The sequence below is a fragment of the Schistocerca nitens genome, chromosome 4, assembly GCF_023898315.1.
Source record: "Schistocerca nitens isolate TAMUIC-IGC-003100 chromosome 4, iqSchNite1.1, whole genome shotgun sequence".
In the NCBI taxonomy this organism is placed as follows: Eukaryota; Metazoa; Arthropoda; class Insecta; order Orthoptera; family Acrididae; genus Schistocerca; species Schistocerca nitens.
Genome location: NC_064617.1, coordinates 263,656,505 through 263,794,711, shown reverse-complemented (window position 1 = coordinate 263,794,711; position 138,207 = coordinate 263,656,505). Strand labels below are relative to the sequence as shown.

Genomic DNA, 138,207 nt, shown 5'->3' with positions numbered 1-138,207 from the left:
GATGTAGAGTCATTTAATCAAAAGGTTTATCTAAATGTGCTAATTTCTTTAATTTTTTCTGCAAAGGTTTTCATTGTTCCATTTCTCCCTCTAGAAACAGGCCCATTCAAAAATTCATCCTTAATTTTAGCTTGTTCAAACTCTGACCAAAACTTGTTCAAAATAATTTTCTTAAAATCACTAATTATGTTCCACTAATCAAAATTTTTACTGTCCCATGGCAATACCTCCACTTCAAGAAATTTTTCGACACATTTAATCTTTAAGTTATGTAACTCATCAGGCACAAAATTATCTTTATTGTATTGCAAGAACTCAACAGGATATAAATTTTCACAAGGAAAGTTTTTCATTGATAAACTGGAAAACATGGCACCACTAATAACTCATTAGTTTTTTGGCACAAAATATTTCTGGATTTCATCAACTTTTTTTATTCCAACCAATGACATTGCTTGTGACTATTTGTTGTGATACATATTTTTGCCTCTATTTCAGAACTTAAACTATTAACCTTCTCCTCTACCGCTTTTTGTACAGATTTTAAGTCTCCAATGTCCTTTCCCTGCTTTGAACTTTCTTTCACAAGCTTATTTTCTAAAAACTATGACTCTGTGTGCAACTACATATATTCTAGAATTCACAGCCTCAGTCCTTTCCAGTCCAATTTTTCTACTTGCTGCATTCTCCCCAACTCTTATTTATTTTACACAGTTATTGATGTACAGGAATACAGGAGATTAAAAAAAAAAAGAGGGTCATTGTGAAGTAATGCCTCCTATTTCTTTGTGGGGCCTCTGGATGTCCACACCAGATATCATGTGTGTAGTGCTAATGCTTGAACCTTCCTCTTCCATTTGCAGGTGGTTCCGTTGCTCTGAAGTAGTTGGTGCCAGCAGAAGAGTCTTCCAAAGTGGAGTTTGATATGAACTTCCATATAAAACTGCACTATGTGATTGAATTCCTCACTGCTGAAGAAATTGCACTGACTGAAATCCATTGACACTTTCTAAAGGTCTATGGAGATGATACAATACATATGAGCAATGTGAGGCAATTGGTATGGCATTTTCAAGGTGGTGAAGAAAGATGCGCATGACAAGCCATGATCCGGTTTACACTGCACAGCTGTCATCCCTCGCAACGACGGGTATCTTGATCAACTCATCCATGCTGATTGACAGATAATGACCAGAGAGCTGTGCACAAAGCTGAATGTTGGCTATAAAGCCTTGGCAAAAATGTTAGAATATCTTGGTTATCACAAAGTCTCTGCGAGATGGGTCCTGCAGATGCTTGCAGAAGAACAAAAACCTCATTGAATGGAAACCTGTTGGGACCTTCTGGACTAATATGAAGCTGGAGGTGACAATTTTCTTAATAGCATCATCACCGGAGATGAGATGTGGTGTCGCTCGAATTCATAAGACAGTCCATGGAATGGCAACATGTGAATTCACCACCAAAGAAAAAATTCAAGACACAACCATTTGCAGGCAAAGTAATGTGCATCCTCTTCGGGGATAGCTAAGGTGTGGTTGTTTTGGATGTCCTGGATTCTGGAAAACTGTCAATTCAGCATACTACAAGATGACACTGACTAAACTGAACACCCAAATTTCCAGGGTAAAGCTAGAGAAGAAGACCAATTTTCATCTGCAACATGATCATGTCAAGCCCCACACCAGTTTTGTGACTACACAATTCATTGTGAAGTTTGGCTCTGTCTAATCACATCCACATTACAGTCCTGATTTAGCACCTTCAGACTTCCATCTCTTTGGGCTTCTGAAATATGGACTACTTGGTGAACATTTTCAAGATGTAGATGCTGTTGTTAAAGCTGTAAGGAAGTGGTTAGCTTCAGCCGGTTCTGATTTTTACAAGCGCAGCATGCAGGCTCTGGTTCATCATTGACAAAAGTGCATAATGAATGGTGGTGACTATGTGGAAAATCTGTAGCTGAAATACTGCTCTATTTAGCTGAATCTGTTGCTGAAATACTGTTCTATTTAGTTGTGATGTTGTGATTTATGTACCTTCTGTAGCTTTCATGAATAAAAATAGGAGGCATTACTTCAGAATGACCATTGTACATTATGAGGTCACTAGACAACTTTATTTTCTTTTACAGTAGCTTATCAAATTTTGTATACTGTTTTTGTTCATTGTTGTTTACAATTTTTTTCTGTATGATACTTCTTCAAACATTCTCCTGCGTGAAGTTCAGGCTTCCACTTACACATGTTTTACAGTAGAAAGCTATTTCTCTTCTTCCTCCTTTCTCCTTTTGTTCATTGAGAAGCATGCAATCCTCTGTTGATTGTTTTACATTTTATGTTATAAAATGCATCTTCCAATTTAGTCTGTCCTTGGTCTTCTTCTTATCTTTGAATTTGTTTTTCCTACATAACCATCTAATTGTCCAACTAGATTTCTTCTGTAGAAAAGATGAGTCTACACTCGCTTTCCACATTCATTTTTGCCCATTGAGTAAAGAATATAACTGTTCAGTACAACAACTTCAATCAGCCAGAAGAATAATTTTTTCCATCACTTGTATCACTGTCTTTTAAAACCATAGGAACCAGAGTACTGATCAGCCCTGTTGCCTCCTTCCATAAACTTCGTGTATTCCTAAACAACAGTGGGTAATGGGTGTCAGTAACTACAGAGGCTCATTATTCCTGCAGACAGTGATCATTGGGGTTTGAGGACCAAAGAATATGTTCAACATTGTCACTAACTTCTTGTCATGGAATGATAGACACATAATTTTCATCGACTTTAATAGGAACATAACTCATATTCAGCAAGTGTCATATATCTCAAATAACATGGAAAATCTTTCCTAGAAGGCATATTGGTACCAGTTGGATGAAATTTCATTTTATTTTAATAAATAAAGCAACCAGCTACTTTGTTACATAGTTTAATTTATGATGCTATGTGTTCCATGGCTTCACCCATCTTCAGTTAGTGTAATACATATCTCAGTCTTCAGTCATACATAGTTACAAAATTAACAGAAAATTGGAAACTGCCGCTGCCTTTCACCTCTGCATGTTGTTATTCTGATTTTCACTCTTATGGCTGTGACACAAACACTTTCTTGTCCTATTTTGCACAAAAACAGACTAATATGTGCCATGTTGCTAACTGGTTTAATGTTTAAGTTATCTGACATACTAGGCACAAATTATCTTTACAGTGTTGCAAGAAGCTGCCCCCCCCCCCCCCCTCCCCAACCACCACTGCATTTCTGATTCCATCTGGTCATTATTGGTTTTCATAGTTGATTATATTTGTAACATTTAAGAATTTAATTCCCCATTTGTCCTAATATTGATCTGATCAACTCACTCAGGTCTGGTTTCTTATCAAGTTGCTGTTGTTCTGCATCCTGATGCACAGTATCTTTGTTAACTTGATCACAAATCAATGAATGCAAAAATAGGAGATCTTGAACTTGATATCATTACTTTTATTCTAACTCTGGTTTGCTGTTTGCAAGTTCTCTGATAACTTTTTAATTATCATATCTCATTTTGATTGTTCTTTAACCCTCAAGCAGGCATGCTGATTTTTGTCACACGAGTGGGCGCGTGGTGCACTTTGTACACAGGTAGTCAATAGCTGTCATTATGCTACCAAGGGAAGTGCATGAGCTAAATAATAGTTTAATTTTAGTTTATTTAAACAACAATACAAGAAACTTGTATAACATCGCTAATTTACTATTTTATTAAACGAATAAGAAACTTTCATATCATTCTAGTGCTGCAGCTGGCATATCCCCTGTTTTAAGCACATGCTGAACAAGAACATTCCTTCATTGCAATATAAAAGAACAAAGGCTTTATGTATTGAAGAAGTATCAGTTATCACAAAGTTACTTCCATCTACACAGTTAACTTTCTTGCACATTTTCGGGAAGTGCTTTACACTTCTCGCGTGTATGCACTTTTTCATGTCCTTTGCAAACGAAGCTAAAGCATGAGTTGCACCTTATGGTAGTAGTTGGGTTTCTTGCTCATCCACATGTCACACTGACCTCTTTTCTTGGTGGTCAGCTGCTCAATTCTTTCAACACTTTAATCTTTGTATTTCATGAGGAAAGTTGCAATGTTGGCAGGAAGTGAATAAATATTAGCTCTTTCCACTAGCTGAGGCTTCATAAGATACAGTGCTACATCTTACAAGAAAAATCTTCTCTTCTTTTTTGGATTTGCCTCATTTCCATGAAAAATTATTTGAGCAATGGTTCCTGCTATATCCATTAGAGCATAGAATACAACCAATGGTCATCTTCTTGACACCTGTGCAATGGAATATGCAGTTGATCGACTGTGTCGACTCCTCCCTTTGTTATATTGTAGTCCAAAACTATCTCTGGTTTAGCTGTAACTTCATCAATGGTTCCAAAATAATGCATAGTTGAAAGTAATATAACTGCCTTGTTTTGTTTTAGCACATACGAAACTAGTGTCATATCATTCTGAAAACCTAATAAAGAGGAGTGTATAGCCCTACATTTCCCTAGTAAAAATTGTTGTGGGATCTCGTGTTTGTTTTTTCTCAATGTGCAGATATGTGTTAGTCACTTTTTCAAAAGGGAGTTGGCTAAGGAATAGCTAGTGTACCAATTATCCATTGAAACGTTTCTTCCTGAACCTTCGGTGTGAGTAACTATACTTCCTACAATATCACTGGGAGAATTAGAAATTTTGTATGGTCCTTTATGTTGTTTTCTACAATATACTTCAGTATTATCTTTATCCTGTACTTCGCTGGTTTGTTCCGGATATACTGAACAAAAAAACAGCAACCCCAGAGAGCTTGTAACTTTTTGTCTACTGACACAAATTGTCCTACACTACAAGCATTCTTGCAGTTCACCACAATATTTGCCTGATTGCAGAAAGTGTATCAGTTATTCTTCTTCCTTGCCTTGTAGTCTTGTCATCAAAATGGATATGTCGTAAAAGGAACAGAAATCTTCTGTTTCTCATCACAGCTCTCATAATCTCCATACCAATACCATCTGCTGTCCACAGTTCAATGACATTTGTGTGGTTTGCTTTCTTACTTCAGATGAGACACAGAAATCCCAACAATGACATTATTTCACACCTTGTAGTTTGCTTAGTGTCCCTTTCTCTGGAATATTGTATGCATTCTTTCTTAGATTGAATGTATATGTTCATGCATTTTACAGTTTCATCAATCATTTCCAGACTAAGTATTGTCCATAAAGCCTCTGTTTCACTTGTGAACCCTCTGGCAACACATGTAGGCCCATGGAATATTTTTGCAATATTCTTTTCTTTTCTTTTCAAAGTCACATTAGGCCATTTATTCCATTTACCCGTTTTATTCCTCCCAATAAAAATACCACTAGTGGAGAGTGGCTCTTCACATTTATAATCTGAATTGTGGACTTGATCAGAATTTGAACTGTGGTCACTTTGTGCGATAAATTCCTCTACTTCTTCAGAGTCGTCATAATTTTTGTTGTCTGGTATAGAGTTGAAGTCTGGATCATGTTGAGTAACCAATCAAGTATGTTGTCTGTAGGCTTTGATCTCACCCTGCAGAGTGATATACCCACTTGTTATGTGTTATCTTTTGATTCAATTAAAAAGGAACAAAATAAAAGTGAAGGAAAAATTGCTCGCATGACCGGGCGCATAGTGTATTTTGTACACATAGATGACACACGTGCAGTTTATTTTAAATTACTCTTACTCACGTTAACCTATGACAGCACTACTTCTCACTATGCTAGATGAAACAATAACGCAGGAATAGGTAGGGGCTTTCTATTGCAAAACAGCAATGGAACTGTGAACGACAATGTTATTTGTGGTTGGCACACTTTATACAAGGTTCGAAGGTTAAATCAACATGGTCCAAAAAGTTCACGTCTCGGTCCAAACTTTTTACATATTTCTGCTGCAGAGTCTCTTTTTTTTAAAATCTTGTTGCAGTCATTGAGTTCATATTCCTTTTTCTTGTTGTAGAGTCATAAAAATTGACATTTCATATTATACACAGTGTCACTGGTAATATTCACAAAATAATTCATCACTCCATCTTATATGAAAATTGGGTCAAGACTTGACTTTTTATGACTGTTCTCTCTCCATTCCTCTTGAAGTCTATTACTCAGAAGTTAAACACAGTCAGAACAACTTGTTGGCGCAGAGCATCAGAGGCACAGTCTTACAATATTAACTTTATGATCTTTTCTGTTATTTATGAAAAATTATAACAGCTATTATTTTTATGAATAGTGAAATTTTATGCAGAGTTTTCATTATTAAATATTTGACAACATAAAATACATTTCAATTTCACTTGGAAGAAATAAGTGAAATCTGTAGAATAATTAATGTTTTTAAAAGTCAAAGACAAAAATGATTTGCCAAAACATTATAGAAAATATGAGAAATATAGAAATTTTGAATTAATTATCTTATATAGTACATTGATCCCAAAGGTTCCCTTACTGAATATCTGATTTGCAATTTTCAAAATAAAAAAATTAAAAAGTTGAAAAATGGATTGAATAACAGATTTCATTAATCAGAATAAGTATCATAATCTACTATAGAACTGAAGTGCCTGTAGTGCAGATACATTATATCAAGTAAAACCTCTACCCATACTAATTCACAGTAACTATACACCTGAATTTCACTACATGTAACTCTACATCTACATCTATACTCTGCAAATCACTGTGAAGCTTGTGACAGAGGTGGTTAATATTTTGTTGTGTCAGCTTATTTTTAAATTTTAATATAACAGACAGCGAAGAAATTCTTTAAAATGACTGTAAGCAGGGAAAGACATGTTGGACAGCTAAGGAGAAGATCAATCAACATAGTTAAGATGGGCATGACTGGAAGTTGCCTTCTTTTGGATAGGATTCATGAGGAAGAACTGTAAAGAACAGGAAAAGATGGAAGAGTCTCACCACCAGCACCTGGGAAACTGGAACTTTTACCTTGTGATGATGAGCACAGTTTCAATAAAAAGGGTAGTCACAAACATACATTACACTTGGGAAAAAAGAAGAAGCACTTAAATTGAGATACAGTTGTAAAATTAGGAGGAAGCTCCTAGCAACCATGAAGCATCTGTTTCCATTAACTAAAATTTATCTGTTCATAATTGGACAGAAGTATGGGAACTAGAGCACTGCATCTATGTGACAAATCCATGTGAGTAGTGTTTGTTTATGTCCCTTTCTATGCACGCACACATGGAATCACGTGACTAACAGTCGACTCACCTGGTACCATGCAGTGCTCACTCACTGAGCGATGGGCAACAGCTGTGTGGACCTGCCATGAAGGTAAGAAAACATGGACTTTACTCAACTTCATGAAAACATAGCAGCACTGATGGAACTGGCAGGTGAACAAATGTATTTAGAATTAGAATTTATTTTTGTTGACGATTTTCCACACTTACTAGGAAGAACATGTATGTTGTGTACATGAGGTTCACCAAGTGTGACCTCAGTATAATGAAAATTAAACTGATTATCGAATATTGAATATTTTGAAAGTCATTGTTTCAGACATGGATCTTCATATTTGAGTGAAAGAGTAGCTGATGAAATACTGCTCGCTTTCAGTGAGCTGCTAAAACTTCACTGACACATAGATAATTATTTGAATAAGTAGATTATTCAAACAAATTTATTTGCCAATAAATTATTTGAAACATAAGAAATGAATAACATATAATGCCACCATATTTTCTTTCTTTACTTCTTGAACAGAATTAGCTTTTCTTCCCGTGACACAGTGCAGTTTCTGTGTGATAAATAACATATTAATGGATTGTCTAGAAATTTGCCTTTGTGGTTCAGTGAATTAAGTCCCAGACTACAAAACTAAAGCTTTACGGTTTAATCCCTGGTTGACTCTGTGATTTCCTCTGTGACTTATCACTTCTTTCACCTATCTTAGAGTATGTACTATGATGTGGCCAATCAAAATACAATAATAGTTTTAAAAACAAGGACAAATAAACCTGGAATGGCTAGGCAAGATCCAGGGAAAACAGCTTTCACCCTTTAGTTTATGCACTTTGTTTAAACAAGACCAAAATTTTTCAATGAGGAAATGTTTACAGTGTTTTAAAAACTATAATAACGAAGTTTAAAAGATTTAAATAAGAAACACATAGTGTAAACTACAGACCTACTCTAGCACTGAGAAAGTTTTACAATGCCCAATTCTTAAAAGAAGTGTTAACCACTAAAGAGAAAGAAAAAAAATTTCAAAGACTCCCCAAAAATTTACACAAGATGTACTCACAAAGGTTAAGAGCTCACCAATTACGCCCCCAATTTGCTGACAACATCTGGGAAAGGAAGGTATGAACTCCTTTCCCAACTTCCAACACTGTCACCTGTCTACCTCCCCCTTTAATTGAACTGGGCACTCGTGAACAAAATGTTCCACCTGCTAGCAACGAAAACAGACTTTAGATCATTGTTGCAGGACATTATCAAATTTAGGTTGCAATGAACAGCCTGTAGCTTCCACACATCCAAAGGATGATTAAACCCACTGACTATCAGAATAACTACATCCCTCTCTTCTAGAAACCAAAGCATTTAATTGATCAAAGGTGGAGGGTTTACTAGCAAAGGTGATTCGAGATTGATCCTCAGGTTTCATCCCTTCCAATATATTATCAATAATTTGACTCTCGGTAACTTGCAATTCTAAAGCCAAAACTGTGGTTCAGATCCACTCAATATATTCACTCAAGGGCTTGAACCTACCAATAATGTTTACACTGCAACTTGTAGTTCAAGTGGGATGACAGTTTGAAACTAATCACCCATTAACATAACTCCTTCAACACCTTTCCTTCACACAAAATGTCAGCAAATATTTGACTCCATGTTTGACTAATTAATGGGTACAATAACTGAAGAACCTGATAATGAGGCAAATTCAGCATGTCAGCATGACGCTCAAATTTAGCAGAAGGCCATAGAACTAACTGCCTCAACGTCGCTTATGCACTCAATGGACTACTTACCAATTTCCCCCAGTTAATTGGCTCTGAGCACTATGGGACTCAACATCTTAGGTCATAAGTCCCCTAGAACTTAGAACTACTTAAACCTAACTAACCTAAGGACATCACACACACCCATGCCCGAGTCAGGATTCGAACCTGCGACCGTAGCAGTCCCGCGGTTCCGGACTGCAGCGCCAGAACCGCTAGACCACCGCGGCCGGCCCCCAGTTAATTCCCATAGAGTGTGGTAGTTTGCTGAAATTACTCATAGCAAAATTATGAGGTGAAGTAAGTGGCTGAGCAGAATTATTCAAACCAGCTTGAGTGTCAGAAACCTGCTCCCCACTCAAACTTGCTACATCCTCTAAAGCAAGCTGATTTACAACACCTTGCAATTTAGCAGCTGGCCCTGCAGCTGTTGAATAACTTGCACTTGCTCAGCACTAGTCTTAAGATGGTCAAGACTACTACCCTGATTTTCCCAATGCAGTAGTTGTGCCTGAAGACAAGCAAGCTGTTTACAAGTGGGAGGAGCAATGTCAAGAAAATCAATGTTCTGCCATAACTGGCCAATGCAGTGGTATAATGTGGCAGTGCACCACCTACCTTTCCAACAGTTTTCATGATGATGATGAGCAGCTTATCCAATGCCACCCTCACCAACACAGTGAGATTGGCAACTCTTCCCTCACCAACTTGAGAGTGCATCTTAGCTTTGCTGGTGAACTGTTCTTTCTTTAACAAGTTGAATCCTTGGCAATGCCACGCTTCCATAATGAACTGTGGCCTGAAAATTACAAACATATAAGTAACAATCATTTACCTTAAATACTATATCTCTAAATAAACCATCAAGTTGTAAGCTGCTTAAAAGTCCCTCCCCTCAGCAATAAAAACCACCCTCTGAATAACCAGTTGACATGGCCAATTAAAATGTAATATTAGATTTAAAAACAAGACCAAGAGAATTTGGAATGGCTAGGCAAGGTTCAGGGAAAACATCCTTCACCTTTTAGTTTACACACTATTTAAGCAAGACACAAATTTTTCAATAATAAAACTTTTCAAATGATTTAATAACTATAATAACAACGTTTAAAAGATTTAAATAAAAAATACATAGCAAAAAATTCAGGTCTACTCAAGTGCTTAAGAAAGGTTTACAATTGTCCAATTCTTAAAAGAAATGTTAACCATTAAAAGGAAAAAAAATGTCAGAGACTCCCCAAAAATGTACTTTCAACCCAACTTAGCAGATATGTATAAAATCCTTTAAAATATTAAGGTCCAAATGAGTCCAGAATATTTATCAAAATCTTACATTTTTCTCTCGGTTAAACAAGCAACAGGATCTTGTTTTTAAGGGTAACAACCATTTAAGAAAAATAATCATTTAAGAGACACCCCAGGCGTATGCCAAGTTTCCAGCTAAGATATTAACAATTTAAGAAAAAACAGCCCCCCTCAGATTAGATTAGATTAGATTAGATTAATACTACTTCCATGGATCATGAATACGATATTTCGTAATGATGTGGAACGAGTCGAATTTTCCAATACATGACATAATTAGGTTAATTTAACAACAAACTTAAGTTAATATAACAACTTTATTTTATTGTGTTTTTTTTTTCTTTATTTTTTATTTTTATCTTTTTAATTTTTTTAATATTTTTTTTTTCTTAATTTATATCTAAAAATTCCTCTATGGAGTAGAAGGAGTTGTCATTCAGAAATTCTTTTAATTTCTTCTTAAATACTTGTTGGTTATCTGTCAGACTTTTGATACTATTTGGTAAGTGACCAAACACTTTAGTGCCAGTATAATTCACCCCTTTCTGTGCCAAAGTTAGATTTAATCTTGAATAGTAAGATCATCCTTTCTCCTAGTATTGTAGTTATGCACACTGCTATTACTTTTGAATTGGGTTTGGTTGTTAATAACAAATTTCATAAGAGCGTATATATACTGAGAAGCTACTGTGAATATCCCTAGATCCTTAAATAAATGTCTGCAGGATGATCTTGGGTGGACTCCAGCTATTATTCTGATTACACGCTTTTGTGCAATAAATACTTTATTCCTCAGTGATGAATTACCCCAAAATATGATGCCATATGAAAGCAATGAGTGAAAATAGGCGTAGTAAGCTAATTTACTAAGATGTTTATCACCAAAATTTGCAATGACCCTTATTGCATAAGTAGCTGAACTCAAACGTTTCAGCAGATCATCAATGTGTTTCTTCCAATTTAATCTCTCATCAATGGACACACCTAAAAATTTGCAATATTCTACCTTAGCTATATGCTTCTGATTAAGGTCTATATTTATTAATGGCGTCATACCATTCACTGTACAGAACTGTATGTACTGTGTCTTATCAAAATTCAGTGAGAGTCCGTTTACAAGGAACCACTTAGTAATTTTCTGAAAGACAGTATTGACAATTTCATCAGTTAATTCTTGTTTGTCAGGTGTGATTACTATACTTGTATCATCAGCAAAGAGAACTAACTTTGCCTCTTCATGAATATAGAATGGCAAGTCATTAATATATAATAAGAACAACAAAGGACCCAAGACTGACCCTTGTGGAACCCCATTCTTGATACTTCCCCAGTTTGAGGAATGTGCTGATCTTTGCATGTTACGAGAACTACTTATTTCTACTTTCTGCACTCTTCCAGTTAGGTACGAATTAAACCATTTGTGCACTGTCCCACTCATGCCACAATACTTGAGCTTGTCTAGCAGAATTTCATGATTTACACAATCAAAAGCCTTTGAGAGATCACAAAAAATCCCAATGGGTGGTGTTCGGTTATTCAGATCATTCAAAATTTGACTGGTGAAAGCATATATGGCATTTTCTGTTGAAAAACCTTTCTGGAAACCAAACTGACATTTTGTTAGTACTTCATTTTTACAGATATGTGAAGCTACTCTTGAATACATTACTTCCTCAAAAATTTTGGATAAAGCTGTTAGAAGGGAGATTGGACAGTAATTGTTGACATCAGATCTATCCCCCTTTTTATGCAAAGGTATAACAATAGCATATTTCAGTCTATCAGGGAAAATGCCCTGTTCCAGAGAGCTATTACACAGGTGGCTGAGAATCTTACTTATCTGTTGAGAACAAGCTTTTAGTATTTTGCTGGAAATGCCATCAATTCCATGTGAGTTTTTGCTTTTAAGCAAGTTCATTATTTTCCTAATTTCAGAGGGAGAAGTGGGTGAAATTTCAATTGTATCAAATTGCATAGGTATGGCCTCTTCCATTAACAGCCTAGCATCTTCTAATGAACACCTGGATCCTACTATATCCACAACATTTAGAAAATGATTATTAAAAATATTTTCCACTTCTGACTTTTTGTTCGTAAAGTTTTCATTCAATTTGATGGTAATACTGTCTTCCTCTGCTCTTGGTTGACCTGTTTCTCTTTTAATAATATTCCAAATTGTTTTAATTTTATTATCAGAGTTGCTGATTTCAGACATGATACACATACTCCTGGATTTTTTAATAACTTTTCTTAATATAACACAGTAGTTTTTATAATTTTTGATAGTTTCTGGGTCACTACTCTTTCTTGCTGTCAGATACATTTCCCTTTTCCGGTTACAAGATATTTTTATACCCTTAGTAAGCCATGGTTTGTTACAAGGTTTCTTACGAGTATATTTAACTATTTTCTTGGGGAAGCAGTTTTCAAATGCATTTACAAAAATGTCATGAAATAAATTATATTTTAAATTGGCATCAGGTTCACGGTACACCTCATCCCAGTCTAACTGCTGTAGGCTCAGAATGCACTTTCAAGGAAATCTTCCAGTTATGTATAATTGAAACTTCCTGGCAGACTAAAACTGTGTGCCTGACCGAGACTCGAACTTGGGACCTGGCAGAAGTAAATCTGTGAGTACCGGGCGTGAGTCATGCTTCGGTAGCTCAGATGGTAGAGCACTTGCCCGCGAAAGGCAAAGGTCCCGAGTTCAAGTCTCGGTCGGGCACACAGTTTTAATCTGCCAGGAAGTTTCATATCAGTGCACACTCCGCTGCAGAGTGAAAATCTCATTCTATGTATAATTGCTTCACATAACCCTAAATTCGGTGAGCCATCTGCAGAGCTGTTGTCCCTTGGTTGTCACAGGTCCAGGCATCCTTCCAGGTTCTTCCAGCCTATCAGACCAGCATCATCTTCTGTAAGGCATGGTTCTCGTGCCAGCAAAACTAAAACACACAAAGGTGTGTGTTTACAGCTGGTTCTATATCACTTGCCAAAAGGTAGTTTTAATAAATGCACAAGGGAGGCTACAAGTTCAGTGCAAAATAGCACAGTGCCTTTGTGAAACCAGAGCCAATATGGAAGTACTGAGCTACCAGGGGCTCAAAAGACAATGAGCAGAAACCAAAGCCCACAACCCCCTCGCAGCCGTATTGAATCAAAACACAACAGAGACGTTACAGAGAGACAGAATAACTGAAGAGGTGGGTGATAAACATGAAGGGTAAACCAAACAGCCCCTCAACTTAGGTTAACTCCAGAGAAGACAGCAACTTGCACAGTTCAGGGGTAGGTTTTAATGATACACACCAGTTACCCCAAAGATATCAGGAAATATTTAGAATAGAAAACAGGGGGGCCTTCAGATTAATTGAATAAATACAAAACAGCTGTCATCAGGGTGACACTGTTCAGATTCATTCTTTCAGAAATTCATGTCAGCAAGCAGCCAAGCCATCAATCAGAGTTTGTAACTAGGATCAAAATTTGTATCTACGATCACAGGACTACAACCACTCCACCAAATAACAGAAGTTAAAGAAGGTCAGTAAATAGTGGAAAAGTGACCAGAGAGGACAATGATCCCCTCCAACTGAACGGAAACACCTGTGGGCCTCTTGTTCTGAAAACCAATGGGGCCTCTTCCTATCCATTCTGGTGGTCACATCATAACTCACATTGCCACTTCTGTCTGGCCAGAGTTGCCTCACATTACTACCTTGCATTGATTACCGTATGGCTGATTGTGCCCTCTTGCAGCCACTGTCACTGTAATTGAGCTGTTGTCACGAGGCCAGCTTCTCCACCAGAACAAGAACATCTCAGAAGTGAACAAACAAAGGACAGACAGACCCCAGGAATTTGAAGGAAGCAGAGCTGCACGGCTCATGATGAAATGTTCGTCTCCCTGTAATCTCTATGTATAAAAGGCAATGTCCTGACTGACCAACTGACTAACTCATCATTGACCAGCCCAAACCACTAAGGATAGAAACTGGAAACTTGGAGATGTGGATATTATACTGCAGGTGTCATTTAGGAAAGGGTTTTTCGAAATACCAATCCTAAGAGGGCGAAGTACGGGATGAAAGTTTTTTGAAAAATGTCATTATTAAGGCAGTTTTTAAGATAGACCCACAAAAATTGGTATTTGGTTTCTCAGTCAGAAACAAACAAATACATATTTCAGCATTTTTGGCAATTTAACCCTATGGGGGTGAAATAGTGCTGAAAACATTTTTTTGAAAAGACAATATTATTGAAGAACTGTTAAACTATTTTTAAAGCTAAATCTATGGTCATTAGTATTTGACCTCCTGGTTACAAATAAAAAGGTATGTGTTTCAATGTTTTCTGGAAATTGAACCCCTAAGGGAGTTAAATAGAGGAGGTGTTTTTTATGAAAATATTTTATTATGAAAGCATTTTAAAGCTAAATCTATGAAAATTTAAATTTGGCTTCTCAGAAATAAAATAATGTGTTTCACTGGAATAATTCTGAGAGGCTTAAGTATGCAGTTGTTAAACTGCTGTATAAGAAGGGAGATAATATGTATGCTGCTAACTACTGACAAGTTCACTACTTCAGAAACAGAACTGAACTAAAGACAACAGATCATAGTCCTTGGATTAATGACCAGATATGGTTTAACAAACTGCCTAGTGCTATAAGTTGCCACAGAGGTAAAATATTCAAAAGGGAATTAAAATCATTGTACTCACTGAATGAATACAGATATTAAAATGTAGCTATTCTTAAATGTAGGCCTAACTCTTCCATCTATATGATGTACTATTCTGAGGTGATTGTAATATATATTATTTTTGTAACAACATGCTGTAAATTCAAATACCTATACTATGTAACAACTGTATGTTGCATTATGAAGTACTGTACCATATATTGCCAAGTAAGTGGCTTCTTGTACATGTGAATTGCAAATTCCTACTGTTTATACAAAAATTGTATAAAAATGCTATGTCATTTGCAAAAGTCACCAATTGGTGACTATATGCAAAAATAGATAATAAATAAATAAATAAATAAATGTGCTACCACTTATTTCTGAAATGTCCATATCCTGTGATATTGCCACGGCGTGGATCATTAGAACAAGAAACAAAGAAATAAATAAAAACTGGGTAATTTGACCCCTGTGGGGGGTGTAATGGTGGATGTTTTTATGGAAATATTTCACTGTGCAAGCATTTTTGAAGTTAAATCTACGAAAATTTGTATTTGGATTCTCTATCAAAACTGAAACATAAACATCTTGGAAAGTCAACCCCTAAGGGGGTGAAATATGGTTAGGATGATTCACTGCCTCATCATTGCCCAGCCCAAACTGCTAAGTTGAAGTTTGTAGAGGGTATGGATTTATAGTGTAGGCATCATTTAAGTTTGGAGTGGGTGTGTATCTTATACTGTAGGCATAATTTAAGAAGGTATTGTACAAAACTCCACTCCTAAGGAGGTGAAATAGGGGATGAAAGTCTCTTTGAAAGTGTGTCATTAGTAAGGGAATTTTGAGGCTAGAACTACAAAAACGGATATTTAGTTTCCCAGTAAGAAAATAAAAAAAATATGTGTTTCAGCATTTTTCGAAATTCAACAACTAAGAGGGTAAAATAGTGGATGAAAATTTGTTGAAAGTAAATGTTGCATTATGAAGTACTGTACCATATATTGCCAAGTGGCTTCTTGTACATGTGAATTGCAAATTCCTACTGTTTATACAAAAATTGTATAAAAATGCTATGTCATTTGCAAAAGTCACCAATTGGTGACTATATGCAAAAACAGATAATAAGTAAATAAATAAATGTGCTACCACTTATTTCTGAAATGTCCATATCCTATGATATTGCCACGGCGTGGATCATTAGAACAAGAAACAAAGAAATAAATAAAAACTGTGTAATTTGACCCCTGTGGGGGGTGTAATGGTGGATGTTTTTATGGAAATATTTCACTGTGCAAGCATTTTTGAAGTTAAATCTACGAAAATTTGTATTTGGATTCTCTATCAAAACTGAAACATAAACATCTTGGAAAGTCAACCCCTTAGGGGGTGAAATATGGTTAGGATGATTCACTGCCTCATCATTGCCCAGCCCAAACTGCTAAGTTGAAGTTTGTAGAGGATATGGATTTATACTGTAGGCATCATTTAAGTTTGGAGAGGGTGTGGATCTTATACTGTAGGCATAATTTAAGAAGGTATTGTACAAAACTCCACTCCTAAGGAGGTGAAATAGAGGATGAAAGTCTCTTTGAAAGTGTGTCATTAGTAAGGGAATTTTGAGGCTAGAACTACAAAAACTGATATTTAGTTTCCCAGTAAGAAAATAAAAAATATGTGTTTCAGCATTTTTCGAAATTCAACAACTAAGAGGGTAAAATAGCGGGTGAAAATTTGTTGAAAGTAAATAATTTCTAAAGAACAAGAAAAGGATTTTTAAGGCTGCATCTACAACAACTGGTATTTGACTTCTCAATCAGAATTTTAAAAAATACATGTTTCAGTGTTTCTGGAAATTTAACCCCTAAAGGAGTGCAATAGGGAATAAAAATTTTTATGAAAATATTTCATTACATTAAAAAAAAATCTAAATTTATGAAAATAGGTATTTCACTTCTCAGTTAGATATAAAGAAATACTTGTTAGGGGATGAATGTTCCTATGCACATATCTCCACAATAATGCAAAAAGGCATGATTAACAAAAACTTTGGACCTCAGCTACCAGAATTACATTTGGTCACAAGTACATTCAGAAAAGACCATGCTTATACGGCTTTAATTAACATAAAATGTTAGAAGGTGTTCCAATTTGCAAACAGTATAAAAATTCAATCAAATAAAAACCAAAAACCAAAAATCTCTGCAGGCCGTACAGTCTATGTGAACAAAGCAGCGGGTGCTAAACTAGTTTCTTTATATATGACACTAGGCTGTTTTCTCATCCAGATGAACTGATATTTCATACTTCAAATATTTGTACCTATGTTTACAAACTCATCAGTTCCTTATCATTGTGCCCTTTTGACAGCTTCACTTTCAGTTTTTTGTATCCATCTTTCTCACCGGTAATAAGCCTCAAGATTTTTCAAAATTCATACGGGTCTGAGACAAAGTCATGGGCAAAAGTTATTTGACTGTGTAAGTCTGTTCGGATGTGGAAGGATGTCAAGTGCACACCATTATGCATAGTAAAGCACTGCAGTGCTCTAACCAACTTTCAAATTGAGCATGGCTTGATTTACAGTGTGACAAATGAAATATAAAAATATTATTGGCAGATGGCCTTAGCAGTTAAAGAGCTGTAATGCACTAGGCAGCCTGGCTGAGGCACCGATAATGTTGAGCAGTAAGCTGATGCCCAGATGTTACTGATTAGCTGAGCATGATGGCCATGGAATATGTTATGCCTTTTTCCCTAATAACAGAGGCAAAGCCATATTATTCAGCTTCAGTTTATTATAATTATAAAAATTGTTTTTCTGCTGTTTTACTTGCTTTACGTGATGCATATTATAAGTTTACTTACATACAGTAGATGCTGGAGCATATAGAAAATATAGTGACTCATCTGTTTTTAAGCAATCAATTTTCCATGAAGAACCCATTTAAAAACGATTTATGAATATTGGAGAAAAGCATAATATCAAACAATGGAGTACTAATGCTGGACATTGTTGGAGGTGAGGCTTTTGATTTTATTAGGAAATTTAATGTGTTCTTATGCAGGAAAGAATTCAACAAACAACAAAAGTCTCTGTAACTATCGACTGTCTCAGAATGTGGTGGTTTATGCAATGCACATTTAGCACTTGTGTTGCCTATTATTGCTTCCTACTGGCACTTCCATGATCAGCAAAATTGTAATAGACTTTTTCTATGCTCATCCAGTATTCTTCACTTCATCGAGATACATGAAAGTGAGGCAACACAATACTATCTCTCATTGCAGTCAATATTTGTTGATCAGTAAGTTTAAATTCGAATTATTACCATTGGCTAGCTGCATTGTTTGGCAGTTGCTGTCAAAGATGTTCATTAATAGTTACTGGGTGGCCAATTTGTGCTTCAAAATGAATTGATATATTTGATTTTTGTGGAGCACATGTACACCAAATTAATTCCTTCAAAAGTCACAGGGTTCATTTAACACAGTTTATTTGATATGATTCACTATGATGCATATTCATACATAAGCCCAATAATAAATGTCTAAGCAGGGCCTATAACTGGAAGTTATTTGCTTTTAATTACACCAGTTTCCAATGAGGCTAACTTTTTCATGCAGTGGTGCATGAACTTAACAGTCATGAATATTCATGATTACAATGCTAAAAGCTAGGACACTAAAATCTCGAATGCAAAGTCTCCCATATGCTAGAGACTGACAGATGCTAGAGACTAACAGATGTGAAAGACGTTAACAATATTTGCATTGGGTTTATATAATAGTTACAAAACAAAAGGGTCATTTGTTAGAAACTATTTGAATAAAGCTCCTTGCTACTTTGCATGCAATACTCTATTCCATTGGTTCTTATTATTTTTTTTATTTAATTTTTTCACTTTAAAATGAGAATTCATGTTTTTGTCTGAAATATGCGAACTGTTCATGGCCAGTTTGAATAAATTTTAGTTTCCAAAAGGGCCAGATATGCAACAGGGGCTACACACTCTGGCAAGTAAATGCTCTACTTTTCACTGCGCATTTGAGAAAAATTTGCAACTGCTGCAATAAAAGCATGGTGTGTTTTACAAAACTAAGTGCCAGAAAAGGATGGCTATAAATTTGAAGACATATCATACATCCCTCCAGAAAGGAACATACCTCCAGTTCCTACAAGCTGTCAAAAGTCATTGGGAATTTTATTTCAGGATGCAAGCAAGGTCTGCTTGCTTTAACAAGTGCACAGACACTGAATGCAGCCACATAAATTCTCTAAAAGAACTCTGTTCACAACTCGCTGCACAGAGCCAGCTGGATGCCAAGTAGTCTGATGTGTTCTGATGGCTGTCACAGAGAAGCAATCATGGCTGCCCAGTGTGTGGGCTGCAATGGGCTGTCATTGTTTTTTGACTGCCACAGCATAGCTGTTGAAGAGGGGGACACTGAGAGTGTTGCATCCCTATTACACTACTAACTCAGTGTCATTCAACAGCCTTGGCACCGGCCATTATGTCTCCCCCTCCCACTGCTAGCATGTGCACAAACTCTACATAATTGCCAACAATGAGAATGCACTCAGCAAAACCTTTAAATCTTCGGTACCTTTCTTAGATTAACACTAATGAATATGCATGTCATCTTGATATATTTACACTTTTTTTGTGGTGCTACAGAATGAGTGAACCAAGCAAGAACCCAGTGGTTTCTAGTGACTAACATCACCAAAGTTTTAATCTAAAGACTCCTAAAACGTTTTTAAAATGCTGCTAGATGTCCAGAGTCATCCAAAGTGTTCTAGGATTAATTCTGGGTAGGCTTGCTGCTAGAGTACAGAATAGTTTTTCAATCTGACATGCATCTAATCAATTACATAGAGCTCTGAGATTCAAAAATTACTGAAGAGAAATTGGGTGTGAATTCATAAAAGATTTCATAATAATGCAGCACACTTGCAACTTTTGCATAGTGAAAGTGTCACGATATGATATGAATACAACTCTCACCTTTTTACGCCAATTATAATTATTGGATCAATATCCTACCCAGGAATTAAATCAAGTACCATAGTTCAGCTGTATTATTTCCCATGCCCAAGGGAGGCTTACAACAATCGACAGAGGTATAATAGCCAAAGAAATTTCAAAGAAAATGAGTCACAAGTTTTGAATGATATTATGGCATGAAAAGTAGATTGTATTTTGAATGTGATTTGGCAAATGAAGTTAAAGTGGAATCACAATGAATTATTTGCTAGAAACTACAGCAGAATTGATGATTTCTCAGTTTCTGCTGAAGAAGGTTGTGGATGAAAGTCATATATCATTATAGTGATTAAAGATTCAGGAGAGCATTACATATGAAGAATGTATTTTCTTTAGTGGCACAATGGTAAATCCCTGGAAATCGAAATAAAGTTTCTGATGAGACGTTTGACAAAAAGTGTTGTTCTAAAAACTAATTTAAATGAAACAAGAGGTGCATTCATTTAATAAATGACAAAGAACTGGAGCAGTAAGTGGCACTGGATTTAATATTTATCTATTGTTCTTCACACTTTTTATTCAGAGTTGATGAGTAAGTGTTTTTATTCATATAGGTGCATAATGTTTTGAAAAATATTGGTTATTCATGAATAATGCATAATAATTTATATGTGTATTTGTTATTCCTTATTTGTCATTCACGTAAATTTCTTCCAAGTCTAGCGGTAAGCAAAGCTCATCACACATGCACACACTGCAAATTCGAAGCCTTGTGGAAGTAAGAGTAAGTACTGGTGCCTGAAATCCACATGGTTGTGAACAAAGGCCTCATGCATGGCTGCACATAACATCTGTTCATGAGGCTGTAATTAGCATCAGTAATCTTCAGCAACTTCTTCTAATGTATGCAAAATGTATTCATGCTCTCATTCACACACTGCAGGCAAGTGTGGGCTATATGAACAGGCCATGTGCTTGCAGGGCTCTAATGTGGACTTCTTATTTTCTCTTCTTTGGTAATATTTGCTATGTAATCTACCATACCTTAGATGACCTGAAAGATAATTGATTAGAGACCCTAGTCTGGAAAGATTTCAATTTCGTGTCCTTCACAGAGGAAATGTGTGTGTGTACATGTGTGTGACTGTGGGTGTGTGTGTGTGTGTATGTGTGTGTGTGTGAGTGAATATTACAGTAACTACTTACCAAAATAGCAAAATAGTTACGGCTTCCAAAACTGTGCATAGAAGGTTGTAAGTCATCACAGAGGACCTACATAATTTTTATATGTTTCATTTAAGTTGTCATAATTTTATGTGTCTACATGTACAACTATACTCTGCATATCCCTGTGAAGCACATGGCAGAGGGTAAGAGTTTATTGGTACACTGAATGATTTATCTCTGCTTTTGATTATACAGGTTTAAAATACTTTCTATTCCTTAGGGTTCACCAAGTGAATGTATCTTTATATCACTCATTGCTGCACGCCATCAGGCTATTAAAGCATTGATGGTTGATAAAAAGAAGGATGAAATAGTAGAAAGCTGTAAAATTCTGAGTAAGCTTGTAGCTTATACATCAAAAGAATCTTGCCCAAGTATTGAAAAAGCAGCCAAACTGTCTTATGTGAGACTACGTCTCTTGAATGTTGACAAGAATAATTGTCTTCGAGGTGACATATTAAAGAAGGTAAGTCAAAAGTAGAAGTTATATGCAGAGTATCTGATTGCTCCACAAACATATCCTCAGAGTTATTAAGAGCTTTGGGAGAACCAACTACTACCAAATAAATTTGCTTGGTTTGTGAGTTAAATGAAACATGCAAAGTATCATAAGATTTCAAGAAGAATTTAATGGTCCTAATACAAAAGAAGGCTGGCTCTGACAACCGAGAGTAGTAATGAACACCAGTTTAGTAAGACATGACTGCAGAAAAAAAGAATTATTTACAGAAGAATGGATGGATTTGCAGAAGCCAATTATGGGGCATATCAGGGTGGGTACTGGAGAAATGTAGCAACATGGGAGGCACTACTGGCCCTACAACTCTTAGAAGACAAGACTGAAAAAAAGCAAACCTACTTTTATAGCATTTGTAGATTTAGACAGTGTTGAATGGAACACACTCTGTAATTCTGAAATGAGCAAGGTCAAAATACAAAAAAAAAAAAAAAAAAAAAAAAAGGAAATTTATCTACAATTTGTACAGAGACCAGACTAGTTACAAGAGACAAGCAATGTGATAGTGAGCAGTAATTGAAAACAGTGTAAGAAAGAGTTGCAGCCAATCCTCAACATTATTCAATCAGTACACTGAGCAAGCTTTAAGGATATCAAGGAGAAAAATGGAAAGGGAATCTAAGTTCAGGGAGAAGAAAGAACATTGTCATAACATTGTAATTCTGTTTGGGAGGGCAAAGTACCTGGAAGATCAGCTGAACAGAATGAGTAGCCTCTTGAAAAGAGGTTAAAGATGAATATCAACAAAAATAAGACAAGGGTAAAGGCATGTAGTCAGATTAAAACAGGAGACACTGAGAATATTGCATTAGAAACTGAGGCACTAAAATAGTAGACTAGTTTCACTATTTTAAAATAAAAATAACTTACAAAGCCAGAAACAAAGAGAATGTAAAATACCAACTTTCCCTAAAAAAGAGATATATGTTAACATCTAATACAAATTTTAATGTTAGAAAGTCTTTTCTGGAAGTATTTGTCTTGAGCAAGTGAAACATGTACAGTAAACTGTAAAGGCAAGGAGATATTAGAAGCTTTGAAACTAGGGTGCTGCAGAAGAATGCATACGGTTAAATTTGGTAGATTGCATAACTAATGAAGAGGTACAAAATCAAATCAGGGAGAAGAGAAACTTGTGGTAAAATGTGAGTAAAAGAAGGGATCAGTTGATAGGAGACATTATGATGGAGCAAGGAGTACTTAATTTGCTGATTGAGGGAAGGGGAGGTAAAAATTGTAGAGAGAGACCATGGTTTGAGACAGTAGGCTGACTTAAATGAATGAAGGATGCAATAGTTATGCAAAGATGGAAAGATTTGCACAAAATAGCTTAGCATGGAGAGCTGTATCAAAAGTTTTTGGACTAAAGGCTATAACTACATTACAACAGCATTAGTTGCCTGAGAGTTTTTACAAAAGAATTTCACCAGCAATAACAGCATTTTTTAAATTTTAAGACGTTCCAATATTTCAGTAAAAATAAAATAAAAAAATAAAAACTGGATGGCAGTATTGTTCACTGTTAACAGATTATCAGCAACAGCAAAATGAATTATTATTTTTAATTGTACAAGTTTCTGGTCTCACTACAATCATTCTGTTATATTTTTATATTTCTTATAAAACTTTATGTTCTAAATAAGAACCTTGCTAAAATACTGCAATCTGAATTTAAATTGCATTGAGTGAACCATTGTTAAACATTTAATACTAATATGCTGCTAAGTACTGCTTAATTTGTTTACATTTCAACTAAACTCTATCACTACTTCTGTTTAATATAGATAATTTTGTTTTAAATTTGTTGCTACTGTGCCAGTTTTTCTCTTCTTTATTGTCCCAATTTTCTGTTTCAGGCAATAGAAGCTGATATAAGGGAAGGGTTTGTTCCATTCTATGTAGCTGCAACACTTGGTACAACCACAGTATGCTCATTTGATAATGTAAAGGAAATTGCTCAAGTCTGTAGTGACTACTCTCTTATCTGGCTCCATGTAGATGCAGCATATGCAGGCAATGCTTTTATTTGCCCAGAATTTAGATATTTGATGAGTGGTATCGAATATGCACGATCAATAAATGTCTGTCCCAGCACATGGCTTTTAGTCAATTTTGACTGTTCATGCCTGTGGGTCCAGAACTATCAACACCTTATTGAATCACTGGCAGTAAACAAATTGTATTTGCAAGATGACTGGGAAGATGAAACTATAGAATTTCGTCAGTGGGGTATACCACTCTCTCGGAGATTCCGGGCTCTAAAGCTGTGGCTTGTATTGAGATGCTATGGTATTAATGGAATACAATACCATATCAAGAGACATTGTCATTTAGCCAAACTCTTTGAGTCCTACATAAAGAAAGATAAGCGTTTTATACTGATGAATGATTGCTTGGTAAGTCATAGATTTAAAATAAGAACTTAAATGTTAATTACATCTGCACTTATAACAATAATGGAAATTCTTGAGTGGAGCAATACATAAAATAAGAGAAAGGCAATCACACCTATAGTGGATCAATGTGTAAAGCACAATTACACATAACAGAAAACAGCATTCACACTAGCTCTTTTTCTAGCAATAGTACTTGATTATTGAACTCTTTCATTTCAGTAATCAAGTATAAATAATTGCTCAAGGGAATGCATGTTCAGATGTCTGTACGATTGTGTGTATATGTGAGTATGTGCACTGTTGTTAGGGAAAGAACTGGTGCTCGAAACCTAGTGTCAATGCTGTTTTCTGTCATGGGATACTGTGCTCCATGCATCAATCTGCTGTAGGTTAGTGATTGTCATAGAGATATCATAATCAAAATACTTTGTGTAACTAGTTACAATCCATTAATTTTTTAGTTGTGATATATAATTTTACCTACTGTTTTATATGTCTTAGTCTTAGTAATTTCACTTGCTCATTTTCTGCAACATTAAATTTGTATCATTAAACTACAATAAACCAACAATATATGCAGTAAACTTGAATGAAATGCATCCATGAGTACAGGTCTAGGTTTTTCTTTTTTTTTTTGTTTTTGTTTTAAACACAAATGTTCACCATGCTCTCTAAGTAGGTGAAGTGTCAGTCAGTCTTATGTGATAAAGAAGTATCTGTTTACTTACAAAATAAGAAATAAAACGAAATTGTGCATAAAACAATGTAAATGAAACTCATATTGTTAAGGGTACAAGCTGCTATTGGACATTTCAGAGAATCAGATTCTAACACAATTAAACAATTAATTTTATTTGTTTAGTATATATTGTAACTTATGCTTTTGTGCATCACTAGTTTTGTTTGAGTTACAAGTTGAGGCTAACAGTAGGATACGAAGAACCAGGGAACACTGAAACTTTTCCATCTTTTACTTAACTTTGTATTTCAATCATCTGCAACTTCAAAAATCTCTGATTTGCTGCTTACTTACAGTTTCTATTAAGATATTTCACATTCTGACTTTGGAAACACAAATGTTAGATTTTTACATCTTGAAATTCCATGAACTTTGCCACACATAATTGGAGAAACAATGCAAAGCCCTGAGTGCTTCAATACAGTACTTTTAAGATCCCTATCCACTACCAACATGAGATAATGTCAAAATGATGACACCAGTGGGACTTTCATGCAGCCATTGTCTTCTGTAATTCCCATAATGGGTCAAGTTAGTCATTAACAGATAGAAGCAGTTACTGTTGGCTACTTTTGTAATGTGTACTAACAACATATTATGACTAGAGCTAAACTACTCAAACTCATACTTATGAGAATTGCTTCTAGATTAGTTTATACGTGTATGTTAAGAGGAAAATGGCTATTGAATAAAGCCACTGCTCCTCCTAAAATACTACTTAGCTGCTGTTTCAATCTAATACTTAAAAATAAGCTTTATGTAATACTACGCAGGCAACAACCAGATATCTGTAAAATACAAAGTCAGGATCTATGTAATACAAATATTAGATTTACATGGAATTTACATTTCTGAGTCCAAGTGTTCCTGTGGAAGGAGCAGGTAATTAGGTATTATTTTACCTTATTTTTAAGTAAGTATGTTTTTAGATTTCTAACCTGATGTCCATTGGCCATCTCTTACAGACTTTTGCATCAGTCTATAAAACTGCATTCTAAACTTTAGATTTGGATGAATACTCTATATGCAGATTATTTCTACTTGTAGTATTGTGGTTGTGACTTGCTGAGTTCATCCTAAATTCAGGCTTGTTGTTAACCTCAGATATCACTAGGGATTGCCTGTATAGCCAAATAACTGCAAGAATCCATAGGTTCCAGAAGAACCTTTTGCAAGATGATTAGTTATCAAATTTACTCAGTATTCTTATTGCACAATTCTGTACAATAATACTTATAGGCTTAATTGTAGTGCCCCTGAAGATTACGCTACAGAACATAACTTAGGAACAGTATGCTATGAATCCTGTATGCAGGTCAACACAGTGAGAGAGATGTGTGAGTGGAAAGTTTATAGAACAAAGCTTTTGGTTAACACTTCCACACTGTCATGTCATCACAGTTTATTATGCATGTGGATGCTCTGGAACTTCACACATGATACCTCATCCAGTGTATGTCCATTGACCTCTTTGTATGGTACCTGCAAGTGATTTTTATGTATTCGTTGTTGACCAATATGTTTACTGTGCTGATACTTTAACATGACATTTTTACGTGGAGATGGGGGTGAGTGGAGATGGGGGAAGGGAGCATTTTGAAGTTTGACTGCATAAGATACCTGTAGAGGTTGTGTTTACACTACCTCATTTATAGCACTGCAAGCTATTGTGGCATTCATTATTGAATGCTTGGTGTGCTTCATTTTGCTTTATTTTGCGTGTTGTTTTGAAGACACTAGTTTGGATCCATTACATGTTCAAGATTGACTCTCACAGTGCCAAATAGTGAGAGACAATTGACAATCATTATTGCCATGTGTCTTTTCTACTTTTGCGGATTCACAAAGTGTGAGAATATCGTGACAGTCCTGTTGAAGAGAGGGACAGCTTATTCTACAGTGCTGCTTATCTCCCTACAGCAATGTAAGTCCCCATTTGTTTTGCTCATGGCCAACTGCCATTTTAGAGCACCCTCACTTTAGTAAGTTATAGACCACAAGCACTTTGGCACCACTTCATTCACCTGGAAATTTCATGAGTGCAGTTGCGTCACAGTTGCTATCATCTACTACAGAGCCCGAAACAATTAACTATTAGTCAAGTCAATACAGACCACACAAGTACAAGCAGAGCAAACTCAAATAAAATAGAAATAGGCTTCATAACCTTAAAGGAGCAACTGTATCTTTAATTTTCTCTGTGACATCCTACAGTCACAAACTAAATATTCCTTTTCAGTGTCACAGCAACTTTCTACATAGTTACTTAAATGTCAAACAAATGTGGTTCCTCCTTTTTCAGGTTATTTCAGTCATCAAAAACGTGGAAATAGTTATTTCATTTATGCATCACAGACCTTTATGACTTATTAAATGTCAAACAAATGTGGTACCTCTTTTTTCAGGTTATTTCAGTCATAAAAAACGTGGAAATAGTTATTTCATTTATGCATCACAGACCTTTATGACTTATTATCAGCTCCAATAATTAAAAAAAAGGTATTTTGTAGCTCTATGCATGCATGACAGTAACACCTTCACTCCATTCAAGAATCTAGCAATCATTTTCACTGCAAATCTTCTAAATCCATTTTCCGATAAAGTATTCATTGAAACCCTACAGATGGCATACCATGTAGGTGCTACCATGTCAAGGTAGCAGAGAGATTTGGGCATGTTACTGATTCCAATAAGAAGATTTATAAAGTACTCATAAAAGAAAGAGTCAGAGTACAGGACATTGTTACAGTCCTGTTCAAGTGTATAGGACTAGTAAAGCTTGTACAGGGATTTTTGAAATCCCACAAAGCCAGTCTCACAAGAAAAGTAAGAAAAAGTAACAGGTGGTGCTTAGCAATGGAAAGCATTAGTATATGTAAACTTCAAAGAAGAAAATGAAGCTGAGTCTTCTGCCTTCAATGGAGGCTAGTCTCTAATACATTAAGACTAATTCATATTCCTTACGGGAGTTTTCCAGGCTGTTATGGTGTTTGCAACTCTTATCTGAAATTGCATTTACCATATAATGTTTTTACCCTTATAGTTTGAAAATTCATTTCTTTTCATTTTCACCTTACTCCAGAAATAGTTAATTATCCAATGAAATCAATTTTTATATATATGTGATGACTATTAAGATCATGTCAGTGTGGGTGCACTCTCTCTCCTGAACTCTTGTGGGAATCCAGTGATAAAAGAGCATGGTGGACAGGGGGTGTTATGTAAGTAGACTGCAACAAGTTGAGAATTTAGGTCAGATGGAAAGCATGCTTGGATAGCCAAACCTGTTAAGACAACTGCTCGCATAAAGCAGGAAATCCCTCATCCGGCACAAATTTTTCCTTGTTGCCACTGAATTCATTTCAATGCCCAATTGTGGCTGATGTCAGAATTTATTTCATTTCATCATGAAGTCATTTAAAAATTACATAGTCATTCATTCCTTACAAAATATGTTTGTGTTCTGATTAATATTCTCTGTATAAAGGTTATCACAGTCTTCTTGTGATGTCATCTAACAAACTTGTGTACTGTCAAAATGTAACATCTTTGTGTACTTTATGATTTTTGGAGAGAATTGGAAAGAGTCTTTGTGAAGTGATGTAGTGGACCTGTCTCCATTCTAAATATCTAAAGTGTGCTTACAGAAGTTCTACACATTTATATATAAGAATTTTTTGGATTTTTTCAAGATGAAATACACAAAAAGTGGATGATAAAAAGCTTATAAGTTTATCTAGTATCATTTTTATGCAACTGAACAAAGTCTGTTATTGACAGATTTTATTTCATGAATTCATTATGATGAACCATCATTAAAAGGAAAATGTTTTGCTCTTAAACACATTAAGACCTAGGCTATCATAGAGATCATGCCTTGAATTATTACAAGACAATGAGCCAAGCCAATATCTACAACAATGAGAATTCAAGATGAATATATTTTGACTTTTGCCTATTTCAACAAACAATGTAGGCACTCTCTGTCTACAGCTTTGGTTCCAAAGTTCAGTATCATACATTTCAACGGACATGAAGGCAGGAAAATAATTTTGTGCTCAATAAACTATTGTTGTGCTTGTTGGACTGTGAGAACCAGGTTGTTAGAAGTCTTAGTCTGTTACATGACACTTATCCCCAGAATGTCATAAGTAAATTTTATCCATGAGACTCTGCCAGAATATGTGTCCAATAGAAAGAAAAATACAAAATTTTATGTGTCAGAATTTTGTTTTACAGTGATAACTTGGATTTCTGACTGGAATTAGAGCATTCTGTCATGTCTAATGTGAGTTCAGAAATCCTCAATCTGACAATGCTCAGGAAAACTGAGTGGTCATAGTTTACATATCTTTTTTTTTGAGAGGATCTTGATGACATAAAAACTCCAAGTTCTCATATAAGATGCAGATTTTGCAATATTATAGTCAGTTTCCAGAAATAAAAAGTTGTCCATCAGTTTAGATGATTTTTCTGGTTTATTCACTCTTCATATTTCACATATAAGTCAAGGAGGTTGATATATGTGTTCGATATTTCACTATACTATGACATATGTGTTCGATATTTCACTATACTATGACATATGTCTTCCCCCATGAACCATGGACCTTGCCGTTGGTGGGGAGGCTTGCGTGCCTCAGTGATACAGATGGCCGTACCGTAGGTGCTACCACAACGGAGGGGTATCTGTTGAGAGGCCAGACAAACATGTGGTTCCTGAAGAGGGGCAGCAGCCTTTTCAGTAGTTGCAGGGGCAACAGTCTGGATGATTGACTGATCTGGCCTTGTAACATTAATCAAAACGGCCTTGCTGTGCTGGTACTGCGAACGGCTGAAAGCAAGGGGAAACTACAGCCGTAATTTTTCCCGAGGACATGCAGCTTTACTGTATGATTAAATGATGATGGCGTCCTCTTGGGTAAAATATTCCGGAGGTAAAATAGTCCCCCATTCGGATCTCCGGGCGGGGACTACTCAAGAGGACGTCGTTATCAGGAGAAAGAAAACTGGCGTTCTACGGATCGGAGCGTGGAATGTCAGATCCCTTAATCGGGCAGGTAGGTTAGAAAATTTAAAAAGGGAAATGGATAGGTTAAAGTTAGATATAGTGGGAATTAGTGAAGTTCGGTGGCAGGAGGAACAAGACTTTTGGTCAGGTGATTACAGGGTTATAAATACAAAATCAAATAGGGGTAATGCAGGAGTAGGTTTAATAATGAATAAAAAAATAGGAGTGCGGGTTAGCTACTACAAACAGCATAGTGAACGCATTATTGTGGCCAAGATAGACACAAAGCCCATGCCTACTACAGTAGTACAAGTTTATATGCCAACTAGCTCTGCAGATGATGAAGAAATTGATGAAATGTATGACGAGATAAAAGAAATTATTCAGGTAGTGAAGGGAGACGAAAATTTAATAGTCATGGGTGACTGGAATTCGTCAGTAGGAAAAGGGAGAGAAGGAAACATAGTAGGTGAATATGGATTGGGGGGAAGAAATGAAAGAGGAAGCCGCCTTGTAGAATTTTGCACAGAGCATAACTTAATCATAGCTAACACTTGGTTCAAGAATCATAAAAGAAGGTTGTATACCTGGAAGAATCCTGGAGATACTAATAGGTATCAGATAGATTATATAATGGTAAGACAGAGATTTAGGAACCAGGTTTTAAATTGTAAGACATTTCCAGGGGCAGATGTGGATTCTGACCACAATCTATTGGTTATGAACTGCAGATTGAAACTGAAGAAACTGCAAAAAGGTGGGAATTTAAGGAGATGGGACCTGGATAAACTGAAAGAACCAGAGGTTGTAGAGAGTTTCAGGGAGAGCATAAGGGAACAATTGACAGGAATGGGGGAAAGAAATACAGTAGAAGAAGAATGGGTAGCTCTGAGGGATGAAGTAGTGAAGGCAGCGGAGGATCAAGTAGGTAAAAAGACGAGGGCTAATAGAAATCCTTGGGTAACAGAAGAAATATTGAATTTAATTGATGAAAGGAGAAAATATAAAAATGCAGTAAATGAAGCAGGCAAAAGGGAATACAAACGTCTCAAAAATGAGATCGACAGAAACTGCAAAATGGCTAAGCAGGGATGGCTAGAGAACAAATGTAAGGATGTAGAGGCTTGTCTCACTAGGGGTAAGATAGATACTGCCTACAGGAAAATTAAAGAGACCTTTGGAGAGAAGAGAACCACTTGTATGAATATCAAGAGCTCAGATGGCAACCCAGTTCTAAGCAAAGAAGGGAAGGCAGAAAGGTGGAAGGAGTATATAGAGGGTTTATACAAGGGCGATATACTTGAGGACAATATTATGGAAATGGAAGAGGATGTAGATGAAGATGAAATGGGAGATACGATACTGCGGGAAGAGTTTGACAGAGCACTGAAAGACCTGAGTCGAAACAAGGCCCCGGGAGTAGACAACATTCCATTAGAACTACTGATGGCCTTGGGAGAGCCAGTCATGACAAAACTCTACCATCTGGTGAGCAAGATGTATGAGACAGGCGAAATACCCACAGACTTCAAGAAGAATATAATAATCCCAATACCAAAGAAAGCAGGTGTTGACAGATGTGAAAATTACCGAACTATCAGTTTAATAAGTCACAGCTGCAAAATACTAACGCGAATTCTTTACAGACGAATGGAAAAACTGGTAGAAGCGGACCTCGGGGAAGATCAGTTTGGATTCCGTAGAAATGTTGGAACACGTGAGGCAATACTAACCTTACGACTTATCTTAGAAAAAAGATTAAGAAAAGGCAAACCTACGTTTCTAGCATTTGTAGACTTAGAGAAAGCTTTTGACAACGTTAACTGGAATACTCTCTTTCAAATTCTGAAGGTGGCAGGGGTAAAATACAGGGAGCGAAAGGCTATTTACAATTTGTACAGAAACCAGATGGCAGTTATAAGAGTCGAGGGACATGAAAGGGAAGCAGTGGTTGGGAAAGGAGTGAGACAGGGTTGTAGCCTCTCCCCGATGTTATTCAATCTGTATATTGAGCAAGCAGTAAAGGAAACAAAAGAAAAATTCGGAGTAGGTATTAAAATTCATGGAGAAGAAGTAAAAACTTTGAGGTTCGCCGATGACATTGTAATTCTGTCAGAGACAGCAAAGGACTTGGAAGAGCAGTTGAACGGAATAGACAGTGTCTTGAAAGGAGGATATAAGATGAACATCAACAAAAGCAAAACGAGGATAATGGAATGTAGTCTAATTAAATCGGGTGACGCTGAGGGGATTAGATTAGGAAGTGAGACACTTAAAGTAGTAAAGGAGTTTTGCTATTTAGGGAGTAAAATAACTGATGATGGTCGAAGTAGAGAGGATATAAAATGTAGACTGGCAATGGCAAGGAAATCGTTTCTGAAGAGGAGAAATTTATTAACATCGAGTATAGATTTAAGTGTCAGGAAGTCATTTCTGAAAGTATTTGTATGGAGTGTAGCCATGTATGGAAGTGAAACATGGACGGTAAATAGTTTGGACAAGAAGAGAATAGAAGCTTTCGAAATGTGGTGCTACAGAAGAATGCTGAAGATAAGGTGGGTAGATCACGTAACTAATGAGGAGGTACTGAATAGGATTGGTGAGAAGAGAAGTTTGTGGCACAACTTGACTAGAAGAAGGGATCGGTTGATAGGACATGTTCTGAGGCATCAAGGGATCACAAATTTAGCATTGGAGGGCAGCGTGGAGGGTAAAAATCGTAGAGGGAGACCAAGAGATCAATACACTAAGCAGATTCAGAAGGATGTAGGTTGCAGTAGGTACTGGGAGATGAAGAAGCTTGCACAGGATAGAGTAGCATGGAGAGCTGCATCAAACCAGTCTCAGGACTGAAGACGACAACAACAACATGACATATGTCAGCTTTACAAAAATATTATGTATTCTGTAAAACCCAAAAAGTCTCTCTGTCTCTCTCTCTCTCTCTCTTTGTCTCTGTCTCTCTCTCTCTCTCTCTCGCTATGGCTTCTCCATACCAAACATAGAACACTTAGTATTTAGTCCAGAGTCAATATGTTACTTACATTTTAGCCCCTTTATGCAGGAGACCAGTGAAAGAATAGATTTATGATAAACAGAAAACAGTTTTTGTCATTTTCAGATAATAACTCTACATTTTTATAATAATCAGTACTGTCAACAGAGGTGAATAGGGACAGATTTTAAGGGATTTAAATAACAAATCCAGAAATACAAACTGCAATAGATACTTTAGTCACACAAGTGGAAGATGGCATTGTTACTCATCCTTGAAACCAAATATATTTGGTACTACTTAATATAATTTGTACTACTTAGCAATTAAGAATCATCCTTATTCACCCCATGGACAGGGTCAACAGGGACAGTCATAAATATAAACATAGAACCCTATTGCAACAGGCACTGGGATTGGTAGAGACACAAAATACTTTTTTGAGGTACAAATTAACCTTTAGAATACAAAAACATCATTTAAATGTATATCTGCCTCATCTTTCTTTCATGACTTGTATCACTTGAATGTGTGGTGGTGATAGGTCACATTGACCACACAAATTACAATCTTTGGAATATTAACTGCTCTGACAAGCCACCATCTTTAATTCAGTCTGCCTTTGTACTTCATGCAGTGTTCATGTGTATCGGTCTTTACAGTAAAATATATATGTATACTGAAAACTTGGGAACTGTTTATTACTTATATTACGATCTGTATCCAGAATTCCATATTGGTGACCCCGGACAAAAAAGTTCTATGTCTTCCGCGACTTCCACACCGGTCATATAGAATCAACAGGCTTCACATCCAACGCCATGGCTACATCACCGAATATTCTTTATGAAGATTTGGAGGCTCAGCTCTTTATGACCAGGCCAACACAACCTTCCGCCGTTGGGTATTTCACAGCTAACGGACAATGATCTACCATCTTCGACGAGGATAACCTCTACTTTAGCAACTTCACAATGACTGAGTGTTGTGCAGTTACCTCAAACAATGGCCTCAGGCTTTGTTTCACTGGATTCACAATACCAAGTGAAAAGTGAAGTGGATGATCTACTAAATAGTGTGACGATTGATCACTCATACGAAGTTCAAAGGGACCGAAATTCGCACATGTGCTTTGATCCTCTATGTGCCATGAAATCGGTTGCAGTAGTGCCATGTGCAACACTGCCATTTGTGCAAAATGCACACACAGTCAGCTATTACCAAGCTATGCCAGCCTCGCCTTCCTCACAAGTCGGTAGCAGACATTTTTACACATCCAGTTTGCCACAACAAACCACTGGATCGGCAGCCCAGTTTCGCGACCACTTGGGTATGAGTGCACCCAACATAGCCTCTTCACCCAGCAACTTTGTACTATGACAGTGAGACCGCAAACAGGTTTCACCAGTGTTTTTTGGCCCTACTGCGAAGGGTGCAGGGCCAGTGTGCGCGGAAAACTCACGTTGTTGCCACTTTAAGCTCCAGGCCACCCCTTCTCTTCATTTCCCTTGAACCTTCTGCATCACCAACATTGATGAACCAATTCTTGTTATGGATTTTTTTGTCCCATTGCAAGCTCTCCCCAAACCAGATACTGTGCTCCGGCACCCATACTCCTTGTTCCGTTACTGCCGCAACATGGGATATAGTTCACGAGTGTTCCACCCTCACTGGTAAGATTGTGACCTGCATCACTAACCTACTTTCAGAATACGGCTCAGCGGTGCACCTCCGCTGGGAGAATGACAAGCTGAAACAACGCATTACTCACACTTACAATGAGCTTGCTGCAGCCTGCACCTCGCTGTGGAAACTGGAATCCACAGTTCTTTCACTGGATCAAACTTCATCACCAAGCATCAGTTTGAACACTCATCAGGTTCGTTCAAAAACAATCATTGCGTGTGACGATTCGCATTCAGTGACCTCCGCACTGCCAAAGTGTCCACTACGCGCAGTGCCTCATGTTTCAAACAGTGTCTTTAATAACAGTTGCTCGCACAGCATGACCACACCCACTATGTAGGCAGCCACACTGCTTGTTGATAAACATTCTGCCTCTCCTGTGCACCAGCCAAGCAACTCGGTGGTCATTGCTGTACCTCGCGCGACGCCAGTGCCTCTCTCGCCCGCGCCGTTTACCCAAGGCAAAGTTAACAACAGAGAGTCACTGCACACACCATTCCACTCCATGCTGTGTACACAGCTCTCCTCTACAAACAAGCGCACGCTGCGCTCGCGTAATAGGCATGTGACTTTTGTGCTGCCTTTTCCCACTCGCGCTAATGGCTATGCCTCATCGCACCCCACTCGTCCCAGAACTCCACATCAGAACATTACTCAGCCTTGTGTGCAGCTCTCAGTCTCTTCCATCACTGACGGAACAATGCACAAGGTAATAACCACTGCCGGCCCTCCTATTAGACACAAGGTTAGATGCCTCAACCCCATTAAGTTGTGTGTGGCCCAGCAGCAAATTAATGAACTTCTGGAGGCAGGCATTCTAGAGCCATCAGACAGCAATTGGTCTTCACCAATTCACCTCATCACCAAACATAATAGTTCTTTTTGAATGTGTGGTGATTATAGACATTTAAATGCTCACATTGTCATGGACAATTAGCCCATGCCAAACATAAACGATTTCTCTCATATGTTATCGGGCACCACAATCTTCAGTGTGGTTGTCTGCAAACGTACTTATCACCAGATTCCCGTAGCACCAGAAGACATTCCAAAGACTGCAATACTCATACCACTCGGTTTGTTCCAGTACAACTTCATGCCATTCGGTTTAAAGACTACAACACAAATGTGGCAACGTTTCATTGACTCAGTCTTATGACGCTTCAAGTTCTGCTTTGCATACCTGGATGACATACTCATTTTTAGCAAATCGACTGAAGTCCACAAAGATAATTTATCCCAGGTCCTCCAGACTTTGCATCCCATGGTGTCGGGGTCAACAAAGAAAAATTCCAATTGCATCAGTCTTCTGTGACATTCCTGGGTTACACTGTCTCTGCAAATGTAATACAGCCTCCCAAATCCCATGTGCAGTCTATCATGTCATTGCCACCCCCCTAGCTATGTGCAAAGAACTCAGACATTTCCTAGTTACTACAAATAAATTACTACCGCCATCATCTACCTTCTTCCACCACCATGTAGACCCCGCTGACGGACTCGCACTTCGGCAAACAAACTTCGGGCGTTAAATCAGTCTGTTGGACTGAACCCGTGCTAGAGGCTTTCAGGGCTCTTAAAACAGCTTTAGCTCAAGCAGTCATACTCGCCCACCCTGATCCATTTGCCGATTTGTTCATCACTGTGGATGCCAGCGACATCACGACTGGGGCAGTATTACAACAGAGCAAAGGCGACACAGTTTCACCACTTCATTTCTTCTCCAAAAAACTGTCTACTGCACAGAAGAAGTATTCCTCTTTTGATAAAGAGCTTCTGGTGGTGCACGAGGCCGTCAAACATTTTCGCACTGACATCAAGGACCGTCCTTTCTTCATTCTTACTGATCACAAACTGCTGGCGGATACCTTCTGCAACCCTCCAGAGGATGCCCCCCCCCCCCCCCACCTCTCTCGATGTTTCCACCACTTCGACCTGGTCTCTCAATTTACTACTGACATTGTCATGGCACCTTCTCTACTGTGCTGGAAAAATTATCTCCATAAGGACACCATTACAGTGTGGCTAAGGGCTGTACAGTACTTTAGTAGGGCTGACCATGATGTCTCCTTTGTTGATGCTGCTGAGTCTGTGTTGTCCATGTGGCTTCTCGTTGTCTAGGCGATGATTCCTTTGCTGATCTGGGTCCACAAAAAGGTGCGTTTTTTTTTTATTATCACTGGACTATCGAAATCATGATGCAGTATTTCATGGTTTATTTGTAACAAAAACACATATTTATTGCCAAAACTAGAAAAACAACTACACTCAACTGCAGCCAACACTCAAGTGGCTGAAAACCCATTGTAGACCAAAGATCATGGTCATAAGCTACAAGGAACATACAATTCCAATATTGATTATTGATCGCAACACCTAACTTAGTATTATATTAAGCAAAAGCTTTTTTAACACAACTTAAGTGTATACTATAACAAAATGATGTCTATTTGTCAGTTCCATTACAATAGCCCCCCAAGAATTTTGTAAGTATGAACATGTGAAGATAATTCTGTCACCAGAGTAATGGAACTGCCAAGAATATGATTTTAAATAAATTATAATTTGTAACAGGACTGACTGTTTCTTTTGAATTATCCTAACTTTCTGCTCATAGTGATTGACATGACATTAGGTTTAACATTGAAATTGTCGCACAAAGTAAAGGAAAACATACAATTGTTAATCTTGTGGTAAATGAAATACAAGAGAAGTTTCACAATTTTCACTTAGAAGAGACCATAATGCTGCAGCACTTCACATTAAGCAATTGAAAGATTGTAACTTTTAACTACTGGTTTGTTTTATTCTCTTTTGTTACCCAATTTTCACACTACTCACAGTAATGTCCCACATTGTCCATCTGCACATAGGTGACTTCCATTAATAGGTCTGATTTCTACTTGTCCTGCAGCGCGTCTGTTTCCAAAGCTTAGCTGTTTGTATCACTTCATTGACTATAATGCCATGTTATCTAAAAATCATATACAGATATCACCTTTTGGTTACATAATATTTATATGTAAGTACATGGTTAGGATACATAGTTATCCTTCTGGTAATGTTTATCTAGTGGGGAAGTTTACAGAATCTGCCTGAGTAATACTACACAGATAAGGACTGGTCCAAAAAAGATCCTTTAAATGATAATAAATTCAATAAACATGTAATACAAATGTATTAACATATTGGGTGTAAAATGTCTTATCACAAAGACATTACTCCAACGATAAAAAAATTAAATTGTTTTCAAAAGTAAAGTTACAGGCAGTTTGCTACAAGGGTTCATATTCACAGTAAAAGTGCAAAGGTAGAATCATGGGTGAAAGTTTTAGAATGGTATGTATATATCAAAATTAAAAAATATTAATGCCTATGCTTTTGCAGTGGTTGAGAAAGAAATATACAGTAATTCATGTGGCTTACTAAAAATTATTGTCTCCTAGTAGATTTGGACATTTCAAACACTTAAGTGTGTAGTAATTAGGACTCTGCCTTTAAGATTAAAAAAATTAAAAAAAAACTGTTAATTGTTACAAGACAGATTTAGTGCTGATTAGTGGCTTGCATTTTAAATGGTGCCTCAACAAATGTGGCATGAGAAAGTTATTACACAAGCTAAAATTACACAAATCATCAAATATCAATCAAATTGCATAAACATACAGAAATATCAAGAACTAACATGGCAAGCATATTACACAGAAAATTCATTGCAAACACTTCATGCGGTGAATACATATTAAATGAATAATAAACATTTTCAAGGGCACAAAACTGTATCAAAATCAGACAATTTTTATATATAAAATTTCATAATTTCCAGTGAAAAACTTTTGTTGAGTCACCTTTTAACTTTCTCAGAATAGTCTTACCCCTTTTCTTTATACAATTTCAATGAAACAATATTCCTTAGACCGAGAACTTTCCTGGATTTAGGATACACCAAACGGTATGCATTAGGGTGTGGATGCTCTACAATCTCGAATGGACCCATGTATGTATCAAAGAATTTCTTTATTTCAGAAGTTAGAATTTTTGATGTCTCATGTGATTTTACTAAAACATAATCTTCAACTTTAAACATGGTTGCTTTGATCTTGCCATCATGTTGTCTTTTTCTAATTTCCCCCTGTTTTATCATGGTTTCTTTGACTATGGCTTCATGTTCATGCATAGTCATCATTGTGCATGGTGGAAATTCTAGGAGTTCAGTGATAATGTTGTCTGGTTTTAGGTGAAACATAATATCATAAGGTGAAAATTCTGTGGAAGTATGTTGCAAACTGTTCATAACATCTTCAAAGTCTCGTAAATGATCGTACCATGTAGGATGTTTATGACTGCAATATGTACGACATAAATGACCAATCTCGCACAAGTATCTCTCAGCTGGGTTTGACAATGGATTATATACAGATATTTGAATATGTTTGATTCCCGATTTATCAACGAAGGCTTTACAAACTTTTGACAAAAACTGAGAACCGTTATCCGACAAGATTGCTTTTGGTTTCCCAACGTTTAAGAAATAGTCTTTTTCAACTTTTGTAACTATCTCTTTACCTGTGGTTTTTCTGACAGGATACAACTTGAATAGTTTAGAAAATACATCTACCACGGCAAAAATGTAGCAGTGGCCACTTCTACTCCTTGTAAGAGGCCCATAGAAATCAACAGCGACTAAGTCTAGAGGTTGCACAGGAATAATGTTTTGCATTTCACCTTGACATTTTCTTTACTTACTTTGACTCATTGGCACTTATCACAAATTGACAATTCTTTTCTAACTTTCTTGGTCATGTTGTAGAAGTATACGTTTTCTTGTAATTTCTGCATACACTTCTGTATGCCACAATGACCATAGTTCTCATGAATATACCTAATTAACCTCTCAGCTTCATCCTCAGGCCAGCATAGTTTCCAATTGTCCGAGTCTTTGTCAGTTCTCCTAAACAGAGTACCTTTAAACACCTTATAGTACTTGTCTAGTTTTTCATATTTCTTTTTCCCTAAACAGCTCTTTACTAATTTCCAATTTGCACAACGGTTCTGGCTCCTCATGATTTTATCACACAATGATCTAACAACTTTTTCATCTGTGACCCCTTTCATATACCTCATTTTAAACTGTTTTTCTTCATTCTGATCAAACATTTCTGTTTCCCCTCCTACTGGTAGCCTTGATAGAGCATCTGCAACTATGTTGTCAGTGCCTTTAATATACTTAATTTCAAAGTTGAATTGTTATAAACAGAATGCCCATCTTGTAAGCCTATCATGATAGAGCTTGCATTCCTGTATATAGCTTAAGGCTTTATGATCAGAGTACACTATTACCTTATGTCCAAGTAAATAGGTCCTGAATTTGAAAATGACCACTGTATGGCTAATAACTCTTTTTCTGTGACTGTATAGTTCTCTTCATGCTTCAGTATCATTCTGCTTGCAAATGCAATTTTAGCATTAACTGTCTCCCCATTGACTTCTTTTACTTGAAATAATTCAGCACCTAACCCAAAATCACTGCTGTCAGTATGTAAACAGAAAGGTAAATTGAAATATGGCCTGTGTAACAGGTTTTGGTTATTCAGTTTCTTTTTTATTCTGTCGAAAGCCTCTCGACAATCTTTACTCCATATCCAAACAGTGTCCTTCTTTAACAAGTTACTTAGACAGGGTGTGTTTAAGCTTTGTTTACTTACAAATTTTCTGTAGAAGCCACATAGCCCATAGAATGATTTCAGTTGGTTTCTGTTACGGGGTATAGGAAACTCTGCAATAGCTTTAATTTTGTCTGAATCTGCCAAAATTCCTTTTTCTGTTACAACATGTCCCAAAAATTTTAAATCAGGTACTGCAAATTTGCACTTTTCTAGGTGTAGTGTCATTCCCCCTGTTCTAAGTTTCTCACGTGCATGTCTTAAAAGCCCAACATGCTCATTCCAATCTTGTCCAGTTACTAAAATGTCATCAACATAAATCACTAATTTGGATACAAGTTCCTGCCCAAGCACATGGTCTAAAGCTCTAATGAATTCTGCTACCGATGAGTTCAAGCCAAAAGGGACTACACAATACTGATAGCAATGGCCATTGTAAAGAAAAGCAGTGTATTTCCTAGATTTGGGTGCCAGGGGTACTTGGTGAAAGCCTGAGGTTAAGTCTAGACTTGACATTAATTTTACATCCTTGAACTTGTGTAACAGCTCATCAATGTTTTTAGGGTGGTCTGTTTCCCTGTATAAGATCTTGTTTAAAGCCTGGAGTCAAGAACTATTCTCACTCCCCCATCTCTCTTTGACACAACTACCAGTGGGTTATTATAAGCACTGATACTCCTTTCAATAATGCCACACACTTCCATCTTATGTAATTCTTTCTCAACTGCTGTACATTTTGCTATGGGCACACCATATGGTTTTATGAAAAATGGGTCATGGCATCTTACTAGCAAAGTACTTTCGTAACCCCTAACTTTCCCCGGAATGTTGCTAAAGACATCACTGTATTCCTATAACTCTAGTTCCTGTTTTTGCTCATCGTTTAGACTGCTAACTTCTGAAATCTTAGTGTTTACAAGTGTGTTGAAATCTACTTCACTTAAATCTAGCTCTGTTGTGTGTTTGTCAACATATATATTCTCCTTTACAAGATTTATAGTGTTAAATTTATTGTTGCACAAAACTGTATTTGATCTGACAAACTTGGTGGAGATACACCCCACATTTGGTGTTGTTATGATAAGTTTTTGTCCTCCCCAGTCAAATCTTGCATCTACACTCCGAATCTATGACATCCCGAGAATACAGTCCTCACTGAGGCCTGGTATAATTAGTCATCCATGTGTAAATGTGACGCCCTCAATTGTAAAAGGTAACAAAGTTTGACTTTTCACAGTTTTACTATGTTTTCCTGTAGCACCTCTTATTTTCACCCCAATGGCTGGCATTTCAATGTAATCTTTCTCGCACTTCAGCTTTTTGCTTAGTATTTCAGATATTCCTGACACTTGACTCCCTGTGTCTATAAGGCACCTGACTTCCCAGGTATCAACTTTTGCTCTAATGAATGGACTACCTATGTCATCACTTTTTTCAGGCTGAACATATTCATACAATAAATCATTTTGAATTTCACTAAAACAGTGACTTCCTGACTCACAAGTACCTATATTACTGTCACCTTTATTATCTATGGTCATTACATTAACACACATATCATTAGCACTGTCACTTGCATTGATAATTTCATTAATCCAAATATTTTCACCCATATAACATTGTTCATCACTAAGGTATTTATCCTTCAGTTGTTCAACAATAATATGTTTAGTATTTTTCCACCAATCAGGATATAAAATTTGAGACATATTAAAAATCATTTTTCTAAAACTGCTATCATTTATAATTGCATCACTATTTAGCCATATATTATAAAGAAATAGTTCACCTTTGTTCATTGCAAATGGTAGCCTTCTTGCACAGTCAGTATTACTGTTCACGGAATCTTTATCATCTACCCAGGTTCCTTCGTAAGATGTTGGATTGCAGAACCTATTGGTTGTGACATTGACATTAACACCACTTAAATTGCTAATAACATCCTTGGGTACATCTGCAACATGCATATCAGTTTCTCCCACAACACCTAATGCCTCCATTTCCTCTTTCAAGCAAACAAAATATTTTTCACCATCATCATGTATCATTAAATCATCATTTTCCCAAATACTACCATCATCAACATCTCTCTCCCAAAAACTTAAAATGTTGCTTTCATACCCAAGTGTATTTAATTCTTTGCTCATTAAATCAGTGTCAACAATTTGCTCGCCAGGTTCCCTCATCAGTGCATTAATTCCTCAATCATTTAAATTGTTAACCTGCTGGTCCTCTGACAAACTAAAAGGTTCTGCCCATTCATAAAATTCAGCGAAGTCAATTATTTCCATTGGCTCTTTATTACAACCAATGTGTTCATTCTTAACAGGTACTGTGTTTAGAGGGTAGTACACATTCATAAGATAACTACTCATTACTTGAGATGTATCTTTTGGTATAGTGTAGTCACTGTTATTGATCCATCTATTATGTATGCTTTTCACCCCTACCTTGTGGACCAACAATGGAGCGCATGATAGTTTTTTACGTCATGACTTCCCGTAGCATTTTGACTCTTGGTGTCACTATGCTCTTGCCAATTCCTGTTTTCAGACTCCCTGTTATTACTTCTGTTCCAATTGTTCCCAGATTGTCCTCCGGAATGGAAATTATAGTTTTCCCTTGAATGGAAATTATTATTATTATTATTGTGACTATTTTGTTCCCTATGATGAAAACTATGGTTGTTAGAACTACTGTTTTGCCTTCTGTTAAAATTAGTGTTTCCCCAACTATAATCCCCACCTCTCTTCATGTGATTGAAATAGTTTTTTTTTGTTTCCCCACTTTGTCTATAATCCTGTCTAGTTTGTCCATATAGTTTAGAAATTGTTCAATGTTGTCATCTGGTCCATACACTTGGTCCCATTGCACATCTGTTGGCAACTTTCTCTTTAAAACATCTATCTGTGTGAGCTCATCAAAAGGTTTACTCAAATGTACAAGTTTCTTCAATTTATTTTTACAAAACTGTTTCATTGTCCCTTGTGTTTCCCTATAATTTGGTCCATTCAGGAACTCGCTCTTTATCCTGGCTTGTTCAGTTTCAGACCAGAACCATTTTAAGAACTCAATTCCATAGAAAAATTTTGATTGGCCCATGACAAAGATTCCCCCTCCAAAAATTTTTTAAGAAACTTAATTTTGAAACTTTCACTCATAATGGGCAAAAAATTGTCTCTACAACCCTGCAGAAAGTCAACAGGATGCAAACTACACTCATTTGAAAAGATTTTAACTGGAAAATTGGCAAAATAAAATATTGGAACAAAAATAATTTGTGTCTCTGTAACTGATTTTCTTTACTTCCAATGGCAACTATGAAGGTTTTTCAGTGCATTTTTCATTCTAAAAGCTTTGAAAATATGTAATACATTTACCAGTTGCATATCAGTCTCTTGGGTTTTGTCTGAATAACATTGTTACAAAGTGTAGAAAACTGAACATGTTTGACATAGGTTCATAGGACTATCACAGTCTTCAAAATGTCTGAAGTTGATGTTCATTATCTATTGACCCATTCTGCTACATTACATTGATTTATTGATTCATCCCATAAATTTTTCTAGATTTATTTCAGCAAATACATGACTTTTAGCTTTATACACAAAGGTTCTTGCAGTAGCTGCACTGTCTTATTTCAAGTCTTTTGTATCTTAAATGATCAAGAAATTCTGCCACTGAATAGAAGCAATGATACAATAAGAATGCGCTTAGGGTTTTACAAAAGAGTAAGAATGATGATATGTCTTTTACTTTATATGGAAGACTATTGTAAATTTGTATAGCACTGTTTACTGTGAACATTTTATAAGCTGATGTCCTTATTGACTGGACATGAAACTTCCTTTTGTCTTGTATCATGTTCATGGGTATTAAAATTTTTATTTACATCTTTTTAATTCTTTCTAATATATTTACAGATTTCTAGTATATAAATACATGAAAGAAGGAGAATTGACAACTTTTGAAAGAGGGGTGTACGAGAATCTGTTTGTCAAGCATGTTGCATTGCTCTTACACTCGTTTTTTGAGTTAAGAAGATGACTGAACTAGGCAGTGTATTACCTCAGAATATAGTTCCATACAGTAGGATGCTGTGGAAATGGGCAAAGTAGGCAGTTTGGACAGTGCTATAACTTGCTTTGACAGAGACTGTAACATATTTTATTTAGTGTTCCATTAATTTTGTTTATATGTGTGTGCCATTAGAAGTTATTTTGAAGCCATAAGCCTAAAAACTTTGTTTCTGGAGTAGATGAAATTTTGCTGGAATTTATTGTCACACTGGTGCAGCATGCATCACCTTTTAAACAGAAATTTAAGAATTTTTTTTTTTTGTCAAGTTTATTCCCCTCAAATGATCTATTTATCTGTTCTGTAGTCTTATTAATGGCTGTTTGAAGCTGACTTAGGGTATTTCCTGAAATTAGGTGGCTTGCGTCATCTGCAAAAAAGTGCTTGTTTGTGACTCATTGTTCAGATCTAGATCATTTATATGCAGGAGAAAGAGGATTGGCCAAAAAATGCATCCATGAGGGAATCCTTTATTTAGAACTTCTGCATCTGAGAGGTATATCCTGGTGTTTTCATTTAGTTCATGTTTTGTTTGAATTTTTTGTTTCCTGTTTGTCAAGTACAAAGTGAAACATTTTAGTGCAGTGCCTCTAATGCCATATACTTGGAGCTTCTCCAACAGTATGTTGTGGTCCAGTATGTAAAAGGCTTTACTTAAGTCTAAAAAATGCCAGTGGCTCTTTGCTTTTTGTCTATTTCTTGCAGGGCATTTTCTATAAAATCATAGAATGCACTGGTTGTTGATTTATTTTTCCTGAATCCATGCTGAGAATCAGTGAGAATTTTGTTTTTTTCTAAGAATTTCGTTAACCTGTTATGCATTACTTTTTCTATGATTTTACTACTTGGCTTTTATTTGCTGATTCTGTTATGAACTTATCATTGGCCATTTTTTTCTGTTGTAGGGTGGGGAAAAGTAAGTTAGCTTCCCTATTAGCAGAAACTGTAAGGGGGTCCACAGTCACACAAGGGGTGATCTCTGTGGTTAATGGGTCCAGGCAGACAGGTTTTTTAGGTTAAAGCCAAAGTCCAGACAGATGACAATCAAGATAAATAGAATAAAAGAAACTTCACGTACTGTTAATTGGGGTAAAGCTAAGGGCAGTATCATCATACTTCATCAAAATATCAGGTGAATTAAAAATAAAGTAGATGAGCTATCAGTGTGTTTAGATGATCTCAAAAATAAGAATGAGATTGATATAATCTGTCTGTCTGAACACCATGGAACTGTGGGCATGGATAGTGTCAGTATAAGTGGGTATAATTTAGTACCTTACACTTGTAGATCTAGGATGGATAAAGGAGGAGTTGCCATTTTCATAAAACAAAAGTATAAATGCAAAACTGTAGAAGTAAGCAAATTTTGTGTTGAATGCACTTTGAGGTTTGTGCATGTGAACTTCAGCTAGATAATGTAGTATTGATATTAGCAACAGTGTACATGTCCCCATTAGGAGACTGGGAGCTGTTCATCAAAAAGTTTGACTACCTATTATGCTGTCTGTCGGACAAAAGGAAGTTATTAATCTGTGGTGACAGCACTTCAGAGAAAGCTTAAGAAATGTTAATTGGGGAGATGTATATAATGAGCCAAATGCTAATGATAAGTGCAACATATTTCTTGATAAATTTATATCCCTCTTGGAACATTCTTTCCCAAAGAAAATTACTAAGTGTAACACCACGCACTTTTCAAAGAAACCTTGGATTACTACAGGTATTAAAGTGTCTTCAGAAAGAAAAAGAAAACTGTATGAGACAGCAAGAACTAGCAAAGATCCAGAAGTAGTCTTACACTATAAAAATTATAGTAACATACTGAGAAAAGTTGTAAGGAAATCAAGAAATATGGATGTTGGAGAAGAAATTAACAACTCTGGCAATAAAATCAAATCAATATGGAATGTTGTTAGAAGGGAGATACGAAAAGTAACCACTGGGGTAGGTAGTATTACTGTTAAAGAGAACGAGACCATCATAACCAACAGTACACAAGTAGCTAATGTATTTAACAATCGTTCCTTAAGTGTAGGAGAAAAAATTGGTGAGAACAGTTCAAAAGAACAAGCTAGGCTACATGGAAGAGTCTGTTTTACAAAAATTTTGTCAGATTAAGTTTCACCTAACAACCTCTTGTGAAATAAATAAAATTATTAAATCTCTGGAAAATAAATGTTCTGTTCAAGTAGAGGACATCTCTAATAAGATATTGAAACAATGTGGAGCAATTACAGCTGATGTTCTGAGTCACATATATAATGAATCACTAACTCAAGGTATTTTCCCAGACAGGTTAAAATATGCCATTGTCAGGCCTCTCTACAAAAAGGGGGACACCACAGATGTCAATAATTATCAGCCAGTATCCTTGCTTACAGCATTCTCAAAAATCTTCGAGAAAGTAATGTACTCAAGAGTGGTTAGCCACCTCAATAGTAATGGGATGCTTAGTAAATCACAGTACAGATTTCAAAAATGCTGTTCCATAGAGACAGCAATATACAGTTTCACTGTCCACATAATAGAGTCTTTAAATAGTAGAATGTCACCAATAGGAATTTTCTGTCCAAAGCATTTCATTGTGTGAACCATGACATTATGTTACAGAAAGTACAATTCAATGGTATAAATGGAATAGCATATGAGTGGTTTAAGTCATATGTACAGAACAGGAAGCAAATAGTTTCCTCATATGGGTCAAGTGATTTAAGTTCACCACTTCATCTAACTGGGGTGAAATTACTGTAGGTGTTCCACAGGATTCAATCATGGATCCCCTTCTGTTCTTGATATATGTGAACGACTTCCCTTCCTATCTGAAACAGGAAGCTGAACTGACACTGTTTGCTGATGATATGCTTGTATCATTATTAATCCAGTAAAAGAAAGTCCAACTGAAAATGATACAAATAATGTCTTTGGAAAGTCATTAATTGGTTTTCTGCAAATGGGCTTGCTCTAAACTTTGAAAAAACACAGTACATCCAATTTTCTGCTGCAAAAACTACAGTTCCTTCAATAAATATAACACATCAACAGAAGTCAGTAGACAGGGTAGAGCATACTAAGTTTTTTGGTGTACATATAGATGAGAATCTTAATTGGAAAATTCATATGTTTGATCTCCTAAAGTGACTAGGTTCAGCAACTTCTGCAATCAGAATAATTGCCAATTCTGAGGATACAAAAATTAGTAAGCTAACATACTTTGCATACTTTCACTCTCTGATGTCATGCAGAATAATATTTTGGGGTAACTCAACATTTAGACAAAAAGTATTCACTGCTCAAAAGAAAGTGGTTAGAGTAATGTGTGGGGTTCATAGTCACACATCTTGTAGGCATCTTTTTAAAATATTGGGAATTCTTACAACAGCCTCACACTACATCCACTCACAAATGAAATTTGTTCTCAACAACATGGACTAGTTTAAAAACAACAGTGACATTCATGATTATAATACCAGAAAAAAGAAAGACTTACACTATCCTTTGCTCAACCTATCTTTGACACAGAAAGGGGTAAAACATGCTGCTATAAAATTTTTTGACAAATTACCAAATGAAATAAGATGTCTGACAGACAGCAGTAATAGCTTCAAAAATAAATTGAAATTGTATCTCCTTGGCAACTCCTTCTATACCATAGATGAATTCTTCAATAGGAATAAATAAATCTATAAATATAGTATATGCATTTTGTGCCATTTAAGGGAATGGGGTAAATAATAAAAATATTAATCTTTAACTCTGTATTGTAATTTATATATATTAAAAAAAATTTTGTTTCATATGTGCATTTCTTGTGCACTTGACACGTTTCACATCATAATGGCTACCATACCGTGCGATTGATCAATGGAACACGCAACCAACTAACTAACTAACTCTTCTGTAGATATGAATGTATTCCTGTATGTAACTGTTTAGAAGAGGGGATATGTTATTGTTTTTCCTGTATTTGAGTAATTCTCATTTCCCCGCACTTGATATTTTGACCCCTGTTGTTATCCATAGCTTTGCTTTTTTAGTTGTGCCTCTTATTTCTTGTGTTTTGAGAGGGAATGCAATTTCAAAGTAATCAATGAAGATGCTAGAGAATTTCTCAAACTTTTGTTGGTGCTATCTATTTGCAAAACTTCTTCCCACCTTTCTCCTGATAACAGGGAGTTGAATGTTTCTATATTGTATGTATTAAACTGTCTTGCTGTATAGTTCTTTTATAGTTCTGGTTGGGCAGTAACTGACTTTGGATGGTGACAACTTGAGCTTCGTGATCACTAAGGCTTGTACTTACATATTTTGCAGTACAATTTATATTCACAAATATTTGATCCAAGGCAGTAGCAGTAGCTTTTGTGCTTCTTGTGGGGATTGTTATAGTCTGTTTTAAGTTGAAACTATCGAAATATTCTTCTATTAGGGAATAGGGAAACAATAGGAAGGACTGGACCCCTTTTGTTTTATGTAACAATCATATCAACAAATTCCTTTAAAACAACAATATTTTAATCCTGATTACTAATAGAATAGTAAGTCACAGGAATTCAGTGAATCTGCTACCAATGTCTTCTTATGAAACAAAGTCTATCTCATATATAAGAAAATTTTAAAACCACTAACAATTATGCACCTGACGGTTTAAATTAAGGCACACAATATTTCTGACTAGTGTTTGGACACTGAGAACTGAAGTTCTCAAAAACATTTACCTAAATAACAATCTGCCAGAGATGCACCCAATAAATAGTAGGATGAAGTTAATACAAAGGCACTTGTTTCACACTCAAGAGTCAATCAATATCACTAAGGCTTACTAAGGCTTCAAACTTCGGCTCCAAGGCCCAGTAACACAATTGGTCAGTGCAAAGTCTTACTAAGAGTTGCACAGCAACAACCTTTACAGTTGTATGTTGCTCTTGAGACAAGGTTTAATAAATATCATACATACCCAAGTAAACATAATTAGCACCAGAATTAATTAGTGAGGAGTGACACCAGGTCGCTCGAAGGCAGAAAGAAAACTTAACTTGGAGAAGCCAAGACGGAAGGTGGAAGGCGACAGTTCGTACAAGGCCCACTTCTCGAGCTTCGACCCGGAGTCACCTCCCACTACCCAGGATTTCTCTGCCCCAGTACCCATAGGTGGAAAGGTAGCACTTACTCCAAAACACCAGCCAGCCGGCTGTAACATTTAACATGTCCTTGGCGAGAGTCTCCAGTTAACTCCTCCAGCAAAGATAAGGCAACCAAGACTCAGTACACGCCACAAGCAAAGATATGAGCATGAAGGCGAGGTACTTGCAAATATGCTGGCACACCAGCAAAACGTCATGGCTCAAGTATGTGTGAGATTGAGCAATAGTTCTTTTCTTTTGCTGGTTCCAAGAAAATCAATGTTGAAGTCCCCACAAAACACTATTGTTTGTTGTCTAGATGAAGCCTATTTAGCACATATTCAAGGTTATTTAGAAATGAGTCAAAATTGCAATTTGGGGAGCAATAAATTTGTGCTATAATTGTATATGCCTCACTGACTTCAATGAGAACCAGCTCAAGGACTCTTTCTGCACTGAGGTGTTGAAACTTATTGATTGATTTATATTTTAATGCATGCTTGATGGAAATTGTGGTACCTCATTTTTATAGCTGTTTCTACAGAAATAATTTGCTACTGTGTAATTTGGTATAGAAAAAGAGTCAATTTGGTCATCATTTAGCCAGTGTTCTGTAATGCAAAGAACATTAATAAAGTTGAGTTCTGTATGAAGTAAGATCCCTACATCTAAAACTTTCTTTGTTATTGACTGTATATTTTGATGCCAAACACAAAGATGTTTGTTGCTGTAATTTATTTGATTGCCAGTAATGGGATTTACATCAACATTTGAGATTCCTAAGGGCACTTTTAGTATATCACTGACCTCATTCTTGCTTGGTAAGGATCTGTCATTAAAAAACCATCTGTGTGGGAATCTGGAGGTTTCTTCTGCATTGATGGAGTCTGCTTCTTTCCTTCCAATGTGCTGTGCACCACTTCTGCATAACAGGGAGACGACTGCTGTTTTGGCAAACAGGGAAGATGTGATGATTTATCAGTTTTCTTTGATGCTGTATGTCTTATCTCCGATTTCTTGACAATGCATGTGTTTATTTTTTCCACAGCAAGCTGCTTTCCTAGCCCATGACATGACAGGACATGAGCACATAGAATGTACCACTTCATTTTTAGGTTGCTATAGCAGTTCACATCATACACAAAATAGCCTTTCTATAAAAGCTTCCAGGCCAAATAAACAACTTGATTTAGGAATTGCACAAAATAATAAAATTTGAGCAAACAATATTATGAAAAGAAAAGTTGTTACTCACCATATAGCAGAGATGCTGAGTCACACAGATGAATAACAAAGAGACTGTCACAATATAAGCTTTTGGCCATCAGGGCCTTTACACATGACTGCAGCCTCTGCCAGCTGAAGCCACACTCAGCCGACCAACCTGGGTGGCACAGTGGTTATCACACTGGACTCACAATTTGGAGGACAACAGTTCAAACCCATCTTCGGCCATCCTGATTTAGGTTTTCCATTATTTCCCTAAATTGTTTCAGGAAAATGCCAGGATGGATTCTTTGATAGGGTATGGCTGATTGTCTTCCCAATCCTTCCCCAATCTGAGCTTGTGCTTCATCTCTAATGACCTTGTTGTCGACGGGATGTTAAACACTAATCTCCTCCTCCACACTCAGCTGATTTCAGCTGCCAGAGGCTGCAGTCATGTGTGTGAGTTGTATTTGTATGTATGTGTGTGTGTGTGTGCATTTGTTGTGCCTATCTGCAACTCAGTGTCTCTGCTAAATGAAGAGTAGCAACTTTCCTTTTCGTAATATTGTTACATTCCATACTGGATTTTCCATTGACTAAAATCTGAACAAATTATTAATTATACAGAATTCCTTGCGTGTACTCCTGTCCCCAAAAATCAAAAGGAGTAATACCATTTAAGGTTTCCAATGTAACTGAAAATTTGTGAATATTTGCCATAATTGAACAAAAGGGGAAGTCTATTGTCAACTTATTTATTTATTTTTAATGGAAATTCTCCATGCATTTGTAGTTATGAGTATGCACCAAAATATCCATGTGAATTTAAACAAAGTCCTAACGTCAGTGACTGAAAACAAATTAGCACTCAAGCCTGCATCTGCTACTGTCATGGCCAATGACATAGCCAAGTTGTCAAAATATTTAAAACTCCTTCTTAGAAAGGTATCTCCATGAGACAATCAGTGTTTCTTAATCACAGGTCAGCTGAGACATGGCAGGAATGCCCTCTCAAAACACCTGTAAATCTGCTTCTGATTGGTTTCTTAATCAGTGATTATTTGATAACAGGTATAAAAATAAAAACTAATTACAGTAAAAAATTATCCAGGGGACACTTTAACCAAAGCTGACTTTGCATCTATTTTACCTTTAAAAAATTGACTTGTCAGTGTATAAGCTTTAAAATGGTTCCAGTTTCATTTATTTCATCTATAAATGATTTTATTCTTTAAATGTATCTCTTTTATTCTTCAGATGGGAGTGGTATGCTTCCGAGTAGCCCAGTTGGATGATTATGAGTCTGTTACTGAAGATCAACTGACACAGCTGCTGTTGGCTCTAATTAATATATCAGGGAAAGTTAGTGGAACACCAGTTTACGTACAGAGTTTCTTTTCAATCAGACTTTGTATATGCTACGACAATGTTACAGAAGAACAAATAGGTAAGTTTCAAGTATACTTTTGATTAACTTTGTGTGTATTGATGCTCTGCTGAGCTGTAATTAATGTATGCAGGCATGAGTGCATGCGCGCACACACACACGTACACACACACACACACACACACACACACACACACACACACACACACACACACACACACACACACATTTGCATTTTGTAAAGCTTGTTCCTTGTTCCAAAAAGTAAGGGAAGGCACTGGATTCAGATGTCCATTGTTTGACAGCTACAGTCCTTAAATAGGGTGCCTCATGATGTTTTGTCACAAAACTGAACTGGCTGACACTTCACTTCAGGATAGATGTCAACTGTCAAATGAATGCCTATGTATAAAGTCTCCAGGAATAATGAATTTAGGAATATACTTCAGCCCCTTATCTATCGTACCTGTAGGGACTGTGAATCAGCGCCACAGTGAGGTGATCTTAGGTACATGGCAGAGCTGTCAGAGCTGCCATCCTCCCCCTCCCACTTCACCCTAATAAATACTTCCTACATTTTACTTTATAATTTTGTAAAGGAATTTAATAAACAAGATAACTGTTGAAAAATATTACTAAATGAACTAACAACAATGTGGAAAGAATAGTTACCTGCTGACCATATAGAGGAGGCAATGAACTGCAGACAGGCACAATGACAAAGACTGATAAAATATTAAATCTGTAGACAAAGTACTTCATCCTGATTAGAAAACACACGTACATGTACACAAGCACAACACATACACACATAGCTACTGTGTAAGGACAGTAGAATCCGACTGTGACTGCATCTGACAGAGCAGCAGTCTGTTGGAATCGATGGTGAGCTTAGGAGGCGGCATGAGATTGGGGGGGCGGGGGGGGGGGGGGGGGGGAGGGCAGTTGTAGTTGGGTGTGGGTGGAGAAGATGCTTTCTGAGCATGCAGGGACTTGGTAGGGTGGTAGGGACAGGAGAGAGCTGTTAGGTGCAGTGACTATCAACTGGATGGGGGTGGGGAATAACAGGGCAGAGAGAGGAGAGAAGTAGAGAACGGGAAAGGTCTAGTTGGTTCATTAGTAGGATACAAGTATGGTGGCATGTCCAGGGGTAAGAAATACAAGGAGCAGGAAACGTGTAATTCTTAAGGATTTTTGGTACCCAGCCTCGGCAAGGAACAGCCGGTAACATTGGGAAACATAAGTACAAACTCCTCTCAATCTCAATCTAATTTCAATAATTTAAAAATAATGAACCTTAACATACAATGCATTAAAAATAAAATATTAGAACTTGAGATTGCAGCTAGTGAAGTTAGTATAGATTGTATTTGCATTCAAGAACATTGGTGCACGAGTTATGAACTAGAAAATATTTGCATTTCCCCATACGAATTAGTAAGTCATTATTGCAGGAAGGAAACAAGACATGGTGGTGTTTGCATTTATGTAAAACCTGGAGTAAAGGTTAAAAATATGACTGTAACTGAATCCTTGAGTGAAGAAAAACATTTTGAGGCTGCAGCAATACAGTTGAATATGCAAAAGAATAAATTAATAATTGTGTCAGTGTACAGATCACCATGTGGTGATCCTGAAATTTTTAGAAATAAGTTAGAGGCATTGCTCAAAATATTACATCATCAAAAATTAACAGTAATTATAAGTGGAGATTTTAATGTCAACTTATTGACTGAAGGTGCATCCAAAGATCAATTCCTGAATGTTTTACAGATCTTCAATTTGTATCCACATATAACTAACCCTACAAGAGTAACAAACTCTTCAAAAAGTCTCATAGATAATATCTTCACAAATATACACTCCTGGAAATGGAAAAAAGAACACATTGACACCGGTGTGTCAGACCCACCATACTTGCTCTGGACACTGCGAGAGGGCTGTACAAGCAATGATCACACGCACGGCACAGCGGACACACCAGGAACCGCGGTGTTGGCCGTCGAATGGCGCTAGCTGCGCAGCATTTGTGCACCGCCGCCATCAGTGTCAGCCAGTTTGCCGTGGCATACGGAGCTCCATCGCAGTCTTTAACACTGGTAGCATGCCGCGACAGCGTGGACGTGAACCGTATGTGCAGTTGACGGACTTTGAGCGAGGGCGTATAGTGGGCATGCGGGAGGCCGGGTGGACGTACCGCCGAATTGCTCAACACGTGGGGCGTGAGGTCTCCACAGTACATCGATGTTGTCGCCAGTGGTCGGCGGAAGGTGCACGTGCCTGTCGACCTGGGACCGGACCGCAGCGACGCACGGATGCACGCCAAGACCGTAGGATCCTACGCAGTGCCGTAGGGGACCGCACCGCCACTTCCCAGCAAATTAGGGACACTGTTGCTCCTGGGGTATCGGCGAGGACCATTCGCAACCGTCTCCATGAAGCTGGGCTACGGTCCCGCACACCGTTAGGCCGTCTTCCGCTCACGCCCCAACATCGTGCAGCCTGCCTCCAGTGGTGTCGCGACAGGCGTGAATGGAGGGACGAATGGAGACGTGTCGTCTTCAGCGATGAGAGTCGCTTCTGCCTTGGTGCCAATGATGGTCGTATGCGTGTTTGGCACCATGCAGGTGAGCGCCACAATCAGGACTGCATACGACCGAGGCACACAGGGCCAACACCCGGCATCATGGTGTGGGGAGCGATCTCCTACACTGGCCGTACACCACTGGTGATCGTCGAGGGGACACTGAATAGTGCACGGTACATCCAAACCGTCATCGAACCCATCGTTCTACCATTCCTAGACCGGCAAGGGAACTTGCTGTTCCAACAGGACAATGCACGTCCGCATGTATCCCGTGCCACCCAACGTGCTCTAGAAGGTGTAAGTCAACTACCCTGGCCAGCAAGATCTCCGGATCTGTCCCCCATTGAGCATGTTTGGGACTGGATGAAGCGTCGTCTCACGCGGTCTGCACGTCCAGCACGAACGCTGGTCCAACTGAGGCGCCAGGTGGAAATGGCATGGCAAGCCGTTCCACAGGACTACATCCAGCATCTCTACGATCGTCTCCATGGGAGAATAGCAGCCTGCATTGCTGCGAAAGGTGGATATACACTGTACTAGTGCCGACATTGTGCATGCTCTGTTGCCTGTGTCTATGTGCCTGTGGTTCTGTCAGTGTGATCATGTGATGTATCTGACCCCAGGAGTGTGTCAATAAAGTTTCCCCTTCCTGGGACAATGAATTCACGGTGTTCTTATTTCAATTTCCAGGAGTGTAGATGCCATAGATATAGATGTAATAAATGTTGACCTAGGAATATCTGATCACAATGCACTCATCCTTAAATTTCCCATAGCCCCTGTGACCAAAAATAGTTCATACCAAATGTACAAAAGAACCTTCTCCACAAATAGTTGCAGTCACTTCATAAATACACTAACTAACCAATCATGGGCAGAAGTACTGTTACAAACTAGCACAAACACTGCATATAATGTTTTTTCTTCCCTGTTTATGTTGACTTTTGAAATGTGTTTTCCTAAGAAACTTGTCAAAACATGCTAACTCCTGGATCACAACAGATATTAGAAATTCCTCCAGGGCCATGAAAATGCTTAACTATAGACTGAAAAGTTGGACTGACCCCAAGTTTGAAGAACATGTAACAAATTACAAAAGCAAAATTACTAAGTAATGATAAATTAATAAGAAAATCAGGTAATAAATCAAAAACTATTTGTGAAATTGTGAAAAGGGAAACAGTTAAGGGCCTCAAGGATCAGGAAATAGTACTCAAAAATAGTGAAAATATTGAATTAAAAGATGAAACTCTGGCAAATTACATTAATAATTACTTTTTAAGTGTACCAGTGTCATTAAGTAAAAAATTTACTAAACATGAGAAATTAACAGCCCCAAAAGTAGACATTAGTATGTTGTTAACTCCCACAAATGATAATGAAATTGTGGGAGTGACTAATCTATAGTCAACAAGACACTGAGAGATTCTCTTTGCGAGCGGGGTTCTTTGGAGGACCCAACCAGTGTTCGTTTCCTGCGTTAACGTATGTATCTATTGTGTTTGTGCGGTACAATAAAGGTGGTCGTTCACAGCATAAATTCCACACAAGTGATTTCTTTTATGTAGTGAAATTATTCCTACATCAGTGGTGATCCGCGACGTCTCGTATCGAAATGGTGTCTGCACAGAACCTCTTCTGCGACATTGACGGTGTCATCCAAAATATCAAGAAGGAGCTCGACACGGACGCCTACATCTCAAACCGACTTCGCCCACGATGTTACGTTCCCAACCGCGCCGCGTGTGCCGGCGGGTCCCGCGCCGCCGCCACAGGATATTGTCTCGCAAAACCAGCCCGCAGGACAGAAAGAAGGATCCGTTATTGTATGATTATATGATAGCGGACGCGACCGAAGATTTCCGATCTCTCCACGATGCCATCGATCAGCTGACCGCCTAGCTGCAGCGGCTAGAGCCACGCGACGTTGCGGCGGCTGACACACACACGCGTCGTCGCCAGCCGACGCGCCCGCCGCGTCACGCAAACAACGGTACCGGTTATTGCTGGTTCCACCAGCACTTCGGCGCGCAAGCTATAAAGTGTAAGGTGCCGTGCTCGCACCCAAACGCATCCCACGGCCTGCTTTAGGCGCAGCCAACCGTGACAACAAGCAACTGCGCCTAAACTCACGGACGCATGGAAGGAGAACACCCCCATTTCAGCACGAGCCTACGTTATGCGGATCGACGTCTCCCACAGCTGTAAGGTACACTGCTTCACAAAGACTTTTCGTTCCTGATCGCTCTACAGGATGGATGTTCTTGGTTGACACTGGCTCAGATGTCAGCACTCTGCCTGTAAATTTCTTCCCTTCAGACAAATGCACTGAAGAGACCACTTTGAAAGCAGTCAACGATTCAGTCATCCACACATATGGACAGAAAACACTGCCAGTGGACATAGCGCTACCAGGAAAATGCAACTGGACCTTCGTTATGGCCGATATCGACTAACCTATACTAGGTGCTGATTTCCTGGCAAAACATGCATTGTCCGTGTATGTACACAAGTCACAACTCGTCCATTCTGCCAATCGATGGGTTATTCCGGGAATACAAGGACATCCGACCTCTCATGCATGCCAAAGGGTAGATAACCTCAGTGCACCGACCTGGGAGGACACCATAGATGGCTCAAATGACATCAAAACAGTTGATGACGCAACAACGGGCTCCTGCTGTTTCAACCACAAAGGCGACACCCAAACCACAACAGGGAACAAGAAAGAGCAGAGCGAATAATGAGACAGTGCACCACATCCGTACGACTCCAGACCCACCAGTCTCCTCACATGTTTGCAGGCTTGCACCTGATCACTTGCGGGAAACCAAGGCCATTTTCAACGAGATGCTACAGGAAGGAACTATACAGCCATCCAACAGTCCGTGGTCCTCTCCTCTGCATCTCGCCCATAAAAAGAATGGGTCATGGCGCCCGTGCGGTGATTATCGAGCTTTGAACGCCCGAACTGTTCCAGACAGATACCCTGTGCCAAATATACAGGATTTCACCCATTCACTGGCCGGGGCAACCATATTCAGTGTTTTGGATTGCCGTAAGGCTTATAATCAGATCCCAATGGCAGAGCAGGACATACCAAAGACTGCAGTGACAACCCCATTCGGGCTGTTTGAATTTTTGGTGATGCCATTTGGACTGAAAAATGCTGCCCAGACATGGCAACGGTTCCTAGACAGCGTGCTAAGAGGACTACCATATTGTTTCGCCTATTTAGACGATATTCTGGTGTTTTTGGGGAATGTTTCTGACCATCAGAAACACGTAAGCGAGGTGCAAAGCAGGCTTAGTGCTCATGGAATAACACTTAACAAGGACAAGTGTGTGTTGAGGGAACCCGTGGTAACCTTCCTGGGTTATAAAGTGTCAGCTCAGGTCATTTCCCCACTGCCAGAGAAGCTGGAGTTGTTGCGTACCCTACCACGGCCTCAAAACTACCACGATCTCCTACGATTCCTAGGGATGATAAATTTCTATCGCCGCCACCTCCCTGGAACAGCAGCAATCCAGACGCCACTGAACAATGCCTTGGCCGGACACAACGAAATTGGCAAGCGCCCACTCCCATGGACACCCGAGATGGACTCAGCTTTCAAGGCACTGCAAAACAGCCTTCACAATGCAGTGGGGCTTGCACACCCTGCACCAGGAGCTCAGCTAGCCCTAGTAGTGGACGAAAGCCAAGTTTCAATCGGTGCAGCACTGCACCAGAGAGTGAAGGGTCATTGGCAGCCACTAAGTTTTTTCTCACAAAAACTACAGATGAGTCAAACTCGTTGGAGTGCATATGACAGGGAACTCCTCGCAATGTATAAAAGCGTCAGGCACTTCCGTCCCTTCGTTGAGGGCAGGCAATTCACCATATACACCGACCAAGAAGTGGATAGTTCCTGTGAATTATTATGGGTGGAGGTTACACTCAACAACCGAGCTAGGTTAATAATTGGCTCCTTTTACCGACCTCCCGACTCAGCAGCATTAGTGGCAGAACAACTGAGAGAAAATTTGGAATACATTTCACATAAATTTTCTCAGCATGTTTTAGTCTTAGGTGGAGATTTCAATTTACCAGATATAGACTGGGACACTCAGATGTTTAGGACGGGTGGTAGGGACAGAGCATTGAGTGACATTATACTGAGTGCACTATCCGAAAATTACTTCGAGCAATTAAACAGAGAACCGACTCGTGGAGATAACATCTTGGACCTACTGATAACAAACAGACCCGAACATTTCGACTCTGTATGTGCAGAACAGGGAATCAGTGATCATAAGGCCGTTGCAGCATCCCTGAATATGGAAGTTAATAGGAATATAAAAAAAAAGGAAGGAAGGTTTATCTGTTTAGCAAGAGTAATAGAAGGCAGATTTCAGACTACCTAACAGATCAAAACGCAAATTTCTGTTCCGACACTGACAATGTTGAGTGTTTATGGAAAAAGTTCAAGGCAATCGTAAAATGCGTTTTAGACAGGTACGTGCCGAGTAAAACTGTGAGGGACGGGAAAAACCCACCGTGGTACAACAACAAAGTTAGGAAACTACTGCGAAAGCAAAGAGAGCTTCACTCCAAGTTTAAACGCAGCCAAAACCTCTCAGACAAACAGTAGCTAAATGATGTCAAAGTTAGCCTAAGGAGGGCTATGCGTGAAGCGTTCAGTGAATTCGAAAGTAAAATTCTATGTACCGACTTGACAGAAAATCCTAGGAAGTTCTGGTCTTACGTTAAATCAGTAAGTGGCTCGAAACAGCATATCCAGACACTCCGGGATGATGATGGCATTGAAACAGAGGATGACACGCGTAAAGCTGAAATACTAAACACCTTTTTCCAAAGCTGTTTCACAGAGGAAGACCGCACTGCAGTTCCTTCTCTAAATCCTCGCACAAACGAAAAAATGGCTGACATCGATATAAGTGTCCAAGGAATAGAAAAGCAACTGGAATCACTCAACAGAGGAAAGTCCACTGGACCTGACGGGATACCAATTCGATTCTACACAGAGTACGCGAAAGAACTTGCCCCCCTTCTAATAGCCGTGTACCGCAAGTCTCTAGAGGAACGGAGGGTTCTAAATGATTGGAAAAGAGCACAGGTAGTCCCAGTCTTCAAGAAGGGTCGTCGAGCAGATGCGCAAAACTATAGACCTATATCTCTGACGTCGATCTGTTGTAGAATTTGAGAACATGTTTTTTGCTCGAGTATCATGTCGTTTTTGGAAACCCAGAATCTACTATGTAGGAATCAACATGGATTCCGTAAACAGCGATCGTGTGAGACCCAACTCGCTTTATTTGTTCATGAGACCCAGAAAATATTAGATACAGGCTCCCAGGTAGATGCTATTTTTCTTGACTTCCGGAAGGCGTTTGACAGTTCCGCACTGTCGCCTGATAAACAAAGTAAGAGCCTACGGAATATCAGACCAGCTGTGTGGATGGATTGAAGAGTTTTTAGCAAACAGAACACAGCATGTTATTATCAATGGAGAGACGTCTACAGACGTTAAAGTAACCTCTGGCGTGCCACAGGGGAGTGTTATGGGACCATTGCTTTTCACAATATATATAAATGACCTAGTAGATAGTGTCGGAAGTTGCATGCGGCTTTTCGCGGATGGTGCTGTAGTATACAGAGAAGTTGCAGCATTAGAAAATTGTAGCGAAATGCAAGAAGATCTGCAGCGGATAGGCACTTGGTGCAGGGAGTGGCAACTGTCCCTTAACTTAGACAAAAGTAATGTATTGCGAATACATAGAAAGAAGGATCCTTTATTGTACGATTATATGATAGCGGAACAAACACTGGTAGCAGTTACTTCTATAAAATATCTGGGAGTATGCGTGCGGAACGATTTGAAGTGGAATGATCATATAAAATTAATTGTTGGTAAGGCGGGTACCAGGTTGAGATTCATTGGGAGAGTGCTTAGAAAATGTAGTCCATCAACAAAGGAGGAGGCTTACAAAACACTCGTTCGACCTATACTTGAGTATTGCTCATCAGTGTGGGATCCGTACCAGATCGGGTTGACGGAGGAGGTAGAGAAGATCCAAAGAAGAGCGGCGCGTTTCGTCACAGGGTTATTTGGTAACCATGATAGCGTTACGGAGATGTTTAATAAACTCAAGTGGCAGACTCTCCAAGAGAGGCGCTCTGCATCGCGGTGTAGCTTGCTTGCCAGGTTTCGAGAGGGTGCATTTCTGGATGAGGTATCGAATATATTGCTTCCCCCTACTTATACCTCCCGAGGAGATCACGAATGTAAAATTAGAGAGATTAGAGCGCGCACGGAGGCTTTCAGACAGTCGTTCTTCCCGCGAACCATACGCGACTGGAACAGGAAAGGGAGGTAATGACAGTGGCACGTAAAGTGCCCTCCGCCACACACCGTTGGGTGGCTTGCGGAGTATAAATGTAGATGTAGATGTAGACCATAAACCTCTCGTGGCAGCTTTCTACAAAGTCAGCGATTCATGTTCCCCCCGGCAGGCCCGCCATATAGAGTTTATATGCCAGTTTTCAACAGACGTGCATCACATGCATGGTGCCGACAACATTGTGGCAGACTATTTCTCACGTATTAATGGGATAAGTCCAATGTTGGATTATTCTGAATTGACAAGGGCTCAAGCTTCAGATGCGCAGCTGCAGTCCTTATTGGTGGACCTGTCCACTGGCCTACGTTTACAACTTGTGGACGTCCCCTGCAGCCCCTATAAGGTATGGTGCGACACCTCCATGGTTAGACCACGCCCATACATCACTCCCAGTTCCGACGAAAGGTATTCGACAGCATTCACAACCTGGCACACCCGGGAGCCAATGCCTCAGTGAAATTAGTGACGGACCGTTTTGTGTGGCCTTCAATCAAGAAAGATACACGGGAGTGGGCCCGCAGCTGCTATCAGTGTCCACGTAGCAAAGTGGGATGCCATGTTCACGCTCCAGTAGGACAATTCCCAAACCCAACGGCACGTTTTGGGCATGTACACATTGCCTTGGTCGGACCCCTCCCCCCTTCAGAAGGTTACAGGTACTTGTTTGCGGCGATGGATCGTTGGACACAGTGGGCAGAGGCTACACCAATTCGGGACATTTCTGCAGAGACTACTGCATGGGCATTCTTGGAAACTTGGGTGGCTTGTTTTGGATGCCCATTTTTCGTTACCACCGACCAAGGACGCCAGTTCGAGTCGACACTGTTCCAACAACTGTCAAAACTCTGCGGCTACCAACGGAACTGTACCACTAGCTACCACCTGGCCCGCAACGGTTTGGTGGAAAGGTGGCACCAGACTTTAAAGGCTGCCCTGATGTGCCATGAGGACTCATGGACTCAAGCGTTGCCATTGGTTTTGTTGAGGTTACGGACCGCATTAAAAACAGACATCAATTGTTCCTCGGCAGAGTTGGTATATGGAAAACCACTCCGTGTTCCAGCAGAATTCCTTGCACCAGTTCCTCTCCCAGATGACACACAACTACTCCACCTCTTGCAACAAATGAGGAAGCAGACAGAGACGTTATGTGCAGCCCCGACGTCTCAGCACGGTACGCATCCAGTGTTGATACACAAGTCCCTCTATAGTTGTTCCCACATCATGCTCCGCACAGACCTGGTACGTCATTCGTTACAGCCACCATACACTGGACCATACCAAGCGCTAGGATGGGACACACACACAAAGGATATCCTTCTCCAGGGAAAGTCAACCAAGGTTTCCATTGAGCGAGTGAAACCCGCTTGGACAATGACAGCACCGACTACAGTCTCACAGATGACTTCAGACACAACTTGCAACGAACCCACATCTTCCACAGAACCAGACAGCTGTGACCCACAGGAGCCCCACACCAGGGGACCTAATGCAGCAATGGAATCATCAAGCAGCACCCACACCTGCACTATCCGCACTCGGGCAGGCCGAGAGGTGAAGTTTAAGTACCCCACCATACCGGGTGCTCCGCACTTCAGGGGTGGGGGGCTGTGTGGGAGTGACAAGTCGATAGTCGACAAGACACTGAGAGATTCTCTTTGCGAGTGGGGTTCTTTGGAGGACCCAACCAGTGTTCGTTTCCCGCGTATCTATTGTGTTTGTGCGGTACAATAAAGGTGGTCGTTCACAGTATAAATTCCACACAAGTGTTTTCTTTTATGTAGTGAAATTATTCCTACAAAATATTAAAGGTGATAAAGAGAATAAAATCAAAAATGTCTGCAGGTGTGGATGAAGTGCCTGTGCCAATAATAAAAAAAGTTGCCCAACAAATTATAAAGCCCCTACTACATATTGCCAATTTGTCTTTCAGCGAAGGTGTTTTTTCTGAGAGGTTGAAAATCTCTAAGGTTAGACCTCTGTTTAAAAAAGATCTATACAAGGTAGAAAATTATAGACCAATATCCCTTCCTCAATCATTTTCAAAAATTCTAGAGAAATTAATGAAAACCAGACTCATAAATTACTTAGATGCTCACAAACTTCTAAACTGCAATCAACATGGCTTTCGCTCAGGCCACAGCACAGAATCAGCTATCCATGCCTATACCAAAGAGATTGTCAGGAGTCTCGACAGTAAAAAATGTGTAGTGGGAATTAACTTAGATTTATCTAAAGCTTTTGATACAGTAAATCACAAAATTCTGTTAAACAAGATGGAGGCAACAGGTGTAAGGGAAGTTGTGAAGCAGTGGTTTGAATCTTACCTTCAAGATAGAACTCAGGTGGTAGAAATCATCGCAGAACATAAAAACCAGAAAATCAAATGGGTGTTAGATGCAAAGAAATTGGAAATAGGTGTCCCACAGGGCAGTGTTCTTGCTCCCTTTTATTCTTGCTTTATATAAATGACATAAAAATCCTAATATTTCTACCAAAATAATGTTGTTTGCAGATGACACTAGCATAATAATAAGTGATGATAAAAAATCATTAACCACCACAACTGATATAGTCCTGAAATATATTCAACATTGGTTTAATGCTAATGAGTTAACACTTAATCTAAGTAAAACAAATTATATACAGTATGCCAAAGCAACCAAGATATGGACCTCCAGTTAAAACTAATGGATTTGAAGATAGAGAGTGTACAATCCACAAAGTTTTTGGGCATGCACATTGATCAAAACTTAAGCTGGAAAGACCATCTCAAGCACTTATCCCACAGGCTCGATTCGGCATGTTTTGCATTGAGCCTATTATCTAGAGTATGCAGCACAGACTGTACTAGACTAGTGTATTTTGCTTACTTTCAGTCCATCGTGTCTTATGGTATAGTGTTCTGGGGTAAAACTAAATCAAGCTTAACAGATATCTTCAAATTTCAGAAAAGAGCAATACGAATCATAACACATAACTCTCCAAGAACTCATTGTAGGCCCCTTTTCAAAGAACTGCAAATACTCACAATACCATCAATGTATATTTTTAAAAGCATTCTGTTTACAAGAGCACATATGAAAAATCTACGTACAAATGAGGACTGCCATAATTATAATACTAGAACTCATAAGAATTTGTATGTAGAAAGGGTAAGGGCAACACAAACCCAAAAGCATGCAAGTTATTTTGGAATAAAACTTTACAATGCTCTGCCAGTGTACATGAAGGAAATAATAGATGAAGTAAAATTTAAGACTGAGCTTAAAAATTACCTTTTAAGCAAAACTTTCTATGACATAGATGAGTACTTTGATTGTGTGTACAATTATTGCCAAAAATTTTAATTTATATGTCTAAATTTGTACGTTTAAAAAATGCCTTGAAAGTGATATTCCATTATTATGTCTGTAGTACTTGTACTAGTATGATAACTTTGTTGTGACAATTCCTACATCATGTAAATGATTTACAGGAAGATAATAAAATGAAATGAAACACAGAGCATTGTCTTCTTTCCAAAGCGATTTGGTCTTGCAGTGGATGTGGATGGTTTGCCTGGATTCACCCATTTTTCATCACCTGTCGCTATTCGATTGAGAAACGAGCAGCATTCCAAAGCGGTCTTTCGAGTCGCTTGCTGTCTTTCATTCAGTTCATGCTGAACCCATTTTCCCAATTTCTGCACCTTTCCCATAGCTTTCGACTGAAGATAAACGGCTTTCTGCGTCACATTCAATTGTTCCGCGAGTTCCTGTTGAGCCTGAGTATCATCTTTATCCAATAAGGCCTGCAATTTGTTGTCTTCGAACTTCTTCGGTGGTTTTCCGCACTCGTTGTTTCTCACGTCAAAATCACCACTTTTGAATTTTTTTGCGCCACTTGAAACACTGTGTTTCCCAAGAGCATCTTCGCCGAAAGCTTCGACAAGCATTCGATGCAATTCTGCAGCAGTTTTCTTCAAATGATAACAGAAAACCAATTCTGCCCGCAAATCGTAATTCGTAGGCACAAAAATCGACGACATCTTTACGAGTTTGAACGTTTGAAGCAGATACCAATGTATGGAACTTGGGTTACTGTGTGTCGACATTCGTCGTCAGCCGTTACAGCCAGCAGATGGCGCCGCAGACGCGGTCTCACAGGCCCTACACTGGCGGCTAGCACCATCTGTTGGGGAAATTTCAGTTTCATACTTCTACATCTGGTACATGCTCTCATGGTACTTCCACGCCCAGGCTCTACATTTAATACGCTACTGACTCCAAAGGCCACGAGCAAAACTGAAGTGCTTCCCACATAGAAGAGATGAATGTCGAAATCAAGTCAAGGTGTAATCGGAAAATGACGCAAAGAGGTCTCCTGTAATCGATGTGAGAAATATGTGAAGGAAGGCTGATTCAACAGACACCTTTCAGGCTATAATGAAAATAAAGTAAGTGTAAAATTATAAATACATACATGCATTTATTGTACTTAGTTCAGCTGGACATATTTATCAATCAAAACATACTGATACTTACAGGGGCGATTCTAGAAGTCGGTCAAGGGGGGCGGGGGGGACGCTAATGGAGGGGGGGGGGAGGAATGGAATATGGCTTAACAAAAAGGAGAGTTGGGGGTCCTCTACTGACAAATTAGTAAAATTTGGTGTTGCTTAAAGTAGTTTATGGTAACTGTTTTGGAGTTCAGGGTAAAAAATGTGTATTAATAAATGATAATATGCCTATTTTAAGTTAAATGATATTTATTGGTTTAGGTAGTAAGCTATTTGCCACTCCTTTTGTTTAATGTTTGGAATTCATTGCAACCAGTAGCTATTGCTACATAATTATTTAAAAAAATGATTCAGTCTGTTGGAGTAATATATTCACTGATTTCTGAAGTCATTTTATCCAGTGTAATATGATACTCCATGGGCAGGGTTGGGGGGGGGGGGAGATATAGCCCCCATAGCCCCCCCTCCTTGCCACTTATACACAGAGTATTTAGTGGGTATCCAGTCTTGTCTGTGAACAGCCGATATCCATTTATATCTCAGATGCTCCTCATTTCAATGAATTCGTTCAAATATCCTACACAAACTAAACAGATTTCCAGGAACTACGAGCACAATGAACAATATGGAGCCAACAAATGCTTCAAACCGTGCTGCTTCCTTCAGATAGCGGCAGCTATAGCTGGACTCATGAACGATGGCAGCTGAGTTCAGGTTCTTTCTGTGCACCTACGTCACGCGTTCTCCAACAGTCAATGAGCATTCAGTTGATTCTGAGTTCTCTACCGTGAATATTGTATCCAATGCGAGCATTAAATGTCGATCATAGCGATTTATATACAAAATTTTTATGTTACGAGTTGTCATCCCTAAGGGTAGTGGTAAATGACAAATTCTACCTAAGTAAGTGAGAGTCATAATTTGCAATCTACACGCTTTCTTCAAGCGCAAAGCACATATATGCAGGTACCACAACTGTCACTTGGAACTGGTAACATTGCAGTCCCCATCTGTGCCTCCGTCATTAGTGAAGCAGATCTCTATCTACAAAGTTCCTGATGTCTGCAGTGCCTCAAGTGAAGTGCTCATATTTTATTAGATTGCAACAGGCATTCAATAAGCAATGCAACACTTTTTTTCTGAAAGCTGCTTGGTTTTATTCACGGTTTCAATACACCATATTATTCACCACTGTTTTGGCTACAAAACACTGGTTTTAAACATCGTTTCTGTTTAATGTAATGGCCTTACACCACCTTACTGGGAGGACCTGTATGGTCGCATATTATCTCTCTACTAGTCGACATTAGAACCAACATCTTGCCACCAACACCATGCGATTATCCATATACAACATACTATGGTGTGCATCCTTCATTTTCCAAATGGATGACGATTAGAAGGTGCCAGATCTTGGCTTTAGGGTGGATGGCGAAGAACAGTCGAATGGAGTTTTGTGATCTTCTCTTGGATGCGTAGACTTGTGTGAGGCCTTACGTTGTTATGGAGAAGGTATTGTCCATTTGCACTTTACGGCCATGAACATGCTGAATTTGTGTCTTCAATTTCCTGGTGGTAGCACAATACACTTCTAAGTTGATCGTTGCAGCCTGACAGAGGACATCAAACAGAATAACCACTTCAGGGGTCCAGAAGACTGTCACCATGACTTATCAGCTGAAGGAGAAGCTTTGAACGTTTTCTTCGGAGGAGAGATGATGTGGTGCCACTGCATGTTTTGCCGTTTTGTTTCCGGTTCGAAGTGATGAACCAATGTTTCATCGACTCTGACAATGTTTGACAAAAGATTGTCATGATCCAACTCACCACGCACGAGCAGTTCTGCACAGATGGTCCTCCATTGTTCTTTATGGTCTTCTGTCAATCCACGAGGAACCCAGTAGACACACGTCTTTGAGTACCCCAATTGGTGGACGAGCGTGTTGGCACCACCAACAGAGACGTCAAGTTGTGCAGCAAGATGTTTGATTGTGAGCCGTCGGTAACATCAAATGATTGTCTCTGCACATTCACATATTGCTGGAGTAACAGCTGCATGTGGTCGTCTGGCACTCGAGAGGTCAGACACACTCTTGTGCTTTTTTTCTTACTGCTAGGTCTCCATAGACATTCTGCAAGTGTATATGAATATCTGTGACGCTGTGAAAAACTTAATGACAGCTCTCTGATTGGAACGCACCTCTGTTACAAACTGCACATTGAAGGCTACATCTAACACCGCCACCTATCGGAACTTAATGAAACTATAGCAGCCGAAGCAGGAATAATTCACGATATTCCGCAGCAAATTCAGCATTTTTTTCAACCAAAATGGTTTGAGAAGAAGAATGAGATACGTTACGTATTGAACAGCCTTCGTATTAATGCTGTTTTTGGGCCACTGAAGATTTATCACAAACACGTCACCCTTGGCACGATTTCTCATAATTAAATGCTGATTAATGGCGCATTGGCGGTAGAAAGCATTTAGGAGATTTGAAGACGAATGATGAAAGTGGGAACTTCTTCTTTTTTTTTCGTCTTCCTCTTCCTACAAGATTCTGGGAATGGCAATAACATTTGTATTCGTCCCTGCACGAAGCTAACATGCTTATAGTGACTTTTATTTTTATACTGGCATATTTCGAACATATGCAGTTTTAGTGATACATTGCATTAAAGTTCTCTCCGAAACACTTCATTTTTAGTACGAATTGTTCTGCTAAAGTGTCGGGAAATGTGTGTAAACGTGAAATATGTAGAGGTAGTGTACTTATCACTGGATTACAGTTCCAGCTTAGTGTTAGAGATAAGCATATGTATGTGGATACTTTTTCTCGGCTTTTCATTACAGCTGAGGAGGTAATTGGAAAGCAGAATACTAATTACAGATGACCATCATAGCCTGAAGAAGGGCTAGCACTGACACTTTGGTTACTAGCAACCGGGGATATTTACGTTAATGATGTTTTTGGATTTCAGCAGCTGCTATATATGCGACACTTTGTGGAGTCTGCATTGACATACGGGTATGTGAAGCACTTCAGAGTTTTTCTCAAGTGTATATAAGGAAGATAATGTCGCATAGGTCACTTGACAAAATCCTCTATACAGGGTGATTCAGCTACCCCTCCCTACAGGTTTTATGCAACCCACAACGCCCCCAAATACCATGCACAGGATTTCACATTCTTTCGCTCACTATGTGAAAACTATTAGTCCTGCAGAAAATATGAACAGGACCTTTTTTTACGAAATATCAATGTAATTAAATTTGGTGCTGGGATACGTTTTCGCTAGATGCTGTAAATTTCGAATTATCCAAGAAAAACGTACAATAAAGACCTTAAAATGCGTTTTTCTTGAGCAGCTCGAAAACTGTAACCTTCATCGAAAACGTACTTCAGTACGAAGCCTAACTATTAAATTTCCTATTCATTTTTTCTACAGGAGTAGGCCTAATAGTGCTTAGTGCGCAAGGGAATATGAAAATCTCGCAAATGATTTTTGAAGGTGTTGCGGGTTGCATAAAACCCATTGGTAGGGACAGTTAAATCACTCTGGTTTGTTTTATTTTAGGCGATAAAAACAACAAAGGTCACACGCTCCCATGTCAGAACCTTAGACCACTAACACGAAAAGGATTTAAAAGCGACTACACGTGAAGCCCAGTCAGTGGGAGGGAAGAGGGCTAAGAACAAGAACTTCCCCCTGGAGAAAAGTCAACAAAATGTGCCGTAGAGACAGCAGAGGTTCCGAAATAAAGATTAAATGTCCTTCCAGGTATTAATACGACGGATAAATAGTAAAACACCATCGACAGCCCGCGAGTCGTTCGCTAAAACGGATGATAAGTCAACGGCAAACATACTTTATAACCTAAGTGGCTGAAAAAAAAAGGGCGTTCGTTCAGGAATTGTTGAACCGTCAAAGGTTGATGAAAATGAGCACAAAGTGATGAGTGATCGCCACTTAACAAATGGCGATGGTTAAAACGACAGTGTCCAAAACGCAACATCCGCAAATGATCTCGTCGCGGCGAAAGGGCGGAGAGGAGGTCGGGCAAGCCGTTGTGAGAGGTTTAATTCCCCGGATCTTGTTCCCATGAAGGAGAGACTAGTAGTGGTGATCTCCTCGCGACGAGAGGGCCGAGATAAGATCGGACAAGCGGTTGTGAGAGGTTTAATTTTCCGGAGCTTGTTTCCGTGAAGGGGAGACCAATGTTGATGCCAAAATGACACCACCTGCTGACAGACGGCAACTTGGAGATCACTGGAAGAAATGGAAGAACTAGTGGGCCAGGGTAAGAGGACTGTAGCCTTGGCATCAGCGTCAGCGGCCTTGTTTCCCGTCAGACCGACGTGACCAGGAACCCACATAAACACCACAGTAGCTCTGTCAAGAGTGAGCACGTGGAAGCTTTCTGGGAACCGTTGCACTAAGGGATGGACTCTGTACAGCACACAGAGGCTCTGAAGGGTACTGAGAGAAACAGAGCAGATGACACAATTGAAAAGTCTGTCTCGCCAAATGTACTGCATGGCCCGATACAGTCCAAAGAACTCTGCTGTAAATAGAGAGCAGTATTTCAGAAGCCGATGCCAAATAACTCTGTACAGCTTCTTAGAGAGCAGATAGTGTGAGCCTTGGTAAACTATTCTTATTTATCATAAAAAATGTCTAACAAAATAGTGATACATCAGCTATGAAATTGTAGATAGCATGAATGTAAACAATGATAACAGTCAGGTCTTTCATATATCTTTGATTTTAATCAGCATAGTAGATCAGTATACTCGTACTTGTTTATTTTTATGGAAAATTATTATGCCCTTATTTTTAACGTACTTAATCACTCTGTTTCCACCTGGTGCAAGCATCTAATGAAACTGTCGTCTTTCTCATGTCGCCAGTTGGATCCATGAGTGATTCAGTAATATTCTACGAATCATACTTCTTTTCCTTTGACATTTGCGCTGTGTATCTCTTCGATCATACAAGCACTATAACATATACACTGGCAGAAAAAAATCGCAGCACCAAAAAATAATTAATCTATTCCAACGAAATTTCGGCAATATTTTTGCCTTGGTAACATATTTAAGTGAGTAACATTGCAAGATCACCGGTTAACGCGAGCGTGAGTTAAGTCATTGCAAATATGAAATGCTGGTACATTAATAACCAGTGTAACCGCCAGAATGTTGAATGCAAGCATGCAGACACGCATGCATTGTGTTTTACAGATGCCGGACATCAATTTGTGAGATAGAGTTCCATGCCTGCTGCATTCGGTCGGTCAGTACAGTGACGAGTTAATGCTAGTGGTGGATAATGCTGGAGTTGTCATCCAATGACGTCGCAAATGTGCTTACCTGGAGACAGATCTGGTGATCAAGCAGACCAAAAGAACTTTTCTACACTCTGTAGAGCAAGTTGGACTGCAACAGCGGTATGTGGGAGTGCGTTATCCTGTTGGAAAACACTCGCTGGAGTGCTGTTCATGAACAGCAGTGCAACAGGTCGAATCTCCAGATCGACATACGAATTTGCAATCAGGGGGCGTGTTATAACAAAGAGAGCACTCCTGCTGTCATACGAAATCACAGACCATAACTCCAGGTGCAGGTTCAGTTTGTCTAACAGACAGACAGATTGGTAGCAGACCGTCAACTGGCCTCCTTCTAACCAATGTACGACCATCACTGGCACTGACACAGAACCAGATTTAATCAGAAAACACAACTGACCTGCACCCTGCCCTCCAACGAGCTTGTGCTTGACACCACTGATGTCGGTCACAAGTGGGGGTGGTTTGAGGTCAGTAGAATGCATGTTACAGGACGTCTGACTGACTTCCATGAAGTAACTGATCTGTAACAGTTTGTTGTGTCACTGTGGTGCCAATTGCTGTTCAGATTGCTGCTGTAGATGCAGTACGATTCGCCAGACCAATAAGTCGAACATGATGGTATTCCCACTCGGTAGTGTCACGTGACCATCCAGAGCCTGGCCTCCTTGCGACCATACATTCCCGTGATGAACGCTGCCAGCAATCATGTGCAGTAGCTACATGCCTGCCAAGCCTTTCTGCAATATCGCAGAAGGAACATCCAGCCTCTTGTAGCCTTATTACACGACTTCATTCAAACTCAGTGAGGTGTTGATAATGACGTCTTTGTAGCATTAAAGGAACTCTTGACAACATCAACCCACAATGTCCAATCTCAAACGTAACTAAAGCCTAGTTTACACGACGACACTAGGTTGCATGCAACTGCGCTGCCGGCCACTGCGCATGCGCGATACGCGTTTGCGCAACTCGTTGGTGAAACTAAACACTTTCGGCGTGTTCCAACTTTGGCGACACTAGTTCCATGAGTTTAGAGGTTATGTGTATTCGTAGAGTGTAGACATTTGAAATATGAAGTGGGAAGTGGAGAATAATGTTCGCTTTTTAGATATCTATGCTTCTATGCTTTGAATAGGTGTTTGTGGGATTTCAGTGATGCTGATTACAAAAATAAGCAACATATTGCTGCCGCTGAGACCGTCATGTGCGAGCATAACGTAGATGGTTTGACAATATCTGAACTGCAGGGCAAAATTTATTGAGTTAGGAGCAAATATACAACTGAATTAAGAAAAATACAAACAAGTGTAATTCTAGCTGTGGCAATGCTCTCGTTTACAAGACTAAAATCCCATCATTCGAGTTGTCCAACTCTTTGTTAAGGAATACTGTTGACAGGAGAGAAGGCTATACAAATTCAAGAAGCTGCATTCTTCATTAGATATTCATCTATTTAAAACGTAGCTGTAGTGCTCCCCATTCACATATGTTAGAATTTTGAAATATTGCCACTGTGCAGATCTATCTTCAAGAGAGCAGTTTGCAAACCATTCTCTTCTTAATGCGGCCTACTTCGAATAATTACTGCTGTTAATGTTAATAATTATTACTGTTAATAATTATTGGTGTTAGATAATGAAAAAGCCCCCCATGAACCATGGACCTTGCCGTTGGTGGGGAGGCTTGCGTGCCTCAGCATTACAGATATCCGTACCGTAGGTGCAACCACAATGGAGGGGTATCTGTGGAAAGGACAGACAAATGTGTGGTTCCTGAAGAGGGGCTGCAGCCTTTTCAGTAGTTGCAGGGGCAACAGTCTGAATGATTGGCTGACCTGGCTTTGTAACACTAACCAAAACGGCCTTTCCGTGCTGGTACTGCGAACGGCTGAAAGCAAGGGGAAACTACAGCTGTAATTTTTCGTGAGGGCATGCAGCTTTACTGTATGGTTAAATGATGATGACATCCTCTTGGGTAAAATATTCCAGAGGTAAAATAGTCCCTTGTTCGGATCTCCGGGCGGGGACTACTCAGGAAGACATTGTTATCAGGAGAAAGAAAACTGGCGTTCTAAGGATCGGAGTGTGGAATGACAGATCCCTTAATTGGGCAGGCAGGATAGAAAATTTGAAAAGTAATTATCTGTAGTAGTCTGTGTGTGTGTGTGTGTGTGTGTGTGTGTGTGTGTGTGTGTGTGTGTGTGTGTGTGTGTACAAGATTTAGAAACCCATGATTTTCCCGATGATCTTGAAAGAGCTTTGAATGAATAAATAATATGTAACTAATATAGCGAGTTGTACAAACTTCGTGATATGTGAGACTACGCTCTGTACAGGTTGTGGATTACAGTTGGGAAACAGCGCCCGAGTGTGATATGGCAGCTGTTAAAATAAAAATTAGTTATTCAAAATGTCTACATCAACGAAGACAATAAGATTCTAAAATCTTGGAAGATGGCATGTCTGCAGATAACATTTACATGCCAGCTTTTGGTTAGTTTGCCACTGTAGATAGCATTTTCTTCTTCGAGTGTTATTTCCTTTATAAATATATTTGTGGCCCTTGATTTATCGTTGAGCAAAATCTGTTTTCAGATCCAACATTTGAGTGTCGTCTCCCTTGTATTTAACTCTTGTCACAGCTCTAATGCCAAAACCTGCACTATAACATTGTTACCTGTTCATATGATTTCAGTTGACGCAACTACGTAACATTTGTAGCGTCCTGTGTGAACGGTAGCTCACTGTACCACTACAGAAAACCAAATGTTGTGGCGATGCATTAGTTTCGTGTGAAAACCCGACTTTATGGTACACTGAAAATTCGAAAATTTGAAGTTCAGTACAATACTTCGTGGACTGTAGTATTACACTGTTACTGACTTGATAAAGAGAATACACTTAACAAAAATAAAAAGTAAAATGCAGTTGGGATTAACACCACCAATATTGTGCACATCACATTGTTCTCAGCAAGAATCTTAAATTTAAGCTTCTATCTATGGGCAGTCGAAACAAATAGTCTCTATAGCATGCCGTTAGGGGTGGAATAAATTATTCCAGCTACAGGTGAAAGAAACAAATTTTACTATCTAGAATTTATCTATGGAGGGCAGCGTGGAGGGTAAAAATCGTAGAGGGAGACCAAGAGATGAATACACTAAGCAGATTCAGAAGGATGTTGGTTGCAGTAGGTACTGGGAGATGAAGAAGCTTGCACAGGATAGAGTAGCATGGAGAGCTGCATCAAACCAGTCTCAGGACTGAAGACCACAACAACAACAACAACAAGAATTTATCTACCAACATCGCAATGTCTTCACTTCCAAACAAAAAGCAAACAATGTATTTTCAGTATAATTTTACCAATTTTGATTCGCTGAAGACGTAGTAAGTTTATACCTGGCACAAACTGTCGGCCCACGGACAGGCGTAGACAGTTTCGAAGATTTTCATCACTCAGGTTGACACGTAATCTTAATTTATTTGGTTTCGTAATTGGAAAGAACCTTTTATACACATTCACCGATAAGCCAAAACACTATGACCACTGCCCACCGCCACGTGGTGTTGCAAGCAAGTGACGCAGTAGCATAAGTATAAAAGTGGAGCAGACACGGACGGGGGCTCACCCTAGTGAAGATATGGGCTGCAAATGGGTTATCCATTGATATAAGCGACTTTGACAAAGGGTAGATTATTATTATGCAGAGCCTGTGAACGAGTGTCTCGAAAACGGCGAAGCTGGTCGAACGTTCACGTGCTACTGTCGTGAGCACCAGGGAAAGTAGGACAGTGAAACTACCACGAGGCGCTAAATGGTTGAACGTCCACGACTCTTTACAGATCTTGGGATTCGGAAGGTTGTCTGCTCTGTAAAGTAGGATAGATGGTGATCTGTGGCATCTCTGCCGAAAGAGCACAATGCTGATGCATGCACAAGTGTTTCGGAGCGCACCATTCATCGTACATTGTCGAACACAGAGATCCGCAGCAGATCGTGTTCACATGTTGGCCCAACGACATCGTCAATTACGATTGCAGTGGGCACAGCACTATCGGGATTCGACTGTCGATTAATGGAAACTTGTCGGCTCTTCGGGTGAATCACATTTTTACTTCGATGGTCGTCTCCACAAACGCCGTTATCGAGGTGAACGGTGGCTTGAAACGTGCAGTGCGCCACGGACGCAGGCCGTTGGGAGCAGTATTATGCTACGGGAGACATTCTGCTGCGCTTGCATGGGGCCTGTAGTAGTAATCGAAGACACGCTGACAGCTGCGAACAGCCTGCATCCCTTCATGCTTGATGTCTTCCCCGACGCTAATGTCAATTATCCGTGTCTTGGAACTATAATCGTGCCACAGTGGTTTCAAGACCATTATAATGAACTCACATTGGTGTCTCGGCGACCAAATACGCGTGATGTAAATCCTATGAAACCCATCTGGGTTGCTATCGGGCGCCGTCACCGCATACGCGGATCAGCGGTCCCTTATTTACGCGAATTACGCGACCTGTACGTAGCCATCTAATGCCATATACCTCCACAAACATATCAAAAAACTGTCGGTTCCCTGATATGTAGAATACGTGATATATTTAGTTTCAAAGATTGACAGACAAGCTATTAAGCAGGTAGCCATAATGTTTTGGCCCGTCAGTGTATGTTCACCCAAACATTGAAATCCCTTTTGCAGACTCATTATGGACACATGGAAACTCTTTTTGAGGAAAATTTTGATAGAACTGCTCGACAGTTTTAAAGTAAAATAATTATACCATAGATCCAACGATTCCATCTGCAAATGCACGGGTGCGCTTTCAGCTGGAATGGTAGGCGGTCTCGAAAAAATCTAAAAACAGATGTGAGATTGACAATGTCATGAAAACGTTTAGAAATACTTTCCTGTATTTCTTCCAACACAGAAATAGATTCTTCGGAATTCGCATTTTCTGTCATCCCAGAGACCTTGAGGAAAAGGGTAGTGTTCTTCGTTAGATGTTGTTCCTCCCACAGTGAGATTTTCTTTTTATAGCTATCCACTTTTTCCATCAAATCATATGTTGCTTCTCACCTTGTAACGTCTTACTGAGGACGTTCAAGTGCGCGTTTAAGTTCACTAAAATTGTGAGGTCTGGAGTACAGGGTGGTTATTATGAAACTTTCGCTACTTGAAACTGCCTCATGAAAACCGAGTGATCGTAATACAATGAAAGGATATGCAGAAGAGAAACAACGAAGTGAGCTTCATCACTTCCACAAAATGTTCCGAGGCCACATAACGTCCACTTCAACCCTAGCAAGAAACGTTAGAGTAATGTCTACTCGAATATCTACGTCACGCGGCAAAAGTTGGTGAGTGATATGACATTTGTACAGGCACCATTTCACAATAATTGGCAGCACTTTTCGAACGGTGGACCATGGAATGTTCAGGTGTCGTGACAGCTCGTGCACTACTTGAAAACTGCACATTGCGTCTATCATTCTCAGCCATGGTAGCAGAAGTTCTTCAAAAATTTGTGACGCAATTGGCCATCGACCTCTCGCAGGTACAATTCCCAAATCACCAGTTAACTTCAACTTCCGAATCATGTTGTTTAACTCTGACATGGGGAGAAGATCTCTACATATTCCTATGAAGCGAAGATACTCGCGAAGAGCAGTAACCCTATTGTTGTTAGTTTTATGAGACAGTTTTACGAATATATCCTTGCTGACTTTGTCCAGACTCCTGTTAACTGTCCGCAACAGTAATGTACATTGACGCTTGTATTTCAACTATTTCAATCTTACGCTGCTGCACCAGTACCGGCGCTAGCGGCAAGTCATGACACTGACACCACTTACAACGCAAATACATGGGGTAAATAGTTTTACATCTACGCTGACTCAGGTAGCAAAAGTTTAATTATAACCTCTCTGTACATAATGGAGCGTGCAATTTTGATTCCTGCTTTCCTTTCTCCTTAAGATATTGAACGATAACGAGTTTTAAATTGAAAAAGCGTTCTAGGCACGCCCCTCGTCGTAACCAACGTATTGCACAGCAGTAAATAACGGCAACATACGCTTGGTTCAATTCCATCACAAACCATTGAAACTGACAGTGTAATAACGCATGCGACTTGAAAGTTTACTATACAGACCACCAATTTCATGACGTGTTCCAAGTGTGCAAATTTAACAAAAAGTGCTTCTTGATTGCAAAACAATGAATCTCCTACAAGTAGTCTCTTGATCGGTGTAGTTTTTTTGCGTAAAATGCTGCAGGCTTATTTTGTGTCCTTCGAATCGCTGGCGCTCCATCGATGACAACTGAGACCAACATGTTCCAATTCAGGTCAATGGCTTCAGATGCCACTTCAACAGTTTTCATTAAGTCGATACTACTCATGTGTCTTTCATTCACAGAAAATCTAACAGTTCTTTTGAAACGTGCAGTCTCATGTTGACTCCAAGAACGTAAATCGCAAGTTGTGGCATTTCCGAAATGGACGAATCGTCCAAAGCAGTCGAGAATGCAACGAACTTGTTGGCATTGTCAGTTAACTACTGTAAACATCCACTTGCATGAGGGCTGTGCAGTCGAGTTACTGTTTGTCGCATAAGACTAAATTCACAAACCTCTACCTCCAGTGGCGTCAGACACCATAGTTCCATTTCCTCAACAATGCAGTCTGTGTTGAATTCGGTAAAGCTGAAAGCTTATTTGACATGGTAATTTTGAGCGTTATTTTGCAACTTTGTTTTAAATACGAGCCTGTAGAGTTGTTTGCCTACTAATAAGAAGAATCAGTGGGATGTTAAATAGACTGGATTTCTACAAACAAATACAAAACGCCCAAACACCATTATTTGGATAGGTTATTTGGATCGGTTCGCTTTGCCCTTTCATGTTCGCTGACTAACAACTAAATCTTTATATTTTTGATGCACTGTGTTGTAAAGCCCTTCTATAGCAAATTTGTGAGGCCCGCTGATTTTGTGACTGCATAATAGACGCAGAGAATCGTCAACCTTCTTTTCGAAAAAGAACTGTGATTCCCATTCATTTTTAAAGGCCTCTGTCGATAGGTCATTTAACGACCTCGCTTTGAGTATCTTCTGAATTGCAACAACTAGTATAGTTATAAACTTTCATTATACCACCGTGTAATAAATACAGTCACGACGCTGGTGCGAAAGCTGTTACCGTTTGACAGCTGGAGACACACTAGCGTTCCAAGATGTGTGAAAGGAGTCACTTGCGTCGTAAGGATAATGTTTGTTTTTAATTATTTTCTATTTAATTAACGGAACAGTTGTTATATTTTTGCGTTCCATACATTAGGTAGTTACTAAGGGACATGAATTATCGTGAAATACGTGTAAAAACAGCCTTATCACACTGATTCAATGACGCAAACTATAACTCATTCATGATGGAGTACTTTCGAATATGTCTATACTTGCAGATTATTCAGTTGAAAGCAAGAGAATATAAAAACATTTCAAGCATGAGAAGCACGTATTTCTGTTGTGTTAAATTACAATGAAATCCAGACCTTTAACTGCTTACAGGCGTTGCTAAACATTAACAGGGACAGTTGAAAATGTGTGCCCGACCGGGATTCAAACCCGTGATCTGCTTACGTGGCAGACGCTCTATCCGACTGATCCATCGAGGCTTCCCGTGAGACCCACACTTCCAACTTACTGTCCACACACTACATTTGTACTGCCCCTGCCCACTATACTCATTACTCGCGGCAGTCGATCTACCGATATACGTCTTTCCGTAAAAGGTCAGGTCTTCTGCTGTTCACTAGCATTTTTTTGTTATTTAAGAAAAACGCCATTACTCAGTAAATGTCTGTACGTTACAAGAGAATCGTAAATAAACTGTCCTGTCTTGCACAGTTTCGTATCTCCCATGGTCCTCACAGCACTAAATAATCACAAATGCGATGTAATTTCTTAGTTACTGTCGATTTTTACAGCACTGCATCCGCACTCATGCAATATCGTATTCAGAATTGTTGGTTGGTTGCCACTTGGGGCGCTACTATAACTGGGCGTAACTAAAACGAAACGTAGTGTCGTGACTGTTATGTTAGACTGTGGTTATACCTTGAGTTACACCACGAGCTAATAACGAGGAATAAACAGCGCTACCACATCAAGAAACAGTGTCGCATCAAACTGCTACATGAAATGTCGGAGAGCACCAGGTAGTCCTGACGGAACTAAATGCCGAGTAGTGCCGGGGCGGGCAGAGCTCTGGCAAGCATGCATGCAGCTTACTGTGCACGTATTGTCAAGTATCATGCATAAAATGTAACCAAGAAAACATAGCTCTAGCTTGCCTAATACAGGGGAACCTGTGGCAGCATGGGGTACTTAATATTCAACAGTCATTCTGAGGTACAAGAAATGTATAATAAGCTGTTAAACTGGTTTGGATCTCTTTATTATAATGTTAGTTTCGAAAACATTACAACATGACACCTAACATCTTTTATACATTTCACAGCCATGGCTGGAGAGAGAGAGAGAGAGAGAGAGAGAGAGAGAGAGTTTACCGATGACGCTGATGTGGGAGGGACTTGACTGACATGACGGTACAGTGTGTGTGTGTGTGTGTGTGACAAATGACTCCAGTTTACAGAACTAAGGTGATACTTACTTTTTTTGGAAAAGCTGTGTCCTGGCAATACCTTTTTTTTTAACATGACAGCAATTTACACAATTCAGGTGCAGCTTATATAATTTTCTTCTTTGTCATAGAAACAATGTAGTGCTGTGAATATCTCTGATAAATATCTGAATTAATTTCAACATGGCGACTAAATATAGTTTGGCTGATTCATTTTAATGGGTTGGTAAAGTACTGCAGTGTAATTGGCTGTTCCATTTTAATGGTTGTTTAATTTTTGTTTTCAAAACATCCAACCTGCGCCATCTCTGTTTCGTTTTAATGCTGGTAACATACTACACTCTGACTGGTTGTTTCATTTTAATGATTGCTACAAAGATTGTAATTTACCATCAATGCTATCTTCCATTTTTAAATTTCCACTCATCGTCGTCTTGATAGCATAAAGCATTCAAAGTTACTGAGAAAGGTTATTGATGATGTCATTGTCCCTGGCATGTAGGCAAGCGCCTGCCCTTCCCTATATGTAACCCACCAAGCAGAAGTCAAAGGGGGGTTAAATGCCTATAGCCCTACTATTGGCATGTATAGTAAATAAAAAAGGTTTCACAAACGCTAATAGAAATGGAGCTTAAGTTCTAAATACTAGATAACTAATTTATAAAAATGAGTATATTGATTAATGTAATACAGATATTTTTTGAAGTTTGATCTGTTTATTCTTCTTGTTCACAGCTAATGCATGGACAGCTATCAGTAATTGTCTGACTATATTAGAAACATATTTTACTGAGCGTGCTCAGTTTTCTGTGAGAAAACCTCTCAGCTATAAAGAACAAATTGAGTATCTGGACTTCTTAAGAAGTAACAGCTCCACTAGAAGCATACCACAGTCGGAGTACAGAAGACTGGCTTCTGGAGCGAAAATTAATGATTTTTATTCGCCAATTTACGTCCCTGAAAGCGACGATGACATAGCTGAGAAGATAGACTTGGGCAAGCTTCTGAAACGAGGCGGTAGACTTTCTATCTGAAGAAAGTCAGATACATAAAATATTTAAAACTACACATCTGTACTTCGTTACATTATGATGAATAAAATAGATGAGATTTACTTTCTCAGTGTGTATTATTTCCATGTCACTCATGAAAGAGGGCTGTACTTCACCGTGAGAACTCGTCTTTCAAAATACCCTTTTACGATTGACAACTGACACAGGCCATTGTTCAGTAATGAACAATCGTCAATAATCAGCTATGAACAAGCGTCAATAATCAACTACTACCTCCTAGAAACTGGTGGCTGTATAACAAGACACTCACAATATTGCGTTTCCTACGTCACAACACATACAACAGCTACGCCATAAGTTTGACTCTGAAATTTGAATTCGTGAGATAATTTAGACAGATTGGTCTTTTATGCAGCTACCCTCGTGTTGTACGCAAAAAGTATCTGCGTAGCCTAGAGGAGATTTCTCATAACGCCTTCAGAACCACCTATACCTTCATCACACAAACCTTCCTTGACATAAAATGTGTTACATATGATTACGAGGGCGTGCTGGAAAGTAGGGCCTCCGAACTCCTTTATGTGACATCTCTTGAAGCTTTTTAAATACAGCAAACGCTATTAACATTTATTCTTCATGTATACATATTTGCAGTCCTCTGCCACTAGAGGGCTCCGAATTGTAACGTGTATGATGACGGTGTGTAACATAACGACGTCGGTGCGTGAGAAACAGCCTGCTGTATCAAGTTTTGAATTCAAAGAGTTCATCCGCACATGTCTTCAGCATGACAATGCAACACTACACACGAGCGCTGCGACATCTGCTCACTGACATCGATCATCCTCCACACAGTCTCGACTTGGCCCCGTTCCATTTCCATCCGTTTCCAAAACGCAAAGAACACCTTCGAGGAGTTTACTTTGATAGTGATGAAGCGGTGCAAGCAGAATCGAGGTTGCGGTTCCATCAACAAAAATCAAACACTCTACAGTGACAGTATCTACAAACTGGTCTCTCGTTGAGAGAAATGTTTTCGTCACCAGGGTGACTATGTTGAGAAATAAACATGTAAATATGAAGAATAAAGGTGTAGAATGTTAATAACGTTTCTTTTATGTAAAAAAGCTTTAACACTTCTCATATAAAATATTCGGAGACATTACTTTTGAACACGCCTTAGTATCTTTTTAAACACTGAGAAAGAAAACTCAGTTGGACTAAGTTTTAGGCTGTATCATCGATGTACAAAATTTCTGTATTCTTTTTGGCTAGATATTTGTTAACAATATAGCCAATGTGAGGGCGTACGCTGCCTTATGTAGGCATCAAACAAGTGAACACATTGCAGAGTGTTTCTCCAGATACCTATGTCCACCCAGAGTACTTACAATTAAAGTCTGGATAATCGTTGTATTTGTAGACCTTTACGTTCCAAGCTAACTTAAGAATGAGTTCACCTTTTACTTTTCCAGATAACCATACGGCTATAGGGTTTCTTTCTTGATTTTTCTATGGTTTCAGGTGGCTGATGAGAGAGACGTTTCACTCCTCCAAACGTCCTCAGCAGCTGACGTAGCGCTCTGTCTCTCATGACTTTTTTACTGATTAGGTCGACCAACACTGATGTATTTCCCTCTTATCCCAAGATTTGTATGCTAAGGGCATTAAAACACAATTTATACTTGTCGAAGTGGTACACAGTTCACAGCATAATTTATTAATTAGTGCTACATAAATCTAAGCTACTTTTACTTACCAATATACTGACAAATGAATGTATGACTCAGTAGGAGCGGTTATTAGATGAATCTTCAAGGCAAGGAAGAAACGACAAGGTAGCTGAAAAATGTTCTTGGGATCTGACGTGAAAACTGGTTTCGTGGAATTTTCTAATTAGGCTTACGCAGTTGTTAGAGAAAGAAAGGAAGACTGGATTTTAACGCCACGTTGACAGCAAGATCGTTATAGACATAGTGCACGCTCGAAATGGAAAAGTAAATCTGTCGTGACATTTCGCGTCGAATGATTTAGGGAAACTACAGGAAACCTAAATCCGGATGGCCAGATGGGGATTTATAGCGACAACCCACCAAATACGAGTCCAGCCACCTTATTTGGTCAAATTGGAAGTCATTCTTTCAGTGTCTGACGAGAAACTTTTTTTGTCAGGGCTGGTGTAATGTACAAGTGACGCAAGCAGCCACCTGGGGCGTCAAACTGATGCAAAATTTGTACACTGAGTGTATCTCAATTAGAAGTGGCAGCGCTTCATTTCCAGGCTCACTGGGCTTAAAATCATTTTTAATCTTATCAAGAACCCAAGGAACCGAGGGAAGGGGTAAGGGTTGGCGTCAAATGATACATCTCTCGTGTGGAAAAATGGTGAAGAGTGGGTCACCAAATTACATGTCACTTGTGTCGAAAACTGTTTTCCAACCAGCCTGGCTTGTGTAACACACTTTGCTGCGCCAAACAAATCTGTAACCAGTCACGTTGCACATCTTTGCATACTCTCCGCGACGACATGATTAAAAATAAATAAATACACAAGAAATAAAATAAAAAAGTTAAAAATCAAGAGCATGTTCATTAAATCAACTGAGAGTGCAAATAATAAAATAAAAACAATTTGGAAGATTGTAAAAAAGAAGACAGACAAAACTTCAAAGGATACAGACGGTATCGAAATGTATCATAACGACGGCGCAGTAGACGAAGATGAAATAGTTGCCAATATCTTCAACAACCATATTTCGACAGTAGTATTATTAGCTTGATTGTGAAGGATTCATGGCTGAAGTTAATAACGTTCCACAAAAATCAATACAGAACAAAATCAGCTAGATGAAAGTACCCTATATCACAACAGATAAGACTGAAAAAGTGATACGACAAATGAAAAACAAATATGTCATTGTTGTGGACAATATACACTGAAGAGCCAAAGAAACTGATACACCTGCCTAATATCGTGTAGGGATCCCGCGAGCACGAGGAAATGGCGCAACACGACGTAGCATGGATTCAACTAATGTTTGAAGTAGTGCTGGAGGGAACTGACACCATGAATCCTGCAGGGCTGTCCATGAATCCGTAGGAGTACGAGGGGGTGGAGATCTCTTCTAAACAGCACGCTGCAAGGCATTTCAGATATGCTCAATAATGTTCATGTCTTGGGAGTTTGGTGGCCAGCGGAAGTGTTTAAACCCGGAAGAGTGTTCCTGGAGCCACTATGTAGCAATTCTGGACATGTGGGGTGTCTTATTGTTCTGCTGGAATTGCCCAAATCCGTCGGGATACACATTGGACATGAATGAATGCAGGTGACCAGACAGGATGCTTACATACGATTCACCTGTCAGAGTCGTATCTAGACGTCAGCGGTCCCATATCACTCCAATGGCACACGCCCCACACCATTACAGAGGCTCAAAAAATGGCTCTAAGCACTATGGGACTTAACATCTTAGGTCATCAGTCCCCTAGAACTTAGAACTACTTAAACCTAACTAACCTAAGGACATCACACACATCTATGCCCGAGGCAGGATTCGAACCTGCGACCGTAACGGTCGCGCGGTTCCAGACTGAAGCGCCTAGAACCGCATTACAGAGCCTCCTCCAGCTTGAACAGTGCTCTGCTGACATGCAGGGCCCAAGGATTCATGATGTTGTCTCCATACTCGTACACGTCCACCAGCCTGATACAGTTTGAAAGGAGACTCGACCGACCAGCCAACATGTTTCCAGTCATCAACAGTCCAATGTTGGCGTTGACAGGCGCAGGCGAGGCGTAAAGCTTTGTGTCGTGCAGTCATCAAGGATACACGAATGAGCCTTCAGCTCCGAAAGGCTATATCAATGATGTTTCGTTGAATGGATCGCACGCTGACAATTGTTGATGGCCCAGTACTGAAATCTGCAGCAATTTGCGGAAGGATTGTATTTCCGTCATGCTGAAAGATTCTCTTCAGTCATCGTTGGTCCCGTTCTTACAGGATCTTTTTCAGGCTGCAGCGATATCGGAGATTTGAGGTTTTACCAGATTCCTGGTGTTCACGGTACACTTGTGAAATGGTCGTGTGGGAAAATCCCCACTTCATCTCTACGTCGGAGATGCTGTGTCTCATCGCTCGTGCGGCTACTATAACACGGCGTTCAAAATCACTTGAATCTTGATAACCTGCCATTGTAACAGCAACAACCGACGTAACTACTGGGCCAGACATTTGTCTTATATAGGCGTTGCCGACCGCGTCGCCGTATTCTACCTATTTATATATCTCTGTATCTGAATACGCATGGCTATACCAGTTTCTTTGGCGCTTCAGTGTGTAAAGGGCAGTCAAATGAAAACGAGACAGACAGGAAAAAAGTAAGGGAGCTGTATATTATTTCAAAAGCAATAGCAATAATCGTTAATACGGTTAAGCCTCTGTGAGACAAGACGGTCATGCCTTAAGTGAAAAATATCCTGAGTTTGCTATGAAACCATGATTGTACCGAGGCGTGCACGTCTTCATTGGAAGCAAATCAAGGGCCACGAATGTCTTTCTTCAAGGCTCCAAAAATACAGAAGCCGCATGAGGAGAGATCGGGACTGTTAGAGGACGTTAAGTCTTTCCCAGCGAAACTTCTGTGGCGTAGTCGAAACAACAGCCACGTCATCTCCGAGAACGTCAAAGTCAAGATCTTTCCCATTGACTGCAAGGGCCCGCTGTCCATTGGCTTCCTGTAACAAGGCACGACAATGAACGCACAGCGTTACGTGAACCCTTTGCAAAGTCAAGTCCAAAGGCCCAGGAATCTTGACGGAGGGCATCATTCCATTGCATGATAATGCCTACCAATATGTTGCCAAGGTTGTTTCGATTATGCTGCGGAAGCTTAGCCCTTACACATCCTCCATACAGTCCCAACTCGTCCTCAAGCGATTGTGATATTTTTGAAGCCCTGAAGAACTGTGTCTGGGTACAATCATGGTTCCATAGTGAGACCTCTCTTTTATTTCGATCTAAACTGCGGTGCTAAGATTCTAATTAGCAAACATAAGGAAATAATATTTTAAAAGTGTATATTTAAATAATACTGAGATCGACAAAGTCAAAAGAACTAAGAACAATGTAGTACAAGGAACATGAAGCTATCTGTTGTGTCTTGTTTTTCAGTTTATATACAACGCATTATTTCACTCTATGCTGTTCAGTTCTTCGACTGCTAAGCTTCAGCTCTGTTTTTCTTATGCTCGTGTATTGTGATGAGTGAAAAATATAACTGTTTTAAAGGAAAATTAATTTCTATCCCGATTTATCGAAACCAAAAGTATTGGGAAAATAGTTAAAGAAAGAGGAGTTGGGTGTACGTACAAAGTTAACACCTTCTGCAAGCAGCAATTAACATCTCTTGTTGTGTTTACAAGCCATTCTGAAATTTTCGTTATGAATACTGCATTTTACGGACTTCTCGTTACTTTTGGGAAACTAATGTGTTCACAATTACGAAAGTGCATTGTAACTTGAAAGACTCAAAAATATTGACAAAGTATTTTGAAAACTAATTTTGTTTTTGATACAGCTTCTTCCATACAAAGAATACAAATGTTTTATTCCATTATTGAGCATATTTACATGCAATTGGTGTCGTCAGTGTTTACATAATAATAATAACAATACTAATAATATAAACTTCGACATGACAAATGTTATTAACTACAATATAATAATCCAGGATGGATACAATACATATTTGTGCAAATGTCAAAAACAACAAGAAGTTTCCTAATAGATCAATTACAAGATAAATGAACTACATATTTCAGCGTATGCCAAATAATTAATCAAACAGAAATTAACAATAAGCACATGAAACAGTAATAAAATATGAGACCTGAGTTTCTCCTGGCGTATACAACTTTCAAATAACTTCCGGGAATTCAGCCAGGTAACACTTTCAACTACTGCCGATATTTCGGCGGGAGAACACCCCACCATTTTCAAGGCAAACTGCAACGGACAGGCAGCGTACATGCAAATTTAAAACCTCGTAGCATTGCCTCTGTCCCTCTGTTTCTTGACAAGGGAGAGAGCCGGATTCCAAACAGAGCTGAAACAGAAACCTGATAGTTTGACCAATATATGACATGCCAAATGTAGGCCTTTTTGCCTTACGTAGGAAACACGTTCAACAAGATCGGTCGTTCTTTACGGAAATACGATGTGAAATGTGTTTTGCTACCTCTATCTAAAATTAGAGTACTTTTGAGTTCCGTTAAGGATGATCTTGGACAGCGTAAAGGCGGGTCCACACTGAGCACGCCGCGCCGCGCCGTGCTGCGCCGCGCTGCTGCACCCCGCGCACAACTGTAACAGAGGGGAGTGCGCCGTCCGCGCCCCACCGTGCCCCTCAGAGGCGCGCACTGTGTTCCAGTTGTAGCGCGCGCACGTTCTAAAGATGGAGCGAGCCGAAGCCCCGTCTAAACTGAGCGCGCGCAAACGCGCCACTTCCTTTGATGTACCGACAGCAGCCCGAACACTGCGCGGCGCTGCGCGGCACGACGTGGCGCAGCGCGGTTCGCCGTCCACATTGAGCACGCAGAACCGTTTTGCGCAGCGCGGCGCGGCACGGCGCGCTCAGTGTGGACCCGCCTTAAGGCGGGTGTATATCGCATGCCTTGTAGCTGTGGCATGGCATATATTGGTCAAACTATCAGGACCGTGGAGGACCAATGTACTGAGCACAAACGGCTCACACGATCACAGCAGCCAAATAGATCTGCTATGGACGAACATTGCTTGGATACTGGTCACCCCATGTTATATAATAACACCGAGATATTGGCATGCACGTCCAGTTATTGGGACAGTGTTATTAGGGAGGCAGTTGAGATTAAATTAGCGAGCAACCTCGTTAACAGGGATGGAGGTTTCTGTTTAAACTCTGTTTGGAATCCGGCTCTCTCCCTTGTCAAAAAAACAGAGGGACAGAGTCAGTGCTACCTCACCTGCGAATTCATAGTCTCACTATCGATAGCTCTGACTTTGGTCATCTTTGGTGGCACTAGTGTTCAGTGTGTGTGTTATCTTTCCTGCTTCAGTCTTTGATGAGAAAATAAAAATATTTATTACGTAAAAATGAATGGATGAAAATGGGGAAGAAATGGCTTTAAATATTTTTGTTATTTACTCTTTCAGCACGAACTTTGTTGTAGAACCCCTTTTTTTACGTGTGGTAATAAAAATTCATTTAGACAGAATTAAGCACATTTAAAATTACGTGAAGTTTAGCAACCCTCTCATGCTGATAAATTCAAACTAACTGATTAATAACATTTATGACTTTGAAAATTATTTAAATTAAATTTTTTACGTATTTCGGCCTTGGCACACATTTTCTAAATGCAGTGTTTTTTTTTTTTTAATATTTACTGAATTCTTTCCCAGCGTTAGCTATGGAACACAAGACTGTCTCTGTTAGCATAAAATGGTTAAATATTGCCAAGCCGACCTGAACGTTTAATTATCACTGACAAAACACACTTCACTATACGTGGCGTTACCAATGAGAAAACCTAAACAGCCTACTTACATAGCCCCCATGCTCCCCACAAAAAATTTTACAAATTGTTTTGGGCACTGGCCAATACATATTTGTGAAAATTTTTTCACAATTACAATAACAAAGAAATCATATGCACACACTTATTGATACAATGTTGGTCAAAAGCTAAAAATTTCTCACAGTCCATAAAGACAGTCCTGATCATTCATCACAGTAAAATTGTAATGTTTTTCTCAAAGTCTGAGCAGTAACAGAAAATGCACACGGAAGTAGTGGATTTCCATGCAGTCTTGAAGAAGTAGTGTTGTCCTTCCAACAGAAAGACAGTGCTGACCCTTGACATGCAGACACGTAATGGGCCACAACAGAGCAAACCCACAGCAGAGTCAGTCGAAGTTGAAGAATACTGGTAGGTAGGTCATCACAGAGCAGACCCACTGTAGTCCTGGTAGAGAGTATGGTATTAGTGGGCCACCAGAGGTGCAGAGCCACTGCAGTCCTTGTAGAAATTATGATATTGGTGGGCCATCAAAGATGCAGACCCACTGTAGTCCTTGTAGAGATGGCCATCGAAGAGTCTTGCGGAGAATATAGCAAGTCCATAAACCACCACTTGTGTACTCACAAAGTTTTTGGAATTGTCCTTGGAACCAGCAATGCTGTTATCCAGTCCTTTGCTGAATTATTAACACACGTGCAAACACTAACAGTCCCTACTTCTCACATATTGTCCATATACTATGACCAACAGAAATGTGTGCAGTGAAATGAATGCTTACAGGTTACTTAATTTGATGAACTGGCGTCAATTACAATTTTATAACATGAGGATACAATAACAAAGGTACAAAATACATCATTAAAGAACATAACAATACAGATAACATTTGTAGTAATGTGGGCTTTACAAAAGAGTAGAAATAACATATACATCAGTGTTACAGGAATTATGACATAAGGACATACATGAAAGATCAGAATAACTTTTGAAACATCAACTTCACACATGAGAAACAAAACAGAACAGACAAATAATGTCTAAACATCTTTACAAAGTAAATAACATATTATCAGAAAAATTCTACAACATAACTCGTATCAGCTAAACACATAAACACAGGAAAAACACAAGTATACAGTACACAAACACACAGCGGGATAACACAAAAGGATAGGACAAGCTTTGTTTTCAATGTAACATTTGGTACTGCAGTCCAACCCAAAACTTCATTCCATAGATCTTTCGTCGTATTTCAACATTTGTTTCCACCAAAAAAATCCTTTCCAAGCATGCTTTCTTTATTTATATGTTCACATATTTCTTACCTCATTATTTATTTTCCATTATCTTACCTCATCATTTATTTCCAAGAAAATCCTACCTAAACCTGTTGTCCCTAAACCCTACTTTTTGTTCACATCCTCTTTCAAAATCCTTTTTTTGGCCAAACCGTTTTCTTATAGCTCCTCAATGCATTTCTTCCAATTCATCACAACTCGTCCTCTTATATAGCCTACCCCATCTTAAGCTAACTTAAATCTACTGAGCTCAGATGCTAAAATAAGGGACGAGGCAATGCAGCAGCACAAAACAATTAACACAAACAGCAATGACAAAAAAAATGGAAATTGGCAAAGCAATTGCAATATTACAACTAATATAAGGCACTGTGCAGCAAACAAGAAAAATAAATCCGAAGTAAAACTGGCTTAACAGAGTAATACAAAGTCTAATTCAGTAACACTATGCCTAGCAAACAGCAGCAGCAAATGCTATAACTTATATCTAATCATGACAAAGTTCAAACAGAAAAAATATTGCAGTAAAAATGGCCATGTCTAATACCTATGTCACATCTTAACACTAGAGTGATGCATCACAACAACTTACTCTAGCAGACAAGTTACCAAACCATTAAAAAATTATTTTTGCAATTCCTGAGAAGGGAAATGTCTATTTATGTTCCATCGTTTTCTTGGAAGTCACAGGTCGAGAATTTGCGTTGCAAATGTGTAGAAACAAAATCCTATGAATATAACAGTGTGCAAAAAATTTTCGCCTGCTTTGTGATACATTCACGCATTTACACACATTTCATAACTCTTAAAGTACGATGCTCAGCTTATTTGTCATAAACATACCTCAACAGCAAAATACACATCGTCATCGTAATAATATCATAACAGATCAATCACATCTCAGAATCGTCACAGCTTCTTTCAATAATTTCAAGACCTTCAATAAATTCATCTACCTCAAACGTACTTCAAAAATCATGATCCCTTACCAAATACATCATTCAAAGCGCTCATAGTATCACAATGGTTCCGAAAAATATATGAACAATTCACAAAGTACAGACAAAACACAATTTCATAAGTGTGAAATTATCCAACTGTGTAATTGCATAAACATGTGTCACTGACATAGTAAAAAAAAGTTTGTCTCTCTTAATTAAATGATCAGATAGCTGTGTAATTTATGTGTTAGAGAAATATGGTATCGATGTGTAAAGTTGAATAAGCAAATACCATATTCGCTATGGCTCCTTGTGCTTGCCAAAACATGGTACACAAAGTAAGCGTGTACCCCCCTGAGGATTAATGTAATTATACCCTCAGGTGTTACAGATTACAGCAATTGAATGAAATGTGTCACGGAAAACCTTTGCATCTTTGTAATTTAAAAATCTTTAAAAATAAATGTTTTAAGTACAAAATTAATCACTCAAATACGTGTACTATAGCGCTAAACTGTGCGTCTTGTTGTAAGATAATCTCTGTGGAAGTGTCGTAGTTATCATCCTCTGAAAGCAAAGTTCTCCTGAAATCAATGTACTTACCTCACCATAAACCAAAGTGAAATGCTTTGCGTATAGATATCGTAGTTATTACGTACCTTACCGTGATCAAGAAAGTACTATAATGTAACGTATTGTGCTACAGAAAAGACTGTCTCATTGTAGCTATACCACAAAAGTTACTACGAAAACATGTTTTCCTTTCCAGAAGAATTCAGAAAAACTGCAGATATAAAACAGAAACACCGCAAAAGCAACATTGTAAATTGTCACTCATTAGTAGCGTCCTGATAAAATCGTGTAGCTGTCACATAAACTAACCTGTGTGTCATCTGACATCTCACAGAAAGTACTTTAAATCCAGGATGTATTTTCAAGTAAACCAAAATGTTGCATTAAAATCTCATTAGCAGTACCTGTATATGTTCTAAGTATGTAAGCCTTATAGTCGTTACGTAATCGTGCAACTAACAAGCAAGAATGTACACACACAATAACACTGTGTCGTCTGTTCACTATAACAATGCACTCGTAAATGCTGTCTAAGTATGTTCCCTAGGTTCTAGACTGGATAGTTAACTTCAAAACATTGTTACATGTTAACAGTTTCTCAGTGTGACAAATTGTACTAGTAGCGTGAAGTGAAAAGTTTTATGGCAAAGACTAAGTTAAAAAACAGATTATCTTTCAATAAACGGTTTTACATGTGAAATGTGGTGTAAACCTTTACTCTTCCTAGTATGCAGAGTTTCAACTTCAATGCAATTATCATTTGGTATACGTCGGATTCTGTAAGGTCCATTGTAAACTAGAAAGAATTTGTGACTCAAGTGTTTCTTCTTATGTGATAATGAATGAGCTTTAATGAGAACTTTCAGACCAATATATAATTTCTTTGCATTTGCTTTACCGTGTAGTTTTCTCCTTTTGTTTGCTGCTGAATTTATATTTTTAATAGCCAAATCAATTATGTATTTGTGTCGAAGTTTACGTGTATTTGGGAAATGTACAAGCTCTCTGATTCAGTTCGGTGGTTGTTCATTCTTCAGTACAAGAATAGATGGTAAAGCAGTGGAGTCATGACGCATTTCATTCAGTACGTTTTGAAATAAGTGTAAATATCTGTCCCAATGCTGATGCTTTCTGTGGCAATAAAGTCTGTAAAGCTTATTGATATCTTTCATAATCTGTTCAGACGGGTTACAATGTGGTATGTACAATGAAATTAAAACAGGTTTGATTTTATGGTTCCGAAGCATGCGTGACCAAACAGCAGACCTGAATTGTGGTCCGTTATCTGAAATGATTTTACTAACGTGTCCAACTTCACGTAAGAAATTTTTAACAAAGGAGTTGGATACAGACCGTCCAGTGGCTTTACGTAACGGAGTGAAAGAAACAAATTTAATTTAGAAGGAATGATAGGAAACAACGGAGTACAATGTGAGACAGTAGATGGTTTAGCCTTATGACAAAGTTTACAAATAGACAAGACTCTTCGAATTCTGTTTTCCATATTGTTAAAATAGCAACCCGTTCGAAGAATATGATAACATTTTCGTGAACCAAAATATGCGTAGCTGAAATGAATATACCAAATGAGCTTATTAACAAAATCATCTGGAATGGAAAGTACCCATAACTTGTCATCAACAGTGCAGCGTTTGAAGAGTATGTTGTTTCTAACCAGATAATAATGCCGAATCTGAGTGTGCGTCTTTTCATGCCATTTACTTTTGATGTCTTTCCAAATCGGATCTTTATCTTGTTCATGAGCAATGTCCTTTAAAGATGTGGTGATGAAGTTTTCAAAGGCGACTTTCTGAATGTAAAGAATACTGAAATTTTTCTCGAGGTTGCCTTCTGTGTTACTTTTCTCAAGCCCAACCGGTGCGCGTGACAGTGCGTCTGCAATAATGTTCTCCTTGACTATTGTGAAGTAGTATTCTTGCAGAAACAATGCCCAACGTTTCAACCTGTCATGATTTAACTTTGAAGACATAAGAAATTGTAATGCACGATGATCACTGTATACTTTTACGTGCTTACCAGAAAGAAAGAAACAGAATTTGTTAAATGCCCAAACGATAGCTAAAGCTTCTAATTCAGTAACGGAATAATTTTTTTCAGATCTTGTTAGAACTCGGCTAACAAAAGCAATGGTTTTCTGAACAGTAGTGTCATTTTCTATGGCTTCTTGAAATAAATGGGCACCAAGACCGACTTTAGAAGAATCCGTGCTAAGGCAGAAATCTTGTGACAGGTCTGGATGAGCTAGTATTGGCGCGTTAAGTAGCGATTCTTTCAAAGAATTGAATCCCAACTGTGCTTGTTCGTCCCAGTTCCTAATAGTATTTTTTCCAGTGAGAGGACAAAGTTTTGGTGTAACTAGAATTTGCATATTCAGAAAACGACGGTAAAAATTTACGAGACCTAGAAAACTGCGGACTTGCTTTTTTGTGGATGGAACTGGAATGGCTCTGATTGCTTCTAACTTTTCAGGATCCAGCTGAATGCCTTCATAAGAAGTAATATGTCCCAAAAACCTCACCTTTGACCTACCGAGTTCAGACTTTTCCAAGTTAACTGTAATTCCAGATTCTGCAAAAATACGTAACAAACTGGTGAGGATGCGATTATGTTGTTCCCATGAGGCTTCTGCTATTAGAATATCATCCACATATAAGGTGATGTGACGTTTTAAGAACTCAGGTAGTATGGAATTTAGCCCGCAAATGAATGCTGCCGAAGAAATGTTCAAACCAAAAGGAAGTTTCCGAAACTGATAACAAACGCCGAAACAAAGGAAAGCTGTGTATTTTCTACATTCTGGATGAAGTTCGATCTGATAAAAGCTGGATCTGAGATCAATGGAAGACAACACTTTAACACCATTAAAATTTTGAAGAAGTTCTTCCAACGTTTGCGGCCTGTCTGTTACAGGAATGATGATAGTATTGATTTGTCTCGAATCTAAGACAAGCCTGATCGATCCATTTTTCTTCTCAACAACATGTAATAGATTGTTGTATGAGCTTACTGCAGGCTCAATAATGCCCTCGTCAAGCTGTAGGGCGGCGGGTGGAATAATTGTCATATCATGCTCCTACTATTTATGCTGTTTGCCGTTCTCAACACTGGCTCTCTAACTACAATATTGGCAACCAGAAAGTGATTAGCAAAACGTGAAGCCTGTAATTAGAATTCCTAGTGCCCACATCATCTGAGAAATACATTTATAGCTACAGCTTATAGCTCTGAGGAATTAGGAGATTGTCTGGGATTCATAATCAAAAACCATTTTCTCTAAAATGTTCACTATATTCTGAAAGTCACAGACCAAAATGAATCCACACAATCCAACTAACAGAGCAGTTCAGAGTCTAATGCGCTGATGCAACTATAACTGTTCAAATTAAATGTTTAAGTGAATGCTGCCATAATTTGATGATAATGTTCATCAAACGCCACGCTAAATAATGGTAGAATGTCTGTCCCACGGCGGCACGTGAAAATACGACATACGCAAACTGAAGATACATCATTAAAGTCATCCCAGAATTAACACTTCACTCGAAAACGATTTCATGGTTACGCGTATCCTGAGTAACATATTACGGCATCCGAGGCTGTTTATAGCAATGATACAGACGCGACGCAACTCCGGGCACAGGTGGTGCGCTAATCAGCATCTGGAGAGAACTGGGGCCTTGCTCTCTAGCACAGCGTTCTTACATATAAAGCCGCGGTGCGGGCGGCTAAGGGAACGCCTGATCAAATCCGCTCTACCGACTAGCCGCTGGGCTAGTAATGTACCACTTTAAGTTATGAAATAAATCATTGCTTCCTTTGCTGATGGCCGATGAAGCTCTCAATTTAAATGTGCAATCAGCACACAGGTAAGTAATCATAATAAAAGTCTGACGTGGCTAAGTCAAATATTTTGGACGAGAGAATTAATTTAATTACACTACAAGCAGTAGACGAGCTCTGAACTTGCCCTTTGGATATACGCTATCGCTATAGTTTTATAGTTATTCAGTTGAAACTTTGCACATCTTTATGATTATAGTGGATCTCCCTTCTACTTAAATTTAAACATCCTAGCCTTATTTATTCGCCTACTCAATCTATCTTGCTTCCTTAATTTCTAAGACAAAAACCAGAATGTAGTGTCGGCAGACTTGCCAACACTACGCACAATAATTGAAAGAGGCGGCCAAGATGCACGCGCTAACTCACGAAGGATGGAGTGAGGTCTGAAACAGGAGACTTAATGAATGTGATAAAGAAAATACGTATCTTTGGAATATACTTAACTTTTAATACATCCTTGTATACATCGTTCTTGATGAGACATCTGGAGGTTGTGGCGATACAAGTGACTCTTTATATACAAGCTATTTAAGGCTAATGGCGCCTTGCTAAGTCGTAGCCATTAACTTAGCTGAAGGCTATTCTAACTGTCTCTCGGCAAATGAGAGAAATGGCTTCGTCCGTATAGTCGCTAGCAACGTCGTCGTACAACTGGGGCGAGTTCTCGTACGTCTCTCGAGACCTGCCGTGTGGTGGCGCTCGGTCTGCGATCACACAGTGGCGACACGCGGGTCCGACATGTACTAATGGACCGCGGCCGATTTAAGCTACCACCTAGCAAGTGTGGTGTCTGGCAGTGACACCACATTCCTCCCCCGCAAATCGGCGAACGGTCGTGTTATAAGGCTTCCGCACGCCGTGGGGAGGACCCCATGTTGACATATGCGATGAGGTGGGGAGCCAAACAACAGGCGAGGCTGTGCCACCCGCACCCGGCCATTCGGTCCGAGGGGAGCTAGGAAACGCCTGGAAACCTAGTCCAGGGTGCACGTCAACATGCGGTGTATGCGTCCGTAAGGAGACAGGAGGGGCCGAAGGGTCGACCTCCATTGCGTCGGGGGATCCGACGCGCGATGACATCTGGTCCGGAGCGGGCAAGAGTTCCATGGCGGAGGACAGCTGGTCACGGGAATCGCGCGGCAGCGCGTGACCCAGGGAGGCGCCAGGCGCTTGCAGCGACGCATCCACTGTGGGCGGCGCCGGCGGGAGAACAGGCGGCGGCGGCGGCGGCGCGTCGCCATGAGGCAAAATGGAAGGCAGCGTCGGTAACACATGGGGATGAGGCGAGCCAGTAGATGGGTCCCCAGGGCGCTGACCGGACGGCACCGTCGCTGAAAGCAGACGGGGAGCGGCAGAACCCAGGCAACGACAGAGGCACAGCTGATTGAGATGCCGACGCACCCCACCAGAGGCCCCCAAAACCAAATACATCGCGCGGCCGAGGCAGCGAAGAATGCGCCCTGCGAGCCAACGCCGTGAACCGCGATAGTTGCGATATAAAACAACGTCGCCAGGAGCAAAAGCAGTAGTCTGCCGCTGCACTGGAACCTGATGCGGCGGATGCAGCAAAGACATCAAGGTTCGATGAGGACGACCATGGAGCAACTCAGCCGGCGAGCGACCATCGCGGGGCTGAGAGCGATACGAGGACAAAAAGAGCAACAATGCGTCCTCCCGAGAATGCGACTCTTTCAACTTCAACATCTGTGACTTGAAAGTCCGGACCAACCGTTCAGCGGCACCGTTTGACTGAGGCGAAAACGGCGCGGATGTCAGATGTTGAATACCATTGGCCTTGCAGAATGACTGAAATTCTGCAGACATGAATTGCGGGCCATTGTCGGAAACAATAGTCTGGGGAAGACCTTCAATGCAAAAAATAGCGGACAACGCTTGGATGGTGGCAGATGACGTCGTGGAAGACATCCGGACAACAAATGGAAAATTACTGAATGAATCGACAACAACCAACCATCGAGCATTCCAGAATGGACCAGCAAAATCGATGTGCAAGCGTTGCCAAGGGGAAGTGGCTGTCGGCCATGCAAAGAATTTCCGCGGCGGGGCGGATTGTTGTTCGGCACACGCCACGCAAGAAGAGCACATATTCGCAATCGCAGCATCGATTCTGAACCAAGTACAGTGCTGACGAGCAAGTTGTTTCGTTCGCACTATACCCCAATGTCCTTGGTGAAGAAGCCGTAAGACAGAGGACTGTAACGAACGTGGGACCACGACTCTGGATTGATCATTATCCGAACGCAACAACAAAACACCACGTCGTACAAAAAGTCTCTCCTTGTGAGCAAAAAATCGGCGAACCAACGGATCCTCGATCCGTGACTTTGACAAGGGCCATTGCGTAGCAACAAAACGCAAAACAGTGGCAAGGACAGAGTCAGCAGCTGTGGCTGTAGCGACACGACGAAAATCAATCGGAAACGATTCGACCACGTCATCGGTTTCCGAATCAATGAACATGCAAGCAAGTTCAGAAGAATCGAATGCTTTACCCTCAGCAACAGGCAAACGGGACAACGCATCAGCGTTTCCGTGCTTAGCAGTGGACCGATACAAGATATCGTAGCGGTACTGCGAGAGGAAAAGAGACCAGCGAATGAATTTCTGCCCTGTACGTGGAGGTACAGGCTTGTTCAGATGAAAAAGCGATGTCAAAGGTTTGTGGTCTGTGATGATGGTAAAGTGACGACCATACAAGAAATCATGGAACTTAGTAACACCAAACACGAGAGCTAAAGCTTCCTTCTCTATCTGGGAATAATTGCGTTGCGCAGACGAGAGCAATTATGAAGCAAAGGCAATAGGACGATCATGCGATCCATCTTTGTGCGCAAGCATAGCACCGATCCCGAATTCTGATGCATCGACCATCAACAAAAGGGGTTTCCGGGGATCGAATGGCGTAAGGCAAGTATGTGAAAGCAACGCCGATTTCAACTGGCGAAAGGCGCGTTCGCATTCCGTCGTCCAGACGAACGGAACACCTTTACGGCGTAAGCGATGAAGTGGAGCTGAAATGGAAGAAGCGCGCGGCACAAACCTGGCATAGTAGTTAATTTTTCCCAACACACTCTGTAGCTGTATCAAGTTCTGCGGCGAAGGCAACTCCTTTATGGCACGGAGGTGCTCAGGACTCGGATGTATGCCTTGTGCATTTAGGACATGGCCCAAATATGGTAAGTCACGAGCAAAAAACACACATTTGTCCTCCCTCAAGCGAAGACCATTTTTGTCGCAAGACCTGAAATAACGTTCGTAGGTTGGCTAAATGTTCGGCTTCTGTCTTGCCGGAGATCACAATATCGTCCAGATAGTTCGCAGCAGTAGGGACCGACGCACAAACAGTTTGTAAATATTGCTGAAACAATGTAGGGGCAGATGCACACCCGAATGGCAGTCTTTTGAATCGGTACAATCCAAGATGCGTGTTAACCACCAAGACGCGCTGGGATTCTGCGTCCACCGGTATTTGCAAGTACGCATCTGTTAGGTCCAATTGCGAAAAATACTTTCCCGGGCACAGTTTGTCAAAAAGATCTTCCGGGCGGGGCAAAGGAAAAGTTGCAGTCACAAGTTGTGGATTCACAGTTGCCTTAAAGTCCACTCAAAGTCTCAATTTTCCGGAAGGTTTTGGCAAAATTACTAAGGGTGAGGCACAGAGAGAAGCCTGCACACGTTCAATTACACCCTGAGATTCTAAATCGTTTAATGTTCTTGCGACCTCATCACGCAATGCGTGGGGAACATTGCGCGCTCTGAAAAATTTCGGTTGCGCGTTTACTTTCAGTTCTAAATGTGCTGCATAGTTCTTAGCGCAACCAAGGCCCGGTGCAAAAATGTCTGCAAATTCTTCACAAAGACGAGAAACACTGGCGGAAGGCACAGTCTGATTCACTGAGAGGACCTGATTTACTATAGACATGTTAAACAACTGAAATAAATCTAAACCAAACAAGTTCACTGCGGTAGAAGAACGAAGAACGTAAAATGACACAAGTTTTGTTTGTCCCTTGTATGTGGCAAGAAGGCTGCACTGTCCTAACACAGGTATCTGCTGTCCTAAATAACTATTGAGCTGAACATTTGCGGCACGCAACGGAGGCTTGCCCAACTGTTTGTACGTGTCTTGATTGAGCAATGAAACTGCAGCTCCGGTATCGAGCTGGAATGGTATCACTTTGCCTCCAAAGTCTAAGTCTACAAAAAGTTTATTGTCCTGCTGACGACAAGAGCGACTTTCACGTGCAATTTGAACTGATACAGGTACAGAAGCACTTGCGACTTTACGGGAGGTCCGGCGACGTCGACGCACACTTTGTGCGGGACGAACACAGTCACTGTGAGATAAAGTGGCACTGGACGGGGTGGAATTAACGACATGAATGTCCATGGGCGAAGGTCCACGAGCCTGATTGTCCCTGGTTCGATTCCGGCGCGAAGCAAAGGGCCTGGAATGGTTTTGATTGTCTGATCTTAGCTTTTCCTGGCAAACACTTTGAACATGTCCTTTCTTATGACAGTAAAAGCAAATAGCTTGGCGTGACGGGCAATTGTCACGCGAATGTCTAGTTGCACATCGTGGGCATGATTTGAGCACGGCATTGGCCTGCTTATACGGCACACATGTTTGCGAGCTAGCCTGCAGCTGCTCGGACGTGCGCGAGGGCCGTTTAGCGTCCCGTGCTGCGCGCCCGGCGGGCCGGTCAATGCGACACACTGCTGGCGAAGTTTCAAATGATTCCTGAGCAAAGTCAAAGTCTTGCCTATCTAAATTGTCTATCACTTGTTGAAGGGAGGGATTTACTAGTTTCAAAAGCTGTTCCCGTATGCGAACATCAGAAACGTTCTGTGCTATTGCATCACGCACCATAGTATCTAAATACGGAAGTCCACATTCACATGCAAAATCACAATCCCTAGTAAGTCCTTGCAATGTTGCAACCCACTCCCTATTAGTCTGACCGGCCGTACGTTTGGTACGAAAGAACATATACCTTTTTGCAACTACATTAACTGTTTCTTTGAAATAGGCATCTAAAGCAGACAAAATTTCGTCGTAGGACAGAGTTGCTATGTCGCGTCGGGGAAAAAATTTCACTATCACACGGTAGGTGGACACACCGACACAAGAAAGCAAAAACGGCTGCCGCTCATTACCTTGAATTCTGTAGGCGGCTAGATGGAATCCAAACTGGCGTGACCACTCAGTCCACGACTCGTGGGCTGCGTCAAAACTACGGAAGGACGGTGCAACGGCGTGTTGTGGCTGCGGTAGTGATGAAGCGGCAGCGGCCGCATCGGGTTGCAGCGCACGTTGACCCTGGACGAGCTGTCCAAGGGCATCCAATAACGCCTGCGTCTGCTGTTTCTGCAAGCGATAAAATTCGGACAGTACATCTGGCGAAGCCATGACACAAGTAATGTAAGCAAAGCAAGAAGAACGAAGACCGTTTTTACGCTCGTCGCCAATATTGTAGTGTCGGCAGACTTGCCAACACTACGCACAATAATTGAAAGAGGCGGCCAAGATGCACGCGCTAACTCACGAAGGATGGAGTGAGGTCTGAAACAGGAGACTTAATGAATGTGATAAAGAAAATACGTATCTTTGGAATATACTTAACATTTAATACATCCTTGTATACATCGTTCTTGATGAGACATCTGGAGATGGTGGCGATACAAGTGACTTTATATACAAGCTATTTAAGGCTAATGGCGCCTTGCTAAGTCGTAGCCATTAACTTAGCTGAAGGCTATTCTAACTGTCTCTCGGCAAATGAGAGAAATGGCTTCGTCCGTATAGTCGCTAGCAACGTCGTCGTACAACTGGGGCGAGTTCTCGTACGTCTCTCGAGACCTGCCGTGTGGTGGCGCTCGGTCTGCGATCACACAGTGGCGACATGCGGGTCCGACATGTACTAATGGACCGCGGCCGATTTAAGCTACCACCTAGCAAGTGTGGTGTCTGGCAGTGACACCACACAGAAAACCATGAATTTCAACTAAAATTTTAATTTGTGAGATCCAGAATACTGTATCTACAAAATTATTATGAAAAACGAATCTAAATATAAATTTTTAAGTTTCAAGCTCTTTTCTGTTGCGCCAATGATTTTTACAGAAAAACATCCAAATTTCGAAAATGGTTAAAGTTATTGAACTGATATTCAACACATATTGATTTAGTATTACTCCTGACATGCTAGAAACGTTTCAGGTTATTTACTTGATTTGTAAAGTATTGCGCAACATTTATGACGTCAGAGCTAGTTACAGCGGACTAGGCTGGCACACAATGGAAAGACTGATGTGAATTTTATATGCATGAGTAGTCTGCTTCCCTACATCACCCTCTACTTAATTTTTTTTAATGTAAATGGGAAAAGAAAAAAATTAATTACAAAAAGGGAAACAAGAGTACAGCTTAACTCCCTATGAAAATTAAAAGTGAAATGTAAACATATAGAAATATTAATTGAACACTTATTACCTACTTCAATTATTTAAATTGCTGGTATGTTCACTGCCTCTTAAGCAACATTATCACTCAAAATTTAAGCAAAATCAATGAAACACTTTGGCATACATATTGCCTTAGACAGACAAACACATAAAATATCTAAAATTATGAAGATCTTAAATCCATTAAATACATTTTTACATACACAAATTCAAATAAAATAACATAGTTACTCATGATACATAAACAGATAATTATATCTTATCAGTCTTTTCTAAACCTGAAAGAAAATTTCACAAATCATGACAATTTCATTTTTACACATGTGGTTGTAGCCGCTTTGGCTGGCGTTCTACACTTCCATTCACAAGGGTAGAGGAGGGGAAGTTGTATGGTGTGCGTCCTTCACTTTCACTCTTAATTAGATGGGGAAAGGGGAGGGGTCACTGTGAGTTGTGTCCAAGTCACTCCACGCTTTCACGCAGCTACCAGGTTGCCATTATCTGGTTTGTCCTGTAGAACAAACAAAAAAGAGTGCCTCAGACTCTGTTCACTTAATATCTAAGGGTGAGTCACAATGAAATGGGGATATATATATATACATTTTATCTTTTAATATGTTACTGGAACAAAGTTAACAGAACTTTTTTCAAGTTTACTCTCGCGGTTACTTAACTGTCATAAAATCGGTAAACAAATGGCTCAAAACGCCGTTAGTCACGTACTAGAGCAATTTTTATGCTCAAGGCATAGAATCATAAATCCTATTTAATTTCAATTTATTATTTCTGGGCCGGAACACTGAACCAATGCTCGGTACATTGCTTATACATTTGTATTTTATTTACTTAACTGACTCCTCTTCGATTACCTTATTCTTAGAGATAGTATGAGCATATTTGATTAGTAGTTGTCTTCTCAGCCTCTTTGTACATGTGAGTAGCTTGTGGTAATAGTACAGTTCTGAGTGTTCAAAACACACTACGTTTAGTTGACTACTAAATCCACTTATTGGTCGTCTGCTGCTGTGCCGGTTCCACATCTGTAATTATGTACTTACTTCATCGAAGTGTATTTATGCTGAGCTATAAATAATATTTCACATCTGCCATTATATTACTCAATTATGTTGCTAGTGTATGTACTTATTTAACACTCACTCTATTAACATTTAACACATAGGATAGCACATTTATTTCATATGTATAGTGTATTGCAGCTGATCAGTTTGCTCACATGGCAATCCATTTCCATTCGATCGGATGCTGAAACCACAGGTAGTCCCTCTCGACCTACCACTAAAGTGCGTTAAGTAATTATGGATGAGCGTAATGCTAAATTCCTTAAACCTATAGGACACCATGAGCTGCTCTGTCTCATCTAACATAAGGGTACCTATGGTCGCATTCACGCCTCCAACTCTTAACCTCAATACGTGTAGGTGTGTTCTGTCACACACTACACCAAATAACGGCCAGCTCCAACCTTATAAATATTTCAAGGACGTGTCCTTCACGTCTCAACCACAAACACTACTCAATTCTATTACACTGCCATTCCTTGCTACAGAAGGTGAGTTCATTTTTACAACTTATCTGTCTATTTTTCATAACACTAAGCAATCTCTTTTACTATTAATTAGATAGCTCTACAGCATACAATAGGTTTCACTGCCACTTCAGATCCTGCTTGTACACGAATTTGTATGTCTTTTTTAAATTACTGTTGGTGGACCATTTCCAATAAAACAACAACTTTGTACTTATAATATTACCAGGGTTCTATACATACTTGTTACTCAAATACCTTTGTATCTTAATTACATCATACTTCTCTGTTGTTTATGTCACTGTTAGGTTCGTCACATTAGGAATTTTCTTCACTAATCCGTGGATAGAATGGTTACAGAACTCATGGCTAGATAGGCATGACGGAAAATTTTCGTATTGGAAAGAAGGCGTCGAAATTTTAGGTGGATAGGAAAGATGAAGAATGAGTGAGATCTGAAATGGGAAAGAAGATCTCACACAGCTGGGACTGCACAGCTGCCACACTGTGTAGAAGTTACAGAACAACCTGCTCCCTACAGAATTCATTAGTTTATTATTGGATTGATAACCATAACGGAAAATTTAGTATTTCAGAGTAAGAGCCGAAATTTTGGTGGATAGGAAAGATGAAGAATGAGTGAGACCTGAAAAGGAAAGAAGATCTCACACAATTGGGACTGCACAGTTGCACTGTGTAGAGGTTACAGAACAACCCCCTCCCCACAGTATTCATTAGTTTATTGCTGGCTTGATAATCATAACGGAAAATTTTAGTATTTGAGAGTAAGAGCCGAAATTTTGGTGGATAGGAAAGATGAAGATAGAGTGAGACCTGAAAAGGAAAGAAGATCTCACACAGCTGGGACTGCACAGCCGCCACACTGTGTAGAGGTTACAGAACAACCTCCTCCCTACAGAATTCATTCACTATCTATGAACGTCTTTAGGTCGATCACGTTCCTGAGACCTAATAGTTTTTTACTCTTAGGGTACTCTAGCCTATATGCATTGGCATGTGGTTTTCCTATGATCCTGAAAGGTCCTTGGTATACGAACATGAATTTCTTTGTTTCTGCATTTATTTTCTCTGATTTTTCCTTGGTTTTGACAAGGACTAACTGACCTATTTCAAAACTGGTGGGTACAGCTTTTCCATCATAACGCTTCGTCCTTTCCAACGTTCTTTTTCTTATATTTGCCCTAGCCTTTAACTTCTTCTCGTCTGTGGATAACTTACTTTTACTAAGATTAACATCTTCGTCCCAATATCTCCTATTTTTCAGAACTCGTATACGCAGCTCCCAAGTTTCAACATTCGTTACTACATGTTTATCAATAAAAGGTACCGTAATTACTCCGGTTATCGGCAAGACCATTTTCAACTGGCTTCTTTCAAAGTCAACTACACTCTGATATTTTGACAAGAAATCAATGCCAATTAAAACCTCAATACTGAGATCATTTACAACTAAGCATGGATGATCAATTAAATTACCATTAATGTTAAAGGGCAGCAAAGCTTCTTGTTTTACCGTTTTTGACACCTTGCCAGTAGCATCAATTATTCTTAGTTCTGATACCCTCATTACTGTAAGCTTGCCTTTAGCAGGTAATGCATCAAAGAAGGACTGAGATATCGCACTCACCTCACTTCCACTGTCTAAGAGACAACGTACATTGATACCCAACATATTCACTATTATTATAGGGTGGCTTACTCTAGTTTGTACAGGTGGTTCCTCAAACTCATCCAATAGTTCCTTTTGGATTTGTCTCCAAATAAAGTGATCGACATCTGTCTTCATTACATTTAGGTCAAAGTGTGTAGGGGTTTCCTGAATTACATTTTCAGCTGCCTTTTCCAGTCGGTCTATTAATTTCCAATCGAACTACCGCACGACTTCATTACATTTAGTTTGCTAAACATGACCCAAATTACTGTAGTCTGAGCGATTCTTCGCCTCCAGACCGGGCATAACACTAGTTACAGCTAAACCACTTTCACTATTATTGTCGGGTTCCTTCTCAAGTGACAACTGGACACAGCTACTGGGTTCATCGACCCCCAACAGGCTATCCTCTACATTCTCACTTACCTCCTGTCCTAAATCTATTAGTACAGTATCAACATCCTGCACAGTGTAACGGAACATATTAAAGGCTTTACTTTCCCGAAGTATGCGATACCCTCCAAATTCAACCAGTTTAATGAGTATTTATGATTATAGAAAAGTTATTGTGTATGTTAACAATGATTGCACAACATGTCTCCATAAGCAGTCTACCCATTAAATTATACTGAATAACTGACCCACACAAAAGTTTATATCACTTGATCACTGATACAGCAAATGTCATCATGAAAAACACTAAGTTTATCTTAAATAAATAATATGAAGTACGAAAAATAGTGGCCAACTTAGGTATTTTGGATCTCCTTAAATAAAAATCACCCAGTGAAACCTATTTGTTCACTAGGAGCGTTTTCACTCAGTATTCACGTAATCAATTCTATTTAAGACAAAAACCAATGAAATTCTTAATAATTCATGTTACTTACTTATTTATGCAAATTAGAGAAGTCAGTTGACAAACTTCTAAAAAACGGCCTTTTTGTAACAAAGAATTATTCTGTCAAGTCAACAAATGTCTGTCATTTTAATAACATGTTAAATTATGTCACTCGATGCAAATTAATAACTTTTCTGCACAAATTATGATAACAGATGTACATGTGACTTATAAACTATATCTCTTTTTAGTAGTTCTTTGACAATGTTATAAATACAAGCAGTCGGAGGCAGTGGGGCAGTCGAAATGTCACTTTGGTGAAGTGTGTTTCTGTGTTATTGTTTGGGAAGGAAAAACAATGCAAAGAACATGTAAAGGAAGTACTACTTTGTGTTGTGTTATGGTCTTTGGTGGACAGTGGAGTTAATATGGCCACCAAAGTAATAAATATTTGATGTTTACATACGTGTTGGTTTCGCTCGTTCTTTATCATCAAAAGCACATGAAAAACACGGGACCTCATGTGTTTACCCTAGACAACCAGATTTAGAGCCAGCATCAGCATCGAGACACAGGAGCGATCCAGCAAGCAGCAGCGATTACTACAATACAATACATTGTAATGGCGCCAACCTAACACCAAGTGCTAACAAGCTCCGTAAATTGGAGTGAAATAGTGCGATTATAGCAAATTAGCAATATCAACGACTTAGGCGGACCACTACAAAAGTGGGGGCTCAGCCGGGATCTTTAGGTGCATCGATGATAATAGTGCAGCGATAAATTTCGTAAGTACTTAGCATTCCAAAAAAGTTTATTTGTGCAGTGTGTCAACAGTGAAAATATGTCAAAAATAAATAAATAAATTGTGTTTGTGCGACTACGAAAAACTATCATCACACCGCTCGGAAGATTAACGTCTGGATTATGTCAATGGAATTCCTCAATCAAGACTTCAGCTTCGATAAAACTGAATATAAGTGAAGAAAGCCAACAAGAACACCGATCACGACATCATAGCATAAAGCAAGGTATTTTGTTGATGTCATTTAAAATAATTAATAGTGAAGATGTCTCTACCTGAGAGTGATGAGATCGTAGGAAATGTAAAAATTGAACCAGGGGATGGGGAACAATTAAACTTAACAGAGTGGCTAGCAGGGTTTGCAAGTCAAATAAGCTCGCAACTTAAACAATCAAGTGAAGAAGTACGTTTGGATTTTAAACAATCAAGTGAAGAAAACACAGATAGACTGGATGAGTTAAGTTTGGATTTTAAACAATCAAGTGAAGAAAACACAGATAGACTGGATAAGTTAAGGTTGGATTTTAAACAATCAAATGAACAAGTAAGTTTGAAACTTAAAGAAAACACAGATAGACTGGATAAGTTAAGTTTGGATTTTGATCTATTAAGTACTCATCTCAATGAGAAGTGTGAGGAATTTAAAACTACTCTCAGTAAGAACACTAGTGAACAGTTGATACACTTCAGAAAAGAATTTCAAGTTAAAGTTGAAAGCTTAAATGACAACATACAAGCTAACACAGACAGCATTGCGGTCATCTACAACAGAGTAGATACTGAAGTTGGAAGATTAGATCAGAGAATAGACAAAACATCAGAAAACCTTAAACAAGAATACAACCTGTACACCACCAATGTAGATACAAAAGTAGAAAATATACACGCTAAATATACACAATTGGAGGACGCATTGATGTCCAAACAAACGATTTACAATCAAAATACAATGTATGGGCACATCCAAGTGAAATGCTTTCCTGGTGAAAATCTGCACCCTACTGACTTTATTCACCAATGTAAGGATATGTTTGTTGTAGGAATGTCAGATAACATAAAAATTAAGTCAGTAAAACGGTTTCTAGAAGGGGAGGCCCTGTCCTGGGCAAATGAGAATAATGATTCTTGGAATACTTTTGAAGAGTTTGAAGCTAAATTTATTTGTAAATTTTGGTCACAATCCATACAAGCCAGATTAAAGTCAGAATTTCTAAATGGAACAGTGTATAGAAGGAAAGTAGGGGGAATGCAAAAATTTTGCAGAGATCAATTGAAAAAACTTGCTCATTTAAATAACTCTTTTGATATAATGACACAAATTGATGTTTTAAAAAGAAGATTACCAGAGAGACTGCAGTGGGAATTGGTCCATGGACCAGACGATTCAATGGAAGAGTTCCTGAAATTTGTAGATAGATTAGATAGGGCCTTGGAAAGAGAAAATAACCAAAGTTTTGGCTCTGGCAACAACCAGTATGGGGGGTGGAACAGGAATGCAAATAGAGATTATTATTGGAGGAGAGACTTTGAAAATTCTGGAAATAATGCTCCAAATAGGGGAGATAGGAGATATGAAAATGATTTCAGAAACAATACACAGGAGGGAGGATGGAGGAGAGATAACAGGAATGATAGAAATAGGTATTGGGGAAGAGAACAAGATAGAAGGAGGTTTATTGAAACTAGTGAACAAAACGACAACTACAAACGGACAGACCGAGGGAACCAGCCGGGAAACGGTGGACAGTCCCACTAGATGTCCGTAGTTTTGGGGCTAGACAATATTATGACAGGACAACACATAACCGAAACTGGAAAAGGAGAGGATACAATGTAAAGAGTAAATACCATGAAAATACTGATGTTGTTAGAATGAATAAATTAGAATTTAATAAAAGGTTTTGGGATACTATGAGTAAAAGTGATACAGTTAATAAAAACTGTGTTCAAGCACAGGTAGTTAGTGAAAGTGCAGAAGTTGAAGGTATTGCAGAGTTCCATAGTTGGGCTGAAAAAGATACTGGTGTTAATAACAAGTCAGACACACCACAAGTAGAATCTATTTTGGGGGGTTTATTTGATAAGAAGGGGGATGACGATGTGTTTAATGGAGCCAAAGACTCAATTGCTGAGATTCAGATACAGAGGGGGAAACTGAAGATGGGGTTGTTGTGGAGGAGGAGGAAGAAGTAATAGAGGGACATTTAAATAATGATCCTAAATCAAGTGATGTTATTGATGAGAGTGTGAAGGAAGAAATAAAAGTATTTGCAGAATTGAAAAGTGATTATGTGGTAAAGGTAAGTGATGTGACAAACATGGGTAATAATGAGGTTAATTTAAGTGAAATGCAGACTAGGGAATGTGTATCTGAGGACAAGCTATTGCCTATTGGGAACTATGAAATGCTTATCTATGAGAATGGTGATAAGAATAATATTAAAGAAAATATAAAGGGATGGAATGTAAATGTTGGTGTTCAAGAAAAAGAGGAAAAGTTTTTAGAAGTTTTGTGGAACAACTATGGAAACTGTATCAACAAAGATGCCTTTTGGAAAGAATTAGCAAAGGTAAGTGCAACCTTGTATCCTATATGGTGGATAAGAATCCGTAGTGGACTTTATAAAAAATGGGGTGAAAACAATAATTTGTTGAGTGGCAACACAGTGTTAAGAGGAACAGATGAAAACAAAGGTTTATGTTTAAATGTCAATGCTTTGCAAACAGAGAGGGATGTGTCTAAGTGTAGGAAAGAGACATTAGACTTAGGAACTAAAGAAATTGAAAATGATCTATTGTTTGAAAATACTGAAATAGACAAAGATGTTGATCTAGGTTATCCATATGTTAAAGTAAACATTGATATTTGTCCATTTGAAATAAAAGAAAGCCCATATCCTAATGCGTATAGACTTATCTTTCCCAGATCAAGAAGGTTGTTTGGATTAAGAAACATCACTGAATTGAAACCATATAAACATGATTAAGCACATTTCCCTGTTTGAATACAACAACTTACCCATTTTCCGTAAAGCGTTTTACCAGCAAAGATTTTCACTGGGTGTGTCAAATAGCAACTACCACTACAGACCCTGGAAAAGTTCCAGATATCTGAGACAATGTTTTTATATTTTTATTGTCACTATTGAATATTAAATATTGTGATATCTTCTTTACTTGCAATGGGCAAGAAGGTGACAAACATTTATTACTTTCTTTTTGTATTGTTGAATATGGGACATACTTGCACCAAATATAAAAGACAATGTAAAAATTGTTGTGCAAGACCCATCATTTTGTTACTATTGTTTTCTTAGGCATAACATTTGTGTACAATTTTCTACAGCTAATCAGATGTTCACCAAGTTTGATGTTTGTGTTATGTTGTGACCAAATTGAAGTGTGCAATTTTGGTATTAATATGTTCTTGTACTATCTTGACTATGTGTCTCAATGGGAGACAAGTTTTTTAAATATTCTCTTTTTTAAATGCATATTATATTCATACATGTGACTTCTCTAGTGTTTGTGTTTATATATCATGTCCATACTTATAATTATGTTCGTTTTCATTTCCTTTATGTGGCTCAAAACTAGCAGACAGTTCCAATATTTTCCTAAGGACATCTGACCTGTCCATCTATGTAATATATTTATGTTCCTTCTATTATCTTGATTAATCTGTGACTCAATGAGAACTAACTTTGAAATAATTTACATTTATTTTTTATATATCTTAAAATCGCATGTGATATATTTGTGTCTGTTTTTGATCATTTTCCATGTGGCTCACTGGGAGCAAAGATTAACATTTTTTTTTTACTTTCATATTTTACTAAATATTTTTATGATGCTGTCATACTGAGAGCCATAACACAAAGTGCATTTGAAACAACACAACTAAAATATTTGCAGGAAAAAGTCATTTTGAAACGGTGTAACGGTCGTTGTATACATACACATTATGCATAGTAATTGACACATTTGTCCTAGTCGGCTAATGTCATTAACATTCTGTAAATGATATTACCCGAGGGGGGTATTGTAACGGAATATATTAAAGGCTTTACTTTCCCGAAGTATGCGATACCCTTCAAATTCAACCAGTTTAATGAGTATTTATGATTATAGAAAAGATATTGTGTATGTTAACAATGATTGCACAACATGTCTCCATAAACAGTCAACCCATTAAATTATACTGAATAACTGACCCACACAAAAGTTTATCTCACTTGATCACTGATACAGCAAATGTCATCATGAAAAACACTAAGTTTATCTTAAATAAATAATATGAAGTACGAAAAATAGTGGCCAACTTAGGTATTTTGGATCTCCTTAAATAAAAATCACCCAGTGAAACCTATTTGTTCACTAGGAGCGTTTTCACTCAGTATTCACGTAATCAATTCTATTTAAGACAAAAACCAATGAAATTCTTAATAATTCATGTTACTTACTTATTTATGCAAATTAGAGAAGTCAGTTGACAAACTTCTAAAAAACGGCCTTTTTGTAACAAAGAATTATTCTGTCAAGTCAACAAATGTCTGTCATTTTAATAACATGTTAAATTATGTCACTCGATGCAAATTAATAACTTTTCTGCACAAATTATGATAACAGATGTACATGTGACTTATAAACTATATCTCTTTTTAGTAGTTCTTTGACAATGTTATAAATACAAGCAGTCGGAGGCAGTGGGGCAGTCGAAATGTCACTTTGGTGAAGTGTGTTTCTGTGTTATTGTTTGGGAAGGAAAAACAATGCAAAGAACATGTAAAGGAAGTACTACTTTGTGTTGTGTTATGGTCTTTGGTGGACAGTGGAGTTAATATGGCCACCAAAGTAATAAATATTTGATGTTTACATACGTGTTGGTTTCGCTCGTTCTTTATCATCAAAAGCACATGAAAAACACGGGACCTCATGTGTTTACCCTAGACAACCAGATTTAGAGCCAGCATCAGCATCGAGACACAGGAGCGATCCAGCAAGCAGCAGCGATTACTACAATACAATACATTGTAATGGCGCCAACCTAACATCAACTGCTAACAAGCTCCATAAATTGGAGTGAAATAGTGCGATTATAGCAAATTAGCAATATCAACGACTTAGGCGGACCATTTACAACAGGCACTTTAGATAAGAGCACATCAGCCTCATCGTAAATGTAAGCATGAATTTCTTCTGCTTCTTCACCTGAGAATTCAGTATTTTGTAGCTCTTCCCTACCGTTACACTGCTGCGCCTTCTCTTTCTCTTCCCACTTAGAAAGCGTCTCTAACATGGTATCTATTAAATACTGTGAGTGATCTAAAATTTCTGCTGTATCCTTAGATACTACCGACTCCTCATCCACATGTTCAGTCTGAATATTCTGATCTGTCTTACCAATTACTGTAATTACTGACTTAGGAAAAGTAACCACCTGGTGAGCGCCAGTGTCCTCATAGACGGGAACTAGTTTTCCTGCCTCGGCCTACTACTGTTTCCTTCATTTCCATTATAGTTAACTGGCACAGCATTGCTTTCCGCACTGTTGTTTACCTGCATAATTTTGTTCGGAACAAAATTACTGTCATTTGAATGTCATTGTTGGTTCTGATAATTATTTCTCCAATTCCTACCTCTCTTAGGATGGCGAACACCTACTGTTCTGATGTTTACATTGCCATTCTGCTCGTTCTTAAAATTACTACTAGTGTTATTACCATTTCTGTTACTATGTGCTTGCTCCTTATTGGCAGCAACACGCTCTACACGTTCCAAATATTCAATGAAACAATCCAGATTGTCTCTAGGGGCAGATATAATTCTAGTTTGTTAATACCATGGCAGTTTGGCTTCAAGACCTCATATTATCGTTTCAGGTTTCAGATTTTCCGCCAAATGTGGCAAACGTGAAATCCATGACCTAGCAAACTCTTTAATATATTCCTTGCCTGCATTGAAGCGTTTTCCACTCCAAACTTCACTCAACACTTCATTTTGCTTGTTGCTAGACCAATACTCATTAATGAAAGCTGTTTTAAATTCCGCTAATGTTTTACACTTCAACATAACATCAGCTGACCAACGCATGGCATCACCTGCTAAATGGCTTCTAATAAATGAGATTTTCTCTCGTTCAGACCAAGTTGGTGGAATCACATCTTCAAAATCGTTCCAGAAATCTAGCGGGTGGATATTTTTATCTGGATCGAACCGCAAGAACTGCCGAAACCCGAAAAAAGCGGCGTTTGCAGCTACAACTTGTTGTATACTACCATTACCAGAAGTTACTGAAGCTACTTTACTCTCAATGTTAGCAATGTTAGTACAAATATTTTCTACTCTCATTTCAACATTATCTACTCTTTGCACAATATGAGTAGTATCAGTTTTAATTGCACCTACTTCTACTTGACATATGTTTACTTTTATATTAACATCTTTAAACCTATCTGAGCACAGTTCAGATTCCGCCTCGATCTATTCTGTTCACTTGTGCTCCAGCCTCGCATCTTCCATTTGAAAGTCTTTGCGAACCTCAGCAACTTCGGATTTTACTGTTTTATACATTTCAGAAAATTGTTGAGCAACCTTTTTCTTAATATCATCATGATTGTAATCAATTTTATAATTCAAACTGTCCAGATCCTCTTTCAACTTATTGCAACCAGCCTTGAAGGTATTGTCCATTACCTCCAATCGTTTATTAAAATTAGTTTGGCTGGCCACAGTCCAGTTATTTACCTCAATTATATCAGATTTTAATTCAGCTGTCATTTTAGCATTACTGGCCAACATTTTTGCATTGCTTCTTTTGACCTCAGTTATTTCAGATTTTAATTCAGCATTACTGGTAGCTATTGCTTGTAATATAACATTTAAATCAATAGCCCCAGGATCTTTGGGGTGCTCACTAGCTGGCTTTTTATCACACTCAGATGACGAAAAACTATGTCCAACACCAGAATCATCAAAACTAAATGAAACTTCTGATTGACCAGTCATACCTAACTTCTCCTTTTTAAACTCTACCATCTCTGATGACTGTTTCATTTTTAATTCATCAATTTCTTATTTCTGCTTTACTACAAGGTCTCTATTATTTAATCATTGCCCCTTTTCACACTACTGTCAGGAGACAATTATTCATATTTCACTTTAACATTACTATTTTCATGCATATTTACACTTGAACCATTGTCTGGATTTACAGTTCCCTCAACAGACATAGGTTCTGATTCAAGTTTAACCACAGTTTCTTCTGGCGATTCCATCTCCAACAGTCCTTTAGTGCAGGATAGTAAAAATTTTAACAGCTTTTCACTTAACTTAGTTCCTTCTGCATGAGGTATGGCGTTTTCGGCGCGGCGTACCAGGATTACTGATACGCTGCAGCGCGTTGAACTGCAGACGGCACTTTGACGGCTGCTGTGTGTTTGCGTGGCCCGCAACTGCAGGTGCGTCTCCAGTTGCTCCACCGGACAACTGCAGTGAGGCAAAACTGGCTTCTTGCGATGCCGGCAATGCCGCTAGACTCAGTGCCAGCTCCGTCAATCCACATGCGTTGTTAATCCAATTGCGTCATCCACATGCACACGTAACACTATCACTGTTCTATTACTCAGTTGTGTGTCGCACTTCACTCCCGAATCCGAATATTTAAAAATCACATTCACTTTTACTCAGTTTCTTTACCGGCCGATGCACCATATGTGGGGCGGCGGGTGGAATAATTGTCATATAATGTTCCTACTACTTATGCTGTTTGCTGTTCTCAACACTGGCTCTCTAACTACAATATCGGCAACCAGAAAGTGATTAGCAAAACGTGAAGCCTGTAATTAGAATTCCTAGTGCCCACATCATCTGAGAAATACATTTATAGCTACAGCTTATAGCTCTGAGGAATTAGGAGATTGTCTGGGATTCATAATCAAAAACCATTTTCTCTAAAATGTTCACTATATTCTGAAAGTCACAGACCAAAATGAATCCACACAATCCAACTAACAGAGCAGTTCAGAGTCTAATGCGCTGATGCAACTATAACTGTTCAAATTAAATGTTTAAGTGAATGCTGCCATAATTTGATGATAATGTTCATCAAACGCCACGCTAAATAATGGTAGAATGTCTGTCCCATGGCGGCACGTGAAAATACGACATACGCAAACTGAAGATACATCATTAAAGTCATCCCAGAATTAACACTTCACTCGAAAACGATTTCATGGTTACGCGTATCCTGAGTAACATATTACGGCATCCGAGGCTGTTTATAGCAATGATACCGACGCGACGCGACTCCCTGCACAGGTGGTGCGCTAATCAGCGTCTGGAGAGAACTGGGGCCTAGCTCTCTCGCGCAGCATTCTTGCATATAAAGCCGCGGTGCGGACGGCTAAGGGAACGGCTGATCAAATCCGCTCTACCGACTAGCTGCTGGGATAGTAATGCACCACTTTAAGTTATTGAATAAATCATTGCTTCCTTTGCTGATGGACGATGAAGCTCTCAATTTAAATGTGCAATCAGCACACAGGTAAGTAATCATAATAAAAGTCTGATGTGGCTAAGTCAAATATTTTGGACGAGAGAATTAATTTAATTACACTACAAGCAGTAGACGAGCTCTGAACTTGTCCTTTGGAGAGTCGCTATCGCTATAGTTTTAAAGTTATTCAGTTGACACTTCTCACATCTTTATGGTTATAGCGGATCTCCCTTCTACTTAAATTTAAACATCCTAGCCTTATTTATTTGCCTACTTAATCTATCTTGCTTCCTTAATTTCTAAGACAAAAACCAGAAAATCATGAATTTCAACTAAAATTTTAATTTGTGAGATTCAGAATACTGTATCTACAAAATTATTATGAAAAACGAATCTAAATATAAATTTTTAAGTTTCAAGCTCTTTTCTGTTGCGCCAATGATTTTTACAGAAAAACATCCAAACTTCGAAAATGGTTAAAGTTATTGAACTGATATTCAACACATATTGATTTAGTATTACTCCTGACATGCTAGAAACGATTCATGTTATTTACTTGATTTTTAAAGTATTGTGCAACATTTATGACGTCAGAGCTAGTTACAGCGGACTATGCTGGCACACAATGGAAAGACTGATGTGAATTTTATATGGCGTGAGTAGGCTGCTTCCCTACAAAGCATAGATTGTATTTCTGTTCTAACATGGTCCCTAATATATACCGGAATTATGTATGGTCTAACACAAAATTTAGTATGCTCACGAACACGAAATTGGTATTGAATTCCCTTGATTGTTCCTGTTTTGTGAGTAAAAACTGTGGAATGTGCTTGTAAAATCTCAAAAAGGTCCTGCCTATCAGTGTCATTATAATTCTCAATTGTTTGAATTTTATTCTGAATTAACTCATTAGTATCAAATACGCCATCGATATCATCCCTGTCAGTACTTGTAGAGTGATTGTTAGTGTCTAGTTCCGTAGAAAATTCCGAACTGTTATCTAACAGAAGGTAAAGCCGATTAATTTCCTCGTCATGGTTTGAGAGCCAATCTTCAAATTTCAAAGCTATTGACTTATCTTCTTTCTCTAAATTTATTTCAGCATTGTGAAAGTTGCTTTGTATTCATTCAAAAAGTCTACTCCCAATATATTTTCCGTCGACAATAATGGAACAATAAGAAAGTTCATAGAGAAGCTGTGGCCTTGACAAAAGAATTCTAAGGTGGTTTGTTGGCGGACATCTACACTTTTTCCAACGACTGCACCTTGTAGTTTAATCTTACGTAACGGAAGCGTGGGGCAATCGTTCGATTTGTTGCATTTGCTAAAGGCTGTTTCACTAATTACAGAAATGGGACTGCCAGAGTTAAGTACTGCCATAAATTTTACGTCATTTACTGTAATGTGAATCACAGGATATGCAATGTTGTTAGGTTTTACGTCGTGTTCCTGGAGTAAGATGTCCCTAATGTCTTCCATTTTTACGTAATTACTAGCTACGGCAGCTGCGTCGTCAGTTTCATACGTACGTTTTGTGGCTGACAGCGGTATGAGTCATTGCCTATTGTCTCTTCGTTGGCGCGCGTCGTTATTGGGATTTTGAGACCTAACTTCTACAAATTCACCTCGTCAAGAGGGCCCTGCCCTGTTTCAATCCCGCCAGTTCTGATGCAATTCAGGTCTGTCGTTACAATCATACTGTCTGTCGTCATGTCAGTAGATTCCACAGTTTCTTTCTTGTTGGTCACGTGGTGGAGAATTTCTCCCTGAATCGTAACTGCACGCTGGACCGTTGCGTCTGAAGTTATTCTGTCTCCCTTGATAATAATTATTTTGGTTCCCATATTGTCTGTTTCTCTGAATGTCTCTGTGATAGTCATTACTGCGGAGAGGTGATCTTTCCCTGTAATTATTACTACTCTGGCAACGGTTGTCATACGGGTGGTGTCTGTTTTGGTCACGATTTACATTGTAAGAATAGCCTTGTCGTGTCCATTTATTATTTCTGTCATCGCGGAATTGTGACGAATGTGACCTGTAATTGTTGTGCTCCTGTTTTTGCATTCCGCGATTGTCAGTGTCAAATTCTAATTCTTGTAAGAGTCCCTGAAAAGCTTCAATGTCGTCTTTGCAACGTCCTGCCAAAATAATGTGTCATAAATGTTCAGGCGATTTGATTAAGCAAATGCGGATGAGTTCTGAGGGGCTGTATGGGTTTGACAGGTACTGATTCTTGTGCAACATGTCTTCAAAATATTTCACAAGACTGGAAAATTCAGATTGTTCGAAATGTTTCATCATTATGATGCTATGTTTTACTCGGTCTTGTGTAGCTTGAGACCAATATGCTGAGAGGAAGGCATGATAAAATTCTCCTTCACTGTGGCAATCGTGAATGACCAATGGCATTCTACAGCTGGTTCATTCTCTAAATAGCCACACATAAATTCTAATCTGTGCTCTAATGACCAGTTGGGAGGAAAACAATGAGAGAATTGAAGAAGCCACGCTTGTGGATGAATGTCGTTGCCAGAATTCTTGAATGTTTTGAATTTACGTGTAGTAATAAACAGCTTATAGTCAAAATCATCATGTCGGCGAGTCGCATGTCGGTCATTATTACGTCGTTTCGGCGGTTCCATCTCAAAATTCGGTGTACCTTGCCAATTTCTTTCATAATTTCCGAAGTGCCCTGTGTTATTATTTTGTGGCTGTTCCGTATTTCTATGTCCATATTGGAGCGCGAGTGTCCTCTGAAATATGTAATTCTTGTGTTACCTGTGTCAACTGATCTTGTACTTCCCGGATTTCTCTTTGGTGTTGCGTGTTAATTTGATTTTGTTTGAATTTCCTAATTTGTTCGTACTCTTCTGTGTCAGTGAAGGCTACAGGTCTTGTGTCATTCAGATCATCATCCATCTATGTAGATAAGTTAGTGAACTGATACGAAAGTTCGGCTACTTTCTCCGATAGTGAACTTATTTCCTCAGTGTGTTTTTCTAAACCAAGTTTCAGAGTGTCCATTTGTGTTGAAATGGTATCTACTGTGTCCTTTAAGTTTTCCTGAGTTTTTGCAAGTTGCGTAACTGAATCGGTAGATGCAACTGAGTCAATTTTAGCTTGCAAGGTGTCGTGATTTTCATGAACAATAGTTTGCAGTTCCTTTATAGCTGCTTCGTGATTCTGTAATGCATTTTCATGACGCGAAAAAATAGGTTGGAAATGCTCACAAATTTGTGTTTTTACGTCATTATAGACTTTTTGACATTTCGATTCGATTTTATGTAACTCAGTAGTTAAATCTTCACGCGTTTGTTGAAGTGTTTCTTTGATTTGTTTCTGATTTTGTTCCATTTGTTGCTGTGTTTGTCTCTGATTTTGTTTCATTTGTTGCATTAATTGCAATAATAATGTATTAGTGTCTGGAATCTGTTCCTCTATGCTTTTCGGCAGTGCATTTGCACCGGCAACATTCACATTTTGACGAGCAGAAAACGTGTCTTGACTTATTTGAGAAAACGGTGAGGACGCAAAACCTGAATCTACAGTATTAGCAAGATTCTGTCCTGTCATTTCGGATTCCTGAGGCGAACTGTTGCCGACCGATCAATCGATAATGCTTCCCTGTTCACTAATTGTTTCACTGTCTACACCATTATTGGCCGTCCGCTCCATTTCCCTATGCACAATTACCAAATTACTAGTTTGAACATTAGTTAATTCATTACACGGTGGTGCTAACACACTGCTTTCGTCTTCACTGTCATTTCTCAGTTTACTTTGGAGCCTAGTATTACGTTTTTCACACGCCATTATTGTCACAATATTTCACACGACAACACAGAAAAGCACAATTTGAAGAGCAAAATAAGAAAACACATTAACATAGCACTGAAAATAATATCTAGTTAATTGCAAGCGCAGCTGCGAAATACTTGGTGCAAATGTACATGCATGCCACAACTGTTTTACTGTACCACAATGAAAAACTACAACTACAAAGGAAATTCTCTCTATAATTACGTGCTAGCAATAAACAATAGCTACACTAATTACAGAAACTACAAGGAAAAAATCAGAAGATTCCAGTGAGGTATCCTCGGCTAAGGGTCGACATATGAAACGTCCCCTTAGAAAAATTAATGAATTGCTGTGCTGGTAAACCTCTTACATTATTTGCTTTTCAAACAGCTGAGCAAAACTGAACGTACTCAGGTATTGCTCTCTTTACGTATTCTGATCATCACTAAACTGACACACAATATTTTTAGCGCAACGCAATCTGACTTTCAAAAATCCCTACAAAAGAATGGCCCTGACTAACATTAACCTATACGTTTCACAAATCACTTACCTCACAAAAATCTTCCTTACTCGAACTACTGCTATACAGCGAGCGCCACTACTGCCAGCTAAATAAAAGATTCAAACTACTGAAGGCACTAACTACTGATAGGCACAGTTAGCAAAAGAAAGATTTTGATAGAGAACAAACTATGTATTTACTTTAATATTGTCCAAAAGTCATATTATATATATCAGTTCATGACATCCAGTCTTACAAATGTACTGTTTCTGATGGACACACGTCCAGATCACCCGCTCTCAAAAATCCGCCATCTCACTTCCCCACATCCACCACTGCTGGCGGCTCACCTCCAACTGAGCAACGCTATGCGCTGTTAACAGCCAACTGCCCAACGCTACAATAGCGAACAACAATGCAAAACAGCCACAGACTGCACGCAGCACAGCCAGTGATTTTCATACAGAGCGCTACGTGGCGTTACCTATGAGAAAACCTAAACAGCCTACTTACAGTACATTTTATGTTAATAGCATTATAATTAAGCACAGGCACCTCTTCAGATCTGAGCATGGATAATTCTATCCTCCTACTCGTGTTCATCAAACTTAATTTTCCCCGAGAAAGGTCGATTACTGCGTCCCTTTCTCTCAAAAAATCTACCCCCAAAATGCAGGCTACCTTTAAACCCTTTACTACCAGGAACGAGCACGCTATGGCTTCTCCCTCTATATACATCACTACCCGCACTTGGAGTTTAATTATTTGTCGCTGTGCACTGATGGCTCCAGTGACTTTGCAATTCAAATGTTCAAATGGCTCTGAGCACTATGGGACTCAACATCTTAGGTCATAAGTCCCCTAGAACTTAGAACTACTTAAACCTAACTAACCTAAGGACATCACACACACCCATGCCCGAGGCAGGATTCGAACCTGCGACCGTAGCAGTCCCGCGGTTCCGGACTGCAGCGCCAGAACCGCACGGCCACCGCGGCCGGCGACTTTGCAATTGTTCACAGGAAAAGTCAGCATACGCTTTTCTTTCCCCAGTACTCGGAATAGGTCCATACTCATGACACTGACAGTAGCACCTGTATCTACGATTGCTTGCACATCAATATTGTTAATTTTGATCTCTATTATCGCTTGTACTTTGTCTCTGTGCTCCTTTATGCACGTGGGTGGTTCAGTTATTAATTCATGTCCCGTCTGTACCCCGTCATTATACCTGAGGATACAGATTTCCGATGTTTTGTTCTGTGTCGGGCTGCTCTCACTCCAAACCTCAGCCGACGATGGAGAGTGTATCTCGGCTGAATCTAGTTTGTTGGATTATTACTGGTGGATGGGTGTGGCTGCTCTGTGTCGCTGACCTCCACTATGTGTAAGTTGTGTTGCGTCGGCCGCCACGGTTGCGCAATTGGCGCATTTTGTGGTGGCGGTCGGTTATTGTCATATCTTTCACTGTTTTGCCGGTCCGGACTGGGCCTCTGGTTCTGTGGCCAAGTTCGGTTTGCATCGTTATAGGTATTGGTGTTCCACGACCCCCTGGCATTTTTCCATCTACTATTGCTTGGTGGGCCTGTTTCATATCGGTCATCGAACCTCCTTTTCCGGTCATTGTTCACCGGCGGACTACTGCCGTTCCGGTCTCTACCTCTATTCCCGTTTTGTACATAATCTTGTTTCCTATTGTTACCTCCGCCGTTTCCATTATTTAGTGGAGGCGTGTTATTTCGACCATTTCTGTAACCGTTTCCGTTACTTCTAGCCTGTTCAGAGGCTGTCTTAACATCCTCCTGAATCAGGTCAATTGAGTCCAGAACAGACAAGAAATGTTCCATGTCGTTCTCCGGTACGTGTATAAGTTTTTCCTTTACCTGTATGGGCAAGTGTGATTTCAAAAGTCTGATCAAATCCCGGGATGAAATCTGCTCGTCCCAGTAACGGGTCTTATTAATGAATTTCTCAAAATATTTTCGCAAATTGCCTAATCGTGGAGAATACGGCTCTGGATTATATACCTCTTTCCGTAATCTCTCCTTAATGCGTGTTGACCAATATTTGGCCAAGAATGCCTTTTGAAATTGCTCATATGTGTCGCAACTGTCAGCTGCTTCGGTTGCCCATAATGCAGCATCTCCTTGTATGTAAGACATAACGAACTGTATTTTCTGTGTATGACTCCAAACATTAGGCAAAATGCTTCTAAATCCCTTGATAAATACTACAGGGTGAACAGATTTCTTCTCCGTTGTAAAGGAAACTGTCGGTTTTTAATCAGGCTTTCTTCAATCACTATTTTGGAGTGACATTTGTTTGTTTCGCTAACATTGGTTGCCTGTTCTGTCTCGCAGTCGCAATTTTTCACTGCTGTATTTATATGCCTATCATTGTTGGACCTGGCTGGCGTCACACACGCCTGTGCGTCGCCATGCAACAAGCTGTTTTCCAGCTCCGCAAGACGACGGTCGACAGTCCTGTGCCATAGCGGAATGTCAGTGTGCACTGCCCTTCTTGGTCCTGCACTTCCGCACTCGAGCCCAAGTCCTTGGCCTCAATCGCGGCGTGCACCTTCTCGTCTATTGTTTGATTAAGGTCGGTGTCTTTTGCCTCTAACGCCGGTCGAAGTGGCCGTGCGGTTAAAGGCGCTGCAGTCTGGAACCGCAAGACCGCTACGCTCGCAGGTTCGAATTCTGCCTCGGGCATGGATGTTTGTGATGTCCTTAGGTTAGTTAGGTTTAACTAGTTCTAAGTTCTAGGGGACTAATGATCTCAGCAGTTGAGTCCCATAGTGCTCAGAGCCATTTGAACCTTTTTTTTTTTTTTTTTTTTGCCTCTAACCAGTTCGTAAATTCCTTTTCAATTTTGTTCGTCTGTTCTGACATTTTCTGCTCTATTGCTTGACTTGTGTCAATTTCTAATTTTTCCATCCTGTTAGCCAGTACACTGATTTCATCTACGATACTGACGTTAGCCAACTAGATATTATCTACTCTTTCGCTCAGTTCTTTCACCGCTTTGGGCATGGTTTCATAGTTTTGTCTCAAACCAACAATCTCACTTTGCATAGCTTCCAAAGATTGCATTAACTGCAAGTCTCTCTCATGCTGGCATCGATCACGCTCTGCTTGTTTAGCATCACGTTCAGTTTCTCGTTCTGCTTGCATACGTGCAAATTCAGCTACCAATCTCTGGTCACGCTCTGCTTGTTCATGCACAAACGTAGCTTGGAAATTGAGCATGCGCTCGAACATAACTCTTAATGATTGCACTTCTGACACCTCACCACTCTCTGGTCCGTGTCTAGTGCTTGCGGGTGGCACAGTATTTCTACTTTCTACTGAATCACTGGCTGGCAGTGGCAACATTTCTTGCTCTTCTGCACCCAGATTCTCTCATTGTACTTTCTGAACTACACCACTAACATTACTTTGTGCCCCACTTTCTAACTCGGTATCACTGCTTGCTAACTGTTGTTCACTATCCATGTTTTTATTTTTCTGACTACGCAATCTAACCATAGTCAACAAAAGAAACAAAATCTGAACTAAATATCCTAACACTCAGGTTTCACTGACATAATCACACAAGAAATGGTCATTTGTTGAAACACACTTATTATATACTACGATGACTAACTACTCAAATGTCCCGTTATTTAAAAAAAAACTAACAACAAGCACACCACTAATGATCCGAGAACACCGCACTGAGGCTACTTTACTACCCACAGGACAACTACACAGTAGCTTTACCTTTTGGTAATCTATCTTGGGTGCAGCTGCCCCCTGGTATTGTGGTAGGTAATTAATTTTTTGATATAATGAGCCCTTTTCTTCAGCTTGCCTCTGGGTATATAGTGTTCTCATGCAAAAAATCATTTACAGGTATTACCACACAATATTGGTTAGGCAATACATGAAAAAAATTATTAATTGTTCTCCAACAAAGTTCGACTACAATAATTCCCTAATTATCTCATGGGTATTTTGTGGCAACGCTTATTCGGGCCCCACGTTCGGCGCCAGTTTGATGAGAAAATAAAAATATTTAGTATGTAAAAATGAATAGATGAAAATGGGGAAGAAATGGCTTTAAATATTTTTGTTATTTACTCTTTCAGTACGAACTTTGTTGTAGAATCCCTTTTTTTACGTGTGGTAATAAAAATTCATTTAGACAGAATTAAGCACATTTAAAATTACGTGAACTTTAGCAACCCTCTCATGCTGATAAATTCAAACTAACTGGTTAATAACATTTATGTCTTTGAAAATTATTTAAATTAAATTTTTTACGTATTTCGGCCTTGGCACACATTTTCTAAATGCTGTGGGTTTTTTTAAAAATATTTACTGAAGTCTTTCCCGGCGTTAGCTATGGAACACAAGACTGTCTCTGTTAGCATAAAATGGTTAAATATTGCCAAGCCGACCTGAACGTTTAATTATCATTCACAAAACACACTTCACTATACGTTTAAGTTATTTGTTTTAGAAATTAAAGAACCAACAGATTAACAACTTTAACGTTAATTATCCGCCTATGAATGCACAAATGTAAAACCAGTAATAAATTCAGTCAGCCTCAGGATCGCTGTAAAAGAATAATATTTCGTAATTCACTGCTAATTTTACCTACTCCCGCTTTACAGGTTTGGTTAATTTTATAGCGGAACAATTTTTTAAATGTGCCGCGACTGCAAATCGTTCGGTCGCGGCACAGCCCAGCAACACCAACGATAATCGCTAAAAGTGCTGAAAATTCTTTAAAGAAATATTATAGATGACATGGGCAAGCTAATTTACATTAGTAATACACAATTTTGATAAATTATAATGTATTTAGACCATAACAATAATTAAATATAATTATAATTTCTCCTCTAATGGCGGCTAAAGATAGATACAGACAAAAGAAGTCTACTCATTCATATAATGCTACGTCACAGGTTCCTCTCTCTCTCAGCTCTCGAGGAAGACGACAAAGAATGCACATTATGTAGTGCTTTTTATACTACTGCTGATTTTGAATATCTCTTTGTAATCTTACAACATTATTTTCCTCTGTGGCTATATTTTACATTTTTTCATCGCAGACATTAACATATTTCGTAATTACATTGTGAGTATAGAAATATTACAATCATAAATACATCGAGAATATTATTACAGAAAATATTACAATAATAACCGATGTCCTTTATACGAAATTAAATACATTTTTTTGTTAAACAATTACAGTACATATGAATTGCTTCATACCGGCGTACATAGTACATTTAAATGTCATTTCATTTTATTAATAGTGTGTGTGCTGCCAGGGAACGTTACAAGTCCGAGAACCGCGGTTTTAAATTTGCATGTACGCCGCCTGTCCGTTGCAGTTTGCCTTGAAAAAGGCGGGGTGTTCTCCCGCCGAAATATCGGCGGTCGCTGAAAGTGTTACCTGGCTGAATTCCCGGAAGTTATTTGAAAGTAATAAAATAGTTGCACAGTGTATCATACGTATAGTTTGCAGCTAATTTATAGTTCATTCTCATAAAGAAAGTGGATCATTTGTCACATACTTAAGGAACTCTTGAGCAGAGCAAGTTACTTTACTTTTGATCCACCTCGAAAGACTAGTTTTAAATTTATTTACTGGCACTGTGTAGGCATTTTCAGGTAATTTGTTGAAGTAGACAGGACCAAGATATTTGTAGCTGTTATATGTCTCTGCAAGCCTAGCATATGGCATATTATTTGTATGTCCACTTCTTATGTTATGGTCATGAACTGTTCTTGTTAAGTCAAATTTACTCAGATTCTCTTTAACGAAGACAAGGCAGTTGTAAATATACATGCCAGGCACTGTCATTATATTTAGTTTCTTAAAATAATCTCGACAAGATTCATACGGGCAAAGTTCAGCTATGCCCCTTATGGCTTTCTTTTTCCATTTAAACATAAATTTTGAGCTTACGGACACAGCATGTTGCTCTCAATGGAGAGACGTCTACAGACGTTAAAGTAACCTCTGGTGTGCCACAGGGGAGTGTTGTGGGCCCATTGCTTTTCACTATATATATATATATATATATATATATATATATATATATATATGACCTAGTAGATAGTGTCGGAAGTTCCATGCGGCTTTCCGCAGATGATGCTGTAGTATACAGAGAAGTTGCAGCATTAGAAAATTGTAGCGAAATACAGGAATATCTGCAGCGGATAGGCACTTGGTGCAGGGAGTGGCAAGTGACCCTTAACTTAGACAAAAGTAATGTATTGCGAATACATAGAAAGAAGGATCCTTTATTGTATGATTATATGATAGCGGAACAAACACTGGTAGCAGTTACTTCTGTAAAATATCTGGGAGTATGCGTGCGGAACGATTTGAAGTGGAATGATCATATAAAATTAATTGTTGGTAAGGCGGGTACCAGGTTGAGATTCATTGGGAGAGTCCTTAGAAAATGTAGTCCATCAACTAAGGAGGTGGCTTACAAAACACTTGTTCGACCTATACTTGAGTATTGCTCATCAGTGTGGGATCCGTACCAGATCAGGTTGGCGGAGGAGATAGAAAAGATCCAAAGAAGAGCGGCGCGTTTCGTCACTGGGTTATTTGGTAAGCGTGATAGCGTTACGGAGATGTTTAGCAAACTCAAGTGGCAGACTCTACAAGAGAGGCGCTCTACATCGCGGTGTAGCTTGCTGTCCAGTTTTCGAGAGGGTGCGTTTCTGGATGAGGTATCGAATATATTGCTTCCTCCTACTTATACCTCCCGAGGAGATCACGAATGTAAAATTAAAGAGATTCGAGCGCGCACGGAAGCTTTCCGGCAGTCGTTCTTCCCGCGAACCATACGCGACTGGGTGGCTTGCGGAGTATAAATGTAGACGTAGATACAGATGTAGGCATCACTGGATGCGGAAATGGAGGAGGCATGTGGTCAGCATATCGCTGTCCCGGCCTTATGCCAATTTCCGAGACCGCAGTCGCTAATTCTCAATCAAGTAGCTCCTCAGTTTCCCTCACAAGGGCTGAGTGTACCCCGCGTGCCAACAGCGCTAGGCAGACTGTATGGTCACCCATCCAAGTGCTAGCCCAGCCCGACAGCGCTTAACTTCGGTGATCTGACGGGAACCGGTGTTTACCACTGCGGCAAGGCCGTTGGCTATTGTCTATATCACCCAGGTGAAAACTAATACAAATTTATATTTCTTCCAAAATACTACACTCCTGGAAATGGAAAAAAAAAACACATTGACACCGGTGTGTCAGACCCACCATACTTGCTCCGGACACTGCGAGAGGGCTGTACAAGCAATGATCACACGCACGGCACAGCGGACACACCAGGAACCGCGGTGTTGGCCGTCGAATGGCGCTAGCTGCGCAGCATTTGTGCACCGCCGCCGTCAGTGTCAGCCAGTTTGCCGTGGCATACGGAGCTCCATCGCAGTCTTTAACACTGGTAGCATGCCGCGACAGCGTGGACGTGAACCGTATGTGCAGTTGACGGACTTTGAGCGAGGGCGTATAGTGGGCATGCGGGAGGCCGGGTGGACGTACCGCCGAATTGCTCAACACGTGGGGCGTGAGGTCTCCACAGTACATCGATGTTGTCGCCAGTGGTCGGCGGAAGGTGCACGTGCCCGTCGACCTGGGACCGGACCGCAGCGACGCACGGATGCACGCCAAGACCGTAGGATCCTACGCAGTGCCGTAGGGGACCGCACCGCCACTTCCCAGCAAATTAGGGACACTGTTGCTCCTGGGGTATCGGCGAGGACCATTCGCAACCGTCTCCATGAAGCTGGGCTACGGTCCCGCACACCGTTAGGCCGTCTTCCGCTCACGCCCCAACATCGTGCAGCCCGCCTCCAGTGGTGTCGCGACAGGCGTGAATGGAGGGACGAATGGAGACGTGTCGTCTTCAGCGATGAGATTCGCTTCTGCCTTGGTGCCAATGATGGTCGTATGCGTGTTTGGCGCCGTGCAGGTGAGCGCCACAATCAGGACTGCATACGATCGAGGCACACAGGGCCAACACCCGGCATCATGGTGTGGGGAGCGATCTCCTACACTGGCCGTACACCACTGGTGATCGTCGAGGGGACACTGAATAGTGCACGGTACATCCAAACCGTCATCGAACCCATCGTTCTACCATTCCTAGACCGGCAAGGGAACTTGCTGTTCCAACAGGACAATGCACGTCCGCATGTATCCCGTGCCACCCAACGTGCTCTAGAAGGTGTAAGTCAACTACCCTGGCCAGCAAGATCTCCGGATCTGTCCCCCATTGAGCATGTTTGGGACTGGATGAAGCGTCGTCTCACGCGGTCTGCACGTCCAGCACGAACGCTGGTCCAACTGAGGCGCCAGGTGGAAATGGCATGGCAAGCCGTTCCACAGGACTACATCCAGCATCTCTACGATCGTCTCCATGGGAGAATAGCAGCCTGCATTGCTGCGAAAGGTGGATATACACTGTACTAGTGCCGACATTGTGCATGCTCTGTTGCCTGTGTCTATGTGCCTGTGGTTCTGTCAGTGTGATCATGTGATGTATCTGACCCCAGGAATGTGTCAATAAAGTTTCCCCTTCCTGGGACAATGAATTCACGGTGTTCTTATTTCAATTTCCAGGAGTGTATCTTTGTTCCCCTGTCACACACTGAATTACAAGTACGATGCAGCCCCAGACAAAACCCATTGACTTATCATGACCTTGCAATAAAACAAAAATACTGCACTCACACCACCATGATTCGATGACTGTACCGCTGCAGTAGTCAAGGCACCTTCTCCATCCACAGATGGCAGTTTTATGCGTTGTCTGCAGTCACCAAAACAGTGTGATGATGGGCTCAAAGTCCCCTACTGCATTCGAGGGGTGCTGATGGGGACGAGGTGCCCAGTGGAAACACTGTCAACCTTAAAGAACGAGTTTATTTAACTCCAGTACATGATGTGTCATGGCTCATTGAGGCAAACACGCCACCTACAGTTGTCACTGGCCGGCGCTGAACTATAGGCAGCAGGTTCTGCCCTGGATGCAGAGCAGGCGCTCTGAAACGCTGACGTCCGGCCCATGGTAGGCTGGCGACCTTTGGAGACCACGGCCATTGACGTCAGCAGTGCGCTACTTTCCTCTGCAGCACGAAACCCTTGCAGCCCCTCGCTCCACATATGTCACCACGATGGCACGTGGAGGTGGCTGTGCACAGGGTGCTACTCGCTGCCCTCTGGCAATAGTTTGATGGGGCTAGCACTGAGTTGCCATGTCCCACTTAGAGCTCAGCTTCGACGGCGGGAGGCGCGAAAGGCAGGTTGGTCAGGCTGAGGCCCCAAGTCCCGTGAAAGACTTAGTAATCATGGCAGGCGCTATCTGGTCTTGAACCAACGGCTGCTGCTGGCGATGTCCAGGCATTTCACTATCTGATGTAGCTCTGGTGCTGTAGTGGCATTGCTGGTCACCGACGGTAAGAAGTACCCCTGCTTCAAAATTCAGACTTATTTATGTGCCTCTGGTGCACATTTGTTTCGCAAAGACCTGGTTCCTAGTCAAGTTGCCCATAACATGAGACCTGTCCTGGTGTGGTGACACTGACCCATTACCGCTCCACAGTGCAGTTTACTGCTGTACTTGCCTATCCTCTTCTCACAATCCCCTTGCCTGTCTGTTACTGTGACCCACATGTCATCACACTGGCACTTACTGGCCCACGACTGCTAATGCAATGTTCTAGAGTGGGTTTCTCAGTACTTCTCAAAACTTTTGTCAAATATTTATGACTTTTGTTGGAAAAGTGTGTAGCGAATCTATACAAAGCTGAAAGTAGTATTGAATAATTCTGCAATGGCACCTGCCTGTTCCGGCTGGGGTACAGTAAAATGTGGAGTCCTGTGGGTTCAGGGGTTGGGAAACTTACGTTCTTTAATATTTATCTGCGACCTCCTATGATCTATGAGCCATAAAGCACATTTCACCTTATGTGCAGGCTACACACGCATTGTGATTGACGAAGTATCCCGCTGCAGTTTTCGAAACACTGTGGCTACTATATTCAAAAAAGCTATAAACTGTTTCACTTCAAATAGTTTCTCTCTAAGTCTTAACAAGACTCTGTTTGCCGGCCATTGTGGCCGAGCGGTTCTAGGCGCTTCAATCTGGAACCGCACGACCGCTACGGTCGCAGGTTTGAATCCTGCCCCGGGCATGGATGTGTGTGATGTCCTTAGGTTAGTTAGGTTTAAGTAGTTATAAGTCCTAGGAGACTGATGACCTCAGATGTTAAGTCCCATAGTGCTCAGAGCCATTTGACCCATTTTTTTTACTCTGTTTATTCATTTCGACACAGCATAAGAAAAACAGGAAGATATCGAAATAAAATGTAGTTACATATTAATAACAACCTAACCTGCTCAGTTCACCTCTCGAAACTATGTAAAAAACCGAATATGGCAGCATTTGCCATTTTCTCAAAAAATGGTTCAAATGGCTCTGAGCACTATGGGACTGAGGTCATCAGTCCCCTAGTACTTAGAACTACTTAAACCTAACTAACCTAAGGACATCACACTCACCCATGCCCGAGGCACGATTCGAACCTACGACCGTAGCCTAGAACCGCTTGGTCATACCGGCCGGCGCCATTTTTTCAGTTGCTTCGGTTTGTGACTTGGAAACAATCAGAGCTGCATACCTTGGATAGTTCCATTCACTTAAGACCTATGGCGTCATAATCTGGGGAAACCAGTCACAACCAAATAAATTCTTTATTTCACAGACGAGTTATCAGAATCCTGAGTGGAGCTGACCCTAGATGCTTTTGCAGAAATTTATTCAAACAGCTGGGAGTTCTCACCATACCATGCTGCTAAATGTTTTCGCTCATGTGCTCTGTCAATTAGAATCATACAACTTATAAAATAAACAGAGCGCACTAAGATCATGATGCAAAAAGTAAACTTCATCACAAAGACGTAAAAAGCTCTTCTGATACTACAGAAAGGAGTACATTTATCAAGTATAAAAGTGTACAACAAACTTCCAGTTATGTCAAGCCATTCATCAAGGATCTGACTAAATTTAAAAAGTAGCTGAAACTTTATATGTTGGACAGTTCTTTATATTCTTTACAGGAATGTTTTGAAAGTGTGTCATGGACGAAGGCGTTTGGGTGGATGTGGTGTTTACTTGCTCCCGAATAGCATTTGACCAATGATAATTAACAAGGGTACTATTATATGAAGAAAAAACATAAAAATGTCATCAGCCTGAAGGATGGCTTTATCACTGCAGTGCTTTACTAGACATCATGCTATTAGGGGTGATATTTCATTGCCTTCCTCTGATCTATGAACTGACTTACCCAGATAGCTATAGGGAAACCTGCAGTTCAACGTGGATTCCAAACCAATTTGCAACTCGGCATTTTTCACATAAATTAACAGTGCCAATGGTGAAAGAAGTGAAACATGACAGTTGGAAATGTTGGGACTTACAAAGGGTCGAAACGAAAAATCTTTTGTTCTGTATTCTGGTACTTTAAGTCACTGGCTACGGCATTTAACGTTTGTGATTGGATTTAGGATTTGTCTGTAAGGAAGACGCAGAATGCTAGCTTGTATGGACAGTAATTGGCAAAAGTAACTTCGGGTGGGTCCCAGGGAAGTGTGTTGGCGTCCTTGCTGTTCATATTGTTTATTAATCAATGATTATTATGACGATGTTTGGTTTGTGGGGTACTCAACTGCGCGGTCATCAGCGCCTGTACAAATTCCCAATCTGTACACAGTCCAATCTAGCCACTTTCACGAATGATGATGGAATGATAAGGACAACACAAACACCCAGTCGCAGGAAGAGAAAGTACCCAACCCGGTCGGGAATCGAATCCGGGAACCTGTGATCCAGAGGTAGCAACGCTAGCAACTAGACCACGAGCTGCGGACGTGTATTAATCACCAAGCACACAATGCGAATAGTAACCTTAGACTTTTATTGATATAATTGTCTATAACGAAGTACAGTCTAAAAGATGTGAAAGTGGTACAAAGGCTGATAACCTGAAGTAAATGTTCAGATATGTAATATTGCATGTAGGGGCAGTTAAATGAAAACGAGACAGATGGGAAAAAAGTACGAAAAATGTTCATTATTTCAAAAGTAATCGCCATAACCGTTGATACATTTATCCTATTGTGAGATACGACTGTTCGTGCCTTCGTGGAAAAATGTCTGTGATTGTCGACGGAACCAAGAGTTTACCCATGCACGCTCCTCTTTGTCCAAAGCAAATTGATGGATACGAATGTCTTTCTTCAGGGTTATAAAAATATGGAAATCGGATGGGGAGAGATCTGGATGGTATGAAGGATGTGTAAGGCTTCCCAGCGAAATTTTTGCAATCTTAGCAATGTGTGTAGGGCCCTTTGTTGGCAGGTTGTTTCGACTATGCTTCAGAAGAGATTGTTATAATCTGAGAACTGATTCTGAAAGAGGGTCTGGTGAGTTTTGTATGCTGGTCTTTGAAATCAGCACTGCTGATCAAATACCACGATAGAAGAAGTGACGGTATGCATGTGAACAAATTTACATTATTCATCCTTTGCAATATCTGTCTCCTCGCCCATCTCCCTTCTGGGTGAGGTGACATGTCGTGACGTCACCTATCTGAGCTCCCAGCTACAACTGCTGTTTGTTTTATAGGGTGATTTTTTATGCCAGTAACCCATTATGGGGTAGCTTAGAGACTACTGACTATGGCCATTTCTTAAAGCACGTGTTTTCAAACCTGGACGTTTGTATATCTACATCTACATCTACGTCCATACTCCACAAGCCACCTGATGGTGTGTGGCGGAGGGTACCTTGAGTACCTCTATCGGTTCTCCCTTCTGTTCCAGTCTCGTATTGTTCGTGGAAAGAAAGATTGTCGGCATGCCTCTGTGTAGGCTCTAATCTCTCTGATTTTATTCTCATGGTCTCTTCGCGAGATATACGTAGGAGGGAGCAATATACTGCTTGACTCCTCGGTGAAGGTATGTTCTCGGAACTTCAACAAAAGCCCATACTGAGCTACTGAGCGTCTCTCCTGCAGAGTCTTCCACTGGAGTTTATCTATCATTGTAACGCTTTCGTGATTATTAAATGATCCTGTAACGAAGTGCGCTGCTCTCCGTTGGAGCTTCTCTATCTCTTCTATCAACCCTATCTGGTACGGATCCCACACTGGTGAGCAATATTCAAGCAGTGGGCGAACAAGTGTACTGAAACCTACTTCCTTTGTTTTCGGATTGCATTTCCTTAGGATTCTTCCAATGAATCTCAGTCTGGCATCTGCTTTACCGACGATCAACTTTATATGATACTGAATAATGGCTCCCCTACTCGTTTTAGTATAGCATCGACCTTATGGTTTGTAGCCCTGGTATTTAACCCATTTGTTCGATGGATAGTAAGTGCCATCTGTCGAAAGATGCTCTCAGCATCTTTAAATACCAACGAGATAGAGGTGAGAGAGATTTATTCACGATCCAAATTTCGGTGTATTTTTGATCAACAAAAAGCGAATGATTTTTCACACATCTGTCAGAATAGCATAATGAAATTTGACGCCTCTGTCATCGCTGACTACCCCAAGTGTTTTCGTATGACAAATGGTTCAAATGGCTCTGAGAACTATGGGACTTAACATCAGAGATCATCAGTCCCCTAGAACTTACAACTACTTAAACCTAACTAACCTAAGGACAGCACACACATCCATGCCCGAGGCAGGATTCGAACCTGCGACCGTAGCGGTCGCGCGGTTCCAGACTGAACCGCTCGGCCACAGCGGCCGGCATTCGTATGACAACTACACCACCACACACCCTTACAAAAAGTGAGCATGCAGTATCACCCTGTCCGTCAAAACATCTCTAGCTGTAACACATATAGTACTTATATTGCAATTGTTGGATTTTGCGTCAGAAATTAATAATAACAAATAATTAAAACTCTTGGCACAGAGAACCATTGTAACACTTTTGGAGCTCAGAGATCGAACTTACGAGAACAAGTTTGCATAACAGATGTCAGAGATTAACCTACGAGAATAAAGATGGTGAAGCAGGGGGTCAGATATCAAACTGCTTTACTGAGTGGAACTACTCAGTGCACTTATAATGTGCGGAAATACGGCTCGAGTCGCTGACTGAACACTTCATCTAATGTTACACCTTGCCATGTAAACTGTTGTAAAGTCCACGCAGGATATGGTGGCCAATGCGCAGTGACCAGTCCTCGCCCAAAGTGCTGGGCGAGTTCATTCATTTGTTCGGAAGGTGAGGCCTATAGTGTTTGCCACCTTTCAGCCAGTCAGCGCTGACGGAATCTAGGTGCACGCCCTGCAAACTTTCTCAAACGATTTTACGGGAAATATTCGGTACAAAAATTTCATATTTTGTATTACTTATAGCTTTATATATCGAGTTCATGATGACGTATTCATTATTTCGTTAATGGTCATAGTTGTTGTGATATTTAGGTGCAAGTTAGACACAGCACGAAATTCGAAAACCTTTTCAATGAAAATTAGGAGTAGCTAAGCTTTTGCATTTGGTGCATATTATATATTGCTGTGTCTGGAATTTGGCTAACACATTGAATTATTCTTTAGACTTGGATGGAGGTCTCTATCTGTCTCCAACCAAATAGTTGATGTGATGTGGCACACTCATTTGCGATCGCGGCGCGCCAGGAATAAAGTCAGAGTTAAATTTTCACAACGTTCCTCATATTCCATAAACGGTTTGAGGTATTGAAATGAGATTTTAGCAAATGATAGCACTTAAAGAGAAGAGTATTCTGCCTTATGATTATTATGCTAAGCTTCATTATCTACCGTGTTATTCCACCAACTACAGACTTCAGCGATGGAAGAATGTACTTTTTAAGGGCAATCGATATCTGGTGAAATAAGAGCTGCTATAGGTTTTGGGATAACCTAAGTGAAGACATTACACGTTTAATTTTGCCGAGGATGTGCTTCTTTATACGCTACTGACCTTTCTTTTCCTCTGTTCCTCACTTAAGAACTTGATAAACCACTGTGTCAGAATTCTCTCACAAATGCACCTGCACAACATCTTAGTGAGGTGACACTGTGGAAACTCCGCTGTGTTTTCACAAAAGAAGCACATTTTAACAACGCAACAAAATAAAATTGTAGGTTTTACTCAATATTCACCACGCAATATGATTTTCTGAAACTTACAAAATGCCCAACAAGCCAGGAGAAAATAAATCGCTGCAATTTCAGCGTACTTTTTTTTTTAGATAGATACCAAGGCAGAGGTGACAGGTCTTTTTAATGATCACAATGCAAGTGTGGGTGTGGAGGGGCTCCAATTAAGATTTACAAAAAATGTGAGCATAGGCTTCAGTTTAAAATGGCACTTTCCCCCCAGCACTTGGCATTTCCCCTTCAACAAAGGGCCAGCGACCCCCACCACTACTGCTCTCCCCGCACATGTCCTGCCAACTGTGCATCTACCATCCACATTATTCTGTGTGGACTGTACCTTCAGGATAGTATACCTAGGAAACCATTATGTTTCTGATAGGTGTTCAGTCTGCTGACTGGTTTTAGAATCACTTAAAGGAATGTACAGTAGAAACTGCCATAAACATTTTCTGCTGTTTTTCGTGTTGTCAGACATGAGCTTGTGTTTTATGCAGCATTTGTAAATATTACGAGTTTTATAGATTTAAGTACCGAATAGTATAGTTAAGCTATTTGGAGGATACTGATAAATCTCCACTTACAGAGCTTTATTGTGAGTAATATCCTGTATATTTTTAAAACTGTTTACTTAACATGTTCATTGGTCTTCTGCCATGGAACACCTGATATCTGCAAATGAACTGAGTTTCTTTGATATTTTCTATAATTTTCCCTGCCTTTAAAATGGAATTTGTGTTAGTTGAAAACAGCTTCTATTTAAAAATGTTTCTATTTTGCAACTGATTTTTGATCATACTTTTTTGTTAATTTGATTTCACTTACTGATTATTAGTGTGTAGCAGAGTAATAATGTAAAACATAGACTATTAAATACAATACTTAGAAAATTTTCTCTATTGCAATACTTTGTAAATAGAATAGAATATTTGTTCCTAGGTAAATGACTATGTTGCACCTTGGAACAGTTTTTCACATTTGGAAAACCTCACTTTTCTGGAGTAATTGTTATAATTTCAGAAAAAGACTGCAGCGTATATAAAGTGAATGCTATCATTTCTAAATGGAATTAGAAAATATTTAAAACTTCTATTACAGGAATGGCTAGAGGTGGAAGTGTGAAAAGTGACCCAAGGTACAACTCTCTCCAGTGCCTACAGAATGTAAGCACCACATTGTCACTATTTTTAACCAAACGTGGTTTGAGGACGAGTCCCATTCCTCCTCCAAAGTAGAGGGAGAGCACGGTTATCACAATTTTGGAACCACATAAGATTCAACTGAAAGCTGTTAGCTAGAGACCAAACTATTATCAATGCCATCTGTAAGTGGTATGGGTCGACGGTGAGCTGACAACTGTGCTGGATCCTCGAGACGAAGGGCCTCTTGTCTAATTCACAGTGTAGATTTCGGGAAGGCTGGTCCACCATAGATTACCTACTCTACCTGGAGTTTTCCACCAAAATGGCCTTACCTATCATCAGCATCTCACTACTGTTTTCTTTTATATGCGTGCAGCCTATGACACAACATGGTGTAACTGTATCATGAATGCTTTACATTGAGGTGATGGAAGAGCAGTGCATTGGCGGAACAGTCGTTTGCATTTATGTGATTCACGTGAAAAGTTTCTGGGGTGGTTGTGTCTGCACAATGGGAGTTAACAGACTTTGAACATGGAATATTAGCTGGAGATAGACGCATGGAAGATTTCATTTCGGAAATCGTGAGGGAGTTCAGTATTCCGAGCTCCACAGTGTCAAGAGAGTCGCAAGAACACCAAATTTCTCGCATTATCTCTCACCACGAACAACGCAGTGGCTGAAGGCCTTCACTTAACGACTGAGAGCATCGGAATTTGAGTAGAGTTGTCATGCTAACAGACAAGCAACACTGCGTGAAACAACCGCAGAAATCAATGTGGGACGTGCGACGAACGTATTCGTTAGGAGAGTGAGGCGAACTTTGGCGTTAATGGGCTATTGCAGCAGACGACTGACGCGAGTGTCTTTTTTAACAGCACGACATCGCCTGCAGCGCCCCTTGTGGGCTCATAACCATCAGTTGGACCCTAGACGACTGGAAAATTGTGGCCTGGTCAGATGAGTGCCGATTTCAGCTGGTAAGAACTGGTGGTAGGAATCGAGTGTGGCTCAGAGCTGGCGAAGACATGGACTGAAGTTGTTAACAAAGCGCTGTGTGAGCTAGTGGTGGCTCCATGATGAAGTGGGCTATGTTTACATAGAATGGAATAGGTCCTCTGATCCAAACGAACAGATCAATAACTAGAAATGTTAATGATCAGCTACTTAGAGATCATTTGCAGTCCTTCGTTGACTTCTGGTTCCCATGACAACGCACCACCCTATCGAACATTTATAAGAACCGAGAGGTAAGTTCGTGCACAAAATCCTGCACTGGCAACACTTGCTCAATTATGGACGGCTGAAGAGGCAGTACGGCTCAATATTTCAGCAAGGGACTTCCAACAACTTGTCGAGTCCATACCACATCCACTTGCTGCACTAAGGCGGGCAAAAGGAGATCCGTCACGATATTGGAGGTATCCCATGAATTTTGTCACTTCAGTGTACAAGACTGGGGCTTCCATGGCCGCTCACGACTTCATCCAAAATTTCCTTCTCCTTCAGAGTCCAAGTCGGTAATTTATACAGTATGTCCTACATAAAGGAAAATGCAGTCCCACAAGGCTCTTTCCTGAGTATGACATCCTTTAGTGGATTCACAGAAGCAGTGAGATCTAATCATTTCAACATCATTACTTATTGATGACTTCTTCCAACTCTCTGTTTTTTCAACTTGAAGATCGACAGGCGCCGACTACAGGGCACCATAACAAAAACAGAATATTGGGGACGCACATGTGGATTCCAATCTACTTCTACCAAGATATGCAACATGTAACTTGTTAACTATGAACTGCTCATCCACACACGGAGCTGTGCCTACGCAATGAGATGCTTCATGTGGTCGAGGTATGACTTCTTAGGACTCATATTCTAGTACAAGTTAACTTGGTTACCTTATTTATAACAGCTTAATCGGACATGCCAGTTCCAACTTAATGTCCTAAGCTGTCTCACTAACACGTTCTGAGGTGCGGATTGTGATGTCAGTCATACGACCACACCGCCGCCTGAGAGATGGATCCGCCGGATGCGATTCTCTCGATGAACGGAACAGAAGAACGGCTGTGCTAGCCCAAGAGTACACAGCCAGTCGCAGTACTTACGTTGGCCGCGAGGCGCCGCTACACCACTTCATGTGTAGCAGGAGTGTAATGCAGTTGTGCCAGTCTACGCTTTTTAGCCCAGTTCAGTGATCAGCCAGCCTCGATGTTAGTCAGTCATCGTCTGCAGCTCAGTCATTGCTGCCATCAAGTCTTTGTAGCCCAGTTGTAAAGTTCCTAAATAGTTCTACAGTAAAGTCAACAGTACTAAGTTGACAGTTATAAACAATTCTACATTCTGTCATGTCGGCAGCCAAGTTAGTCTTGAAATTCCCCGGATTCGACATTCAAGATTACAAGAGATTAATCCGTCACTGCAAGATTTGTGACTTGTAAATTATGTCATTCTACAGACTATTAGTCTAGTCGCGTCTTCGATAATTTTCAACCAACAGATCATGGACTACAACAAAGTTAAGTAATAAATACCAGCTTATTTTGTACTCCTGCTAATTAATTGTGTTTTCCTGTTGTAGCTACCAAGCATTCTTGGCATAGTAGAATCCAAGTTTCCACCTCCTTGGCTACCTGATGTTGATGGACTCGGTTATGGTGGAAGATCGAGAACCTACACGGATCGTTTCACAATTTTTCAACTCAAAGGAGCTCTCAATTTTCCACATTTAGATTATGGAAGTATGGCCTGTGATTGGCTGTATCCTCTGCGTTGCGACTCCTCGACCTGATCCACCATGGTAGTCTTGCAGCAACGTGGCTCAGAGCAGACTTCCCAACTCCTGGCTAGATGGGCAAACTATCCGCCTGTGAAATCCTGC

The 138,207-nt window shown here is 39.6% G+C and overlaps 1 protein-coding gene and 1 pseudogene across 1 annotated transcript; one reads left to right on the top strand and one right to left on the bottom strand.

The window, feature by feature from the left end:
- Positions 1-21,380: 21,380 nt before the first annotated feature.
- LOC126252244 (tyrosine decarboxylase-like) lies at positions 21,381-80,569 on the top strand. The gene is made up of 5 exons (XM_049953118.1): positions 21,381-21,404; positions 21,468-21,713; positions 23,621-24,160; positions 51,918-52,107; positions 80,271-80,569. Exons 1-5 carry the CDS (start codon positions 21,381-21,383, stop codon positions 80,567-80,569), a joined length of 1,299 nt encoding a protein of 432 aa, XP_049809075.1.
- Positions 80,570-125,998: 45,429 nt separating this feature from the next.
- Positions 125,999-126,117, bottom strand: LOC126254035 (5S ribosomal RNA; annotated as a pseudogene).
- Positions 126,118-138,207: the final 12,090 nt, after the last annotated feature.

What these genes read in the sequence shown, in the direction of transcription:
- LOC126252244 (XM_049953118.1), top strand. Translation starts at nt 21,381, where the DNA reads ATGGCAGAGGGTAAGAGTTTATTG. An exon ending in CAGAGGGTAAGAGTTTATTG is followed by an intron (nt 21,405 to 21,467) that starts GTACACTGAATG and finishes TCTATTCCTTAG; the next exon opens with GGTTCACCAAGTGAATGTAT. An exon ending in GAGGTGACATATTAAAGAAG is followed by an intron (nt 21,714 to 23,620) that starts GTAAGTCAAAAG and finishes TTTCTGTTTCAG; the next exon opens with GCAATAGAAGCTGATATAAG.